This window comes from Rhinoderma darwinii, chromosome 11 (genome assembly GCF_050947455.1).
Source record: "Rhinoderma darwinii isolate aRhiDar2 chromosome 11, aRhiDar2.hap1, whole genome shotgun sequence".
Taxonomy (NCBI): Eukaryota; Metazoa; Chordata; class Amphibia; order Anura; family Rhinodermatidae; genus Rhinoderma; species Rhinoderma darwinii.
This window is the reverse complement of record NC_134697.1, coordinates 35,409,530-35,553,708: the sequence shown is the minus strand read 5'-3', so window position 1 is coordinate 35,553,708 and position 144,179 is coordinate 35,409,530. Positions and strand designations below refer to the sequence as shown.

At 43.2% G+C, this 144,179-nt stretch overlaps 1 protein-coding gene and 1 long non-coding RNA gene across 2 annotated transcripts; one reads left to right on the top strand and one right to left on the bottom strand.

Annotated features, from left to right (window-relative positions):
* Positions 1 to 48,496: 48,496 nt before the first annotated feature.
* On the bottom strand, positions 48,497 to 119,370 carry TRIM8 (tripartite motif containing 8). The gene is made up of 6 exons (XM_075841070.1): positions 116,954 to 119,370; positions 66,710 to 66,805; positions 58,395 to 58,628; positions 54,849 to 54,880; positions 52,930 to 53,045; positions 48,497 to 50,624 (listed from the first exon to the last, which is right to left on the bottom strand). The coding sequence occupies exons 1-6, from the start codon at positions 117,521 to 117,523 to the stop codon at positions 50,017 to 50,019; spliced, it is 1,656 nt and encodes a 551-aa protein (XP_075697185.1). The 5' UTR covers positions 117,524 to 119,370; the 3' UTR covers positions 48,497 to 50,016.
* On the top strand, positions 101,343 to 108,800 carry LOC142662849 (uncharacterized). The gene is made up of 2 exons (XR_012851014.1): positions 101,343 to 101,423; positions 108,358 to 108,800. It is a non-coding gene; the product is annotated as an uncharacterized LOC142662849 (long non-coding RNA).
* Positions 119,371 to 144,179: the final 24,809 nt, after the last annotated feature.

Sequence of the window (144,179 nt, the reverse complement as noted above, 5' to 3'; positions counted from 1 at the left end):
TCTTTATGCATGTCGTAAAGGATCTGTGCGCGTTTTTCAGGAGTATTAAATCCCCTGACATTCAGAGTGCACATCTTTAGGGAGGCCATGCCCTCACACTAAAAAGGCGGGAAGAGGGAAAGAGGGGGGGTAAGGTTAGGTGTAGGAGAAATTGAAACAAAAATAAAAATAAAAACGATCTTCAGAGATGAAGTATAGAATAAGGGTGAAAACCCGCTCTCTGATGACTAAATCTGAGAGTTATTACAAACCAAGTAACACTGGCGAACCAGTGAATCCCTAATTGGAAGAGTGACTAGTCAGGACAGGAACCCAGCGAACGCTTAGACTATCACCCCAGCAATATTACTGAGAAAATAGAGCAGAAAGAGCAACATGAAATAATACAATAGAAATAAATATCAAGAGAACAATATAGCACCAAAAGGAGTTATGGAGAACACCCGTTAAGCGGTAGTATCTAAGGCAATATGGTATGACACATGAGATAGTGCGGAACCTTAAATATACATTCAGAGGCAACTAGTGGGACAGTGTACCATTAAAGTGACGCATTTATGTAAAGTGCTAATGGACCTCGTCTAACCAGAGCACAGTTATGTAAAAGCATATCACGTCAAGGTATTCGTTCTAGATTCTTTCAAAAAACATCATGAACCCTCAACCTGTGTCCCTGCAGAATGTATAGAATACAAATATATAATCATGAGAGTTCCGTGTCAAAGCCGGAAAGGGCTTATAATTATGCTACATGTGGGTGAGTATATATACTCACGACCACCACTTAATTTTCTGGGACCAGTTCCATCTGTCGTCGCTCCTGACGCCGTCCACGAAGGGCTGGAGATCTGCCGCGACGTCTTTGGTGCGCTCTTTGGGGAAGAAACGGAGTTGAGGACCAGTCCAATATGGAGACTCTTGGGATGTCTAACGCCTCACAGAACTCTGGGATGTCGGCTAGCTCCCGGACGAAGAAGAGAACGCCATCTTTCCTCACTTGAAGCTGGAACGGATATCCCCAAGAATATGGAATCCCATGCTCCCGCAGAACATCCAGTAAAGGGCGCAGATTCCTGCGTTTATGCAAAGTCATTTTGGAGAGATCAGATAAGAGTTGAAGTTTGGTCCCTTCCCATAAGATATCGCCTTTATCTCTGGCTTTTCGTAATATTTCTTCCTTCAGCGTGAAGTAATGAATGCGGCACAGGATATCTCTCGGCCTATCGGGGTCTGCGTTTCTAGGACCCAGAGTGCGGTGTGCTCTATCAATTTCCAGAGCAGATTCAGGCTCACGTCCCAGGAGAGAGTTGAATAGGCCCTTCAGGGTAGGAACTATAGAGGCAGTGCTATATGTCTCCGGCAGGCCACGTACACGCAAGTTATTCCGTCGGTTGCGGTTTTCATGGTCTTCAGCGATATTAAACAGCATATGGATTTGCTGAGTATGTTGTTCCAGCGTCGACTGGTGAGATGCTTGTGCCTGAGAAGTCGCTGTAATATCTCCATCCATGCGCTGTACCTGGTCTGTAAGCTGAGAAAGATTGCATGTCAGCGCCTGTATCTCGGATTTGTACGTGGTCTCCAGTCTGCTCACATAAGCTTCCATGTCCCCCTTTGTTGGAACTGCAGCAAGTTGTTGTTTTAGCTCCATAAGCATATTCCCTGGAACAGAGATCATATCTGTTGCAGGCATTTGCGTGGTTAGGCCTGTAGTATTCTTCTGAGGCGAAGAGGAGCTAGGAGAGGAGGTTTGGGCTGGAGATGGGGGGGGCCGTAGGGGAAGCGTCCTGTACTGTGCTTCCATTTCCCCTGATCCGGCGGTCAGGGCCCGGCGGCGCCATCTTAGATTTCTCTCCCCTCACTGTGTCGCCAAAATACCTGTGAATGCCTCCGGTAAATGCCCTCGCTTGTGATCCGGACGGTGTGCCTGTATGCCTGGGTGTTCTCCTGCTCATCAGGGTGCCGTTTGCCTCTGCCTTCTCATGCTAAAGAGCGTGCTGGGATGAAGTCTGTAGCGGAGCTCTCAGTCCACACGTCCGCTCGGCGCCATTACCAGGCCACGCCCCTCCTGTGTTCCCATACTTTTATTTGGGAGCATGGCCGGCCGGCCGGCCGTGCCTATAATCACGGACTGTGATTACGGCACGGTCCTGTGAATGGGGCCTGACATGTATAATCAAATATCATACATTTAATTTCATTGGTGTTGAAAAATCCATTACAGAAGGTAATCTTGAATTGTTTGGCTAAATTTATGATGATTATATAATAAGTAATAATAATACTAGCTCTTCTAATGTGCAAAATAGACCCTTAAGACATATTTAATCCTAAAGTTGTATAGTAGATCCAACATAAACCAAACTCATTAACACAATATATGTATACTAATTGGAGCTTATCTATACTAGGACCCAGGGACGTAGCTAAAGGCTTATGGGCCCCGAAGCAAAAGTTGTTTTTGGGTGTCCCCCCCCCCGCAAACTTCTCATGCCCGACAGCCCGTAGCTTTCAGCTGCATCGCTGGGTCATCTAAGTGACAACAATGCAGCACTAGCAGCGAGGGGCGTCACTGAGGTCTTAAAATGTAAGGGGAAATAACCCCAATACATAAGTCCCCCCCCCCCAAGAAATTGTGTGTGTGTATGTGTCTGTATGTATATGTGTGTATAGGAGACAGAATATCTATAGCACTACGACCCTATAAACTATGGATAGGATTAGATACAGCGGCTCAGCAGACAGTATCACACATTAAAGGATTAGATACAGTAGCTCAGCAGACAGTATCACACATTATAGGATTAGATATAGGCCTCAGCAGACAGTATCACACATTATAGGATTAGATACAGGGCCCAGCTCGCTGACATTGCGGCTCCAGCGCTGGACCCAGGAAAGGTAAGAATAATAATTATTTTGCTTCTTTACGTGTTACTAATTATTTTTGTGTGTTTGTGTTATTTTACAGGTTCGGTCGTTGGACTACGTCGGATTCGGAGACTACTACGATAACTGCGTTTTTTTTTTATTATCTATAAAATGGTTAATGAGGGTTGTGTGTGGGGGATTTTTATTTCAATAAAATATTTTTTCTATGTCTTTGTATTTTTTTAAACTTTATTACTACCTCGTTAGTAATGGCTGCTGGCTGATTGACAACGTCCATTACTAAGGCGGGGCTTAATGTTATGCCGGTGCAGAGGCTAACACTAACCCCCATTATTACCCCGGTGCCCACCGCCACCAGGGGTACCAGAAAGAGCCAGGTACGATCCAGTACCCGACCATCTGTAGGCTGGGGAAGGCCAAAAACAGTGGCCCGTCCCACCCTGGTGATGCTGCCTGCTACTGCTGTGTTGTATCTGGCTGGTTATGAAAATTGGGGGGGACCCCACATCGTTCTTTCCAATTATTTTTTATTTATTTTTTTAAATGAAGTGAGTTTTTCATAACCAGCCAGATACAATAAAGCAGCAGCAGGCTAGCATTACCGGGGGGAGGTGGGAGGGCCGCTGTTTCTGGCCTTTCCCAGCCTGATAATACCAGCCCGTGGACGCCCCAGTATCCGACCATCACTGAGGATCGGCCATCAATGTTTAGCGACTGGACAACCCCTTTAAAGGGAACCTGTCACCAGCATTTTCGGTATCAAGCCAGCAATACCTTGTGAAAGTAGGCGAAAAATCATTGTTAGCTAACCTATAAATATATTCAAAGTTGGCTCTGTACCTTTAGTATTCCGGTTTTCAGTGGTCCCGCGCTGTATGCAAATGAGCAGAAAAGAGTCAAATCTTCACTCAAAAAGAGTCAGATTTTCATTCCTCCGGCGTTTCAGAGTTGGCTCCGCCTCCTTGTTTTTGATTGACAGCTTCTCTCACTCAACTGCACATGAAATCCTGCGCTTGCGCATTGAGACAGTAAAGTAGCTGTTCTCGCATTATTTGACTGCGCATGCTCGGCGCTCTGTGTGACGTCATCCAGTAAGGAACCGATGTACAGCGTCTTCCTTCGTTATTATGCAGTATAACATACGACGACGAAAGGGGGGGTGTACCCACGCGGCGCATGCGCAGTTACATATTTCAGGATGAATAAAGCAGGGAAGGGTGGTGAGGCACGCATGCGCGAGATTTGAACCGAGAGTTCGGCAATTACGGCTGTACAGGCGGCGTACGTGAGCGGAGTTAAGATCCTGCATCACAAAGCTAAAATGAATTACCATAAAAGGCGGTAAAACTTTAAATGACATTATTTCGGGCAAGAAGAGGAAGTGAGGAGAGAAGAACACATCAATGAACTATGGACAGCTGCGGCCACTACAGGGTCAGGAAGTTTTATAAGGTAAGATGGTGATGACAGGATCCCTTTAAGCCTACGATGTAGCAGGCTTAGAGGGCCCATGAGGCAGGATCACAGATTGTGTGATACTGTCTGCTGGGCCCTGTATCTAAGCCAATCACATGGTAGTCTTAGATGCCGGGCCCATGCGTGATCATTTCTGATGGGCCCTATAAATAAGCCTACCACACTATAGCCTTATATACAGGGCCCCAGCAGAGAGTAATCTTATACTGTATAAGATTACTGTCTGCTGGGGCCCGGTATCTAATCATCTTACATAACCACATGGTAAGCTTCGATACAGGGCCCATATGTGATACTGTCTGTTGGACCCTGTATCTAAGCCTACCACATGATAAAATTGTACGAGAGCTGCGTCCACTCCATTTTCCTTACTCGCTCACGCTGTGAATCGCCGACACATACTCCTAGTGTGAGCAAGTGACCGGTATGAAAGGGAAGCTGCTCTCGTACGAGTGCTGCGGCCCCTTCAAAACAGTTGATTTGCGGGGTCCCGGAAGTCGGACCCGGACTTATCAGCTTCAGCAGACAGGGATATTAATCTTACCCTCTTCTTCAGCCGCAGCGGAGGTACTGACTCTAGCCAGGGTCTGGATGTTGTGCGCTGTGCACAGCGCTGTGACGTCAGGACCTCTGCTGCGCCCCAGAATCAGGCGGGTAAGTATTGTCAGTTACTATAGTAACAGGGGCCCGCGGCCCCAGTTACTATAGTAACTTTTTATTGATGTGGTGCGGGTGGCCGCGAGCTTCGGGGCCCGTTCCCAATTGCGACCGCTGCGACCCTATGATTTATTGTGGCATAGGTCGATGCCCTACCACTGTCAGTGGTCCATCTAAGTCAAAGAAAGGGTAGGGATACCATAGGCAGAACAGAGAGAATCTGGGGCCGCCAGATCTCAATAGTTGGACAGTGTCTGTAGTCTTGCATAATGTCACTATATAAGACAAGAAATATATTTAATTCTTAAGATTCAAGAATAAAATTAGGTTATGAGCATATATCACTAAAGTAGTGGTATTGAACTAGATGTGTTAATCTGTCAGTCTCAGAGAAAAGCCGTAAATGTAAATCCTTCATTAAGACCCGAAGGGCTAAGAGAATGCAATCGATGAATCCATCGAGCCTCCTCCTGCAGTAGCATACGGTCTAAGTTACCAGCCCTTGGTCCCAATTTAATCTGGGTGACACCCCAGAACTGGAGTAACTTAGTGTCACCACCGTGTAGCTGGTGCATATGTCTGGATAACGTAGTGTCCTCTTTATGATTAATCGTACTCAAATGCTTCGAAATTCTCCTTCTTAGTTCCTGTATGGTCTTACCCACGTATAGTTTGGGGCAAGGGCATTTTGCTATATATATCACCCCGCTACTATGGCAGTTAATAAACTGCTTAATCACATAGATTTTCCCATCAGATGGGTTCGTGAAGGTTTTTGTCGTGGGCGTGAAGGGACAGAAGGAGCAACGACCACAAGGGTGGGAGCCCCTGACTGGAGATTTTAACCAGGTTTGTTGAGAACTGCTTTTAGTGGAATAATGACTATGCACCAGAAGTTCCCGTAGGTTCTTCCCTCTACAGTAGGTGACACTCGGAACTGCAGAGATGACTTTTTTGAGATCTGGGTCAATGGTAAGTATTGACCAATGTTTTTTAAGAATGTCCATAACTTCAGAGGAACAGACGTCATATGTGCCAATGCAACGGATGGCACTGGATGACTCAGTCTTGACAGGGTTTGTACCTTTGTCCTGAATCAGGCCCTGTCTATCAGTTGCCCTTGCCCTCGCATAGGCCCTGTGTAGCCACTTTTTCGGATAGCCAACTGCCACGAATTTATTATATAATTCGTCGCATTCGGTCTGAAAAGATTGTTCATCAGAACAATTTCTCTTGGCTCGAAGGTATTGCCCTATCGGTATACCTCTTTTCAGGGACGATGGGTGATGACTTTGCCAATGTAAAAGGCTGTTCGTGGCTGTGGCTTTCCGAAATATATCGGTATGGACACTGCCGCCAGGGTCCAGGGAGATCTTAAGATCAAGGAAACTGATCTCGCTCTTATGTGTTTCATGGGTAAATCTCATACCAATATCATTATTGTTAAGTGTCAGAACGAAATCATTGAATAAATCAGTGTCACCATCCCAGAAAATGAGAATGTCGTCAATGAATCTTCCCCAGAACAAGATGTGTGATGTGAATGAAAGTAAATTATCTGTAAAAACAATAGTGTCTTCCCACCACCCTAAAAATAAATTTGCATAGGTAGGTGCGCATACTGTGCCCATGGCTGTGCCTTTTACTTGTTTATAATACTTTCTATCAAAAGTGAAAAAAATTATGTGTGAGTAGAAATTGTAGCAGTGATAGGACAAAATCATTGTGTAAATGAAATTGAATACCTTTGGTGCTTAAAAAGTGTTTGACTGCAACTAAACCTAACTGGTGCTGAATATTGGTGTATAGTGATTCAACATCAATAGTGGCAAGTATAGTGCAGTCCGGATGTGGCAGATGACACAGGACATGGCACGACTTGATACTAAGGCACAGCACGGGAAACAGGAACGGGGAACAAGGAATGGGTCACAACTGGAACGGGAAACACTAAGGGACCATTTGCAAGACAGATTGGGAAAACTAACAACGCTCAGGCAAGGATTCATGTCACAGACGGCAGGAATACATGCATATTGTTACAGCCACAACGGCTATTTGACCCCATCCATGCATAGAAAATTTTAACGATTCATGTTGGTTTTGTCTGTTTGTCTACTTTCTGGAATAGCACAATAAAGATTATAATTTAAAAATTTAACTGTTCTATTGGTAGCTGGGAAATAAGGCTTCCTTGCCTCTGGCATCCGTTTTTCAATTGTACAAATCTATACGGCACGTATTTATGTACTGAGTTTAGTTCTGGTGTATATATGTACTGCGCTTGAGTCATAAGTGTCACGATGCGGGGTGTGGACCCATTGAAGGACTTGCATAGAGGCAGGAAGAGCAGCAGCTAGCGTCCCTAGCTGCTGCGCCATAGAGTCAACGGCCACGAGGAGCTGATCCTGCCTAGCTCGGAGATCCAGCAGATCCGCCTGCATGGCTTGGGAGGGTACCAAGCCCTTGAATTGACCAGCGGAGTCCATGGCCAGAGCGTACTGTCAAGATGTGGGGTGTGGACCCACTGGGCCGTACCGCGTAGCGGGATGGCAGCTGGCCGAACAGGTAAGTACAGAGTTTAATTAGTTCAGCAAGGGTAACTGAGGCAATCGTAGGCAGTAGCAAGGCAGGCACGTCCAGGACCAGGCGGCGTGAAGTCGTCAGGTGAGGCGTAGCAGATCAAGCGTAGACTGTAGCACAGCACGGCAATAGCACGGCACTAGAACTAGGTAGCACGGAAACAGGATACGGGATACCGGAGCAAGGTACACTGGGAAACTGAAAGACACTGGGAGACCATAAGCACGACAAAGGATGGGTAACAAACAACGCTCTGGCAAAGAGCAAGAGGACAGAGCCCTTTTTATAGCCCAGGGCATCCTGGGCTGGATTGCAGACTTCCTGCAAAAATGCGCGCACTGGCCCTTTAAGGCCGTGCACGCGCGGGCGCGCGTGCCTGCTGGAGACACTCGAAGTCGGAAGTGAGTGCCGGCGCCTCACAGGAAGACGACGCTGCAGCGAGGTAAGATGTCCATGGCCACGGCCGTCGAGTTTAACGACTGAACGACAGACCGTGGCCATAGACGTTTCAATAAGTGTGAGTGGTGTGCGTGCGCATGAGTCCTAGGTGTGAGTGGTGTGCGTGCGCATGTGTCCTAGGTGTGAGTGGTGTGCATGCGCATGTGTCCTAGGTGTGAGTGGTGTGCGTGCGCATGTGTCCTAGGTGTGAGTGGTGTGTGTGCGCATGTGCACTAGGTGTGAGTGATGTGCGTGCGCATGTGTCCTAGGTGTGAGTGGTGTGCGTGCACGCGCATGGGTCCTAGGTGTGAGTGGCACGATTGCAGCATGTGTCCAGCTTCTGGGTTGCATCTGTGCGTCATGTTTCCAGGATGTGATTGTGTGTGTGTATATGGCTAAATATAAAATTGAAATCATACTATTTAGTTACAGGATGGTGATATTTGAGCATTGTATACTGGTATAATTTGCAATCTTTATACGTCAGTATTAGGCCATGATCATGCAATCGGGATTTGATTAGGACTAAGTCCCTGATTCCACACCCAAATCCCTTTCACATCCACTAACATTCCGCATCCATTAATAGTGAATGGGCTATTTTATACCCCATTCCCATGCAGCAGCAATAAGTCTGCTTAAATTTTTTTCGGTTCCGCAAAAAAAATCCACTAGAGTAATGAGCATGTTCATTATTCTCGTGGGAACGCAGTGGATTCATTGGAGTTGGAGCTATCAGGACTAGTCCTCATTTCATTTACACCTGTTTACACCTGATTTAATAAATCTCCCCGTGTCTTGTATAGCTGAAAGGTGGTCCCAGCCCAACACTGGTGGCTGCGTATGGCCTGCGGTGGGCCTGTGTGCTTAAAAATGCCAGGGCTGATTTTAAGTCCCAGTCCGGCCCTGTCTGGGACCCACACCTCTCTCCAGAATGGGCAGGAGCGGATTAAGGATACCATGGGCCCCGGGCACTTTTTCAAGTCTGCCCCCCCCCCCCCACGGAACTCTGAAAACAGAACTTTGAAGACGCTGTACTGTATATATTTGAAGGTTTCTCTTTAGGCGGACACAGTTCTGGAACAGTTATGAATTTGCTGTAAAAGCAGTGTAGCGTCCATGGTCGCAGGCCGTCGGGTTTACTCACCTCCCGACGCCCGCAGCCATGGATCCGTGAGCGCTGGTCTCCATCTCCTTCCTAGGAGAAGCCAGCGCTCACTTCCGCTCCGTTCGGCTGTGTCGGGTGTGCGCGCACGCTCGTGCCCGGCCTCAAAGGGCCAGATCGCAAATAGGAGGAAGTCATCATCATCAACTGCCACGATTTCCTGGTCTATAAGAAGGCCCCTGGCCTTCTAATCCTTGCCTGAGTTGAGCGTTGTTAGTTTTCCCAATCTGTCTTGCAAATGGTCCCTTAGTGTTTCCCGTTCCAGTTGTGACCCATTCCTTGTTCCCCGTTCCTGTTTCCCGTCCTGTGCCTTAGTATCAAGTCGTGCCATGTCCTGTGTCATCTGCCACGTCCGGAGGAATCCGCCACGTTCTGTGTCATCTGCCACATCCAAAGAAATCCGCCACATCCTGTGTCATCTGCCACGTCCGGAGGAATCCGCCACATTCTGTGTCATCTGCCACGTCTGGAGGAATCTGCCACGTCTGGCGCAACTTGCGTCTCCTGTGTCATCCACCACGTTTGGCGCTATCTGCTGCACCCATCTCCATCTGTGCCAGAGCTGGGGCCACCGTCTGGACTATCCAGGTACCCTTGTGCGGGACATTGTATTTCTGGGGTGTCCTGTTGTTTGGCCAGCTGCCTCCCCGCTACGGCGGTACGGCCTAGTGGGTCCACTAACCCACTACGTGACAGTACGCTCAGGCCATGGACCCCGCTGGTCAACCTGAGACTTTAACAACACAAGCCATGCTGGCCGAGATGGAGGATCTCCAGTCATGACAAGACCAGCTCCTCCTGTCGGTGAACGCCATAGCCCATCGGTTGCTTGCCCCAACCACAGTCGTCACCGCACCCATTCCCGCGGTTCCTCCTGCTGCACTTCCTGTCTATAACGGTACCAACCCCCTCTGTTTCTTGCCGCTACCTCCATGCTATGACGGAGATCTGAGGTCCTGCAGGGGATTTTTGAATCAGTGCCTGATCCATTTCAGACTACATGCCAGGTCCTTCTGTTCGGATGACGTCAGGATCACCTTCATCATTTCTCTCCTTACTGGCAAAGCCCTGGCATGGGCTAATCCTCTGTGGGAACATCAGGGACCTGAGACCCGGGACATGCAGTGCTTCTTACAGACCTTCCGCTCGATCTTTGAGGAACGTGGGAGAGTTTCTTCGGCTGCTGCATCCTTGCTAACCCTATACCAGGGAGACCTCTCTGTGGGCGAGTATGCCATCCAGTTCCGTATCCTGGCTGCTGAATTGACCTGGAACAACGAGGCTTTGGTGGCTACATTCTGGCAGGGACTGTGTTCAGGGATCAAGGACGAGCTGGCTGCTCGCGATCTGCCATCTACCCTGTACGATCTTATCCTACTCGCCTCCCGGGTTGACATGAGGATCCAGGAGCGTTCCCAAGAGGTTCTCCGGGAGAGAGAACTTCCTAGGCTGGATTCTGCTTTCCTGCAATCCCCCTCAGTCATCCCACCAGAGGATCCGATGCAGAGTAATTATGTCAAATTGTCTACCCAGGAGAAACAACGCAGACGCACCTCTGGACTTTGTTTGTATTGCGGCCGTGGAGGCCATATTGTGCGTCTGTGTCCCCAGAGGCCAGAGAGACCCCATTGCCTGGGATTGGTTGGAGAGACAAGCCTGGGTGGAACGGAATCTAACAGAGCATTCTTTTCCAAATTGACTATTCCTGTGACCCTAGTATCCGGCGACAGGACGCATCAAGTTTCTGCCTATCTTGACTCTGGCTCTGCTGCTAACTTCATCCAGAGAGAGCTAGTGGATCATCTTCAGTTGCCCACAGTCCCCCTGGAGACGTCTTTGGCTGTTGCCTCAGTTAATGGACTGCCTCTGCCTGATCCCATCATTTTTAAAACCAAGCCATTGAAGCTCCAGGTTGGAGTCCTGCATTTTGAATTAATTTCTTTCCTTGTTTTGCCTAAGGCCATCAATCCTGTTCTGCTGGGCCTGCCTTGGCTTCGACTACATGTCCCAGTCCTGGACTGGAATTCTAGAGAGGTTCTCCAATGGGGCTCCAAGCGCCATGGTCGTTGTCTGTTGCAGATCCATCCTGTCAAGCCTCCTCTGCCTCAGTCATTGGCGGGACTGCCTCCCCAATTTGCTCAGTATGCAGATGTTTTCAGCAAAAGGGAGGCTGAGACTCTGCCTCCACATCGGACCTATGACTGCCCCATTGAACTGGTTCCTAATGCCTCTCTCCCCCGTGGACAGGTATATCCTCTCTCCTTGCCAGAGTCTCTATCCATGTCGGCCTATATCAAGGAGAATCTGGAGAGGAGTTTCATACGAAAATCTTCCTCCCTGGCCGGGGCTAGATTCTTCTTCGTTAAAAAGAAGGACGGATCCCTTCGTCCCTGCATTGAGTACCGGGGCCTCAACCTGATCACAGTCAAGAACAAATACCCGTTGCCACCCATTTCTGAGCTATTTGATCGCATACGAGGAGCCAAAAAAAATTCTAAGCTAGACCTGCGGGGGGCGTACAATCTAGTCCGGATTTGCCGGGGTGATGAATGGAAGACAGCATTTAACACCCGGGACGGGCACTACGAATACCTAGTGATGCACTTCGGACTGTGTAACGCTTCCGCAGTGTTTCAGGAGTTCGTTAACGATATCTTCCGGGATCTACTCTATGTCTGTGTTGTTGTCTATCTCGATGATATTTTGATTTTCTCCCCAGATCAGACGACTCATCGGAGGCATGTCCATCAGGTTCTACTACGATTGAGGGAGAATCATTTATACGCCAAGCTGGAGAAGTGCGTCTTTGAGAGGAATTATCTGCCCTTCCTGGGCTACATCATCTCGGATCAAGGCCTCAAGATGGATCCTGAGAAAGTGAAAGCTGTCCTGGAGTGGCCATGTCCTCAAGGCTTAAGGGCCATACAGCGGTTCCTGGGATTCGCCAATTTCTACCTGCAGTTTATTCCTAACTTCTCTTCTCTGACGGCTCCCATCTCGACCCTTACCAAGAAGGGTGTGAACGCCAAAGTGTGGACTCCAGAGGCAGAGTCCGCATTTATTAGCCTCAAGAAAGCCTTCACTTCAGCCTCGATCCTCCATCATCCTGACGTATCTCGGCAGTTCTCACTGGAAGTGGACGCTTCCTCTGTTGGTGCAGGTGCACTTCTGTTCCAGAGGAGCTCCAAAGGAAAGGCAGTAGTATGTGGCTACTACTCAAGCTGAGCGCAATTACTTCATTGGAGATCGGGAGCTACTGTCCATCAAATTGGCCCTGGAGGAGTGGAGACATCTTCTAGAGGGCGCTGCTCACCCCATCCTGTTCTTCACCGACCACAAGAACCTTACTTACCTTCAGTCTGCACAACGACTGAATGCCCGTCAAGCCAGGTGGTCGCTGTTTTTCACCCGTTTCCAATTTTTGCTCCACTACCGTCCCGCGGACAAGAATGTGAGGGCCGATGCCCTGTCCAAATCGTTTGAGACGGAGGACACGGTGGAGTCCCTTCAGACTATCATAGACCCGTCCTGCATTGTCACTGCTAATCCGCTGCAGGTTAGAGACATCCCTCCTGGGAGGACTTTTGTTCGGTTGGCAGACAGGAGAAGAATTCTCCGCTGGGGACACAGTTCTAAACTGGCTGGGCACGCTGGTGTCCGTAAAACCCGAGACCTGATTGCTCGTCACTTCTGGTGGCCCACGCTACCTAAAGATATTCTGGACTTTGTCTCTTCTTGCACGGTGTGTGCCTCTAACAAAGTGACTCACTCCAAGCCTGCCGGCCTGCTTCAATCTCTGCCTGTACCCAATGCCCCCTGGCAGCACATTGCGATGGACTTTGTCACAGACCTTCCCCCGTACGCAGGATGCAACACTGTCTGGGTGGTGGTGGACCGGTTCTCTAAGATGGCTCATTTTATCCCGCTGACCAGCCTACCTTCTGCTCCTCGTCTGGCGAGTCTCTTCATTCTGCACATCTTTCGCTTGCATGGCTTGCCTCTTCACATCGTGTCAGATCGGGGGTGTTCAGTTTCCCTCAAAGTTCTGGAGAGCCCTCTGTAAACTCCTGGATGTGAGTTTGGACTTTTCCTCAGCCTATGACCCCCAGTCCAATGGGAAAGTTGAAAGGATCAACCAGATCATGGAGAATTATCTCCGCCACTTCATCTCTTCACAGCACGATAACTGGGTACAGCTTCTTCCATGGGCCGAGTTTTCATACAACAACCACACAAGTGAGTCCACCACTTCCACTCCGTTTCACATCGTGTACAGTCAACATCCCAGAGTCCCTCTTCCTGTGTCGACTTCATCTCAGGTACCCGCTGCTGACTCTGCATATGGGGACTTCCTGCAAATCTGGCAACAGACACGGGCATCTAGTTTGCTGGCGGTAGATCGCATGAAGCGATAGTCGGATACTAGGAGAAGAGAGCCGCCTCAGTATCTTCCGGGAACTAAAGTCTGGCTGTCCTCTCGGAACATTCGCTTGAGGGTGCCTTCATACAAGTTTGCTCCCAGGTTCCTTGGTCCTTTCGAAATCCTGCAACAAATCAACCCTGTCTCCTATAAGCTGCGGCTGCCTCCTACCCTCAGAATCCCTAACTCCTTCCATGTGTCCCTCCTGAAACTAGTGGTCCTGAACCGCTACAGCAAGACTTCTAGTTCCACAGTTGCTCCCAGCGGTCCTTCTAATGTATTCGAGGTAAAAGAGATCCTGGACTGCAAAAGGGTAGGAGGAAGGACTTTATATTTGGTGGACTGGAGAGGGTTTGGTCCTGAGGAGAGGTCCTGGAAGCCAGAAGAGAACCTCACCGCTCCTGCTCTTATTAAAAAATTCCTCTCTAGCTCTGGCCCCAAGAAGAGGGGGCGTAAGAGGGGGGATACTGTAGCGTCCATGGCCGCGGGCCGTCGGGTTTACTCACCTCCCAACGCCCGCATCCATGGATCCGTGCGCTCACTTCCGCTCTGTTCGGCTGTGTCCCATAGGGTGCACGCATACGCTCGTGCCCGGCCTTAAAGGGCCAGAGCGCGCAAGGAGGAAGTCATCATCATAAACTGCCGGAGGAATCCGCCACGTTCTGTGTCATCTGCCACATCCGGAGGAATCCGCCACGTCCTGTGTCATCTGCCACGTCCGGAGGAATCCGCCACATTTTGTGTCATCTGCCACGTCCGGAGGAATCCGCCACATCTGGCGCAACTTGCGGCTCCTGTGTCATCTGCCACGTTTGGCGCTATCTGCTGCACCCATCTCCATCTGTGCCAGAGCTGAGGCCACCGTCTGGACTATCCAGGTACCCTTGTGCGGGACATTATATTTCTGGGGTGTCCTGTTGTTTGGCTAGCTGCCTCCCCGCTACGGCGGTACGGCCTAGTGGGTCCACTAACCCGTTACGTGACAAGCAGTATGAGCCATACAGAAGAGAAAAAGCTGAATATTTTGGGACACCAAAGTGGTCAGGAGCTTTAATAATTTTTTTATTTTTGTGTCAATGGAGTGGTGTGTGAAGGATTATTTTTTGGGGGGAGGAGTTGTAGTTTTTATTGGCACCATTTAAAGTACCATATAATGGGTGAATTAGAAAAAACTGAGATTCCTCCATGGTTTTTTGGGTTTAGTTTTTACTGTACATATTTACCTTCTCTTAAGGTAAAACTAGATTTAACATGTAAATATATACAGCCCCAGAACCAAGCTCAGTACAAATATACAGCCCCAAAACCAAGCTCAGTACATATATACATCACCAGAACCAAGCTGGAAGTGGACGCTTCCTCTGTTGGTGCAGGTGCACTTCTGTTCCAGAGGAGCTCCAAAGGAAAGGCAGTAGTATGTGGCTACTACTCAAGCTGAGCGCAATTACTTCATTGGAGATCGGGAGCTACTGTCCATCAAATTGGCCCTGGAGGAGTGGAGACATCTTCTAGAGGGCGCTGCTCACCCCATCCTGTTCTTCACCGACCACAAGAACCTTACTTACCTTCAGTCTGCACAACGACTGAATGCCCGTCAAGCCAGGTGGTCGCTGTTTTTCACCCGTTTCCAATTTTTGCTCCACTACCGTCCCGCGGACAAGAATGTGAGGGCCGATGCCCTGTCCAAATCGTTTGAGACGGAGGACACGGTGGAGTCCCTTCAGACTATCATAGACCCGTCCTGCATTGTCACTGCTAATCCGCTGCAGGTTAGAGACATCCCTCCTGGGAGGACTTTTGTTCGGTTGGCAGACAGGAGAAGAATTCTCCGCTGGGGACACAGTTCTAAACTGGCTGGGCACGCTGGTGTCCGTAAAACCCGAGACCTGATTGCTCGTCACTTCTGGTGGCCCACGCTACCTAAAGATATTCTGGACTTTGTCTCTTCTTGCACGGTGTGTGCCTCTAACAAAGTGACTCACTCCAAGCCTGCCGGCCTGCTTCAATCTCTGCCTGTACCCAATGCCCCCTGGCAGCACATTGCGATGGACTTTGTCACAGACCTTCCCCCGTACGCAGGATGCAACACTGTCTGGGTGGTGGTGGACCGGTTCTCTAAGATGGCTCATTTTATCCCGCTGACCAGCCTACCTTCTGCTCCTCGTCTGGCGAGTCTCTTCATTCTGCACATCTTTCGCTTGCATGGCTTGCCTCTTCACATCGTGTCAGATCGGGGGTGTTCAGTTTCCCTCAAAGTTCTGGAGAGCCCTCTGTAAACTCCTGGATGTGAGTTTGGACTTTTCCTCAGCCTATGACCCCCAGTCCAATGGGAAAGTTGAAAGGATCAACCAGATCATGGAGAATTATCTCCGCCACTTCATCTCTTCACAGCACGATAACTGGGTACAGCTTCTTCCATGGGCCGAGTTTTCATACAACAACCACACAAGTGAGTCCACCACTTCCACTCCGTTTCACATCGTGTACAGTCAACATCCCAGAGTCCCTCTTCCTGTGTCGACTTCATCTCAGGTACCCGCTGCTGACTCTGCATATGGGGACTTCCTGCAAATCTGGCAACAGACACGGGCATCTAGTTTGCTGGCGGTAGATCGCATGAAGCGATAGTCGGATACTAGGAGAAGAGAGCCGCCTCAGTATCTTCCGGGAACTAAAGTCTGGCTGTCCTCTCGGAACATTCGCTTGAGGGTGCCTTCATACAAGTTTGCTCCCAGGTTCCTTGGTCCTTTCGAAATCCTGCAACAAATCAACCCTGTCTCCTATAAGCTGCGGCTGCCTCCTACCCTCAGAATCCCTAACTCCTTCCATGTGTCCCTCCTGAAACTAGTGGTCCTGAACCGCTACAGCAAGACTTCTAGTTCCACAGTTGCTCCCAGCGGTCCTTCTAATGTATTCGAGGTAAAAGAGATCCTGGACTGCAAAAGGGTAGGAGGAAGGACTTTATATTTGGTGGACTGGAGAGGGTTTGGTCCTGAGGAGAGGTCCTGGAAGCCAGAAGAGAACCTCACCGCTCCTGCTCTTATTAAAAAATTCCTCTCTAGCTCTGGCCCCAAGAAGAGGGGGCGTAAGAGGGGGGATACTGTAGCGTCCATGGCCGCGGGCCGTCGGGTTTACTCACCTCCCAACGCCCGCATCCATGGATCCGTGCGCTCACTTCCGCTCTGTTCGGCTGTGTCCCATAGGGTGCACGCATACGCTCGTGCCCGGCCTTAAAGGGCCAGAGCGCGCAAGGAGGAAGTCATCATCATAAACTGCCGGAGGAATCCGCCACGTTCTGTGTCATCTGCCACATCCGGAGGAATCCGCCACGTCCTGTGTCATCTGCCACGTCCGGAGGAATCCGCCACATTTTGTGTCATCTGCCACGTCCGGAGGAATCCGCCACATCTGGCGCAACTTGCGGCTCCTGTGTCATCTGCCACGTTTGGCGCTATCTGCTGCACCCATCTCCATCTGTGCCAGAGCTGAGGCCACCGTCTGGACTATCCAGGTACCCTTGTGCGGGACATTATATTTCTGGGGTGTCCTGTTGTTTGGCTAGCTGCCTCCCCGCTACGGCGGTACGGCCTAGTGGGTCCACTAACCCGTTACGTGACAAGCAGTATGAGCCATACAGAAGAGAAAAAGCTGAATATTTTGGGACACCAAAGTGGTCAGGAGCTTTAATAATTTTTTTATTTTTGTGTCAATGGAGTGGTGTGTGAAGGATTATTTTTTGGGGGGAGGAGTTGTAGTTTTTATTGGCACCATTTAAAGTAGCATATAATGGGTGAATTAGAAAAAACTGAGATTCCTCCATGGTTTTTTGGGTTTAGTTTTTACTGTACATATTTACCTTCTCTTAAGGTAAAACTAGATTTAACATGTAAATATATACAGCCCCAGAACCAAGCTCAGTACAAATATACAGCCCCAAAACCAAGCTCAGTACATATATACATCACCAGAACCAAGCTCAGTACATATATGCAGCAAACAGAACCGAGCTCAGTACATATATACCACACCAGAACCAAGCTCAGTACATATATATACAGCCCTAGAACAAAGCTCAGTACAAATATACAGACCCAGAACCAAGCTCAGTAGATATATGCAGCAACAGAACCAAGCTCAGTACATATATACAGCGCCAGAACAAATCCAGTTCAGTACAGAGATCATTTGCAAATTCTTTAACCCCTGCTGTATAAATTTGTAAGACATAAAACAACAGCTCCCAGTATAGCCAGAACGATGGTTAGGATATGCCGCGAGTTGCTATTTAACAAAAAAAAATGCTACCATCCGTCATCTCGCTTCAGATTATACAGTTACTACTGTACTGATCAGTCACAGGGAGAATAAACATTTACATTGAGTGACTCACAGATGATGTCTCAGATTTTTTTCGTTCTTTTTTTCCTCCATCCCTTCCAGACTTCTTCCGGGCACGGCCCATTTCTGCAGTTTGCAGCTCAGATTTCTTCAGCTCCTCACTTTTCCAACATTTCCGCACCTATAAATGAAGATTACATTTCTCATGATGCCACACCCTATGCTTCTAAATATAATAATACTATACACTGTACCCCTGAATATTATAGTACTATACACTGTACTCATGAATATAATAGTACTATACACTGTGCTCATGAGTATAATAGTACTATACACTGTGCTCCTGAGTATAATATTACTATACACTGTGCCCCTGAATATAATAGTACTATACACTGTACTTCTGAATATAATCGTACTATACACTACGCTCCTGAATATAATAGTACTATACACTGTACTCCTGAATATAATAGTACTATACACTGTTCTCCTGAATATAATAGTACTAGACAATGTTCTCCTGAATATAATAGTACTGTACACTGTACTCCTGAATATAATAGTACTATACACTGTACTCCTGAATATAATAGTACTATACACTGCACTCCTGAATATAATAGTGTTATACACTGCACTCCTGAATATAATAGTACTATACATTGCGCCCCTGAAAATAGTATTATGCACTGTGCCCCTGAATTAAATTGTGTCAAACACTGTAAAGTAAAACACCACACACTAACAATGCCCCCTGTAGATAGTGCCAGTTACAATGCCCTCTGTAGAAAATGTCCCCTGTAGATAGCGCCAATTACAATGCCCTTTTTAGATAATGCCCCCCGTAGATAGGGCCAGTTACAATGCCCTATGTGGATAAAGTCCCCTGTAGATAGCGGCAGTCACAATGCCTCCTGTAAAAAACATTCTCACCTGTCCCCGTTCCCGCTTCTTCCACAAAAACCGCAGGACTGGTCAGAGACCAGACGGCGTCATCCAGCGTAATGGCGCAGTCGGCGTGATGACATCATCGCGCCGACTATGTCATTAGTAAAGCGCCGAATGGGAGGAAAGGAACGGATAGTTCCCTCTCACGCCAGCGCTGCAGAAAGCAATTGTATCCGCATCCTAAGGCCGGATTCACACAAGCGTGTGTGTTTTGCGTGCGCAAAAAACGCGCCATTTTGCGCGCGCAAAAGGTCCGTGTGTCATCAGTATATGATGCGTGGCTGCGTGATTTTCACGCAGCCGGCATCATTATGACACTCTGTTTTTATGTTTGTAAACAGAAAAGCACGTGATGCTTTTCTGTTTTCATTCATTCATTTTACTACTGTTGCGCGAATCACGCGCGGCACCCATTGACTTCAGTGGTGGATGAGTGCAGCGCGAAACACGGGCAAATATAGGATATGTCATGAGTTTCATGCAGCGCACTTACGCTGCGTGAAATTCACTGCCAGTCTGAACGGCCCCATTCATTAACATAGGTCCGTGTGACGCCCGTAAAACATGTTCGTGTGAATAAGCCCTAAGGATGCGGATATAATTGGGTGAGAGGTCCCGCTTCACTCTGGTTCTCTGAACCGGCTATAAATTTAACAGCCGGTACGGGAGAACCGAGGCGACCTGTGCCCCCTTCCAGCTTCGGGCCCCGGGCACTTGCCCAGATTGTCCTCATTATAATCCGCCCCTGAGAATGGGGCACCCTAAACCCTGTTCTTCCGATCTGTGATACGGCTAATGCGTGTGGTTTTCGACCATGAAGAAGAAAGCTCACGGAGCTACGCTGTTTCTGTAACCCCCATAGTAGTGAATGGCAGTTATGTAAGTAGCGTAGCATGCGAGCTGCGCTGTTTTCGTAACTACCATTCAGTTGTATGGTCGGACTTCACCTCATTCAGCCGCAGCGGTAAAATGGAGTTTAGGGGGCCCCGTTCTAGAGATAGGTGCGGGTCTCAGAGGTGGAGGCTTATGGAGGCTGGCCTGGTGTTAAGGAGGGCAGCAAAGAAGCCACTTCTCTTCAAGAAAAACATTGAGGACAGTCCTCTGCAGTAAGTACTGGGATTGGACTGCAGAAGACTGGGATCAAGTTATTTTCCCTGATGAAGCCCCCTTCAGACTGTTTGGGACATTTGGAAGAATGATTGTCCAGAAAAGAAAGGGTTGGCGCTACCATGAGTTTTGCGTCATGCCAACAGTAAAACATCCTAAAAAACATTCATTGGGGGGGGGGTCGCTTTTCATCAAAGGGAGTGGGCTCAAAACTTTCACTACCATGAATAAGGAATGGTATCTAATCATCCTCCAAGAGCAACTTCTCCCAACCATCCAGGATAAACTTCTCCCAACCACCCAGGAGCAACTTCATCCAACCATCCAGGAGCAACTTCTCCCAACCATCCAGGAGCAACTTCCAACCACCCAGCAGCAACTTCTCCCAACCATCCAGGAGCAACTTCTCCCAACCACCCAGGAGCAACTTCTCCCAACCACCCAGGAGCAACTTCTCTCAACCATCCATGAGCAACTTGTCCCAACCACCGAGGAGCAACTTCTCCCAACCATCCAGGAGCAACTTCTCCCAACCATCCAGGAGCAACTTCTCCCAACCATCCAAGAGCAAGTTCTTCCAACCATCCAGGAGCAACGTCTCCCATCCATCCAGGAGCAACGTCTCCCAACCACCCAGGAGCAACTTCTCCCAACCACCTAGGAGCAACCTCTCCCAACCATCCAGGAGCAACGTCTCCCAACCATCCAGGAGCAACTTCTCCCAACCATCCAGGAGCAACTTCTCCCAACCATCCAGGAGCAACTTCTCCCAACCATCCAGGAGCAACTTCTCCCAACCATCCAGGAGCAACTTCTCCCAACCATCCAGGAGCAACTTCTCCCAACCATCCAAGAGCAAGTTCTTCCAACCATCCAGGAGCAACTTCTCCCAACCATCCAGGAGCAACGTCTCCCATCCATCCAGGAGCAACGTCTCCCAACCACCCAGGAGCAACTTCTCCCAACCACCTAGGAGCAACCTCTCCCAACCATCCAGGAGCAACGTCTCCCAACCATCCAGGAGCAACTTCTCCCAACCATCCAGGAGCAACTTCTCCCAACCATCCAGGAGCAACTTCTCCCAACCATCCAGGAGCAATTTGGTGATGAGAAATGCTATTTCCAGCATGATGGACCATGTCACAAGGCAAAAGTGAGAACTAAGGGGCTCGGTGAACAAAACTTTGACATTTTGGGTTCATGGCCAGAAAACTCCCCAGATCTCAATCCCATTGAGACCCTGTGGTCACGCCTCAAAAAGTGGGTGGACAAAAGAAAAACACAGAAATTGTGATAGACTCCAAGCACTGATTAGGTAAGAATTGGTCATCAGTCAGGATTTGGCCCAGAAGCTGACATCCAGCATGGCAGAGCGAATTGCCGAAGTCTTGAAAAAGAAGGGTCAACACTGTATATATTGAGTCTTTGCATAAACTTGATGTATTTGTCAATAAAAGTTTAAAAACTTATGAAATGTTTATAATTGTACTTCAGTAACCATAGAAACATCCGACTAAAAGATCCAAAAACCCTGAAGCAGAAAACTGTGAAAAACCAAAATCTGTGTCGGTCTCAAAACTGTCAGATGTGTTATCTGTGGTGACCCGGCTCTAACAAGTGGCACAGAAAGTTGGTTTAGACATAATCCGTTAAAGGGGTTTTCCACCTTCTGACAACTAATTCACCTCTCCACCGGATTGGTCGTCAGTATATCATCGGTGCGGGTCTGGCACCTGGACCCCGCATCGTAAAACCGCTCCAGTGGCCTGCGCGCACCAGATGTTATGGCACATAATGCGATGTACGGAGCCGGAAGCAGTTGGCTCCATACGTAGCATAGAGACCGTGCTGTAGAAGCTCAGCCGCTATTCCGTGACCGGAGCCAACTGCTTCCGGCATGTAAGTCCAGTGCATGGAGGCACCGGGCCAGCTGATCTGTGCGGGGTCGGTGGGTCGGACCCCCACAGATCATGTGCTGATGACCTATCCGGTTGTCAGAAGGTGGAAAACCCCTTTAATGAACTCCTCGGCTTCTCTAGATGTTACTGACACCGTTCTCTTGTATAATATTTGTGCAATATCTTTAGTAAGAATAAGAAGTATAAACGACTGTACAGTGTGGAGAAGAAGGGTTAATAAATGAAGGTGATCGGGGGGGCAGACAAGAAAAAATGCACTTTACATGAGCTTTACTGATCGGAGTTGTGCCTAAAATGATCATCTTGCCTCCTGTTTGGTTTGTTTCCATGTAAAAATAATAAAAAATGTTCTTGCTTTATATTTGCTCTGTCAAGATCGTCTTTAAAAAGAAAAAAAAAATATCATGTCTTTGTAATTTGATTGTCATTTATTTTTCTACTTGATTTATATTGAGGTTCCTCCACCCCTTAGAGAAGCGCTCCTGTGGAGACATGATGTCTCCTTCTGCCATTCTTTAACAAGAAATATACATTTTAAAAACAGCCCGTCAGTCCTGCGAATATCTTTCTCAGCTGCCGTTGATAAAGCGTTTTACTAATAAGGTGCTAGTGGCATTTACTGTTCTATCTGAACACATAAGCTGCAGGACGACGGCTCCACCAGATCACATTTTTCACCTTATAAAAAAAAGCCGCATAATCTGACATTCAACAGAAGTCACTTTTCACCACATCGTCTTGAGAGCGCTGTGACTGGCGGGCTGTATCGCTGAGTTCAGGAACACTACGGTGTTAGCCCATGTACCTGGGTTTGCTGCATGCGACTTGTGTGGTAGATGGCGGTCTCCTTACTTGTTTGTCCTTAAAGGTGACGTTTTCCCAACAATTTTGGCAAGCGGCTGTCGCTCAACAGGGGCATGCGTTTCTCTTTTAAATGAACGCCTTGTCTTGCAAATCTGCACTGGTGAAGGGCTTTCTAGGAGGAGATCCTGGGGATAGAGACTGCATGTTCCTGACTCATCTAATTCAGCAGCAGAGAACCTTACCAGTGTTACCTCTGCTGTTGAGGGCCAGCTGCAAATTCTTCCAAAGATGACATGTTCTTATTCCTGCTGGAAGTGACGTTTACATTTGGTCTTATGGAGACAATAAGAGGGATAAGAGACCCAATTGAGCACAATCCATGTGGTGTGGGGATTAAGTGGTTTCTAAACAGTGAGTGTCTTCCGTGTTCAAATCCTGATGTGTGACCTTGTCTAAAAGGGGACTCTGCTGGGTGGTGTTTATAGGGGTGTGGAGGAAGTGCAGTGCCATTGTTGCTGCATAAGAAAGTTACTTATACAGCTGTCTCTTTTAAGACAGCTGTGTGTGTATAAATATATATAGAGGGAGAGAGAGATTATTGCAGATTTCAGCAATATACTCATCACTCAAGCAGATTTCCTAATCCATAAATCAATAGGTGATACTTTGGGAAAGTGGGGAGCTGCCCAATGCCACCAGAAGACAACATGGGGGTTAGAGCCCACCTTGTACAGAAGCGATTCCTGCGCTCAACTTAGATTACGTAAGCTGTGAGCCAGCTGCACAGCAGCTCCATGGTAACATATTTTTCACTCCTTTAAAAAAAAAAAAAAAAAAGGTGAGCGGACTTTAGATCACATTGGGACGTGGCCATGCAGTAGCTTGGGGCATAAGTGCTTAGACCAGGTTTGCTTTGGATTTTACCCACGTGCCTGGGTTCGAAGCTTGTGTGGTAGTTGGCGTTCTCCTTACTTATACGATTTTGCTGCTTGTGCTTAAGTGTGACAACGATTTTGGCAAACGTCTGACGCTAACCAGGGCAATGCATTGCTATATTAAAAGGCTGCCTCGCCTTGTGAGCCTGCACTGGTGAAGGGCCTTCAAGGAGGAGATCCCAGGTATAGAACCAACATGGTCCTCACTCCTAATTTATTAGCAGATAGCTTTACAATTGCACTACTTCTGGTGTCAAGAGCTGGTTGCAAACTCTTCCAAAGATGACATGTTCTTATTCCTGCTGGAAGTGACGATTACATTTGGTCTTATGGGAACAATAAGAAAACTCAGAGACGAACCTGAGCTGGTGGTCTGGTGCTTAAGCTACACCCTAAACAGTGAGTGTCTTCTGTGCAGCCCATGGTTCTAATCCTGATGTGTGGCCTTGTCTAAAAGTTTGATTGTTGCCACGTAAGAAAGTTACTTATATGAAGAAAGTTACTTATGTAGCAGATTTCAGAAATATACTCAAACAGCTATCATACTCCACCCCTCCATAGGTGGCACTTTGGGAAAGCAGCCCAAGGTCACCAGGAGGACAACATGGGGTTAGAACCCACATTGTACTGAAGTGATTCTGGCACTCAACTCAGATCATGCTAGCTGCACAGCAGATTTACAAGGACATATTTTTCACCTTTTTAAAAAAAGTGTAATCAGACCTTCAACTAGAAAAACTTTAGATCACGTTGAGGGGGTGTACAGTATGACTGCATGGTGGCTTGGGGCTTAAGTGCCAAGGACTGGTTTGCTGTGGAGTTAGCCTAGGTTCAAAGCATCCAGCATGCTGCTTGTGTGGTAGATGCCATTCTCCTCACTTATACGAGTTTGTTGCTTGAAGGTGACAACAATTTTGGCAAGCGGCTGATTTTCAACAGGGCAATGCGTTTCTCCTTTAAAAGGATGCCTCGCCTTGTGAACCTGCACTGCTGAAAGACTTTCAAAACTGAGACACAAGGAGGAAATCCTGGTGATAGAACCAACATGTCCCTGACACTTTCAGTTTATCAGCGGAGAACATTACCAGTGTGCTATCTCAGCTGCATAGAGCTGGCTGCATAGAGCTGGCTGCATAGAGCTGGCTGCATAGAGCTGGCTGCATAGAGCTGGCTGCATAGAGCTGGCTGCATAGAGCTGGCTGCAAACTCTTCCAAAGATGACATGTTCTTATTCCTTCTGGAAGTAATGATTTCATTTGGTCTTATGGGGACAATAAGAAAGCTAAGAAAGCTAAGAAAGCTAAGAAAGCTAAAGCTAAGAAAGCTAAGAAAGCTAAGAAAGCTAAGAAAGCTAAGAAAGCTAAGAAAGCTAAGAAAGCTAAGAAAGCTAAGAAAGCTAAGAAAGCTAAGAAAGCTAAGAAAGCTAAGAATGCAATGTAAGCTGGTGGTGTGGTGATTAAGTGGTGTCTAAACAGTGATTGTCTTCTGTGCAACCCTTGGTTCAAATCCTGATGTGTGGCTTGTCCTAAATGGTATTCTGCTGGATGGTATTTATAGTGGTGTGGAAGCAGCGCAGCAAGAGTGTTGCTGCATAAGAAAGTTAATTATGTTAATTATGTGAAGTAAGTTACTTTACAGCTGGTCTCTTTTGAGACAGCTGTATTTATATAGTAGATTATTACAGTTTTCAGCAATATATTCATCTCTCAAACAGGTATCAGAATCCATCTTACCATAGGTGGCACTTTGGGAAAGGGGGAGCTGCCCAAGGTCACCAGGAGGACAATGTGGGGGTTAGAACCCACATTGTACAGAAGTGATTCCTGCACTCAACTTGGATCACACAAGCTGTGAGCTAGCTGCACAGAAGCTATACAAGGATGTGTTTTTCAAAACTTTTGAAAAAGGATAATCGGACCATCAACAAGAAAAACTTTAGCTCACATTGGGGAGGGGGATAGGATTACAGTGTGGTAGCTTGGGGCTTAGGTGCCTAGCACCTGGTTTGCTATGGAGTTAGCCCATGTCCCTAGGTTCAAAGCATACTGCACACTGCTTGTGTGGCAGATGGTAGTCTCCTCACTTATACAAGTTTGTTGCTTGCGTTTGGTGAAGTTTTTCTCAATAATTTTGGCAAGCGGCTGACGCTCTATCAGGACATTGCATTTCTCCTTTAAAAGGATGCCTCTCCTTGTGAACCTAAACTGGTAAAAGCCTTTCAAAGCTGAGACACAAGGAAGAGATCCTGGGGTAGAACCAACACATCCCTGACACTTCTAGTTCCTCAGCAGAGAACATTACCAGTGCGCTACCTCTGCTGCCAAGAGTCAAACAAATACTATTCCAATGATGACATGTTCTTATTCCTGCTGGAAGTAATGATTTCATTTGGTCTTATGGGGACAATAAGAAAGCTAAGAAAGCTAAGAAAGCTAAGAGAAAGCTAAGAAAAAGCTAAGAAAAAGCTAAGAAAGCTAAGAATGCTAAGAATGCTAAGAATGCTAAGAATGCTAAGAATGCTAAGAATGCTAAGAATGCTAAGAATACAATGTAAGCTGGTGGTGTGGTGATTAAGTGGTGTCTAAACAGTGAGTGTCTTCTGTGCAACCCTTGGTTCAAATCCTGATGTGTAGATTGTCCAAAATGGTACTCTGCTGGATGGTATTTATAGTGGTGTGGATGCAGCGCAGTGAGAGTGTTGCTGCATAAAGAAAGTGAAGATACTTATACAGCTGGTCTCTTTTGAGACAGCTGTATTTATATAGTAGATTATTACCGTTTTCAGCAATATATTAATCTCTCAAACAGGTATCAGAATCCATCTCACCATAGGTGGCACTTTGGGAAAGGGGGAGCTGCCCAAGGTCACCAGGAGGACAATGTGGGGGTTAGAACCCACATTGTACAGAAGTGATTCCTGCACTCAACTTGGATCACAGCAGCTGCGAGCTAGCTGCACTGCAGATGTACGCGGATGTACGCGGATGTACGCGGATGTACGCGGATGTACGCGGATGTACGCGGATGTACGCGGATGTACAAGGATGTACAAGGATGTACAAGGATGTACAAGGATGTACAAGGATGTACAAGGATGTGTTTTTCACACCTTTTGAAAAAGGATAATCGGACCATCAACAAGAAAAACTTTAGCTCACATTGGGGAGGGGGAAAGGATTACAGCATGGTAGCTTGGGGCTTAGGTGCCTAGCACCTGGTTTGCTATGGAGTTAGCCCATGTCCCTAGGTTCAAAGCATACTGCACACTGCTTGTGTGGCAGATGGTGGTCTCCTCACTTATACAAGTTTGTTGCTTGCGCTCGGTGAAGTTTTTCTCAACAATTTTGGCAAGCGGCTGACGCTCTATCAGGACATTGCATTTCTCCTTTAAAAGGATGCCTCGCCTTGTGAACCTAAACTGGTAAAAGCTTTTCAGAACTGAGACTCAAGGAAGAGATCCTGAGGATAGAACCAACACATCCCTGACACTTCTAGCTCATCAGCAGAGAACATTACCAGTGCACTACCTCTGCTGCTAAGAGCCAAACAAATACTATTCCAAAGATGACATGTTCTTATTCCTGCTGGAAGTAATGATTTCATTTGGTCTTATGGGGACAATAAGAAAGCTAAGAATACAATATAAGCTGGTGGTGTGGTGATTAAGTGGTGTCTAAATAGTGAGTGTCTTCTGTGCAACCCTTGGTTCAAATCCTGATGTGTGGATTGTCCAAAATGGTACTCTGCTGGATGGTATTTATAGTGGTGTGGAGGCAGTGCAGTGCAGTGAGAGTGTTGCTGCATAAAGAAAGTTAATTATGTGAAGTAAGATACTTTACAGCTGGTCTCTTTTGAGACAGCTGTATTTATATAGTAGATTATTACAGTTTTCAGCAATATATTCATCTCTCAAACAGGTATCAGAATCCATCTTACCATAGGTGGCACTTTGGGAAAGGGGGAGCTGCCCAAGGTCACCAGGAGGACAATGTGGGGGTTAGAACCCACATTGTACAGAAGTGATTCCTGCACTCAACTTGGATCACACAAGCTGTGAGCTAGCTGCACAGCAGCTATACAAGGATGTGTTTTTCAAAACTTTTGAAAAAGGATAATCGGACCATCAACAAGAAAAAGTTTAGCTCACATTGGGGGAGGGGGATAGGATTACAGTGTGGTATCTTGGGGCTTAGGTGCCTAGCACCTGGTTTGCTATGGAGTTAGCCCATGTCCCTAGGTTCAAAGCATACTGCACACTGCTTGTGTGGCAGATGTCGGTCTCCTCACTTATAGAAGTTTGTTGCTTGCGCTTGGTGAAGTTTTTCTCAACAATTTTGGCAAGCGGCTGACGCTCTATCAGGACATTGCATTTCTCCTTTAAAAGGATGCCTCTCCTTGTGAACCTAAACTGGTAATAGCCTTTCAAAGCTGAGACACAAGGAAGAGATCCTGGGGATAGAACCAACACATCCCTGACACTCCTAGTTCATCAGCAGAGAACATTACGAGTGCACTACCTCTGCTGCCAAGAGTCAAGCAAATACTATTCCAAAGATGACATGTTCTTATTCCTGCTGGAAGTAATGATTAAATTTGGTCTTATGGGGACAATAAGAAAGCTAAGAAAGCTAAGAAAGCTAAGAAAGCTAAGAATACAATGTAAGCTGGTGGTGTGGTGATTAAGTGGTGTCTAAACAGTGAGTGTCTTCTGTGCAACCCTTGGTTCAAATCCTGATGTGTAGATTGTCCAAAATGGTACTCTGCTAGATGGTATTTATAGTGGTGTGGATGCAGCGCAGTGAGAGTGTTGCTGCATAAAGAAAGTGAATTATGTGAAGTTACTTATACAGCTGGTCTCTTTTGAGACGGCTGTATTTATATAGTAGATTATTACCGTTTTCAGCAATATATTAATCTCTCAAACAGGTATCAGAATCCATCTCACCATAGGTGGCACTTTGGGAAAGGGGGAGCTGCTCAAGGTCACCAGGAGGACAATGTGGGGGTTAGAACCCACATTGTACAGAAGTGATTCCTGCACTCAACTTGGATCACAGCAGCTGCGAGCTAGCTGTACAAGGATGTGTTTTTCACAACTTTTGAAAAAGGATAATCGGACCATCAACAAGAAAAACTTTAGCTCACATTGGGGAGGGGGATAGGATTACAGCATGGTAGCTTGGGGCTTAGGGCTTAGGTGCCTAGCACCTGGTTTGCTATGGAGTTAGCCCATGTCCCTAGGTTCAAAGCATACTGCACACTGCTTGTGTGGCAGATGTCAGTCTCCTCACTTATACAAGTTTGTTGCTTGCGCTTGGTGAAGTTTTTCTCAACAATTTTGGCAAGCGGCTGACGCTCTATCAGGACATTGCATTTCTCCTTTAAAAGGATGCCTCTCCTTGTGAACCTAAACTGGTAATAGCCTTTCAAAGCTGAGACACAAGGAAGAGATCCTGGGGATAGAACCAACACATCCCTGACACTCCTAGTTCATCAGCAGAGAACATTACAAGTGCACTACCTCTGCTGCCAAGAGTCAAGCAAATACTATTCCAAAGATGACATGTTCTTATTCCTGCTGGAAGTAATAATTAAATTTGGTCTTATGGGGACAATAAGAATGCTCAGATGCCAATGTGAGCTGGTGGTGTGGTGTTTAAGCAGTGTCGATGTAGTGAGGGTTTTATGTGCAGCCCCTGGTTCAAATTCTGTTGTGTGGATTGTCCAAAATGGTACTTTGCTGAGTGGTGTTTATAATGGTCTGGAGGCAGCGCAGTGAGATTGTTGCTGCGTAAGAAAGTTAATTATGTAAAGAAAGTTACTTATGCAGCTGTCTCTTTTAGAGACAGCTGTATTTATATAGTAGATTTCAGCAATATACTCATCACTCAAACAGGTATCATAATCCATTCCTCCATGGGTGGCACTTTGGGAAAGGGGGCACAGCCCAAGGTCACCAGGAGGACAACATGGGGGTTAGAACCCACATTGTACAGAAGTGATTCCTGTGCTCAACTTGGATCACGCAAGCTGTGAGCTAGCTGCACAGCAGCCTTACAAGGACACCTTTTTCACCTCTTTTAAAAACGGCTAATTGGACCTTCACCAATAAAACCTTTGAATGACACTGGTTAAATGCTTTTAAGGCTGGAGATCGAACTCACATGGTCCTCACGCTTCTAACTTATTAGCAGAGATCGTTACCAGTGCGCTACCTCTGCTTCCAACTGCAGGCAACAAATTCTTCCAAAGATGACAAGTTCTTATTCCTGCTGGAAGTGACGTTTATATTTGGTTTTATGGGGACAATAAGAAAACTCAGAGATCAGCCTGAGCTGAAGGTCTGGTGCTAAAGAGGCTCTGTCATCACATTATGTGTGCCCTATCTGCTACATAATGTGATTTGCGCTGTAATATAGATTACAGCAGTGTTTTTTATTTAGAAAAACGATCTATTTTCACCAAGTTATGAGTGATTTTAGCTTTATGCTAATGACTTTCTTAATGCCCAACTGAGCGAGTTTTTACATTTGACCAAGTGGGCGTTGTGGAGAGAAGTGTATGACGCTGACCAATCAGTAACCAATCAGCGTCATACACTTCTCTCCATTCATGTACATAGTGATCCTCAGTTGTTCACTATGTGCTGTCACATACACACACATTAACGTTACTGAAGTGTCTTGACAGTGAATAGACATTCCTTCCAGCCAGGGCATTAAGAAAGTCATTAGCATAAAGATAACATCACTCATAACTCTCAAGACACTTCAGTAACGTTAGTCTGTGTGTATGTGACTGCAAATAGTGATCTAGTAAGATCACTATGTGCAGAGTAAATGAATGGAGAGAAGTGTATGATGCTGATTTGTCACTGATTGGTCAGCGCCATACACTTCTCTCCACAACGCCCACTTGGTCAAAAAGTAAAACCATCCCAGTTGTCTATTAAGAAACTCATTATCATAAAGCTAAAATAGGTCATATCTCCATCAAAAATGATCGTTTTCTAAAAAAGAAAAACACTGCTGTTACCTACGTCACAGCGCTGATCTCATTATGTAGGAGATAGTGCACTTATAATGTGGTGACAGAGCCTTTTTAAGCAGTGTTTTCTGTGTAGTTGCAGCAGAGCAAGCGTAATCTCGTTGTAGCCTGTCATCTACAGAGTAATCTCGCGAGATTGCGCCTGCTCTGCTGTAAGTACCACAGAAAAAGTAACGAAGTGCAGGGATTGTGAATAGACATTCCGTGGAATGTCTATTCACTGTCTTAACACTTCAGTATTGTTAATGTGTTAGTATAAGACAGCACATAGCGATCTAAAAGTATCCCTATGTGCTGAGGAAATGAATGGAAAGAAGTGTATGACGCTGATTGGTCAGCGTCATACACTCCTCTGTACAACGCCCACTTGGTCTAAAGTAAAAACACGCCCACTTGGGCATTAAGAAACTCATTAGCATAAATCTAAAATCGCTACTAAAGTGGTGAAAACAGATCGTTGTTTTAAATAAAAAGCATTACTGTCACCTACATTATAGCGCCGATCTCCTTATGTAGGAGATACGGAACTTATAATGTGGTGACAGAGACTGTTATAAATTGAGATGTGAGGGACAATTCTTTAATGGTGAATTACAAGACTGAAGGATATGATTCGTTTATTTATTCGAACATATTATTGCACATCGCTCAAAGTGACCTCCCATCAATCATTCTTTAGCTTTAACGACATTTGGCTCCACCACTTTTCCTCCTATGTTTAGCATGTCTCTTCCATCTTTCAGCAAGTCCGCCTGGCTGAGATCATTGTCTGAGACCTCATCCATATTATTTCAAGTCAATTGTCCAAGGATAGTGGGAGAATGGAAACATTTGTCGAAATGCAGCAAACACATGGACTGCCAATGTAAGACACACCTTGGGTAAACAGGGCATTGTGTGCTGCTTGTCAAAACAGCTAAATAAATTAATTTGGAAATTCTGGGCTTTGGGAATTTATGTTCCGTAAGTGGAAGAGAGAAGAACTGTGTGTGATGGAGCGATGAATAGCTAATTCTTCTTCTTCACGGATATGTATCACTAAAGCTAATGAGCCAAGTTGATCCATCAGCAGCCTGTCTGGTTTCAACAAGCAACCTCAAATGGTGGGCTTCTCTGACTCAAGTTGATTGTGGGGGTCTCGCCACTGGGAAAACAAAGCATTACATGATGGTTTTTGACAACAATGGTGTTCATTATGATGAATACCTATACAAATATAGACCCTAGACAAACTTAAAAAAATTAAGCGTCCGCACATATCAAAGAACAGATTGAGTACCTATAAGAATACGTGTGGACATATCAAATATCCCAAACGGAATGAATATTACAAAGTACACAATATGTACCATGAAAAAATAAATATACTTTATTGCATTAATCATAAGAACATTTTGGCCATCAAAAGTTTGAAAAACAAGTATACAGACAAATTAAAAAATTGTGTGGAGATACAATGAAGACTATACCATTAACATGTTAATAACATATAAACATCAAATGATGCGGTAATGTACAGAAAACCTGGTTCAAAACTAGATGTATATATACTGAATTAGTTCAAATAGTGCAAGAAATATCATAGAGCAAAATGGCATGGATCAACTACACAAATAACCAATGTCACAAAAGATTATTTAAAAAATATAAATATAAGTCCAATATGGAAGTACATAAGTCAGAGGAAAAATCACCCAACATAAAGGACTAAAGAACTGTACCGACCCGTTTGTTGCATGGTAAGTAAAAAAACAAACTATCTCCACACACAACACCCCGACGTGCGTTTCGCCGTCAGCTTTCTCAAGGGGTACTGACTAATGGAATGACAATCATTATAAATATAAAGTGTAAAGGGAGGAGATTCAAAGAGGACCAATAGCCACACGACATACATAACACAAGGACATTACAAAGAATAAATATAATAATATAATATAAGAAATAATCTAATAATTAATCATAATAATATATATAAATAAATACTACAAAAATATATCTATGAATAGAAATATATTTAATAATAAGTGAATAGATATATGATGAAAAAATATATTAATAAATATAGTAATTCATAATAATACTGTGTATATGAAATAAATGCAATAATATGTGAATATCGATATCATACATGTTTCATAGTATGTGAATATAAAAACAATAAGGAAAATACATATAGTGATTTAAACTACAATAAGGTAAACAAAGAGTTACCAATACATACCCCTTGAAAAAGCTGAGGATCGTATAGCAAAACCAATACAGATAAAAAAGTATAAAATAACCCTCATGAGTATACAGCAACCACACATAACCATCCGATTATACAAAATATTACTAAAGATAGAAGAATAGGTCTCAAATAGGGACACTGTAAACATAACGTGCAGATCAACCCGTCAAAAAGCATAGAAGACTGTAACACCTGTAGAGGGAATAAAGGTCTATATCAAGAAATGTCCACCAAAATATAATCATAACACAAAAAAGAACTACAAAATATGCCCCAAACACAGACATGATATTGAAAATATACCACAAGTCATCCCATCAGACACATGTAAACATGCAAAATTAAAACCAATGATGCCATAGGACCTGAAGAATTTATTAAAGAAAAGACGCAAAGGACATTTTTTCATTTAACCCTTGTGGAGAGCTAGTATTCAATTTCGTTATCCACTTACATTCAATGCGCTCAAGTTTTCGGAAATTGTTTTAAATGGATTCACTGCTTTTTATGGTCCGGAAGTTCGTGAACAAGAAAAGGTCATTTGGTTTATATTTCCTTACCTAGATCTATGTCTAAATTTGAAATGTTTAAAAAATTGGAGAAGCCATTGGGGGGTGGACAGGTAATCCAGTTATGACAATGCCGGGGGAAAATGAAGTCATAACCGCTATTTATCTACTCCTCTGTCTTATTCATTCAGTGAGAAATGTTCATTTCTATGAGGAGATAACGCAAAGATGTGGTCATCTCCAAGAGCGTAGCTAAAGGCTCATGGGCCGTGGTGCAAAAGTTTAGATACAGCATATCTATAGGACTACGATCCCTATAGCGATGCCACTGGATAAGATTAAATATAGCGGCTCAGCAGATGGTATCACACATCATAGGCTTAATTACTTGGCACAGCAGACAGTATCACACATGATAAGCTTAGATACAGGGCCCAGTGGACAGAATTATGTATGATAGGCTTAGATACTGGGCCCAGCGGACAGTATCACACATGGTAGGCTTAGATAGAGGGTTCCAGCAGACAGTATTCTTATACTTACCCTCTTCGCTCCTGAGCCAGGTCCTCTTTGGCTCCGGAGGCAGCGCAGGTCATGACGCCACCCAGCCCGGACATGATTCGGGAGGGTAAGTACACTGTTACTGTAGTATCAGGGGACTGTGTAGTTTATTACATAGGCCCCAGTTACTAGAGTAACAGTGGATAAAGGGCTGTGGGGGTCCATGGGCCCCCTAGCTTTAGAGCCAGGTCGCAATTGCAACCAGTGCGACCCCTATAGCTACGCTACTGGTCAGCTCTCTTCCTGGGATTGCTGGAGGTCCCAAATCCTTATTATCAGACCTCTACTGATGGCACTTTCATGGCATATCTAACAAATTTTCCATTAGTTAATATTAGAAAAACCCTTTAAAGGTTATGTGACCCTCTCCACATACACTGTAAGTGTATTTCTGAAAGTGTCTGAAAGATATATGTGTACACAGTAAATCTTTAACCCATTAACGACATACCACGTACATGTACGTGGTAGCCGTTAAGGGAAAGTACAGAGTGGGCTCACTGGCTGAGCTCGCTCCATACTCAGCAGGTGACGGCTGTGTTAGACAGCCGACACCACACTGCAGCAGGCGGAATCAAAGATCACTTTGATTACACCTGTTTAACACCTTACATGACGCAGTCAATCGCGACCGCGGCATTTAAATTGTTAAAATCAGGGGGCGCCCCCTCAAACACGCCATCACGCTCTCCCTGCGACGGTATCGGCCGGTGACAATGATTGTCATGGCAGCGTGGGGGCCCAATGAAGGCCCCCAGGTTTGCCATCTTTGTACTCCTTTGAAGCCCTGCCTCTAGCAGGGCTTCAAAGGAGACTGTTGGTATCACGATATACTGCAATGCATTAGTATTGCAGAATATCATGCAAGCGATCCAAGCTGGTTCAACTAATAAAAAAAAGTAAAGAACAGTTAAATAAAGTTTTTTATAATGTTCCAAAAAATATATATTAAAAGTTAAAAAAAAAACTTTTCCCATTTTTCCCTAAAGCAATGTTAAAAAAAATAAAAGTTAACATAATTAGTATGGCCGCGTCCGTAAAAGTCTGAACTATCTCAATATAGTGTTGTTTAACCCGCTCGGTGAACGGCGTAAAAAAATATATATATATAAATCATGTAAATTGCTGTTTTTTGTTCACCTTGGCTCTCGAAAAAAAGGAATACAAAGTGATCAAAAAGTTGCATGTACTCCAAAATGGTATCGGTGAAAACTACAGCTAACCCCACAAAATGTAAGCCCTCACACGACTAAATTGATGGGAAAATAAAAAAGTTATGGCTTTCAGAATATATCGACACAATACATGATTTATAAAATTCCATCTAGAAGCCATACCACTTCTATCTTATATGACATCAGCCACCACTGGATGGTCATTGAAAATGTAAAATACATAGAAACGCTATCATGTTATGTAGCAAGTTGCTGTCATGTTGAGATTTGTGGTCCTTTGTCGACTTGTAGGACCAGAAATTGTCTAAGTCGAACCTAAGGCAAAACATTTACCAACTATGTCAAAACTGGGTGTCAGGCACGTAGTTGTGTGCCAGCAGGAAATTGCACGTCCACATTTCACTATATTGTGATGCAATCTGGGTCATGAAAACATTTCATGTCAATGTGACAGAAGAATCTGGTGACTGTCTGCTGATAAGACAAGGCAGGGAATTATAAAGAAAAATACAAAAATGTTCAGCTGTATAAATATATGTTCTTATCCTTATGACCTGCCAAGTGTCCCTAAGTCAGTTAAGAACATCTTACAGGTAACCTGTTCCTTAACTTACGCTCTGTTCACAATAGCGTCATGACTTTGGTTCATACTCCAGCCATTACGGCTATGCCGGATCCGTTTCCAGACAGATCATGACGAATCGTGATGGATCCCTTTGATCTATATTGGAGTCCTTTAGGTTTCTGATAGGGTTTTAGTATTCTTGTCCGCAACAATAGGCCTGCAAAAAGCATAAATACAAATGTGAACAAAGCCTAAGGAAGACCAAACAAAAATGCCTGATACTGAATAGTCCAGAAAAAAGTACACGACTGGTTCTACCCCTGTGCTTTTTTAATTATTACTTCGTTTCTGATTACTTTTTATTTTAAAGAGGCCCCTTACTGTCCTTTTATTTGGAGGAACAGTCCCTACGTTTTCCCTAAATCCCCTTTTCTGATTTCTATTCTGAAATATTTCCTAACTAAATATTAGCTCCCACCCTGTACATTATTATTCTCTATTTGTTGCTAATAAGATACAGTTATTACAGAAAATGGGTTGACCTCAAGAAGCTAAGCAAGGCCAATGGGTGACAAGCCCTAAGTTTTTTGGAGGGGGTTCCAGGACTTTGACTTCCACTAATCAAACATTTATAGCATATTCTAGCAAAACTCCCAGGGAAAACCAGGATGTGAATTTTATCTGAAATCAAGAATTCTGAAGCCAAACCAGATTCGTGGTATTTTTTTTAATGATAAATGTCAGTTTTTGCCTGGCCCATTGAATATCAACAGGTCACACATGCATCAGGTAACAACTGCATGCCATAATCCTGTGTGAACTGAAATTGTCACCAAATGTCGAGATTAATTCCTGCACACTGTAGATTACCCCCCCCCCCCTCTTTCGCAAAAGCAGTGGCAAGGCACCTCACCTAGAAATAATTCTCTTTCCTGCCTTGTGTGATTGCATCATATGGTTTGAAGACAAGATTATAAGCCCTTAAAGGGGTTTTCCCATCAGGGACATTTATGACATATCCACAGGATATGTCATAAATATCAGATACATGCAGGTCCCACCTCTGTAAAAGCAGAATGAGCCATATAGAAGAGAAAAAGCAGAATACTTTGAGACCCTAAAGAGGGCAGGAGCTTTAAATTGTTAGTGCGTAAATATAAAGAACCAGACTGTTGTTTAACCCCTTAGGCTGGGTTCACACGAGCATGTTACGTTCGTAAAGGACGGAACGTATTTCGGCCGCAAGTCCCGGACCGAACACACTGCAGGGAGCCGGGCTCCTAGCATCATAGTTATGTACGATGCTAGGAGTCCCTGCCTCGCTGCAGGACAACTGTCCCATACTGTAATCATGTTTTCAGTACGGGACAGTAGTTCCACGGAGAGGCAGGGACTCATAGGATCGTACATAACTATGATGCTAGGAGCCCGGCTCCCTGCAGTGTGTTTGGTCCGGGACTTGCGGCCGAAATATGTTCCATCCTTTACAGACGTAACATGCTCGTGTGAACCCAGCCTTAAAGTCCAAACCATTTTTTGTTGTTTTTCTTAATTTTCACTTGCCGCCTTCCTAGACTCATAACTTTTTTATCTTTACGTCAATTGACTGGTGTAGAATTAGTTTTTGTGGGAGGAGTTGTAGTTTTTATTGGCACCATTTAAAGTACCATATAATGGGTGAGTTGGAAAAAAATGTGATTCCTCTATGTTTTTTGGGGTTTAGTTTTTACTCTGTGTGTGTGTGTGTGTGTGTGTGTGTGTGTGTGTGTGTGTGTGTGTGTGTGTGTGTGTGTGTGTGTGTGTGTGTGTGTGTGTGTGTGTGTGTGTGTGTGTGTGTGTGTGTGTGTGTGTGTGTGTATATATATACACTACCGTTCAAAAGTTTAGGGTCACTTAGAAATTTCCTTATTTTTGCAAGAAACGCACAGTTTTTGTCAATGAAGATAACATTAAATTAATCAGAAATACACTCTATACATTGTTAATGTGCTAAATGACTATTCTAGCTGCAAACGTCTGGTTTTTAATGCAATATCTACATAGGTGTATAGAGGCCCATTTCCAGCAACCATCACTCCAGTGTTCTAATTGTACATTCTGTTTGCTAACTGTGTTAGAAGGCTAATGGATGATTAGAAAACACTTGAAAACCCTTGTGCAATTATGTTATCACCGCTATAAACAGTTTTGCTGTTTAGAGGAGCTCTAAAACTGACCTTCCTTTGAGCTAGTTGAGAATCTGGAGCATTACATTTGTGGGTTCGATTAAACTCTCAAAATGGCTAGAAAAAGAGAGCTTTCATGTGAAACTCGACAGTCTATTCTTGTTCTTAGAAATGAAGGCTATTCCATGCGAGAAATTGCCAAGAAACTGAAGTTTTCCTACAATGGTGTGTACTATTCCCTTCAGAGGACAGCACAAACAGGCTCTAACCAGAGTAGAAAGGGAAGTGGGAGGCCCCGCTGCACAACTGAGCAATAAGACAAGTACATTAGAGTCTCTAGTTTGAGAAATAGACTCCTCACATGTCCTCAACTGGCAGCTTCATTAAATAGTACCCGCAAAATGCCAGTGTCAACGTCTACAGTGAAGAGGCGATTTCGGAATGCTGGCCTTCAGGGCAAAGTGGCAAAGAAAAAGCCATATCTGAGACTGGCTAATAAAAGGAAAAGATTAATATGGGCAAAAGCACACAGACATTGGACAGAGGAAGATTGGAAAAAAGTGTTATGGACAGACGAATCGAAGTTTGAGGTGTTTGGATCACACAGAAGAACATTTGTGAGTCGCAGAACAACTGAAAAGATGCTGGAAGAGTGCCTGACGCCATCTGTCAAGCATGGTGGAGGTAATGTGATGGTCTGGAGTTGCTTTGGTGCTGGTAAAGTGGGAGATTTGTACAAGGTAAAAGGGATTTTGAATAAGGAAGGCTATCACTCCATTTTTCAACGCCATGCCATACCCTGTGGACAACGCTTGATTGGAGCCAATTTCATCTTACAACAGGACAATGACCCAAAGCACACCTCCAAATTATGCAAGAACTATTTAGGGAAGAAGCAGGCAGCTGGTATTCTATCTGTAATGGAGTGGCCAGCGCAGTCACTAGATCTCAACCCCATAGAGCTGTTGTGGGAGCAGCTTGATCGTATGGTATGCAAGAAGTGCCCATCAAGCCAATCCAACTTGTGGGAGGGGCTTCTAGAAGCATGGGGTGAAATTTCTCCTGATTACCTCAGCAAATTAACAGCTAGAATGCCAAAGGTCTGCAAAGCTGTAATTGCTGCAAATGGAGCATTCTTTGACGAAAGCAAAGTTTGAAGGAGAAAATTATTATTTCATATAAAAATCATTATTTCTAACCTTGTCAATGTCTTGACTATATTTTCTAGTCATTTTGCAACTCATTTGATAAATATAAGTGTGAGTTTTCATGGAAAACACAAAATTGTCTGGGTGACCCCAAACTTTTGAACGGTAGTGTATATATATATATATATATATATATATATATATATATATATATATATATGTGTGTATATATACACATATACATAAAATATATACAGCCCCAGAACCAAGCCCAGTGCATAAATATACAGCAACAGAACCAAGCCCAGTACGTAAATATACCACAACAGTAGCACCAGAACAAAGCTCAGTACATATATACAGCACCAGAACAAAGTTTAGTACATATATACAATGCCAGAACCAAGCTCAATACCTAAATATACAGCAACAGAACTAAGCTCAGTACATAAATACAGCACCAGAACAAATCTCAGTACGTATATAAAGCCCCAGAACCAAGCTCAGTACATATATACAGCCCCAGAACCAAGCTCAGTACATAAATACAGCACCAGCAGTAATACAGCGTAGTACAGAGATCATTTGCAAATTCAGTTTAACCCCTGCCATATAAGTTTGTACGACATAAAATGACAGTTCCTAGTATAGCCTGAACAATGGTTAGGATATGCTGGGGGTTGTTGTTTCCAAAAAAGTATGCTCCGATCCATCATCTCGCTTCAGATCATACAGTTACTACAGTACTGATCAGTCACAGGGAGAATAAACATTTACATTGAGTGACTCACAGGTGATACTTTTTCGTTCTTTTCTCTTTTCTTCTCCATCTGGTCCAGACCTCTATAATGACTTCTCCCGACCATGACCCATTTCTGCAGTTTGCCGCTCAGATGTCTTCGGTTCCTCACTTTTTCAAAGATCACTCTATGCCCCTGAATATAATCGTATCGCACACTGCGCCCCTAAATATAATAGCACCCAACACTGTCCCCATGAAGTAAATTGTGTCAAACACTGTAAAGTAAAACACCATACACACTAACAATGCCCTCTGTAGATAGCGCCAGTCACAATGCCCCCTGTAGATAGCGCCAGACACAATGCCCCCTGTAGATAGCACCAGTCACAATGCCCCTGTAGATAGCGCCAGTCACAATGCCCCCTGTAAATAGCGCCAGCCACAATGCCACCTGTAGATAGCGCCAGTCACAATGCCCACAAAAAAAAAGAACATTCTCACCTGTCCCTATTCCTGCATCGTCCTCCAGTGACACAGTACTGGTCAGACACCAGGCAGCGTCATTTGGCGTAACGGTGCATTTGGCGTGATGACATCATCGCACCGACTGCATCATTGTTAAAGCGCCAAATGGCGATGCAGGAACTAATAGTTCCTGTCTCGCCAGCGCTATAGTAATCATTTGTATCCGCATCCTAAGGACGCGGATACAATTGGATGAGAGGTCCCGCTTCACCGCGGCTCTCTGAACCAATTGTAATTTTAACAACCGGTTCGAGGGAACCAGGGCGAACTGGGCCCCCTTTCAGCTTCGGGCCCTGGGTACGTGCCCAGATTGCCCTCATTATAATCCGCCCCTGCCCGCACCTATCTCTAGAATGGGGCCCCCTAAACCCCATTCTACCTTTGTGTTCCTGCTGAAGTGTGTGATTTTCGACCATGAAGAAGAAAACCGCATAAGTCGCTGAGCTACACGGTTTCCGTAACTCCCATAGTAGTAAATGGCAGTTACAGTTGCAGCGTAGTATGCGAGCTATGCTGTTTCCGTAACTAACAATGAGTTCTAAGGGGCTTACGGAAACAGCGTAGCTCCAGCGAGCTACGCTGTTTTCTTCTCATGGTTGGGAATCACACGCGTCAGACCGAACACAGAGCGGTAGAATGGGGTTTAGGGGGCCCCGTTCTAGAGATAGGTGCGGGTCCCAGACGTGGGACCCACATCTATCTGACATTTATGACATATCCTGTGGATTCGTCTTGTACTGATTTTTTGACATGACAAAATGCTGGCATTTTAATAGGGGTGTGTAGACTTTTTATATCCACTGTATATATAAAATTATTTTTCATTACGTATAATACAGAGTAGTAACAGAAAAAAGTAATTAGAATGTGAAATGTTAAGCAGAGGTGGATATTGTTTTAGAAAATGTGATATAAAATTGAGAAATACTCAGTTACCATGACGACAGATTTCAATGTTCTCCATTTGAATAAATAGTGAAATATTGTCCTATAAGAGAATTAAAGCTGAAATGTTATTTTAAAATAGGTGAAAGTTTTTACTTGGTGTGATGTAAAGGGATGAACTATCATTACTACGATTAACTTTTTCATACGTTTCCGTCATGTCGGCAGCACATCTCCCTATTTACACTGAAAGATGTGCTGCCGACAAGCGACCATTTTATTGGCTGAATAAACGAGATCGTTCATCGGCTGATCGTTGCCCTGTTTACACAGGGCAAGTGTCGGGAACGAGCGTTTATCTGAATGTTCTATTGCCTGATCATTAACCTCTGTAAAAGGGCCTTAAAACTTTTCATTATCTAATATGCCTTGGGTTTGAGGTACTGAAATGGTTAACACTAACATTGCTGGTGATCTATTACAGTGAAAGGGTCAATTTAGGTATCCCTGGTAGTCTAAGGTAGTAAAGGGCTAATGTCAGCATCCCTAGTGGTCTATGGCAGTAAGGTGATAGTGTCAACATCCCTGGTGGTCTATCGCAGTAAGGTGATAGTGTCAACATCTCTGGTGGTCTATGGTAGTAAGGTGATAATGTCAACATCCCTGGTGGTCTATGGCAGTATGGTGATAGTGTCAACATCCCTGGTGGTCTATTGCAGTAAGGTGATAGTGTCAACATCCCTGGTGATCTATAGCAGTAAGGTGATAGTGTCAACATCCCTGGTGCTCTATGGCAGTATGGTGATAGTGTCAAAATCCCTGGTGGTCTATGGCAGTAAGGTGATAGTGTCAACATCCTTGGTGGTCTATGGCAGGAAGGTGATCATGTCAACATCCCTGGTGCTCTATGGCAGTAAGGTGATAGTGTCAACATACCTGGTGGTCTATGGCAGTAAGGTGATAATGTCAACATCCCTGGTGGTCTATGGCAGTAAGGAGATAATGTAAACATCTTTGGTGGTCTATGGCAGTAAGGTGATAGTGTCAACATCCCTGGTGGTCTATGGCAATAAGGTGATAGTGTCAACACCCCTGGTGGTCTATGGTAGTATAGTGATAGTGTCAACATCCTTGGTGGTCTATGGCAGTAAGGTGATAGTGTCAACATCCCTGGTGGTCTATGGCAGTAAGGTGATAGTGTCAACATCCCTGGGGGTCCAGGGCAATATGAGGTTAATATCAGAGTCTCTGGTGGTCTAGAGTGTGAAGAGGTTAACCACACCTGGGGTCTAGTGGTTACTCACCTCTACATGCTCCAGTGATGTCTTCCCTCTTACAGAGCGATGAACGCATCCGGCTACTTTCCTGCGCTGATGATAGAGATCAGTGCAGGTATTGGTATGGAGGTTGACGCAACTGTGATTGAACAAGATTGACTCTGTTACGGCAGACCAAAGTGCTGTGACAGATCACAGTAAAGGGAGATCTCCTTGAGTGAGGTCAGATACACAAGACATACCTCCCTGTATCAATTACTTGGCAGGCTCGTCACTTACTGGACAAGTCTAAGATAAGGTAATGATCAGGAGGGCAGATATTTTTCAGGACTTCCAGTTAGTGATCTCTTCACTGTAGTCATCATCTTGCCATTTGAAATGGCTGCTTACAAGGACTAATGGAATCCATTTAACTGCACAGCAAACAGTGATAAGATGGACTTTAAAGGGAACCGGTCAACAGTATTTCACCTATTAAACCAGCAATACCTGCTGGAAGTGAGTGAAAAATCATTTTTATGTAACCTATAATTATCTTCTAAGTAGCTTTGTACCTTTAGTATTCAGTTTTTTAGTGTTCCCGTGCCGTATGCTAATGAGCATAAAAGAGTCATGTCTTCATTTGAAAAGAGTCAAATCTTCATTCCTCAAGTCTTTCCGAGTTAACCCCGCCTCCTTACTTTTGATTGACAGCATTCAGGGTGGGTCAGTTTTCAGCAGTGGTCAGGCAAAAGAAGAGGAATGAGCGAGTCTGCCGGATTATTACTGTAAAAGGCACAAAATGCTTGCAGACCATTATTTACGGTCGGAGGAGGAGTTTAGGAGAGGGGATAATGGCAATTAACTTTTGACAGCAGCGACCAGCAAGGGGTGAGTAGAGTTTAATAGGTGAAATGCTGGTGACAGGTTCCCTTTAATTCTTAAGCCAGGATGCATCCATGTTTATCAGTTTGGACACAAGGGCTAATGTGACTCTGAATGTTTCCCTGAAGACCAAAGGTGCATTAATTCACCATGTTTTCTGGATGCCTGCTATGTAAATGTACTTTCTGAATATCATTGACTTGCAAGCATGATTACACCTTTAGGATAAGGGGTTTATGATTTCAGGAAGTGAGCAAGTCTCATTGCAACAAACAGCTAAGTAACCCGTCTAGACTTTTATAATTACTGGAATTCTTTTTGCAAACGCTGGCAGGCTCATTTTATGTAATCATGCTAACATTACCGGAGGCTAATATTTCGATTTTAATTCACTATAAACAGTTAACTCTTTGGTATTATTGGCACTACACTGCATTTCAATATCCTTTGAAAAGGAATGGAATTATGTGTCCACATGGTGGGTGATAGGTTTCTAGTACATCAAAAACTGCACTGTGTAAAAAGGGTCTTTGACCAAGGGAGTACATACTATAGAAGCAGCCTGTGCGGCTAGTATAGAGCTCCTAGAGACTTATAGTATAGGGCTCCTAGGGCCGAGCCAAGGTGGTCACATCCCCTTTGCTACTGGGTGTTGAGACTTCCTTCTCCAGTGGCACTACAATGTTAGAAAACTAGAAAGAGGGGAATCTGCACAAGGATAATGAAAAAGTGAAGAGAAGGCAAACAGTTTTGTGTCCAGGCTGGCATTACCAGCACCATAAGTGAGGGGAAATTTGTAATAATCTCCTTGCTGTTGTAATAGCCCTCTCTCTGAAAGTGGTTCTGTTTCTGGAGATTTGCATCTATTCAGTAATTAGCATTGCTAAGGTCAGGCACAAGTGTTTGGCAATAAGGCGTTGCTCATAGTTGTCGTTCCTTATACCATAGATCTTCAATAGTGTTGAGTTCATGCTCCGTGCAGTCCAGCCAGTTCTTCCACTCCAAACTAATCATACGTTTTTGGGTACCATATACGCATGAGGACCATAGTGAACCAGTAAGAGGTCTTTCCTACATGGTTACCATAAAGTTGAAAGCACCAAAGTCTCTACAATCTCCTTGTAGTAGACTATAGCAGTGAGATTCCTTTTTTTATTCCTACCCCTCAAACTTTATAATTACCACAATGCTTTTAGGTAGATTGCGTTTTTGCCAGAAACTACTACACCCAGATTTGTCCATTCATCACTCCAGGGAACGTGTTTTAAATTTGCAAGGGTCCACCACTCCAGCTGATGCTTGGCATTGCATATGGTGATCTCAGATTTGTGTGGGGCTTCTTCGCCAATGAATCCATACTGTAAAGACATGGAATTTTCTGTTCATTTGATGGCATTACCTCAGTGTTTTACCTACCTAATACAAACCTGCCACCAACCCTTAAAGATAATGGTGGACATCCAATAGTCAATCAGTATATGTTCCACCACTTGGTATGATTCTCCAATGTTCAAATCCAACCAGGGCAACATCTGATAGCATTCATTTGCGTTTCTCTGGTTTCCTCCGATGCTCCAAAACCATACTGATACGTGGGCTTGGCTTTTTATGAAAATGGCCCTAGCATGTGCGGGTCTGATACCAGAGAATAGTATGAACTAATGTGATTACAGTCCATGTCCAGAACAATGGAATATGTTGGCACTATTTAAATAATGGGACATAATTAAATAGGGCATATATGTTTATAGAATCCATTTGCTAATTATACTAGCGCAGGTAGCTATTAGTGTGGCTTGGGCTAAAACAAGGAGCTTCATCTAGCTTTGCAAAATAAACAACCAGTCTACCTGAACCTGTCAGCAGCCCATGTTCACAATAATGTGTAAAGATGCCCAGGACACCGACCATTGAAGTTAACATGGTTTAATACAAGCTGGCACTAAAGAACTATATGAAATTTACAGGTGATGACAGACTTCCACCTACTGCTGTTTCGCATAACACGTGGGCTTTGTTAAGGTATCAAGTATGAAATCAGCTCCCTAAATAGCAGTGACGTAAAGCATGCCCACCACATGTGCAGATTAAAAGCAAGTCAATGGACACACACATCTCCATTCCAGATACAGTTATTGGAGACAGAAGCTGCAAGTTCAGATTTTTTTTTCTTGTTTAAGAGATTACATTTCTTAACCATATTCTAAAAGCCGAGCCACTTGGTTTTAATCAGAAACAACTGGGGTGGATGAACCCACTTCAAAGCAGTCTAACACATGGCGGAAGGGGAGAATGAGAACAAAAAGGTGCCTAAACCCTAATCAAATACACAGTAAAAAGCAAGTCACCAGCTTTTTATAATGAACCTAACTTCTGTCCTCAATAACGGATCAGACATAAAGTGAGTTAAGAATAATACACCCACTGTTTGCAATCTACATGCGGCTCATTACTGCATGTGTCATACTGGCACGTACATAAAGTTTTATAGAAGCAATATGAAATTATATTGTATAACAGAATTCACTCACATCCAAGGGGTATGTGTATAGGGGCTGCAGAGCTATATGGCACATGGTATGTGGGGGGAGGGCCGTATTTATGAAATTGCATTGGGGCCCACGAGCTTTAAACTACGTCTCTGCCACGTCCCATTTTCTTCCAGGCTTGCATGATTCTAAAGAGATGATAGACAAGCCCTAACAGGGTGCAGAATGAAAAATGTATATTAAAGGGGTTGTCCCATCTGCAAACAGACTTGCTGAAATCAACACAACCATGCATTACATGGCCACCCATTGTCTAAATGGCACTGTATAATACTAGACACACCCATGCTGATTCCCCTGACGATAATAGACCTGCAAGGATTAGCTCCATTCTTTAAAGGGGTTATCCAGTTGGAACAATCCCTTTAAACTGAAACTCTGGGCAAAAGCTGAAATCTAGAGTTTGCCAAGAGTGGAGGCACCCAACCTTCCCCTGAAAGTAATACTTTCCTAATCCCCTCTAAATCTGGTTTTCTTGCAGGCCCCTCCTGTAGGCCACAGTAACTGGTTGTCATGACCCGCCTGACCCATACTGGAAATCACTACTGGCATTCAAGCACGCTGCAGGAACCGGCCTCAGATCGGAGCAGATCAGTTAAAGAGGCTCTGTCACCAGATTTTGCAACCCCTATCTGCTATTGCAGCAGATAGGCGCTGCAATGTAGATTACAGTAACGTTTTTATTTTTAAAAAACGAGCATTTTTGGCCAAGTTATGACCATTTTTGTAGTTATGCAAATGAGGCTTGCAAAAGTCCAAGTGGGTGTGTTTAAAAGTAAAAGTCCAAGTGGGCGTGTATTATGTGCGTACATCGGGGCGTGTTTACTACTTTTACTAGCTAGGCGTTCTGATGATAAGCATCATCCACTTCTCTTCAGAACGCCCAGCTTCTGGCAGTGCAGACACAGCGTGTTCTCGAGAGATCACGCTGTGTCGTCACTCACAGGTCCTGCATCGTGTCAGACGAGCGAGGACACCGGCACCAGAGGCTATAGTTGATTCTGCAGCAGCATCAGCGTTTGCAGGTAAGTAGCTACATCGACTTACCTGCTAACGCCGATGCTGCTGCAGAATCAACTGAAGCCTCTGGTGCCGGTGTCCTCGCTCGTCTGACACGATGCAGGACCTGTGAGTGACGACACAGCGTGATCTCTCGAGAACACGGCTGTGTCTGCACTGCCAGAAGCTGGGCGTTCTGAAGAGAAGTGGATGATACTTCTCATCAGAACGCCCAGCTAGTAAAAGTATTAAAAACACCCCGATGTACGCACATAATACACGCCCACTTGGACTTTTACTTTTAAACACACCCACTTGGACTTTTGCAAGCCTCATTTGCATAACTACAAAAATGGTCATAACTTGGCCAAAAATGCTCGTTTTTTTAAAATAAAAACGTTACTGTAATCTACATTGCAGCGCCTATCTGCTGCAATAGCAGATAGGGGTTGCAAAATCTGGTGACAGAGCCTCTTTAAGTATAACTTTTTGGGTGTGAGCTGGGTATAAACTGAGTTTTGAGCTTTTGCACAGAGTTTAACATTAAGGTTTATCTACGACTTGAGTCAGCCTTTGCCCAGTAACAATGCAAGGACATTTTTTTAACCTATGTAATTTTTGCCATGGAAACATTTGAAGAACAGCACTATCTTTGATGGCAATATGTGCAGTGATAACATTATGCCTTTTACGCAATCGTTAGGAAAAAAACCTGACTATGATCCTTAAAGAAGGCACACATGACCCAATTTTTTTTCTCATATGGCTATTGGATAAATTATGTGTGTGTGTGGGGGGGGGGGGGGGGCGTGTGAACAAACCCTCTGGTCATCAAAAGTGCTTGTTAGTGCTCTCCCCTACATGGGTCCTGCTATATATTTTGATACAAAAGACCCTTTACTTTTCTAATAAAAAGGAAAGGATTGGTAACCCGTATGTTTAGCCAGCTTACAAGTGTGTGCAGACTTTCCTGTAGTACCAATCTGGCATGTTCTAGAAGCTGTTCTTTGCCAGTGCTTTATCTGGGACCACAATAACAATTTAAATTTTTTTTTTTCAATCTGTGAACTTAACCCGGATGAAGCTATTAAGCAACTACTTAGGTACTCTGGCCCTAAAAATACTGATATGGGATCAACATTAACACCAATTGCCACACTTAATGACCAGAAGGAGAGGTAGGAGTCCGATGTGAGAGGTATCTAATCTTGGATGGAACAAAACTCTAGAAAGAACCGTGGAATAGTGAAAAGTGGTTTTGGTCCTGGCAGATAAAAAATACGGATTACAATTTTCATGTTGAGACACAATTATCATACCTCAAATTGCCTAGAACACTCTACATAGAGATATCAACATTTTCCATAGAAGGATGCAAACAATAAAACCACTGAACTGTGAGCTCTGCCGTCAGACTAAGCCAATCCTTGTAAATAGTTCTGTGCTTTATGACACGATTTGAGCACTAGGTATATGTACCACTAAAGGTAAAATGGACTATTACAATTTTTCAGTATTTACTATGCATGCAAGTAGAGAAACAAGATCACAAAAATACAACATATAGTTTATAAAAAGATTTTTTTTATTTCATTTTTGTTTTGACCAAGTAATTGGGACTGCTGCTTTAAGAGGAGCGTGGTATGAGTATACCTCCAGATCCAACACTGACATAGAAAATGGCAAAAAAACACAGGAGCATAATACCGCACATCAGTTGTTTGTCATGCAGTACTTGTTATATCCATTGCTCAGATGTCCAATTGGTGCCCATTTTTCAAGTGCCTACACAAGCAAACCCTTCACCATTAAAGTCCCTTAGCAACATACAGTACAAAGTCTTATTGCTGTAATATTACAATATGGCATTAAATGATTCATTAATTAATGCTGCAGAAAAAAAAGGAGAGGAAAAAGTGCTTGGACCTTATACTGTACATACACACATTTTGTATTTTTTTTGTTCTTTTTATAGTTATGTTTGTGGCACTCAAAATTATTTGTTTAGTCTGTAAAGCATAACGTTCTATTTTTAAGTGAAAAAATGTTGAATTGCACTTTTTAATGTGTATTTGGAATGTTAACACAAAAATAAAAAATGACTTTTTAAGCTAAAAGACCATTTACCATGTTGGGCCTTACAAATGTATGTATGTATTTATATATCATCTACAACTATACCCTTGGTCCATGGAGACTGTATATGGAGGAAAGATTTTTTTTTTTTCTTATTTTTCTTATTTTGCTGAATTACATAGGATCAAAGTTTTGAAAATTTAAATCTGAAAAAAAATTACCCTGTATTACTTTTACTTTATATACAACATTTAACATTTCCCCCTCCCTGCATTTTTTTTTTTAATTTCCAACATAATAAAAATATAGAAATGGTCTTATCTGATAGGTTAGATTTCAAGTAAAGGTGCAGAAGAGAGAAATGTCATGTTCCATTAATGATGTTCTAGATTAGAATGTGTCGCTCACAGCTCCACTCTAGTAGAATGTCCGTCTTTTACTGCATGATATAGGACCTTTATAGGAGCTGGCAGATTCCCTCCCTGCAAACATAACTTTATCGTTCCCTTTTTTTTGTGTACTTTTGCACTTTTCAGATAATTGTGTATTTACACGTTTCTAAAACATACAATAAAAACCAGTGTCTCTATGATAAGTGGCCTTTTAACTTAAAACTCCTATCACGAGAAATGGTTATTTCTAATGCAACATAGTCAACTAAATTGATACGAAACAAAGAATAACACACACACAAAGTAAAACTTTAACAATGGTTTGTATCAAATGATGAAACGTCAGCGGAAGCTTCAAAGCACTAAAAAACAAAAGTATATTTAAAAAACAAAAACGGAAATAACTAATTGGTTGTTATTCTAGATAGGGGAAAGGCATACACCATTGTCCAGAATCATTAGAATTAAAGCAAAATTATAAAACAATCCTGTATTAACCATATTCAGAAGTGAAAAGGTTGTACACAACTAAACAAGGTTAAGGTTGTTCTGTTCCGAGTGTTTGGGGGTTTCTTTTACTGTATGCATATTTAACAAGGCTAGCTTGCTGTAAAAGTTAACTGGTGACGTAATGCTTTGTGGCAGGCTGCCCGTAGACCCTATAGAAATCTTGACGGCCATGTTGCTGGGTAGCATCAATCCATTCTCTGACAGCGAGTCCTGGAAGAGACTGTGTTACTGAAGGGGTTGGTGGAAGAGGATGAGAGTATTCTTGGGAAGGGACTGTCCATGGAAAGTGGCCAGACCTAGGATATGGTTGGTGCCCACTGTGGTTAGACACTGAGGAACAATAACAGTTGTCCACAGAGCACACCAGGATCTTGCGCCCTGCATACTGGGAGAGGACAGATTGCTGAGATGATGAACTGTTAGGGTAATGGGAGGGATTAAAGACAGAATTGGAGTGGACCGGCTGTGGGCCACTAGGAAGTCCTACAATATGCTGGGTTGAGCTGCAAGGCACCATGGGTTGTGCCGACTGACCCTCACCAGTGGAAGATCCCTGGCTTATGTACTGGCCGCTAACAGTTCCAGGGGCGGAATCAAGGAAGCTGCCTTCAGGAAACGCAGTTGAATGTTTGCGTTTCTCTCCCCCTGAACTGCTTACATTGCAGGAATACATAGGAATGCTCTGCAGGAATGGTACAGGGGTGCTGAACGGGCCTAGAAAAAGAGAGAGCAAAAAAAGAAATTAGGTATAAACAACAAATATAAAATTGGGCCTGATGCAAAACTTTTAAAATAATACAAGTGAAGAATATGCTATGATATAATGACGTGGTAATACCACAATACCATTAAAGGTTTTGAGCTGCAATACCAGACATAGCCCTTGGATAAGTGTGGCAGTGTTTCTGGAAAAAGTAGAAATCTTTCAGCTTTTTATGACCAAAGTGAATGATTATTTTCACCACACAGAGATTTCACAACATGTTGGAAACCCATCATGTGTAATATCAGGAGCGTCTCACACTTACTGATTCTCACCTGATCATGTAATCAGGCAATGTATTTCTAGTTTTCCACATAAATGAGAAATCCATATACATGCTGAGAGAATATTTAAAATAACGTCAAGCCAGTGTTTTAGTAATATTGCTATGGAATCCTGTAAAGCCTGACTGATTGACTCCACTGTCTTGAATACTGCTCATAGCCACTTTTTTATTCCTTTCAATATTTGCCAGCTATTATTTCTCTTTCAGTATTATGTATATATGGTATCTGTTACAAGTTTTACTGATGACACATATCAAGCAACCTGCAATTTGTAATGCCTTTGGACTGAGGACTGTCCAACCAGAGAAGATTTAGGCCACAGGCAATGATGCAAAACACAACTTTAAAAATTTCCATGACATTCATTTTCCATTAATCGTCTGTCTGGAAATCCCATAAAAATACATAGTGTATAAGACATTAAAGGGGTTGCCCCATCTGAACATCCCCCCCCCCTCTCTGATATGAAAGCGGAGATTGTGTTATCTCTAGGGGAAGCTTTGGGCGGGCACACTCTTTCCAGTAGCTCTCAGATTAGGGAGGTGGAAAATAAATCTATTGCAAAATCCACATATGTGAAATACATGTGGTACCTTCTGATGCCCCCGCCCCCCCATATGGTGTCATATCTCATACATATAACCATACCATACCATTATAAGCGCCATACAGTATGGTGCCCAAATAACAGTTGCCTAAATAACGATAACACCTTAAAGTGCTCAAACAATTCCCACATACAGAGGCCTAGTAACAGCTCCAAACCTAACATAATAAACAACAAAACACAAAATACATAAAAGCAATTTAGTGGTTATAGGTAAACCTTTGTTCCATGAAATAATCGTAATACAGTTTCTATGGGAAACATGGTACCACATAGTATACAAGGGACTTTCTGTGCTGCAATATTTTTTGTTTTATATTATTAAATCAAGGATAACAAATGCAACAAAAAAGCCAAGGATTCGGCATACTGAAGTTTGAAAAATTGCATCATGTCCCAAAAAAACACTTGGCTCTGGGCTGCATAGAGTCAATTGGACTTTGTAAATACCACTCCCTACTACAGTGCATTTAGCGTGCCTCGGACAGTTGATAAATATACAGTACCTCATAAACAGGCATTTGTTTTCATTTACAAACCATTGCTAGAAAGATGACAGGTGCAATCTGAATGGTTGTTATAAATTGACACACAATATTTTCTGTCTCCAGTTTTTTCTTTAAAAACTCACCGTGTTACCTTACATATCCTAAGGCCGGGTTCCCACGTAGCGTAAATGCTGAGGAATTTCCGCAAAGGAATTGTGTGCGGAAATTCGCAGCATTTACAGTAGCAGCAAAGTGGATGAGATTTAGAAAATCTCATGCCCACGCTGCGGAAAAAACCCACAGCATAAACGTTAACAAATTGACCTGCGGTACGGAATTCAATTCAGCAGCATGTCCGATTATGCTGCGTTTTTGTTGATTTTCTGTTTCGGATCTTCCCCATTGAATTCAATGGGGATGCAAAATCCACAACAGAAAGCAAACTGTTGCAGCCATTACTCCGCAAAAATCGCAACTCCGGAAAAAAATAAAAATCATACTTACCCAGAACGCTCTTCTTCCTGCAGTCCGGCCTCCTGGGATGACGTCACATGGCCTGCAACGTCATCGTAGGAGGCTGGACTACGCGCAGAGAAGACGGAGGGGGTAAGTATGAGCGCTTTTTTCCGCAGTGGAATTTCCGTTTAAAAAAAACGCACCACAATAGTGTGATTTTTCGCATGACAGGTGCTGCGGGTTCCAGGTCGGATTCGCTGCCTAGTTTTTACGCAGCGTATCCGACCCGTGGGAACCTGGCCTAACACTGACATATATCATAGCAAAAACTTGAGTGATTGTTAAAAAAGTCAAGGATGGTTAAAAAAAAAAAAAAGTCCCTAGAGTTAAGGAAGCCCAAAAAGGAATCCGTATTCACCTTCCAGCATTTTTCTCAGCTGTTTCTCCTTCTTCGATATCTCTGTCAGGAAGAGCTTGGAGTTCAAATGTCCAATTTTCGGTGGTGGGAGGCTACCTCCGGTGCAGGTCTGAGTCCTGTTATTACGGAATACAGTATATCCATTGTATCAATATTTTATGGTATGTTTAAGCCATTTCTACATTTATTGCTACATAAATTAAACAGAATGACCTTTCTGCTGCCTAGCCTCAGTATATAGCACAGATAAATACATGCTGCACAATGCGCCGCCCTGAAGTGTTCATTTATGAAGAACTTTAATAATAATGTAGCTTATTGGAAGTTACGGACAATGTCATTGATTTTCTTTGCATTACTGCTCTAGTCCCCAATTCTCAATACAAAGACAGACTAATCTTATTATGAAGGTCCCAAGACCAGGTTAAAAAAAGTTGTTTAAAGGGTATAGGTTTCAGCTTGGTTCCTGTCTTAAGGTAGTATTACAAGGCCCGGCGCGGGCCGTATAAACGAGTGCCAATCAACGAGATAGCTGGATGATTGGCGCTTGTTTGCTCCTTTTACAAGGAGCTCGTTACTCCGATTGCTCGTCCCCATACATTTCTATCATGTCAGCAGCACATCTCCCTTTTTACACAGGGGGATGTGCTGTCGACAACAATAAAAGTTTATGCTTCTAAAATGATGCAATCAGCCGATGAACAAGCGTTCGCCCGTTGATCGGCTGATCGTTGCCCTCTTTACACAGGGTACTTATCGGGAACGAGCATTCCACAAACGCTCGTTTGCCCGATAATTGGCTGGTGTAAAAGGGCCTTTACATATTTTAAAACCGCTTGGATTCTTTTGTTTCAAGAAACCGGTTTACCCTACATATGAATGGCATATGAGAGATCTTCTTAGAAGAAAGCAGCGAGACATTTCCTTTGGGGAAGTTTCCTTGCTTTCCTCAGACATCATTCAATTCTGACACTCACACAGTCCATTCATCTAGAGGTGTGAATTAAGCCTAAGAGTGTATTCACACTGTGTGGCTTTGCTGCGTTTTTTTTATACATGTTTTTGGCGTGCATCCGAAAACTGCACCGAAAAACAAGTGTTATACCGTGATTTGCAAAATTGCGGCAAAACCGCACCGTGTGAATGTACCATAAAGAGTTTGGTTGGGTTCAGGTGTTCAGAATATGGAGGACTTGGGTGGGTGGCTACTCTATAAGGTCACATGTCTTTGGATTGGTCCAATTTTGGCTATGGTTCACTTTAAAAAGGCAGAAAGTTCCGAAACACATGGTCATTATCCGAGGGAAAAGCTTGTACAAAAGTAATGGGTCAAACTGCTGTAAAAAAAAGTCTGTTCTTAGCGTGGATGGTGAACATCAGTCTCAGATCTTGAATGATGAAAGACTATGTTTATCTTTAGTCCAGCATGACTACAAATTTTATTTTATTTTAAAGGTTTTTGTTTAAACCCATCTTCTTAAAACCAATAAAACAGGTTAAGTTTATACCCCAGCCGTTGACGTGGTTTAAATCTTGGTTGTTGCTAAAGTGCACATCTACCCGAAGAGATGCGATTGATCCTGTCTCACCTTTCAGAAGGTCATTAGAAGGAAATGGAAAATTGCCGATAATTTCCTATAATGAGTACTGCATGTGTTTAATAAAATCTTTCCAATTGTACGGAAAAATCTGTATGTATACAGTCCACTAAACAATTGTTCTGACTGTATATGCCTAGCATACGTCTTTATCCATGATTACATAAACCCAGGCATTGCCAATGAAAGTCACCCTCCAATCCTCCAAACCCTCCCTCCATGTCCTTAATCTCCCAGACTAAACAAACCACTTTACCTAGGAGACTACCAGTAAACAACATATGTAGCATAAAACAGCTCTGCCTGAAATTTTAATCTTACCTGTCCATCAGGATTTTCACAGACTTTGTATTCTAAGGGGGAAAAAATTAGGTTAGTGAGGCTATAGTACAGGTATTGTGTGGCCTAATTCCTATGACAACTGTCTCCACAACCGTATCAGTCATAAATATTTCTGGGTTTTATACAACCAAATAGCCTGGGCCCCCACTACTCAAATTAACAGTGAGAGGGGGGTGGGTCAGGAGGGAGACCCAAGTTGGCAAGGTTTCTGTGGGATGAGGGGGCAGGGAGAACAGAAGATGACAGCGGTTCTGTGAGGGAAGGAGGGGCAGGGGGGAGCTGGAGCTGCTGTGCGGCCTCTTCCTTGTCTTCTAGCTTACTCCGAGAGTTACTGCCACCAGGGTCTGCCTCAGGTCACCACCTCCTCCCTACATGTAGCATACATTACTGTGAGAAGGAGGGCAGAAAAGGGGACAGGCACCGAGACTATCTCTGCTTCCCATTGTCAATGGGAGGTTAGAGACGGAAACGTGTGAAGAAAGAGAATTACTTTTTTTTTTCTGCAAGCATTTTTTTCCGCTTGTGGGAAAATAACTCCTCTGCCTCCCATTGAAATTAATGGGAGGCGATTTCGGTTGGTTTTTGGAGCTGTTTCCAATGCGGTTTCAAAAACAGCGCCAAAAAACGAGTGCCGATCAACGTAATAACTCGTTGATCGGTGCACATTTGGTTCTTTCACCAGGAGCAATGTTTGGACATGTATGGGGACATGCGCTCGTTACTACAATCGTTCATCCCCATGCATTTCCATTATGTTGGCAGCACTTTTCCTTGTTTACACAGGGAGATGTGCTGCTGACAATAATAAAATTTGTTGCTGTATAAACGAGCAGATCAGCCAATGAACGAGTGAACGCTCATTGATCAGCTGATCGTTACCCTGTTTACACATGAACGCTCGTTTGCCCGATCATTGGCCCATGTGAAAGGGCCCTAAGGTGAGCAGTCACAGTTCACTACTAGGGGCTTGCAGGCAAAAAAAATTAAAGAATGGAATATTATCAGTCAAAAAACAGACATATCGATGAAAAATATTTATTGCTGCAGATCTGTAGTATCTGCATGTTTGTAGAGACATATTACATGGACAGCCATTCTTCTGAATGAACACCATGTAATTCCACATTTCCCCCTTCAGGCTTGGAGGAGTTACTTAATTTTTTTTAAGATTGGCGCTTAGAAATATCATTAGGTACGTCACGTGTACAAATATTGCAACTTCCGATTCATGACTTATTCAGAGAGATGTATTTGAGGTCCATGTTTCCTCTACATTTTTTTAAATCAAAAACAGGAACTGTCCTAGGAGGAAGAACGAATACATTTCTCCTTCTGAGCCCCATTACAGATTTAGGGTTTTGCTTGTCATATTTATATCTATTTTAGTAATATTTAATGATAATAACATATGACTATTCTTTTAGTGCATTCGCTATACATAAATGAAAAAAAAATCCTGATTAACTAAGTTCTTCAAATAAACAAATTGCTTTGTACATAAAAATTTATTTCGAATTACGGCCAAAATTAATAAAAATTTAAATCGTACATTAAAGCGCTTTGTTAAATAACGGTTAATAAAAAGGTGTTATTAAATTCTCAGGAAAAAGTAGCAGTTATGGTTTTACATTGAGTGCTTTTCTAAGTCATTAGTGGGCATTAAGGAGCCTGTTGGCATGTACAATGTGTTCTTGTAATATTGCTTCTGAACAACAAATAATGTACTGGGTGCAGCTGCTGGCATAGCAAATACCCAAACCAAGGGCACTCCGGTATAAGAATATAGTATTTAAATGCCCCACCAAAAGGTTTAAAGGGTTTTTCCAGTCTAAGGCCCCATGCAATTACGAACCAATTAACTTCTATTGACCACGGACACCTTCCCGTATATATTTGCATGATCTATCTTTTGCTTTTTACGGACCGTGCCCCCATATTTTGTATGGGAGCACGGGCCGAAAATGCGGTGGCTGTCAGCGGCCGCCAGCCGTGCCCGTAATCGCGGACAGTCATTACGGACACTGATTACGGACACGTCCGTGTGCATAAGGCCATACTGTTATGGTGTCCTGAAATTAGTATATAGTCTTTACATGCATTATATGCAAATGCCAAACCTCTTCGATCAGTCCTGTATGGTGTTAAGGTCGCCATACACATTGGATTAATGTCGGTCGAAACTGACGATTTAGTCAGGATCGGCCAACCATCTAATGTGTTTGGAGGCTTCCCACCTTGGGCAGTTAGATTTTAAAATGCTTGATCCTTTTGCTCCCAGGAAAAATAAGTTGCCATCCGAAGTGTCTGGCAGCGGCTTACTCCCCTCTTCCCATTCTGAATGAATACAAGCTGAGCATGCATGTGTATGGGGGAAAGTGGAAAGAATAGCTGTCAGCCGAAAGAGTGTTAAGTCAACAACTATCTAATGTGTATGGCCAGCCTTAGAAATTTGCTTTACTGCCTCTGCACCCAAGACTATGCAAGTTCATTTGAAGTATATAGCAAAGGTAAAGAACCAAATCTACATCTCTGAACTCCAGCCAACACAAATGGCAGGAGCAGGGTACTTCATTATTAAATAAAATTTCCCACCATGACAGATCCTCTTTAAAGGACCAGTGTCACGGCAAAAAAATTTTTTACATCAATTTGACTTTAGTGTGTTATTAAACATTTTTTTATTTATTTGTGTGTTTGTGTTTTACTTTTTTTTATTTTTTCACTTTTTCTTCCCTATGGGGGCTGCCATTTTTTTTTCAATTTCTGTATGTGTCGATTAACGACACATACAGACATGGAATACGGCAGCTACAGTCCCATAGTGAATGCGAACGGGGCCCGTTCGATCCACTATGCTGTACGCCGTCTGTGTGGGAACGGCGCATGCGCCGCTCCCACACAGTCCAAGTTGAACTGTGCGACATCCGGCGCCATTTTCCTGTGGACCGGAAGTCGCGGCCGGACAGTAAGATTACTACTTCCGGTCGCGGCTTCCGGACTTGTGCACTTGGAGCGGCGGTAGCAGACGGAGCGGACGGACCGGAGGGAGCGGCGGCGGCAGGAGCAGGTAAGTTATTTCTATGTATGTTTGTGTTTTAGTGTGTGTTTACTACTGTATGTTAACCTACTACACTGTGTGTTAGCTCAAAAAATGGCGACACACAGTGTAGGAGGTTTGACCGTTCAATCCCCTCGTTTCTCCCGGCACTAGCCAGGATAAAGGAGGGGGGGATTCTGAGAGCTCACTAGAGCGAGTGAGTTTTTTCCAATTTTGCAGCATAAAGCAATGTGGTTGCTTTACCACATGCAATGCTGCAATTTTGGGAATTGCTCCATCTAGTGACCAGCGCTGGGAAATATTATAAATTAGAATCTAATTTATAATATTTCCTGACTCGTGAAAAAAATAAAAAAATTAGAACAATGTCTAATCACCTATACACTAACTGTTTAACTAAAAAAAAAAAAATGTTTTTCTAGCGACACATTACCTTTAAATGTTGGGATATGAGTAGTGCACCTCACCTTCATGAAGTTAATATCCTCTGTTTTGTCAAACATGACCTGCACAGAGCTCAGGAGCTTTTTGGCCTCCTGCATACGTTCGTTCAGCTGCAGAACCTGGGCTGCATTCTCGTTACAGAACTTGGCCTGAGCCTTATCCAAAATATCCATTGTTTTTCTCATATCTTCATCCAGAATCTGATGCAATCTCTCATACTGTTGCCGAACCTCATCTTTCAGCTGGTTTACCTTTTCCTGAGGAAGGAAAAATCAAAAATACATTTAAATATCTTCAGTATAAGAATGTTGCCTCAATGTTTTCTTATAATAGGCTAAATCTAGATATTGACTGCAACTACACGTCGTTGAAGTCCATAAAAAGGCATTGAGTTGCACATTGGTCATGGTGCAATGTAACTGCAACCTGACCACAATGTTACTGCAAGGCCAACTTAAAACTGCGGGTGGGTTGTCCTGGCCAAAAATTCAAAATTGGTACATAGCCTCTTGTGTATTCAGAGGTATAGCAAGCTCATAGCTAATTCCTAGACCCACCACCAAACCTCCAATTACTTCACTTCTCCAGGTACATCATTTTCTTATAGGAGCTGGTTATGACTGCGACCTCCGCATGTGGCAATAATGTTTGCTCAAGTTACCTAATGCTTCATATAGCTTATATGTCATCACCTTATTTGCATAGGACTCCAGATGGGACAATTTGCTGGGAATAAACTTTATGGTCATAGTCACGAAAAACCTGCACCGTAGATAAGGTAAGAAATGGTGCAGGAGGGGTCTTTCACACCATATGTGAAAGGGTGCAACACAGAAGGGCCAGAATGACACCTGTTGTATACTATTCACCTGTGTGCAATAAAATGGCCATATACATCTCATAATTGACAAAAGTTGTTTCTGCTGGCAGTTATCACTCCACATCTACCTATTAACAAGAATGTTCAGCTTAGGTACATTTACGTTTGCGGATATCAATCTGTTATGAATGGGCATCTTTATTTCAGGTGAACTACTATTTAAGAGCATTACTTTATGATTCATACAAAATCCAACAGAAAAAAACTTTGTATGGCTCCATATGAAATCGGAGGCGTACAAAGGTACAATAGCACCCCAGAGAAGTCTATGGGTACTATAGAATGGCTCCATACAACTTGGAAGTTGTAAGGAGCCGTAATACTGTAGCGTGCATGAGCCATTACGGACACCAAGCATTTCTGACCTGTCCGTGTCCTGTTGGGAACGGGTTTTTACCTGCCCATTATGTAAGTATGGCCTTTTCTGTGTGTTTTTTTTTTTTGTATTACTGACACCAAGACACTAATTTGATAACTAAATTATCAGCTGTAAATTATTTCAATTAGAACCCCATTAAAACGCAACCTATGGTCTGTAGATGGTTTCCTGTGCCCGCTGATGGATTTGCAGGGTCAGGCTGGGTTCACACGACCTATTTTCAGACGTAAACGAGGCGTATTATGCCTTGATTTACGCCTGAAAATAGGGCTACAATACGTTGGCAAACATCTGCCCATTCATTTAAATGGGTTTGCCGACGTACTGTGCAGACGACCTGTTATTTACGCGTCGTCGTTTGACAGCTGTCAAACGAAGACGCGTAAGTTGACTGCCTCGGCAAAGAAGTGCAGGACACTTATATACATTATATGCAGGACACTTCTATACATTATATGCAGGACACTTATATACATTATATGCAGGACACTTATATACATTATATGCAGGACACTTATATACATTATATGCGGGACACTTATATACATTATATACAGGACACTTATATACATTATATGCAGGACACTTCTATACATTATATGCAGGACACTTATATACATTATATGCAGGACACTTATATACATTATATGCAGGACACTTCTTTGCAACGTAATTTGAGCCAATGAAGAGCAACTCAAGATTTACGAGCGTCACAGACGCCTCGCATAATGCGAGGAGGAGCTTTTACGTCTGAAACGACGCAGCTGTTTTCTCCTGAAAACAGTCTGTCTTTTCAGACGTAAAAGCCTCTCATCGTGTGCACATACCCTAACTCGTTACATTTTCCTGGGCTAGAACTCCAGCTTCTCAACCAACACTGCAAATACTTTCCGGTATTAACGTAGCCATTCCAATCACCTCATTGAGCCAGTGACAGCTTCAATTAATTGCCTTTTTCCCAATTCGCATTCATTTAAATAGCAAATTTGCTGATGCCCCTTTTCTGTTCCCAGAGATAATAGTCTGCCGTTCTAAACTGCTGTCAAATTACAGATGATAATGGATGATGATCTAAACAATGGAAATAATAAGGGCATTGCTCAAACAATAGGATAATAAAGTAGGCCTTAAAATTAAGGACTTTTGGGTAGATATAGAGGCGGCTGCAGAAGCTAGGAGAGACTAGTTACTTCATGTATACAATATATATATATACACACACACACACATTATATATATATATATATATATATATATATATATATATATATATATATATATACACACACACACAGTACTGTTCAAACGTTTTTGGCAGTTTTGGAAAAATGCTGCAAAGTAAGAGTCAGTTCACACAGAGTGTTTTTGACACGATTTTTGATGCGGAAACCGCGTCGGAAAACGCGCCGAATAACGGCCGAGAATGCCTCCCATTGATTTCAATGGGAGGCGGAAGCGTTTTTTTCCTGCGAGCGGAAAAAACAGCTTGCGGGAAAAAGCAGAGACATGCCCTATCTTCGGGCGTTTACGTCTCTGACCTCCCATTGACATCAATGGGAGGCAAAGAAAGCGTATTTCGCTGCGTTTTTTGCCCGCACCGCTCAGGCCCTCGGCGTGCAGGCAGAGCAAAATCTGCCTCAAAATCCCAAACTGAATTTTGAGGCAGATTTTCTGCCTACAAAAAACTCTGTGTGAACCCAGCCAAGAATGCTTTCAAAACTACAAGTGTTGTTATTTTTTTTTATCTATTAACAAAATACAAAGAGAATGAACAGAATAGAAATGTTAGGCTATGTTCACACGGGGTCTTTTGCCGAGTTTTTTGACGCGGAAACCGCGTCGCAAAACTCGGCAGAAACGGGCCGAGAACGCCTCCCATTGATTTCAATGGGAGGCGTCGGCGTCTTTTTCCCGCGAGCAGTAAAACTGCCTCGCGGGAAAAAGAAGCGACATGCCCTATCTTCGGGCGCTTCCGCCTCCGACCTCCCATTGACTTCAATGGGAGGCAGGAGAAAGCGTGTTTTATGCCCGCGGCGCTCAATGGCCGCGGGCGAAAAACGACGCGATCATTGCTATTCACACGGAGTATTTTGGGGGAGGAATATCTGCCTCAAAATTCCGTTTGGAGCTTTGAGGCAGATATTCCTCCCCCAAAATACTCCGTGTGAACATAGCCTAAAGGCTATGTTCACACGGGGTATTTTGCCGAGTTTTTTGACGCGGAAACCGCGTCGCAAAACTCGGCAAAAACGGCCCGAGAACGCCTCCCATTGATTTCAATGGGAGGCGTTGGCGTCTTTCTCCCGCGAGCAGTAAAACTGCCTCGCGGGAAAAAGAAGCGACATGCCCTATCTTCGGGCGCTTCCGCCTCTGACCTCCCATTGACTTCAATGGGAGGCAGGAGAAAGCGTATTTCTCGCTGTTTTATGCCCGCGGCGCTCAATGGCCGCGGGCGAAAAACGGCGCGATAATCGCCGCGAAAATCGGCGTGCAGGGAGAGGAATATCTGCCTCAAAGTTCCAAACGGAATTTTGAGGCAGATATTCCTCCCCCAAAATACTCTGTGTGAACATAGCCTTAATCAAATCAATATTTACATATAGTTTGTATTCAAAACAGCATCAATTATTCTAGGTACACTTGCACACAGTTTTTGAAGGAACTTGGCAGTGAGATTGTTCCAAACATCTTGCAGAATTTGGACAGACCATGCATGAGGTAAGTATTAGATTTTGAGACAATGGGCAATACTGGTCAGTGGAAGAATTTTTTATCCCACATCGAAATTTTGCAATATATTGCAAGCACAAGTGATCTGACGAAAATCCTGCAGGAACTGTGGACTATTTTAAAGAGACTCTGTCATCACATTATAAGTGGCCTATCTCCTACATAAGGAGATCGGCGCTATAATGTAGGTGACAGCAGTGCTTTTTATTTAAAAAAACAATCTGTTTTCACCACTTTATTAGCGATTTTTGATTTATGCTAATGAGTTGCTCAATGGACAACTGGGCGTGTTTTACTATTGTCCAAGTGGGCGTTGTACAGAGGAGTGTATGACGCTGACCAATCAGTGACCAATCAGCGTCATGCACTCCTCTCCATTCCTTTAGTCAGCGCATAGGGATCCTTTTAGATCGCTATGTGCTGTCTTATACTAACACATTAACGATACTGAAGTGTTTAGACAGTGAATAGACATTCCACTGGATGTCTATTCACAATCCTTGCACTTTGTTACTGTTTCTGTGGTAGTTACAGCAGAGGAAGCGTAATCTCGCGAGATTACGCTGTAGATGACAGGTTACAACGAGATTACGCTTGCTCTGCTGTAACTACGACAGAAACACTAACAAAGTGCAGGGATTGTGAATAGACATCCTGTGGAATGTCTATTCACTGTCTAAACACTTCAGTATCGTTAATGTGTTAGTATAAGGGGGGATTCACACGAGCGTGATTTGGCAGCGTGTAGACCGCGTGGTTTTCGCGCGGCACGCAATGCCCTATAGAAGTCTATGGGGCAGTACACACAGTCCGTGTATTTTGCGCAGCGTTTGTTCGCTGCGCAAAATACGCGACAGGTTCAATAACTCTGCGTATTTCACGCATCACGCACCCATTGAAGTCAATGGGTGCGTGAAAACCAGGCAGGTCGCACGGAAGCTCTTCCGTGCGAACTGCGTGTTTGCGCAACAGCTGTCAAAAGGATGAATGGAAACAGAAAAGCACCACGTGCTTTTCTGTTTCCAAGCATCCAAACGGAGTGTCTTTGCGAGGAGCGAACCCCGACAACCGAGGCAAACTTCACCGGGTTCGGCCAAACTCGTTTTGGCCGAACCCGGCAAAAAAATTTCCGGTCCGCGACGTCGGAAGACATTCACTGTGCATGGTGCTGAAAGAGTTAAACTGTTTCAGCACCATGGACAGTGACTTGCGATCCCAAAATACATGAACCTGTAAAAAAAAAACGAAGTTCTAACTTACCGATTACTCCTGTCTCCTTCCTGCAGTCCGACCTCCCGGGATGACACTTCAGTTCAAGTGACAGCTCCAGCCAATCACAGGCCAAGCACAGGCTGCAGCCAATCACAGGCTGCAGCGGTCACTTGGACTGCCGCGTCATCCAGGGAGGTGGGGCCCGATGTCAAGAGAGGCGCGTCACCAAGGACGCGTCACCAAGGCAACGGCCGGGAAGTTCTCGGTAAGTAGGAACTTTATCTTTTTTTTTTTACAGGTTTTTCGCTGTTATGTTCGGCATTCACTGTCGAGGGTGCTGAAAGATTTAGCTCTTTCAGCACCTTGGACAGTGACGGGCGTCGACAAGCCTCATCTCTATGATGCCGGCTGCGCGAAAATCACGCAGCCGCGCATCAGACACGCATGACACACGCAGCTGTCAAATGTTTTTTGCGCTCGCAAAACGCCGCGTTGTTTGCGCGCGCAAAAACGCAACGCTCGTGTGAATCTGCCCTAAGACAGCACATAGAGATCTAAGGGCGGGTTCACACATAGCGGAATTTCACTTAAATTCCGCTGCGGACACTCCGCAGCGTTAATCCGCAGCGGAGCCGTTTCTCCATTGACTTTCACTTTAATTTAGCAGTGTTCGTTTACACGATGCGTACAATTCCGCTGCGGAGCATAGGCTGCGGAGCGGAATTTGGTGTCCGCAGCATGCTCTGTCTGTTGCGGAGCAGTGGCGGACTGGTTGCGGACTCATGGCGGAATTTCTCCATTGACTTCAATGGAGAGTCAAAATTCCGCAATGAAGTCCGCAGATCTTATGTGTGCTGCGGAGCGTATTGTTTTTACTACCATGACATTTCTTCATTCTGGCTGGACCTATGTATTTCTAGGTCTACAGCCAGACTGAGGAAGTCAATGGGGCTCCCGTAATGACGGGAGCGTTGCTAGGAGACGTCTGTAAATAGTCACTGTCCAGGGTGCTGAAAGAGTTACGTGATCGGCAGTAACTGTTTCTGCACCCGGGACAGTGACTACCGATCTCAATATACATGTATCTGTAAAAAAACATATAAGTTCATACTTACCGAGAACTCCCTGCGTCTGTCTCCAGTCCGGCCTCCCAGGATGACGTTTCAGTGTAAGTGACGGCTGCAGCCAATCACAGGCCAAGCACAGGCTGCAGCGGTCACATGGACTGGAGCGTCATCCAGGGAGGTCGGGCCGGATGCCGAAAGAGGGACGCGTCACCAAGACAACGGGCGGTAAGTATGAATTTCTTTGACTTTCACTAGGGAAAGTGCTGTCCCTTCTCTCTATCCTGCACTGAATAGGGAGAAGAGAAGCACTTTTCCTGCAGTCCGCAGCGGCCAGTCCGCATCAATTTTCTGCACATTTTGTGCAGATCCGCTGCAGAATCTGCAACGCAGATTCTGTGCGGCATTGATGCGGACAGTTGCGGAGGAATTCCGCCATGTGTGGTCATGCCCTAAAAGGATCCCTATGCGCTGATTAAATGAATGGAGAGAAGTGTATGACGCTGATTGGTCACTGATTGGTCAGCGTCATACACTCCTCTGTGCAACGCCCACTTGGTCAATAGTAAAACACGCCCAGTTGTCCATTGAGCAACTCATTAGCATAAATCTAAAATCGCTAATAAAGTGGTGAAAATAGATCGTTTTTGTAAATAAAAATCATTACTGTCACCTACATTATAGCGCCCATCTCCTTATGTAGGAGATAGGGCACTTATAATGTGGTGACAGAGCCTCTTTAAGCGCAGAATGTGAAGACCCAGGCTCTCGTGATGTTCGTCAGCACATAACAACTTGTGTTTTTATTATGTTGTGAAAATAGTGTTTGCTGTAAAATGTGAGTGAAGAAGTACACTGATTTTATAATACCAAAGGATTTGTGTCGGACATTGTAACCAATCCATTGAAGGCCCACAGGGCTGTCTGACCATATTTCCTGTTGTTAGACCATACTTAGGCCTTATTCACATTCACCTATGTAAGTGAATGGGGCCGTTCAGACTGTCAGTGAGTTTCACGCAGCGTACGTCACGACATGTCCTATATTTTCCCGTGTTTCGCGCAGCACGCACCCATTGAAGTCAATGGGTGCGTGCAAATCACGCACGGCACACGGAATCACGCAGCCACGCATCATATGCTGATGCCACACGGGCCTTTTGCGCACGCAAAACGCAGCATTTTTTGCACGCTCAAAAGGGACACGTCTGTGTGAATAAGGCCTTAGGTATGTCCTAACAACTGCCTGTGTACTATCCGTACACAGTCTAATGTACTGGCGTATATATATAAATAAATTAATGTTCAATTTAAAAAAAAGGATAAAAATTCACACACAATTTTTACAATAAACATTAAAATAAAAGTCTCAATACATAAAATATACACATATTCGGTATCGACGCGACCGGAATAGCGTAATTTATGATGTTTACGATGTTAAAAAAATAAAATAAAAACTGAGGAACATAATGGGGTTAATTACTATTAATGTGAGGCACATGGAGGTTCAAAATTCATCACACTACATGCCTCACATCAGAAAATGAAATAACGTTTTTTTATTATTATTGTTGGCAAAGTATGTTTTTGGTATCGAGAATGGCAATACTACACAAAGTATCGGTATCGAAGTCCAAATTCTGGTATCGTGACAACCCTAGACAGCACTATTTTGGAGTTGTTGCTCCTCGTCAGTACAGAGTACGATTTTGGTTGACTGAGTGAGATGCCTTTGGAGCAGCTCTTTCTATCAAGGTATGGATTAATATGTAACATCTGGTCCTTGCAGTTAAACAACATAGAGGCCAAACTACCCAAAAACCCATATGCCATTTTGTCAGCTAGAAAAATATTAATCTTAATTATTTCAATACTTTTATTATTATTAATTTCATTAAATATATATGTCCCAGCAGCCATTTTACCAGTAGGCATTATGGAGTGACCTATACGAACTAAGGTTTTCGTGGCTGTAATCCGTTTTATACTTCATATGGCAACCATTGCATTTTCAAAATGGTCACGTTTACTGTAGTATATGGTTCGCGGTCACTGTATAGTTGTACTCACCTCCACTAATCTCTTGTCAGATTCCAGTTTGTACAGCTGATCCTCTATATCCTGTTCCCGCTCCTCCAGGCGATCTTGCTGTTTCATGAGCATTTTCTGCAAGTTAACAAATATTAATTAAATAAGGAGGCTTTAATCAGATAATCAAGTGCAAAGCAAACCATTAACGTACAAAACCGCACACCCGTTTCATCTCATAACAGTATGAATAGATTAGCTCATGCTTTCTATAGTTGTGGCTTACATGAAAGTAATGCCCAACCGTGTGAGTCAGAACGCGGCAGGTTAACAATGGGGGCAGACTTGAGAAGTCGTTAAGCCACAAGCTGACTAGCCATAACTTTGTCCCCCACCATGGAAAATGTGCAGTGGTTAATTTATTCACCATTACCAGAAAAGAATCCTATGACTGCAAACCTAACTTATAGCAAAAATGGTAAATAGACCTTAAGAAATGACAAAGTGAATCATTAAGATACAAGTCTGATATAAAAAATAAAATAAAAAAATAGCTTCCTCTTGTTTTACTACTATGTGCTGTGTTTTTCTTCCTGTTTCAACATTTTCTTCCTTTTGTAGCAGGCTCCAACGTGTAAATAAATTATAACTGCAACTATGAAGACATCATTTTGTTACACAGTCACCCAGGCTTTATAAAAGTGCACAGTCCCTGCTCCCCTCTCCTCCTGTTAGATTTTACACTGATTTCAAAGCAGTGATCCATGGCTGCCTGCAAGTGAATCTGGACATCCCATGCCCATATGTCCTATTAGGGCTCAAGACCCCCCCTCTATAAACCAGAGTGGAAAGCTGGTGCAGTGAGTGGCTCCTCATCTGGCAGACTTGGCATATCTATTTATTAGGGGGTTAGAACGGCCAGACCTGCGGTGTGGTGGTTTTAATCGAATAAGTGGTTGTGTAGTTCTTAGAATTGTACCTGTAGTAAAATAAATAAGTTAATGGAAAATTAAGCTGGAGTTTCCCCATTGCATATATAAAAGGTGTGAAAATGTTCACTATGTGTGTTGTTTCCTAGAAGCACCAAAATAAGACTTCATTGCCAACAACACAGCAGATAATTACACTGGATCTCCATGCTTCTGTAGAGACCAGAGTAGTCACCCAGAAGGTGTTAAGCCACAAGCCGACTAGCCAAAACATAGTCCCCCACTATGGAAAGGTTCAATGCATGACATCAGTGATGGTGATGTATATTGGTGCATTCAACATTTCCATCCCCTTCGTTCAAGGGAAGATAGATACTAGTCCCCAATGCTGGAAAGAAGAGTATACAGAGAAAATGTCTTATTTTTTATTGGTGTGTTTTGGTAGTGGTGAACCAGCAGAAAAGACTTTGTCATCTGGCCAGTTTGTCTTTAATAAATCTTATAATGTATTATTTCAATATAAAACCATTTAAGGCCTACTAACACAAGATATCAAAGCAAATCCAAGAATCCAATATGACTCATTAATCTCTTATAATAGAAAAATAAACATCCTGATTGCGGTGTCTGAATTCTAATAATACGATTACACAAGACAATAAAAACCTCAAAAACACAGAAGTGTTGATAATTTCCTGACACTAAAACTTGTAGACCATTGGCATTCATATTAACAAGACCAAAAATCCCTCAGTAGAAAATTGTGGATCACCCATCCCAGTGCCTGAAAACCATAATTCTCGTGTATAGATAATGTTGTGTACACAGACGCTAAAATTGGTATTATGTCTAGGTAGAGGGCAAGGATTTGAAATAAGCTCATGACATAACTCAACAGATTTATTTGTATCATCTCCCATTTAATTTGGCTTTAAGGCATGTCTGGTCACAATAGAGTGAAGGCCTCGGTCATGGTTCAGGATCAGCTTCAGCTGGAGCCAAAGTCTGTCACGGCACAGCGCCCACAACTGATACTGAGGAGAGTTACAATGACGCTCTCAGGGTTAGCATTTTAGGGCGTTCCGAACAACACCGGAAGGCACGGCAATGCCTGACATAGAATGAGGAGAAGAGGACATGACAAGGAGGAAGAAGAGTAAACATGCCACCAAATATAAATTTTGAGGCCAGCTTCAATGATTCAGTATATAATGCACTGTAAAATAATTTGAATCTGGAAAAAAAGGGAACATTTCATAGGGACCTCCTAAATTTGGTACCAGAGATCTTGGTAACCCCGGGGACCAAATTTTAACAGGGTTTACATTAGGAAACATGACGACCTCCACTGTCTTGTTATTTTGGTCTGTTTAATACATTACTGAAGAACCTAAGATTTCGTCTGGCGGTCCGATATCATGGTAGGGCATGTTATTCTGCCATGACAAATACTAGTTAAATGTGAAAGAAAAGATAACCTAAAACATGGTCTGTTTTAGATAATATCTGTAATTTAAAACAAAGTTCACATGAGTGATAATAATAAACCATTCCTATGTCATAAAGGAAACCATGGGTAATATAAAGTAATTACTTGAAACGTGTCAAATATGTATTACATGAGAGTACACGTCATCTTTGCCACGACGACATTTGTCTGACAGCATCTCGGCGATCAGCTCTCGGAAACCAAATTTGGTAGTATCGATATTAAAAGCTTTAAGGCCTTGTTCACACAGTGCAGATTTGCTGCAGATTTTGCATGTATTTTTTAGGCCAAAACCAAGATTAGATCCTAAACAGAAGAAATACATAAAGGAAGGTATTATAGGTCTCCTCTCCTAGATCCAATTCTGATGGTGGTTTAAAAAAATAAATAATATATGAATGCAAATCTTTGCTGTGTGAACAAGGCCTTACAGGGTTTTTGTTGTTTTTTTAGATACACAGTCTAATGTCATGAATGTGAAAACTAAATTGCTCAAATTGTTCTGGAGATAGTAACTAAGAACCAGAGAAAACAATATACAATTCAGAAGTCATTCAGTCCAGTCTAGAAGTCGGTATGACCTGTTATGAACCCAAGGAAGATATGATCCCATTACCAACAGAAAATGATTGAGAATAATTAGGGTAAGGCAGCAAGGTTTCAGGGGCACACGCTTAGAAGATTCCATCAACCCGGCAGTAATTTATGATTTACTTATTCTTCTACATATTAGGAAAGCGTAGAGGACAAGAAATGAGAATGTAAAAGGAGCTCCATATATTCGAATAGCTACGGTATGAATAGGGTTATTGGAAAAATAAAGTAACCTCAAGGCGTTAGTGACTATATTATTCTGCAAATACCTGACTAATAATAAAACAGTGAAAACATCCACCCACAAAAATGCCCAGCATCATGCAATGCAAGTATTGTATGTAGGAGGGGGATCACCAGAAATTAAATTATATACCCAGCACTAAGTAAGTAATATACTGAGTAGGTGTATGCGTTGTGGCATTTAAAATGTGCCTAAAATAACATTAGCACCCTGTAACAAAACCAGCATCAGCAAAATATTGAGCACTGTATGTACTACACAAACAATACAGTAAAAGTCCTTTAATTTGGAATCAATGGGGCCAGATAGGTATCAGACTATTAAATATTCTGGATTATAAGGGCATGACCACACATGGCGGAATTCCTCCGCAACTGTCCGCATCGATGCCGCACAGAATCTGCGTTGCAGATTCTGCAGCGGATCTGCACAAAATGTGCAGTACATTGATGCGGACTAGCTGCTGCAGACTGCGGGAAAAGTGCTTCCCTTCTCCCTATCAGTGCAGGATAGAGAGAAGGGACAGCACTTTCCCTAGTGAAAGTAAACGATTTTCATACTTACCGGCCGTTGTCTTGGTGACGCGTCCCTCTTTCGGCATCCAGCCCGACCTCCCTGGATGACGCGCCAGTCCATGTGACCGCTGCAGCCTGTGCTTGGCCTGTGATTGGCTGCAGCCGTCACTTACACTGAAACGTCATCCTGGGAGGCCGGACTGGAGACAGACGAAGGGAGTTCTCGGTAAGTATGAACTTATATGTTTTTTTACAGATACATGTATATTGGGATCGGTAGTCACTGTCCCGGGTGCAGAAACAGTTACTGCCGATCGCTTAACTCTTTCAGCACCCTGGACAGTGACTATTTACAGACGTCTCCTAGCAACGCTCCCGTCATTACGGGAGCCCCATTGACTTCCTCAGTCTGGCTGTAGACCTAGAAATACCTAGGTCCAGCCAGAATGAAGAAATGTCAAGTTAAAAAAGCAAGACGCATCCGCAGCACACATGACATGTGCATGACAGCTGCGGACTTCATTGCGGAACTTAGAATCTCCATTGAAGTCAATGGAGAAATTCCGCCATGAGTCCGCCACTGCTCCGCAACAGACAGAGCATGCTGCGGACACCAAATTCCGCTCCGCAGCCTATGCTCCGCAGCGGAATTGTACGCATCGTGTAAACGAACACTGCTAAATTAAAGTGAAAGTCAATGGAGAAACGGCTCCGCTGCGGATTAACGCTGCGGAGTGTCCGCAGCGGAATTTAAGTGGAATTCCGCCATGTGTGAACCCGCCCTAACACAAAAGAATTGAAGACGTAAATAAATCTCACAGGTGAAGAGTAACTGAATTTCGCCGTGTGTATATATATATATATATATATATATATATATATATACATATATATATATACACACACACACATATATATATATATATATACACATATATATATTGGCTATAGATAACATTTATTTAAAGCCTTTAGAGCCTGTCTTCACTCACTATCCAAAATCTCCCCAAACCTCCCTCACAGTTTACAATCTCTCTTTTTCCTCTTAATTTTTCATATTTTCTTGATTGTTTTTCATGGGTTTTTTGCATGTCCTGTACATAATCAAAAAAACAATTGACGTAGTTCCTACAGAGGTCCATTCCCTCATAATACACTAATATATGTTGACTTATATAGCACTCTACTGGTAGCCTCTTTGGCCACAGCGGCCTGCGGGGAAGCAGCCACCGGGAACAAGCATATTGTAATATGGGCTTTACTAAGTAACCAGAGATAAAAAGTTGAACACCTATTACGGCTCGTCCACACGTAACAGAATTTCTGCACTTTTTTCAGGCCAGAATTATGGCCGGAAAAAATGCAGCAGAATACAGTAGCAGCATAGTGAGTGAGATTTAACAAGTTAACATGCTGCGTAAATTTTCCAAGCTGAAATTGACCTGCAGTGCGTATTTTTCGGACTGCAGCATGTCAATTCCTGCTACGGAAAGTGTGCAGAATTGCTGCGATGTCTCCATCTCCTAACATTGGGCAAAACGCCGCAATTTACACACCATTTTCTGCCGTAAAAACGCAGGAAATGGTGCGTTTTTTGCCGCAGCGGAAAGCCTTTGACTTTCAACGGAATTGCTGCAGAAATTTTCCGTTGTGTCTGGACAAGCCCTTAGAGTTACACTTGTTACCGGATATTATGCCCTGGATACAGGACAAACAAAAACAGAAATGAGGGTACCTGCTTATATTTCTTTATTTATTCTACTATTCATGGTTATGTTGGATTAAAAAAAATATACTATTTAACAAATGATAATGCGGTTTATTATATAAAATTATGAACTTTTTGCGCATACATTAAAATTATTCTCTACTTTTTTTATTACTTTTAGTACTGTTTGGTAGAGTTATATATACTGTAGGGTACGGTACGCACAGGGTTTTATATATTATAAGACTATTGTAAATACATATTATATGTGGTAATCTAATCTGTCAGATAACCTCCTCACTTCAGTGAAATGCCATTCAAATAGGGAAGTTACTAAATTTACTAAGGACAGAAGTTGTCAAACTAACCTAATCTGTTTTTATGAAGAGGTGAGCAGAAGTCTAGACAGAGGGGCCGCTGTGGATTTAGTGTTTTTGGACTTTGCAAAGGCATTTGACACTGTCCCCCATAGACGCCTAATGGGTAAATTAAGGACTATAGGTTTAGAAAATATAGTTTGTAATTGGATTGAGAATTGGCTCAAGGACCATATCTGGAGAGTTGTGGTCAATGATTCCTACTCTGAATGGTCCCCGGTAATAAGTGGTGTACCCCAGGGTTCAGTGCTGGGACCACTATTATTCAACTTATTTATTAATGATATAGAGGATGGGATTAATAGCACTATTTCTATTTTTGCAGATGACACCAAGCTATGTAATATAGTTCAGACTATGGAAGATGTTCATGAATTACAGGCAGATTTAAACAAACTAAGTGTTTGGGCGTCCACTTGGCAAATGAAGTTTAATGTAGATAAATGTAAAGTTATGCATCTGGGTACCAACAACCTGCATGCATCATATGTCCTAGGGGGCGCTACACTGGCGGATTCACTTGTTGAGAAGGATCTGGGTGTACTTGTAAATCATAAACTCAATAACAGCATGCAGTGTCAATCAGCTGCTTCAAAGGCCAGCAGGATATTGTCGTGTATTAAAAGAGGCATGGACTCGCGGGACAGGGATGTAATAATGCCACTTTACAAGGCATTAGTGAGGCCTCGTCTGGAATATGCAGTTCAGTTCTGGGCTCCAGTTCATAGAAAGGATGCCCTGGAGTTGGAAAAAATACAAAGAAGAGCAACGAAGCTAATAAGGGGCATGGAGAATTTAAGTTATGAGGAAAGATTGAAAGAATTAAACCTATTTAGCCTTGAAAAAAGACGACTAAGGGGGGACATGATTAACTTATATAAATATATTAATGGCACATACAAAAAATATGGTGATATCCTGTTCCTTGTAAAACCCCCTCAAAAAACAAGGGGGCACTCCCTCCGTCTGGAGAAAAAAAGGTTTAAGCTGCAGAGGCGACAAGCCTTCTTTACTGTGAGAACTGTGAATCTATGGAATAGCCTACCGCAGGAGCCGTCACAGCAGGGACAGTAGATGGCTTTAAAAAAGGGTTAGATAATTTCCTAGAACAAAAAAATATTAGCTCCTATGTGTAGAAATTTTTCCTTCCCTTTTCCCTTCCCTTGGTTGAACTTGATGGACATGTGTCTTTTTTCAGCCGTACTAACTATGTAACTATGTAACTATGTAACTATGTAAGTTTCATAAGGAACCCCCACGTTATTTTTTTAAATAAGTAGACTGGAAAGATCGTTGTCGTAGCAACATATCCCTTATTAAACATGCATAGCTATATGCAGCTGATGGATACGAGTAATAACATCATAAAAAAAACAAGTACAGGTATGGGATTTCATTTCCAGAACCCATTATCAAGTACATTTTAAAAATTTGAAATAAAGTGTCAATAAAGAGTCAATTATTACTGATCATTAATGATTTCATCCAATGTCTAAGTGTTTATATAATATTTGTGATGAGAAATGCTGAACAATTTAATGAAGATTGCAATAAAGTATACAGGCCTCATTTATCAAATCTCTCTAACAGAAAAACAGGCCTTGTGGCCTATAGCAACCAATCAGAACATAGCTTTCATTTTATTTATTTTTTAACTGCTGTAAAAAAGAAATAAAAGCTGCAATGTGTTTGGTTGCTATGGGCAACAAGGCCATTTTTTTGTAGATACATCTAATAAATTAGGCCCTATTATAACTCCATTTGAACCCGATAGAAAACAAAATTCTGGCCTATTCCATCAGGTGCTGTATTACAAAGGTATTCACCCCATGGTGCTTCTGGGGGAGAATATATCAATAATACGGCACCACAAAGAGGTACGCAGATTGCCTATGTCTATGTAGTATGGAGCAGCAGGGACTCCATGTGCCTCTGTACAGTCTCTGTGCACAACGCTCTGCCGTTTTCATGAGGCCTTAAAGGCCTTTTTTGTATAATTGAAAGTTCTACAATTTTCCAATATACTTTCTGTATTAATTCCTCATGATTTTCAAGATCTCTGCTTGTTGTTAATTAGTAGAAACATCCATTGTTTACTTCCAGTTGATAAAATTCTGCCCATGGTCATGTGATCATACAGGTGCTTGGATCGTTACAAGACACAGCTCTGATACACATTCTGTAACGATCCCAGCACCTGTGTCCATCACATCACGATGGACAGAATTTTACAGAAAGTATATTGTGAAATTGTATAATTTTTCATTATACAAAAAATAACATTACATTTGTTGAAACCAGAACACCCCTTTAAGCAAACAGGTCAGCAAGGCAACCAAGGGGAATTAAAATCTTCCCTGGCAGGTTATTATTGAAATTCTCCTATGGCAGTTCCCTAAAACATTCTTAACTCTGGCTCCAAAATAGGGCTTCTGTGTTTGCCTAAGGCTCTGTTCACATCTGCGTTGGGGTCTCGTTCTGACGTTCCGTCGGAGCTTTCCGTCAGAACGGGACCCTGAACAGACCCAAACTGACACGAACGGAAACCTGGTTTCCGTTTCCATCACCATTGATTTCAATGGTGACGGATCCGATGCTCATGGTTTCCATTTGTCGACTACGCTATAGCTTCCGACAAAACGACGGATCCGGTGCACAACAGAGACAAACGGAAACCATGGGCACCGGATCCGTCACCATTGAAATCAATGGTGATGGAAACGGAAACCTCTGGTTTCCGTTCGTGTCAGTTTGTGTCTGTTCAGTGTCCCGTTCTGACGGAAAGCTCCGACGGAACGTCAGAACGGGACCTTAACGCAGATGTGAACAGAGCCTAAAAGCCATATTATGATTTTCACTGTATGTGTAAAATTACTTCAAGGCACAAAACACTGGCTGATATCTGGAAACAAATGCTCTTCTTTAGACTGTGAGATTTTCTTACATAAAGTCTAATTTCTTTGAAACTACACAAAGTAAAAAGGACCACCTGTCAACAAAAATGGGCAATATCTACTCACCAATGCATCAAATACTTTGTAACATCTAGTATTTCAATAAATAATTCAGCTGAATATCTTTGCATTAATATTCAATTGCATATTTGAGATACTATAGAATATTTAATAGAATCAATCATTTACGCAGAATGTGCAATATTCTCATAATATAAAGTGACGCTTTATTACTTTTTGTCTAATAAAATATGAATTTATGTATTGGAGGGATGAGTAATGGCATGTTAGAGACCTTAGATAACAAGCAATATAACGTGAATAAACCACAGGAAGTTATATATAATTGTGCAGTAAAATATTCAGTTTAACGGCTATCTCCAATGTACTAATAATGGGATACGCAAAGTTTAATTAAAGTCACACACCTAAGAAAAATCTATGTTTATTTCTCTTCTTGCAGCCCCCTTTTAGCTTATTCTTATTCTAAGTTCAAGTTACTAAGCAACCACTGATTTTTCTACTGGGTGACTATCATTTTAGTACATGTACTAAAGTGGAGAAAGAAGAAGTTTATATCTGGTATGCAATAGTACACCGACATATTTTAGGTCCTTTTAACTCAGGCAACAGGAAGAATAATGCACAATACGGGGTAAAACAAGTAACATAATGATGTCCTTTCCAGATACAACTAAATGAGTGTATTCCTTTCTTATGTTACATATAAAGTAGTTTGATTTATATATCGAAACTGTAGAGAACAAAGAGGCGATTGTGTCTTAAACTTTAACAACAACACGGCATCATAAACTGGCTGACAAATGTTGTCTTATTTCTGACCATCCCTGATCAAAAGCCTTATTAAAGGCATATTTAACAAATAGTTGGGGCTCGGTGCATATCGGCAGGAGTAGTACTGGCACTCCTACTGATATGCACGGTGCCATCGCTGTCTTATACACCCTATACAGAGTGACAGAGAAGTGGCTGGCCACTCTCACCATACACGGCATGTGCCACCCATACAGCGGTTGCGGTTAATAATGAAGATGATGACAGGCATGGAACCGATCTGCCGCCGCTCCACACAGTGCACACTCCGGCAAAGCCTCCCATGCCATAGCTGTCACACAGGTCTCCTCCAGGGCCGAATTCAACACTTTCTTCCTGTACTCTGAATCCACTCGTCCAGTCCGCCCCTCTCTCCTTGGCTCACTCTGCCTAGAATCACTGTGGCCCTGCCTGGCTACATAACCAGTTCAGTGGACGTGTTAGCCTAGGTCTGTCCTAGATATTGTACATTCACAGTGCCAGCCCCTTGTCGCCACCTTCTTGGGGACGTGCCGACACAAACTGGAGGGGAGGCAGCCCTTAGTCACGTGAAGCTCTGTAGGCACGTCACCAAGACCGTGGAAACTATACAGCTTTCGGGATCATGTGACGTGGCGGTACCGTGCGGAATTGAAAGCACAACTATATTAGTAAGTGCTTTCCTTTAATGTTAGAAAATCAATGTTCAGTAATTTGTTTGCCTCTAGATAGCCTATTTAAGGCCTAGTTCACACAGAGTTTTTTTGCAGGCAGGTTTTATCCTGCCTTCGCTTTTTTGCGAAAAATGCTCGGAAACACTGCGAAAACGCTCGTATACCAGCTCCGCGTTTTTTTTTTTGCCTCCCAATGATGTCAATGGGAGGGCAGAGACGTAACCGCGGCAAGAAAGAACATTCCGCTTTTTTTTCCTGCGAGAGGCTATTAGCCAACCAGAAAAAAACCCACCTCTGCCTCCCATTGAAATCAATGGGGGACTATTATTGTAGTTTTTTGGCGCTGATTCTGATGCCATTTCTGAGTCAAAATCAGCGCCAAAAAAAATTCAGTGTGAAATGGGCCTAACAGTACTATATAATTTGAGAAAGGAATCTCCACATTTTATAGCAAAACCCCTTAGGCCCCATGCACACGACCGTAGATTTTATCCGTAATTACGGACCCATTCATTTCTATGGCAGACGGACACCTTCCCGTATATTTACTGTTTATTGTCCGTGCCGTAGAAAGCTTCAGTAAAAAATAGGACATGTTCTATTTTTTTATTTTACGGACCGTGCTCCCATACTTTATAATGGGAGCACGGCCGAAAGTGCAGGTGCCTGACCGCGGCCGGCCGTAGCTGTAATCCCGGACCTGAAATACAGCTAGGGCCTTACTCTTCAATTTAATTAAGTGGGAAGATCTTTACAACATATTATATAAGATAAAGAGAACATATTTCATCCCCTTTAAATGCTATCATTGGCATGTAATAGATATAGGAAAAAAATATTTATAAGATGCTACACATCATATCCAATATGTAGATTCCATGTAGGGTATGTGAATATTACTAAAGCCAATAATAACATAAACCACCCAACTTATATAAAGCTCCACTATTGTAAACATCTGTTATTTTTCTATATCTCACTACACTGTGCTGCATAACAGAATGAACATACGGCTCATAGTCTGCCACAAGCATCCTGACCAAGAAGAGGAAGAAGAGAACAGTTCAGGAAATGGGCCAAATACTTCTCCACCCTGTTGTTATGAGATTCTAAACTCCCCTCACACAAGGAACGAGATGCCAAATAAAAACAAGCCTGGAAAACAATGTCTGAAAAGCAATGAATATCTAAAAAGCAATGAATATCTAAAAAGCAATGAATGTCTGCCATTGCCAGCAGTAAATGGTTAAAATAAGAGCCTGTTGTTGAAGGGGGTCAGATATGAAACTTCAGACATTGCCAAGACTGGGCACATTATCCCTCTGCTGCTCCCTGTACTCTTTTAATATTGCTAAATATGAAAAACAATTTAAAAATAAGGTATAAAAACAGATAGATAGACAGAGCCCAAGCCAAAAAAAAACTAATTATTACAAAGCACAAAAGTTCTAGCAATGCTGGAGAAAATGGGTGTAACGGGGTGGTTTAATTCTGCCTAAGACCTAATGCACACTACCACCAACTTGCGGCCGTATACTATACACAATTGCAGAGCAGCAATTGTGGATAGTATAAAACACATGATAACCTATGAGCCAATGCACACGACCTTGGTTTTCCCCGATCCTTGCATTGCCCTAAGCCTGGACCACAAAAAAAAAATAGGACATGTCATTTTACAGACCGCAGTTGCGATCCGGGCTCATTGAAATCAATGCAGATCTTATGTGTGCACTGTCCGTGATTGCGGACGGCACGCGGATGACACTCCACCGCCCGTGCGTGCCGTAATCAGGGACCGTGCACACAGCTACGGCCGTGTGCAGGAGGCCTCAATACTGGTGATCAAACAACTGAAGTATAACATTAGGAGAGGTCTCCCGTCCCTAAAATATCTTACTTATCTGAGGACCCATATTGAGGAGACCTATTGGCCACCTTCTTGACCCACACTGTAAGATTGCATTACTTAAAGAAGACTCCGTTAAAATAATGGAAGAGATCTACTAAGATGTCTAAGGCTACATGCACAAGACCGTTTGTATTTTGAGGCCCGTGAACAACAGATCCTTTGTCAGTTTTTGTGGTCTGTGTGTCATCAGTGTGTCCTCTGCATCCGTTCCATATATTCGTAAACTCTGTCCGTATTGCATCCGTATGCCATCCGTATTCACGGATCCACAAAAAAAAAATTGAAGGCAGGAGATGTCCATAGCTTGTCCCAACCCCCTGAGAAGGTCACATGATCCCCGTCCCCTAGCGTCTGTGTGCTGTCCGTGGTTTTCACGTCACCATAAACTTGATTGGGTGAGACCGACCTGCAAACACGGACAGGAATAGGACCTGCTCTGAGTTTTGTGGCCCGGTCCCACGGCCCCCACACAAATCCGTGAAAAATATGGTAGTGTGCATGGGGCCATAGAAATGAATGGGGCCGTGCGCTACCCGTTAAAAAAAATAAAAAATAGCACACTGACAAAAACAACGCATGTAGCCTGAGATTTACACAGCATAAACTTAAACCAGGCAGTCTGTAGATGCGCCAAGCTGATGAATCTGGCTAAACATGTTAGACACTTTTCTCTTTCATATACCAACTATTGGTTGGCTTTGTTTTAGTTTAGTGCACTTTGGCACATTTAAAGCCATGCCCCCTTGCCAGTTAAGCCACACATCCATTTCGACACACTTTTTCGACATATTCTAGATACAGACACAGTAGTAAATCTGCCCCAATGTATTATACATTTTAGAAAACCATAAGGGTTCAGTTTAATGGATCCTGTTTATATACATCTTTAAAACATATGGGCCACTTTAGTCCTGCTTTAATGCTCCATGGTAACATGTCGTGCTAGCTAAACCACTTCTAAAAAGTAAATTAAAAACGGACATCCAAAATAGCTCCTCCAATTGCTATTTTTTTTTAAACTGCTGACACAACTGAAAAGTTCCAATATTTCCTATATTCCAGGAAAAGCTCCAGGCATACACGCTAAGTGTATCCATAGGGCTCCATTAACCCAACGGAGGCCAAAAGAGTGACCTTTTGGACTCTGTCGGGCCAGTATACAACATAAACAAGGTATGGAATAGCGTAGTACACGGCGCTACTCCATTCAACTGTGTACACCAAAAACGAAATCATATATTGCGTGGTATATGTTTTATTACAACGGGAGCCTATGAACGACGTAACCTATTCTATGTTTATACAGTGGGATACGCCGCAGACGCCATCAATGGTTTACGTCGGGAACTTTTCCCAATGTATATGTCAAACGGAGGGCCATATCGTATAGTGAATATGGCTGGGTACATATAGTAATTAGACTCTGTCTGAAATTGCACTGTGGATTCCAATCAATTCTTCAGGTCTTTCTTTGTTTCTACAGTCAAGCGGCAGAATATTAATAATTAAATGTATTTTCTGCTGGCTCACAAAACTTTTTGGAATTTCCATCAGGCTAAACACTGTGAGCCAATGGGCATTTTCTGTGCTGGCCTGGGAAATTAATATTACAACAATGCAACTGGCATTCACACAGAATGCAAATCTACTGTACATCAGCGCGTACGCTGCTGGAAAAGAAAGCACGGCATGTATGTTAACAGTTTAAGCACACTCATCGGTGGGTTCCCAAACGATCACCCCCCCCCCCCCCTTGCACAAAGAGGCAAGGCCTGGGAGTGCCAGAGCCACAGATAATGTCGCTGCTTTGACGTGTTCCCTTTCAACTTGCCAAAAAAGCACATCTGATTTTCTAATCAGCCCCAGAATTGTCTTGCAGACACCTTAGCTGGCCTCTCATCTAAAGCCTGACTCTTCTGCTATTCCACAAGAGAAACATTCCTCAGTGGGGAGGGTGAGAGCGCCAGACCCGATGAGCCAAGCTTCTCCCATACACAGAATTCTTATATTCAAAGTCACTTCTACACAAATCAAAGCTATCGCCTCACAAAGCAGGTGAAAACCATTCCATATACTCAGCACTGTAAGAGTCACGATCACCGACATCTAATATACAGGTTACACTGGCCATAGGTGCAACATTGTTTAATAAAAATGCTAAATTGTTTCAAAATAATTGATTGTGCTATAAACAAAATGATTCATTGTAACAAAGCCAACCATTGCAAACGTTTCTTCATGTAATGTAATCCACAACCAGTACATTCAATGTGCCAAAGGCCAGATTAAGGGTCTGTTCACATCTGCTTTGGAGGCTCTGTTCCGAAAACAACAGAACAGCATGCTGCACTATTTATTTTCTGGTAAAACCACGGACACCATGACGGAAACCCGACGGAACCCATCAAAGTCAATGGGTACTGTCGGGAACCGATGGTGTCCGTCATACAACGGAATTGGCACTTCCAGTATTTTCGTTGTTCTGCTACTCTGATGGAGCAGAAAGACAGAAACATCGACACAGGTGTGACCTAAGATGGTCACAGTAGGGACTCAAGACCCGGATCCCCCTACCGGTTCTACAGAACCAAACTTATACCACCATGAAAATCTAATTTTGGTTCAGTTCAAATGTAGGGGGTTAAAATGTGGCCATCTGAGACCAGACTTATGATGAATTATCAGTCGTGACTTTAGATTTTCAAGACTTGTACAGTAAATCATCACAGCGATCCAAATACTGTATCCAACCATTTTGGTACCATAAGTGGCATAATTACTACAAGACCTCAATATTTGTGGTAAATTATGAAAAAACGACTACAGTCATTATATAAATTATAGTCATAGTAACAATAATAAAGTTGTATAATAATGCTTGCAGTAAATTTATCTAGGAACTAGGTCTATAGTCTCTTGGGGTTATCAATATAAGCCGACCAAAAATATCTAGGTGCAAATGTTAGATCTGACCATTACCTCTGCAGTATAACATTTGTAAATGATTTGATAACTACTACTGCTGCAATAATAGAATGTAAATAGTGATTGCCGGGAGACACCATTATGGAGAATATAGCAGAGATCTATTTTTTTCAATGATGGGAAGAATTCCTGTTCCTATCAAAGCACAAAGTCTATGTGTGTAAATGAAGAACTCAACAACGTAAGGCAATTAATCAGGTTGTCCATATAATTGGAGATGGAGTATCTTAATTATAAGGTAAGGATATCGGTAATGGTGTTCCTTTCTTTAACTGGGTACCTTCTGAACTGTATTACACATCAGTGATGACAGATGTTGGTAAATCATAATTCCCAGAATCCTAGAACAGCTGTTGTCTGAGTCAGGATCCCAATTGTTTTTGCATAGCAACATACCAGCACTAGTTACGGAAATGGAATCTAATGTCAAGGTTCTTTTAAACTCGGTTTTTGACCCAGCTTGATACCTGTCTTCGTGTAATGTCCAAATAAAATCCTAGTGAGTGATAAATATTAGTTTTAGAAGTACCATAAATAGCGTACCTCCATGCATATGTGAGTCAGAGAACCAGGGCTGAAATCTCATATAAGAAGGAAGGATTATCAAAACTTAAAAATGTCCAGTAGAAAGTTTCATGTGCGAACAAAAAAAAACTAAAAATAAAAGTTGCTAAATAGAACTCCCAATCATGAGTAATGGTGCTTATACTGGGTGTGATTGTTCTACAATCTGATGAAAATAAATGTAAATGGTAACTAAGAAAAAAGCTGGTTAAATTTTTCTAGGATTTTAATTGTAGCAACTGTTCCCATCACAAAATAATGCAGAGCTGAAATGAACTTCCCAATAATGCATTATTAGGGAAAAATTTAATAGGGAGGTACCAGGTTCAAATGCCGTATTATGGAGATATTCTACCCTAGAAGCATTGATTCTCATTAAGAATACATCAGGAATACAGTGTTTGTACAGAGGCACCAAACGCCAGCACATGGAGTGCCTACAGTGATGTAGTCTGGAACCACAGGGACTCCCCCCTCACATTCAACAGTGGAAAACCATGGCATTTGAAAAACAGTATTTTTGCATGTGGTACCATGATCACTGCTTCTTTAATTTAACGCAATGCCATTCATTGCACAACCATGTATTTATATATGTTTTTGTAGTGCCATTCGGAATGCAAATGGTTGTTGGTCTGATCAGGGGCAAAACTATTATATGACCATAGCTTAAAATAGAGAAGAAATCAGACAAGCAAGCACAGGCTCCGACAAAACTTTTAGAGACGTATAAGATAAAAAATAAGGAACATGCATATCAATTTATAAGGGGATATTGAATGAGATGACTAAAATGTGCTGTCAAGATGGATAAACGCCATCCATTTCTATTGTGTATACCTCTATGACTGCTGTGGTATTTCTGTGTCTACAGACCTATAAGGAAGATTACGCCACACAGTCAGTTAGCAATCCCCAGATCTAGGGCAAGGTTTCTATAAACAATTCGCCACATGATCTCACGGGATTTTGGAACAGCTGCAAAACAGACCCCATCATGAATGATCAAATATCCATAAACATGCAAAAACCCCTCTTCAAAAACAGACAATACAATATTATTACTATTACACAGAAATACGTTTTAATGCTAGCCTGGGCATAAAAACCATACACCCATAAAAAAAAACTTTGCAGTAAGACATATCACCTTAGGATCTCTAACATACAACTGTTCGTGAGGAACATGTCCGCCGACAATAAAAGCCAGTAAAAAAAACAAAAAAAAACAACTTTGCTTGAATAGTCCTTTCCTGTCAAATTGAAAAAAATTATATTCCATTGCAACTTAAGCTGGGGACAGCTTGGTCCAAATCTGATGAGTACGTTGATATTCCTCCTTTGGAACACTCATCAGGAAAAGGGCATAGACAAAAAGATACCCACCCATCATACAATTTTTCATAAGTAAAATTATATTTATGGACATAAATAACATACCCATGCATTGCTCTACGTGTATTTTAATGTATGTATGAGTATGATGTGTGTTCTGAATGATGGAGCTCTGGTCTAGCAACATACGCATATTGGTATTGGGTAATCGCCTTTTTTGGTGTTCTTGAGTGTATGGTCCTGCCTGTGTTTTCCAAAAGTGACAACTAATGGCTATCATTACAGCTTGTAGAGGGGTTAATATCCAGACTTTTGAATGGCAATATATGCAATGCTGGGGACAGATGAAAAGGCGCTGTTCACATTTGCATTATGGCTACGTTGGATCAGTTTACAAACCGATACCAATAAATCATAACAGACCCCATTGACTGCCCTACTCTTGCCATCAAAAATACTGGAAACCCAGATGGACTGGAAAAGACGCCAGGGTGAACAGAGCCTTACAGAAAGCATAATTGCCCTCCAGGAGTAAGAAAAAGCAAGCTGACATTCCCTGTTGGGAGCTGTAACTCGGAAAAATTATATGAAAACCAATATGGACAGACACTGATACAACTAAGAAGCAGTTGAATAGAGTTTACAAACCACCTGAAAAAGAATATCAACACACAAACCCATAAATTTACTATTTATGTTAAGGGGAAATACAACTGATGGATCCATTTTATAATTACAGCACCATGCAAACTGAGATCAAGTTTATATACCATTATACATAAGTACAGGTAGTTTAACATTGCATTGCTGTTAGGGGAGAAACAGCAAAGTATTTTAGCGTCAGAGATTCAAGAAACATACTGAAAGCAAATCTACTATCTGAAGACCTTGACCACAGTTTGCCTGAGAATGTAATCAATAAACCTTAATTTTAAGGTTTATAAAATTAAATCTTGTAAAAGCATGAGTGTAGATGTTTTGGTGGCCCTCAGCACTAGATACAAGATAAAGCAGGGGTGTAGCCACTCTACCGTGACAGACAGGCCAGACAACGCCGGGGCGTCACCACTCTACATGGACAGATAGGCCAGACAAAGCAGGGGTGTCGCCACTCTACATGGACAGACAGGCCAGACAAAGCAGGGGCGTCACCACTCTACATGGACAGATAGGACAGACAAAGCAGGGGTGTCACCACTCTACATGGACAGGCAGGCCAGACAAAGCAGGGGTGTCACCACTCTACATGGACAGGCAGGCCAGACAAAGCAGGGGTGTCACCACTCTACATGGACATGCAGGCCAGACAAAGCAGGGGTGTCACCACTCTACATGGACAGATAGGCCAGACAAAGCAGGGGTGTCGCCACTCTACATGGACAGACAGGCCAGACAAAGCAGGGGTGTCGCCACACTACATGGACAGACAGGCCAGACAAAGCAGGGGTGTCGCCACTCTACATGGACAGGCAGGCCAGAAAAAGCAGGTGTGTCACCACTCTACATGGACAGGCAGGCCAGACAAAGCAGGGGTGTCACCACTCTACATGGACAGGCCAGACAAAGCAGGGGTGTCGCCACTCTACATGGACAGACAGGCCAGACAAAGCAGGGGTGTCGCCACACTACATGGACAGGCCAGACAAAGCAGGGGTGGCGCCACTCTACATGGACAGACAGGCCAGACAAAGCAGGGGCGTCACCACTCTACATGGACAGATAGGACAGACAAAGCAGGGGTGTCACCACTCTACATGGACAGGCAGGCCAGACAAAGCAGGGGTGTCACCACTCTACATGGACAGGCAGGCCAGACAAAGCAGGGGTGTCACCACTCTACATGGACATGCAGGCCAGACAAAGCAGGGGTGTCACCACTCTACATGGACAGATAGGCCAGACAAAGCAGGGGTGTCGCCACTCTACATGGACAGACAGGCCAGACAAAGCAGGGGTGTCGCCACACTACATGGACAGACAGGCCAGACAAAGCAGGGGTGTCGCCACTCTACATGGACAGGCAGGCCAGAAAAAGCAGGTGTGTCACCACTCTACATGGACAGGCAGGCCAGACAAAGCAGGGGTGTCACCACTCTACATGGACAGGCCAGACAAAGCAGGGGTGTCGCCACTCTACATGGACAGACAGGCCAGACAAAGCAGGGGTGTCGCCACACTACATGGACAGGCCAGACAAAGCAGGGGTGTCGCCACTCTACATGGACAGACAGGCCAGACAAAGCAGGGGTGTCGCCACTCTACATGGACAGGCCAGACAAAGCAGGGGTGTCGCCACTACAAAAGTACAAGCAAATACACAAATAGCAATAAGCTTTAGCATTCTTTTAGGGGCAAAGAAAAAAGGTAATAATACAACACTTCCCAGTACCGGGAAGTTCCCACAAAGGAGGACGAGTGGTGGAAGTACACAGTGACAAATATCACCCCATATGCTTCCTCTTCAGCCCATGGGAAGGGTGTGGGGATTCACATCAGATAAAGAGGGATACAGGTACTTCCATTTCTTCCCCTTGACTTCCCTTGGATCCTGCTACTGAAATAGACACCAACTGAAAGGGCATAGCCAGGAAGTCACTACATGTAGACACTGCTACAATCTGTGACGTACGGTGCATTCAACAGCCAGGAAATATGGCACATTCCCTCGGGTACAAGAAGAATTAATATCACTGATACCAGGGAGTAAATTTACAGAATATTAAAAACGTTTAACCATTTGCCAAATTTGCAACAATTAGCCTTTTTTGGGGGGAAATAAGAAAACATAAACAAAATAGGGCTCCTCTCATATGTAAAATTGAGGCCTAGCATGGTTCAGTCCTAATTTCTGCCTGCCATTTGCCCTTTCACTCTATTGGCCCCTGCAGGCACACGCTGGTAGCAGAGACAGTCTATCTACTAATGCAGGTTTCCCCACTGCAGGAACCTGCCAAGTTTGCTATTAATCTTGCTGCATCTGTTGGCTTGGCAGTTCACAGCTCTCTGTCTATCCCAATCCAGCTGAAGACGCATTTCACAAATGCCAAGCTCAATCAGACTCTCTGTCCGCCAGTGCCGTGGGTAGACGAAGTAGGCAATAGGAAGGCAAGGTTTTCATTTTTGGTCATACTGCAAAGAAACATGAGCTTATGTACAAGTGTCACGGCAGGCAACGGGATGCGGAGCATTTGGAAGAGACAACTGGTGTGCGTGGCAACTTTAATATTTGTGCGATGGACTGATTAAATCCAAACTGATCCCGGAAAAAAAGATTTTCAAATCCTATTTATCAGTGAAGCAAGAGAAAAGAAGATTATATTGTGAAAGTGGAGCAAATGTCAAAGCTAATCACTTTTTATATGAAAGAAGTCTGGCAATGTGTGGTGGATAATGAAATACAATGGATTGGGTTTGAAACGAGACACAAACGCAACGCAGAGACTGGCTAGAGAAAGAAGCCAGGTGTGTCCAATTCTAGAACTGCGGCACATAGGACATGACAGTCAATGGACCAATAGAATTCTTGATCTTTATAAAATACATGGTCAGGTCCTGAGCTTCAGTAATATCTATACCTCAATGTCACAATTAAAGTCAAATGCCTACAGGCCATTGAAACCAAGTAGGCTTTTACACGTTTCCAAACAGTGTCCATGGTCCATCGCAATTAATATTTTTCTATTGTATTGTATGATGCAGAGATGTTTCCAGAATCGAGCGACCTCGATCCACGATGTGGTTAGTGTACATATCACATAAAAGCTCCAAAACTCATAAATGACCACCAGAACAGACTATGTACTGTGATCCTCAACAGACAAATAGATCAATGCAAGGCAGCTGAATGTAGATCCCTTGGGGGCTCGCAAATGTGACAATGGATGTAGACCCAAGATCCATATTCTACTACCTAATTTTTAAGAAATTCACTAATAACCTCAACATCATCATGACTTCTATCTTAATATACTGTGCCCTGAGTTTGGCTGGTCTTACTAGCCACACCAACCAGACCTTTCACAGTTCTACTAAACTGACATTAGATCAGCATAGGGTTCTGTAGTGATCTAAGTTCACTTCAGTAGAACTACAGGGAGGTCTAGGTGTTGGGACCATATTACGAGCAAGTTAAATCGGCCTCTGCCTCAAATACCCCTCAGTGAAATCACCACGTGACTTACCATATGTTTTCTTGCATATAATTTAAAGAAGACCTGTCACTACGTCATATAAGTTGAACAAGTTAACTGACCTAAATAGCGCTACCGCCCTGATTTCAGTGCTGTTTTTTTTCCTGGACCCCACCCCATTACAGAGATATGATCCCCTGTTGTATTGGCTCCCTATTTGCTAATTTGCTGTAGTTAGTCAACAGGGTGGAGCTAGCTTCCCTGTCTCTGCTGACCAATCAGCGCAAGGCATTTTGAGGGAAGCTCACGCCTTGTTGGCTAACTACAGCAAATAAGCATATATGAAGCAAAAACAGCAGTGGGCCATATCTCTGAAACGGAGGGGTCAAATGAAAAACCGCGTCGGAATCAGCGAGAGACTGTGCAATTCAGGTCATTAAACCATTTCATGTTATATGACCTAGTGACAGGTCCTCTTTAAGCTCAATACTACCAGTTTTCTGCATTTGGAGCCCATGGTTTGCATAAAATAATGTGAACTGCAAAATCTTGCTTTTAATTTTACTATGACCTTTGAAACCTACACCAGAGTTGCCTTCTACTCGACTGCCATGCAAATTACAAGTTTACTACCTGTAGTCAACAAAATTCATGTAAATGCATGAAACAAGTGTAAAAATTAGAAATCACACGCACAATGTTGTGGCACTAATGGTAAGCAAAAGAGAAAAGGCTGAGTTTTGAATTTTCTTCCCTTTTTTGTAAGTGATTTCAGCTGGCACCTAAAACTGCTTGGATGAAGCGATTTTTATTTTCTCATTTCATTTTATTTTGATTGGCTGTTGAGAATTCCAAAGGAATAGATTGTAATCTTCATGAATCCCATCGTTAAAGGAGCCTGAAGAGAGTTTTCAATGTAGCAGCTGTTCGGTAACATTGCCAACTGCATCTGTCTACAGTAAGCAAAATGGAGCAGTGTTGTACGTGAGACCCAGTCACACAATGGGGAATTCTGTGCTAGTGTTATAATGCTAAATGCAAAAAGAAACAAAAAGCTAAAACTCTCATCATGTTAAAAGTATCCATTTCAATTTCTCACATTTTTACTAACGTACAAAATTCTATTTGCTTGATGTTCATGTAGTTATGTACACTTTTGTAAATTAACGGGATTGTCGGGTTTAGACAACCCTTTCAATGACTAGCTAATTTTGTGGGGGTACTGCTGCTGGGACCCCCCTAACATAAATTTATTGATATCAATGGATGCACTGGAAATGAAAAAGGCTCATTGCAGTAGCTCACCACTGTGGCTTATAGAGAGGGGTCTGAATTGCAACTCCCTCTGTTACCTCAAAACACCCTATTAGAGCATTGTATCATTAGGGGTTAATCAAATATGTTTCATTTTTCCGGTCTCCTTTTACTTATTTCCCTTCCTGAGATAAGTGGCATCAAGAGTAAGATACTTACCTCTCTCTTCTACTTGTTTATATCAGCATATTCATATAATTCGCATGTTCAAGAGGGTATTGCCAATTTTAACGGTCAGCTCCCTGATCTGACTGTATATCTATGACCATCCTAAACTGCATTTCTACTTTTGATCAAAAGAGATGTATTGGAGAATCAGATCTCCCAAAAATTATGTAGTTAGGATCACAAGTCTAGTAGAGAGGAGCTAAAATGTTGTCTGTTTCCAAGGGCAACCTGCACAATTTTCAAGGAAGATCATGAAAGGACAAAACATGAAATGACAACTTTTCCGTAGAAGTAAATGGTAGGTTGTTGGAAGCAGACTTAAGGGCCTTATACACCGGCCGACACTCGGCCGGTGCAGAGAGTGCCGATCAACGAGACATCGTTGATCGGCACTCATTTGCTCCTGTCACACGGAGCTATGGATGGGGACGAGCGGTCGTTACTCCGATCGCTCGTCCCCATACATTATCATCATGTCGGCAGCGCGTCTCCCTGTTTACAGAGGGAGATGTGCTGCCGACAACGATACGACCAGCAGATGATCGAGTGTTTGCTCGTTCATCTGCTGATCGTTCCCCTGTTTACACAGGGCAATTATCGGCAACGAGCGTTATGTGAACACTGGTCTTCCCGATAATCGCCCAGTATAAAACCCCTGTTACACTATAATTATAGACATACATATAGTTCTTAGCAGTATTTATTATCTATAAAAGAAGTTATGGTTAACATTAAAAGTCACCCTAGGTTATACATTTGCACGTTCATAAACTTGACAATCTCAGAACGACGAAGGCCATGAATACAGCTAATACTGCCAAAACTAGTTTTAATTTGTCCTTTAATTTACCCTTATGACAAAATAGATGACAGCCTAGTCAGCGATTAAAAAAGCAGAGACCAGTCATTCATGCACAGCATAGAAAAACATCAACATCGTCATGCCCTTGATATAGGCTTTTATTATTAACCTTGAGAATGTTGTCTAACAAAACAAGGGACGTCTTGTATAGTCAGCACCCACTACAATTCTATCAGTCCACACCTGTGTAAAAAATATACTGTTTGCACACTCAAATGCATTTATAAAAGAAATCTGGGAAAAATCAACTATAAATGTACCCTAAGTTCTTGAATTCTCTTATATAAATTTGTCCCCAAAAAATTCTGCCATTTCTTAGTTATATTTCTTTCCGAGATAGCTAGGTGACCACCATTCGCACAGGGTTGGCCCCTCAGCTTTCCCAACTTCAGTTATATACCCCATGGTGGTTCAGTGGCTCACACGGTTGTCTTAACTTTGGTTAATTGGCTTCCTATGAAATAGGCCCTTAGTGTGTTTAAGATATGGAAAGAAGATTGTTAGCCTTAGGGTCCTATTACACAGCCCGATATGGGCCATGAAAACGAGCACCGATCAACGAGGCAGTTCCTTGATTGGCGCTCGTTTACTCCTTTTATAAGGAGCAATGCTTGGTTATGTATGGTGACGAGCGATTGATACTACGATCATTCGCCCCTATATGTTTAAATCATGTTGGCACAGGGATAAGTTCTGCCGATAACGATAATATTTCTTCCTGCATAAACGATACGATCAGCTGATGAAGGAGCGTTTGCTTGTTCATCTACACAGGGCAATGATTAGAAATGAGCTTTCATATGAACGCTCGTTTGCCTGATCATTGGCCTGTGTAAAAGGGCCCTAGTGTGGATAGGAACAAATGTCAATGGTGACAATGTCTGTACAGCAGTGAGGAATATGTTAGCACAACTTAAGCAATGGGAAATAAATATACCCCTGGGTATTGACATATGAAAAAGGCAGATTTGTTGTTCAGGAGTCTGGAAAAGCTGAGTATAGCCATAATGGTGACCATATTGCTTGCCTTCCAGCTTTCCAAGAAACAAATATAAAACTGAGAAATGATTTTCGGCAGAATTCTTTTTTTATGCACTACTGTGTAAATTTGGTCTGACTGCGTCTCTCCAGAGCGAAAGGCAAGAGATACCAATGGGAGCCATTGAAGCATGGCACTCTGATAGGCACCAAAGCCTCCTATTCTTGTAATTGGTAAGGGCCTCATTGCCCGGACCTCGCTGACGTCATGTCTTTATAACATGGATGTAAAAAGATAGACTTTTTTTGACAATTATTTTAATATGACTTTTGTATTCAATAGCAAATCATATAATTCTGCTTCAAGTTCTATAGTATATTGCCTAAAATCCTATTCATGGCTGGCAGTTGAGTTTTCCAAGTCCTGTTCTAGGACAGAAACCCATTTCATTCTCTCCCTTACTTCCTTTTGTCCCCCAGCCACATCCCTGTGCTCATACACATTAGTACAGCGACTGTCTATGTTGGGCATGTTGCAATAGTTCTGCGCTGCTGAAATGAACAATGACATGCTGTCCCCTGTGACCGAGCTTTCAGGAAATAGCAGTTCTTTTATGATGTCACAAGGAATTACTTTGCAGCACAGACACTTCCTGATATTCTCCCGCTACATGTCGGACTGTGGTAACCATGGTGATGGCAGTGCGGCCTATATTTCATCTTAGACATTGCAATATCAATGCAGAGCAATAGCATTAGTAAAGTCAGTCGTTTGAGGGGTCTATTTTTAAGAAAGGAAACAACGGTAGGATTGGGGGGAAAATGTATACATTTACTATATGGTATATATGCATTTGAGGGTTTTTGCCTTTTTTTATCAGCTCTCTGAAGCAGGTATTTAGGTGTGGCTAAACCTTTGGGTCCCACAATGCAGAGCTTGTGGGGGGTTTCTCTAGCTTACTTCTGCACGTTCACAGCAGTAAAGTGAATTGGAAGGAATATATTATATCGCCAGTCTTTAAACTAGTTTACATTGGTGGGAAAGGTGGCAAATTTATTAAGAGGTGCAAAAGAAATGCAAATCTACACCTGCTATGAGCTGGGGTAGATTTGCGCCATAACTTACACCAGTTCCTGGTGTAAGTTATGGTAAAACTTTTGCCCTGCCGGTGGCCCCGAACCCACCTGCTAAACCATGCGCCCATTTTTGTGCCACTTTGGTAAAAAAAGAAGTAAAAAGTCAAAATTTTTTGCACAAAATGGCATGCACCAAAATGTCGCTTTTTTTTCCGTCAGAAAACTGCAGTAAACCTTTTGTGTCTCTGTATATTAGCTTCACAGAATGCACATCATTAGAATGATCATTTTGTGGAAATAATGAGGGGGATCACGACAGGAGAGCAACCAGATCTCCGCAATGCAAGACTTTAGGGAACTAAGATTTTAGAAGATGGATTAATAAGCCTAAATAATTAAAAAGAAAAAACAGCTCGTTTCTATATTGGAGTATAGTCAGGGATAGATGGTCAATTTGCTAATGGTAAACCAGAGGTCCTACCGTTGGTGATTGGGGCAAGCAAAAAAGTTGCCCAAGGGTTTTAATTAACATTACTGTATATTCTGCATGTGCGTTCCATGGGTTCGTTGACAGTTATACAGTCCTAACCTCCCTAGTTCAACTAGAGTAATACTGGTATGCAATTTCCATATCCCATATCTGCTTAGGGCCTGTTCGCATCACCGTTCGCTTTCCGTTCTGGGGTTCCGTCGGAGGTTTCCGTGGGGTGAACCCAGCAAGTGAAACCACAGCTTCCGTTTCAGTCACCATTGATATCAATGGTGACGGAAACATTGCTAATGGTTTCCGTTCGTCACCATTCCGGCAGGTTTCCGGTTTTCCGACGGAATCAATAGCGCAGTCACAGTTTTCCCCAGATTCTTCTTTGGCCCTAACCTGTATCTGTGTATGCATGCCTGACAGTGGGATTATGAAGTCGGTACAAGGACCAAACGTCAATGCCAGTTATATTTTGTGTATGGCACTGTGAGATATGTTGGAACAATATAAAGTGAAGAAAAAAAGCTACAAAGAAAAAATCAAGTTGAAACGGGGTCGGCTCCAAAATACCTACAGCATTATGGCTACAGTTTAGAAGTACCTGAAATAACACAGATTGCGCCCTTCCCTACTCAAGAAATCCCTGATAACACCTTGAAGGGATAACCAAATCTGAGCTAACAAGGATGTTTTATTTCTTGCTATTTATGATTTGTTAGCCAACTAACTTAGGAGGGAGAGGATTCTGGCAGGGAAAAATATGCCCAGCCCTTCGTGTTCTCACTGTTTAGCCCTCAGCATTTTTCCAATTTTAACCGAATGTGTTGCTTTACGCTTTGAAGAAGGGTGTAAAACACCATCTCAGACTACTTTTGTTTAGCTGCTCATATACACATGGTTGGTTTTAAAGGTATACACAACCCATAGCCACCACTGGTTGCAGCTAACAGGAATCATAGTTGTACAGCCCGTGGAAACATGGATTGCTTGCCTTTCATCAAACTAAAAGTCTCAAAACTGAACAATAGCAGAAAAGATGCAAAAGCTGATAAAACGTTCAGACCTGTACTGCCCTAGTGTCTGGTTTATTTATAGGGCATCAACCTTTTTGACGTTTGACTCCCACCAAAAGTAGGGATGGCTTCGGGCAACATACAGTTGTCTGATCATCCGGCTATACCTCTTGTTGTCAGATTTTAATTCCTGTCGGGAGATGAGATCGCCAGTATCATTGGAAGTACCTTTTATGAGGTCTATTGTAAGAGGCTACCACAAATTGCACCCATGTATATGTGGAATTCATTACAGGCGACCTTTGTCAGTATTTACTATCACTTTACATTGTGATGTCTCCGCAACAGTCATAGCAGTCTTCCTTCACGTACAGAACTGCGCAGGAAGTTGGAGCATAATCTGAAGTACCAATCAGTAGCTCAGTTACATCCAACCAATCAGCTACTTATGAGTTTGATTGACGGGAGGCAAATTTAATGTTTTCATCTTGGAGGCCCGATAACAGCCTGCTGTATTGTGTTTGCTGATTTAGTGGTTTACATAAGAGAACATTCTACATATATTACAGAACTCTGACTCACAGACAATGAAGTCCAAACCTTCTAACGTGCCAGCCATCAATTTGTCATAAGTGAATTATAAGGTCCTTTCCTGAACTTTACCTTTCCGTGACCCTGGGAAGACTGTTTTTGGAGTAAAGATTTTGACGTCATACCAAATAGAAATGCACTGTTCTGGTAGAAAAAAAAAGAACGACATGAGAATAACAAAAAAAAAAAATCTAAATCCAAAATCTGACTCACAAGGCTTGCGTGAGAAATTTGATTGAAAAGCTTTTATAAAAAGAGACCTTCGAGTCTTGTGACATAGAACGTATAAAGACTGGACATTGTCAACAAACCTCTGGAGGACTCAACGAAAGTCCATGCATTACATGGACAGCTCATTAGTTTCAAGAGGCACTGAGTGTTTCATATGTTCTGTAGTGGCGTTGCAGGGGAATTTCTTCTTGATTATCAGTAAAATTATAGTTGATCACTGGGGATCTCAATAGTGGGAGACCCTGTAATGAGATTATCCTCATGGGACCCTTCTAAGAAGAAAAAATAACGAAAATAAAAGGTAGTCGAAAGCAATGACCCTCTTTAAGTGTAGAGTTAAAAATTCTCATAGAACACATGCAGCGCTGCAGAGGATTTCAAAAGTCCCTGATACCGCGCCACAAATCAGCAGACTATCAAGCCTAGCACTCCAGTTGCTAAAGAGAGATGATTTTGAAAAAGTGTTTGTAAAAGTTCATTAATTGAGAAGCAACACTTTACAAGAGCCCAGCAAAGTGTAGTAAAAACCCTGAGGTTCTTCAATATAATTTAATTTATTTACCAAATGCAATATAATGTTATTCCAGGCAAGTAATCAAAAAGAATCACTGAACACGATCAACAACTCCCTCAATTATAAAATCATTGGAGTAAGCATTATTCTCTCCCTGATTTATTGGAAACATGGATTGATTAACTTTCACCTTCATCTAACAAAAAAAAAAGACAAAAGAAAAAAGAGCAATAACAGAAAAGATGCAAAATCGGTTTCCTGACAGGTTTCTATAAAACTCCCCCCAAAACGGAATTAATAGGTACACCTCCAAAAGATTAAATAAAAGCAAGAGCACCTAAATATTTCTAGGTCTTATTATTGGCCAACATACTTTTCTGGGGCATCGTTTTGCATAGTTTTCTCTCTTCAAAACTAAGGTTTCATGCGCACAACTGTATAACATACCGATAGGGAATTTAGATTGTGAGCTGGCGCTATATAAGTAACAGAAATAAATAAATAACGGCTCCATAGAAGTTCCGAGTTGTACAGAGTCATAATATGGCAACCATAGAAATCTGCGGGTCTATAGTGCACTTCTGTATACCTCAGATTCCATACAGTGAATACATAAGTTGGGTTGTTGAGTGGGGTTTAAAACCAACTTTGGCTTTTTTTTTTATTGGATGCCATATTATTGCTTCTATTAAAAAATATCTTTGTAATACGGTGTCGCCATACTGGGGAACCATATGGCAACACATAGAGTACCTAAGTTAGGCCTAAGGCTAATCATACATGGTAAAATTGTTTTTTTTAAGATTAGCTTTTTTTAACATGAGTTTTCATTTGGTAAAAAGTTTTGATTCGAGGTGACTAAATATTCGTAAACATTGTATGCAACAATCACTATAACTATTCATACCATTCTTTGTCTTGTATTGTCTTCAATAAGGTGAAAATATCTATTCTTCCTTTGATAAACTTGTTTGGGATATGTCCAGCGTACGTTCTCCGCCACGATTCCCATATCCTGTTACTCAGCCCTCTCTTGCAACCCACCGGAAAACATCCATATTGATATAGTTAGGCTCCTCCAAGCTGTCAACTCAACTATATAAATCATCAAGTAGATCAACTATAGATCTCAAATAGAGATAAAGTGCAGTCACACTTCACTAGGTCAATGAGTCATCTCACCCAACTATCATTCGAATGGAAAAATATGCAAGGATGATGCCTCAAGGTTATCACGAGTGCCTAACATCATTCTTATTTGTTTGCTTATAAGTTTAACACATTAAACCTTTTGTGGTAATAGCACTGAACTGGATTCCCCCTTTAGAAGCTCACGCTATGGAAACAAAGAATAAAAAATAGCTAAAAGTTATCTGCAGTACACGGTGGTAGGTTTAAATGAATGATATAGAGGAAATAACATTACCATATGGAACAGTCCAGAGTAGTAATTGAGATATCTGTATGTTTAGCACAATGTCACTTCACATATGGCAACCTGATCATGGCACCATATGATAAACGGATTGAATTTTTATTATGTGCGGATGGGGAAAATTTCAACCACATAAATGTGTACATACTTTGTGAGCACACAGGACCAAAAAGGATGATGGGGCACCTCTTTCTTCTACCACTATGGCAAGAAAAGGAGATGTTGTGCGCATAAAATGACACTATAAGGCCCCATGCACACGACCGGGCCCGCAATCACGGCCCGCGATTGCGGGCATGGCCGGCCGTTTACTGACAGCCGCATTTTCGGGCCGTGCTCACATACAAAGTATGGGAGCACGGCCCGCAAAATGGCTCCAAGCACACGACAGTATTTTTCATCAGTAATTACGGACAGTAATTACTGACAACACCAACTTGTATACCGCAATATAGATTGTAATCGCTCGCATCAGTGATGTCCACAATCTAAAGGCTTATTTCTTAAAAAGCCATTTAACCTATCAGTAAATTTTTTTGGAGTGAGGGAGGAAACGAGAGGACCTAAAGGAAACCCACACAAACACAGGAAGAACCTAAAAGCACCATGAAGACGTACGTGGTCAGGTGGTAACCTCGTGCCCCAAGGTAACAAGGCTAACCATACAACTGTGCCGCCCCTATTAGGCTACATTCACACGAGCGTATGAGATTCACGCGCGTGAAAAACGCGTGTGAATCTGGTCCGTGTGTGTTGCGTTATGAATCAGTGTGCTTTGCGAGTGGCATGCGTTTTTCATCTTTTTTTCAATGGAATTTATGCGCAAATCACGCACAGGACACGGATGTGCATCCGTGTGCTGTGCATGATTTTCACGCACCCATTAACTTCAATGGGCGCATAAGTGCGTGAAAAACGCACCAATATAGGACATGCAGTGAGTTTCACGCAACGGACACACGCTGCGTGAAAACTCCTGCCTGTTTGAATGGCCCCATTGAAATCAATGGGTCAGCGTGCTGTACGTGATTTTCACTCACAGCACACGGACGAGTCTGAATGAGCCCTTAGTAGGGGTATGGGTTTCCCTGCCATTAGGTTTGCCAAGCCTTTTTTCTAAAATTTTGTATGGACAGAATGACTATATGAAACCATTAGTTGCATTTTCTGTGAACCTCAAAATGACCATAACAACAGTCTATACAAGCACCCCCAGCTAAAAAATAGTCATGCAGGCACATTCTAAATTACTGTCACTGGCCAAAAGTTTCATATTTTATTGACTGTCCGTGAATTTACAGAAGGCTTTCAACCCTGCCTGCCATTTTCATCCAAGCTTCATATGCTCAAATATTGGTAAATCGAGATGGAAAAAAAGAATAACCTTCAAACAACTTTTCTATTGTTCCCGGCGTTATTTGGGCAGCGATGTGCTGCCGACCCTCTGCTGTGAACTAGAAGTCAGAGTGTAGCTTGATCATAGCATGTAAAAAATGTAATAACAGAGGGTGAGAGTACATAAAAAGCCATGAAAAGGAGAAGCCAGAGAGAAAACTGAGCCTTCCCAGTAATAATTATATCAGGATTGGGGAGGGAGACATACACAAAAACACAATTCTTCAGGCATGCATGGACACTAAGGCAGGAGCTTTTTAGAAATTGTACACAGTACAATTTCTATTAGGGTTACATTTTCTCCACCCCCAAATTATATGTTTCATGGCATTATGCTGTACTCCACAAGAATCAACAATGCCCCCATGCGACTAGCATACAATATTTTTAAATGCCTTAAATAATCAGAAATATTCTGTACACAGGTACAGCTGCTTTATCAAAGTGTTGTAACCTATCACCCGTCTTTTACATACCCCTTAACCTATTAACACAGCCATACTGTACAATAAGGGCCAATTACATGCAGGACTACAATGCGGAACATTAACGATGGAAGGGACTTCAATGCAAAAAAGCAAAAAGGAAAAATCCCATTTAAATTCTATACACATAAAGTGATTAATTCCCAATTCCCGCAGCCTAAATGCCTAAAAACATTCAATCTTTTTATTCGAGACGACTACAAATAATATGAAAACCTCTGATTATTAACTGGAAAAAAAAAGTTTGTTTTTTTCTACGTCCGTCAAACCATCTTTTGTTTGGTATTTAAGCCCCTGAAATGCAGAAAATAAAAGTTCTAATAAAATTGCCTCTATAAAAGCAATGACGGTTTCAAAGCAGAGCTAAATTAACTTTCCCCATCAAAACACTGTGCTGGCATTGGAGAACAAAGGGATATGAACAGAGAAAGAATCCCTTTGTCTGAATTTCACAGCATTTGGCTGTTCCAGCGGCTCTCATAGAAAAAAAATTTTTTCTAATTGTACACCTATCCTTCCACGAATTCATCTGCACTGTGCAGGATCTCAGGAATGCATATACAGCCGAATAATGACGGGAAGGGGTCATCTAGAGACCATGGCTGAAAGAGTTTAATATTTGATGCCAGAGGAGGGTCATCGTGAGCCCACATCCCTCTTCACCATACAAAGGTCACCGATTGCTGCTCGGGAACAGGCATCACTCTAGAGGCCAAATTAAGGGTAATTTCAAATTCTACCATCTGCAAAATAATGGACAAGGCAGGGAAATAAAAGGATTAGCTGCTATTCAACTTACTTACAAACATATTATAGGCTTTTAACCTCCATGGAGGAAGGGGGAAAGAAGCGTACACAAAAGCACAACACAAATTATATCCATTGGAAAAGACCATTATGTGGGTCATAAATCAGTAGATAAGGATTCTGTATCGGAGATGGAATACTTTTGAATTGCTGGTCTTGGCGGTGCAGGAAAGCAATGGCTTGAAATTTTCGGTAGAGTTGCCACCCGAGGGATTCAGTTAATATTATGTATTCATGGGCTGAATCCTATCAAATATACCGGTGTAATCCTGCTCTATTTGGAGTAAATAATAAAAGAGGCTATGGCAAGCGATGGAGAATATCTCCAATACACGGTGGCATACGGAGCACATATGGAGTACCTGTGATGTGTGGAAAAGGGAAATTTAACTTTTATCTTCGGACAGGTCATTGAGATATGAAGAAGATAATCTGCTTAATTTGAAATGTGTCTTCCAGAGCATATCCAGAGCATATCCCCCATATTTACCGGGGAGTCAGAAAGGATAGCTGTATGTGTGTGGCTAGATTTACAGAAATCTTCAATCAGTGATGAAGGGGTTTGGAGGTCTTGCCTGTTTTGAAAACTGGTTCTGGTTCTACCTTTATCGATCTGCTCAGATGTTCACGTCTGACATGTCAAAAGACAACTAATATTTTGACCAATTCTTAATAAAACGAAAACTGGAATTCTCCTTTAAATCTGTCATATATAATATACTAATAAGCTTATATAACCCTTAATTGCTTGTTGAATCCTTACTGTATCTATTGCTGCTTATATGCACTCTAGTGGTTTTAGAAAAATACCCATTTTGATACAATTCTTAAATTAACGTTCATTACTTAATCTACGTCATTGTGAAATACAGAACAATGTAAAATAAATATTTTTGCAATATACTTTATCTTTTTATTCTTGTTGCCATGCACTCTATAGCAGAAACAGGCGAGTTCACGGATTATTTCCTAGTGTGCTAACACCCCTCCCCCATTATGTGTGTGCAGTGGTCTGTTCTATGCAGTCAGCTGGAGAGAGTTGTGTTGTGGAACAGACCACTGCACACAGATAATGCGGGAGGGAGGCTATGGCTACACTTAGAAACAGTAAAATATATTTTTCCCGACTTCAGCAAGGCAACAACAATAGATAATTAAAATATAAAACAAAAAACATTCTTTTACACTGTTTTGCATAATTAAATGATGTGCAAAATGTGGGCCTAAACTTTAACACCAACATACACTCTTAGGCTGGATTCAAATGAGCATGTTCGGTCCGTAAAGGACGGAACGTATTTCGGCTGCAAGTCCCGGACTGAACACACTGAAGGGAGCCGGGCTCCTAGCATCATAGTTATATACGACACTAGGAGTCCCTGCCTCTCTGTGGAACTACTGTCCCGTACTGAAAACATGATTACAGTACGGGACAGTTGTCCTGCAGTGTGTTTGGTCCGGGACTTGCGGTCGAAATACGTTCCATCCTTTACGGACCTAACATGCTCGTGTGAATCCAGCCTCAAGATGAGGGATAAGTCACTTAATATAAATTGGTGCAATTTATTATCTTTGAACGTGTGCGCCTATTGTCTGGCCGATGTGCTAAATCTACATCAGGGCCTGGGCCCGGTTCCCGTGGCAACAGCAGATGCAAAGTGCTTAAAGGAGTTGGCTAAGGAAGATTTGTGAGCAAAATTTCTCTCTGGACGAGTGCAGTGGGGCCCTATCTATACACAGTAGAATGGTATAGCCGACAGATTAGTCCTATGCATCCATGGGCTAACTGAATATGACTAAACATGGCGTCAGTCGTGTGACAACTCCCGAAAAACACCCACATCATGTGACCTCTAGTATTCAGTAAGCAATAGGTTCACATGACATACACGTGTTGGGCCAACATAGAGCACACATCCATGGGCTAAGAGAATAGGACTAACAGTGGAATCACGATGAACAACTACTTCACTGTTCATGTTTATAAAATGGCTGCCTGTCTCTAGGTGATGCATAAAATGGCTGCCTGTCTCTAGGTGATGCATAAAATGGCTGCCTGTCTCTAGGTGATCTTGTTAATAAAGTTAACTGTAAAAACACACGTACACACAGAGGAGACAGTGAGAAGAATATAAGAGCTGCTCCTCACAGACCCTGACAGTCATGATGATGAGATGTTGCTGTAGGTAGAAATAACTTCTGCTCCTCAATAATCTACTATTTACCTGTTTTAGATACCTGGACGGCGTTGAGTGAATGCCAGTGGTCACATGATGAGCGGGTGGTGGGTCATACGACTGACGCCATGTTTCGTCTATTCAGTTAGCCCATGCATGTATTACACAGGACTAATCTGTTGGCTGCACCATTATACTTTTTAGTAGACATAGGATATTGAACTCTTATAAGAAAAGGCATGTGAGCAGAATTTTAAATACATGTTTATTAGAACATTGCCATGATTTCCTATTCAATAAATAAAACAAAACCGACAAGCCCTTTAAATGACATCAGAACAAAATATATCTTTCCACTATTTAACCATCCCCCTCCCATCTCACACCTACTCATGTCTTTGTGAACAATCACGTGGCAAGTAATGCTCATTGGAGACTTCAGAACCTTTTTTTGTAGGCTATAAAGTGCGGAGACCTCCAGTTTAATTGGGCCATATATAAACCGCTGACAACAAGGTCATTTTATGTTTTTTACACTGTGAGCAAGACAATATATTTGCAAAGATTGCATGCTACTGGATGCCGTGCATTATGGATTTACAGTCTTATTAAAGGGAATTTCCATCTGGAAAGTATTTAGTATTATTAAAAAATGACCACTAAATGCCAGTTTGTCCCACATTGACCGAAATACGAACTGCATAGATCAGATCCCCTAGTGGCAGCAGCCAGCCACCCAAGATCTTTAAGAGAATATGTATGGGGAAGGGATCGATCCACCCCTGATGAACTATATTAGGCAAATGTCCATTTTCATTTCTGATGTTGATTTCATGAAAAAAACAAAACAAAACAGGGGGTACACTTTAAGACTAAACAGGTCACTTGGATATTCCTACACCAAGAACTCCCCTATTCCAGGGGTGTAGCTATAAGAGGTGCAGAGGTAGCAGTCCTACCCAGGTCCAGCAGCCTCAAAGGGCCAAAAAGCCCCTCTGCCACATAAAACACCAGTATCATAAATGATAGGTGGGAGGCTCAGTTACAGGGGTACAGGAGCTTCAAGTTACGCCTCTGCCCTACTCAAATAAGTGAAGGCCCTTTTACACAGGCCACTGATTGGTCAAACAAGTAACGATCCTTCGTCTCCATACATTACAGATCACAGCTACTTGTGAAAGGTGAAAATCGAGTGCCTATCGGTGCTCGTTATCACTGCCCATACAGGGCCGTCTAAAAGGACGTTAACACCAAAGTGTCTCCAAGGCAATGATCACGCACTGCTGCATATGGAAAGCACTGCAAATAACCCCTACAGACATGACGTGTACCAAAGGTTGAGAAACTAGGACTGCATTATCTTCACTTACTCATGGTGCAACTTGTGCGGCATTGAATAGCAAGCGGAAAACTATATTTCAGCATTTAGGCTGGGTTCACATAGAGTTCTTTTACGAGTTTTTGGGCGCGGAAACCGCTCCGCAAAACTCGCCAAAAAAAGGCCTAAAATGCCTTCCATTAATTTCAATGGGAGGCGGGGGCGGTTTTCTCCCGCGAGCGGTAAAATCGGCTCGCAGGAGAAAGGAGGGACATGCCCTATCTTCACGCGGTTACGCCTCTGACCTCCCATTGACATCAATGGGAGGCAGAGAAAGCGTATTTCGCTGTGTTTTATGCCCGCGGCGCTCAATGGCCGCGGGCGAAAAACGCAGCGAAAATCGCCGTGCAGGGAGAGGAAAATCTGGCTGAAACTTCCAAACGGAATTTTGAGGCAGAATTTCCTCCTGCAAAAAACTCTGTGTGAACCCAGGGAACAAAAAGCAACATTTTAAGGCTATGTTCACACGGGGTATTTTGCCGAGTTTTTTGACGCGGAAACCGCGTCGCAAAACTCGGCAAAAACGGCCCGAGAACGCCTCCCATTGATTTCAATGGGAGGCGTCTGCGTCTTTTTCCCGTGGGCAGTAAAACTGCCTCGCAGGAAAAAGAAGCGACATGCCCTATCTTCGGGCGCTTCCGCCTCTGACCTCCTATTGACTTCAATGGGAGGCAGAGAAAGCGTATTTCGCGCTGTTTTATGCCCGCGGCGCTCAATGGCCGCAGGCGAAAAACTGCGCGAAAATCGCCGCGAAAATCGGCGTGCAGGGAGAGGAAAATCTGCCTCAAAGTTCCAAACGGAATTTTGAGGCAGATATTCCTCCCCCAAAATACTCCGTGTGAACATAGCCTTACATGCATAAATTAAATTATATCAGAAAATTCTAATGATTATTTAACGGAAACCATTTGGCTCAATATTATTAATAATAATCTGTCTACCAGATAGGGATGTCCCTCAGAAGTCATTCGCTGCTCAAAATTCAGCTGCCCGTAAAAATTCACACATCGCAGATTACTCACAAATTTTCTGTGCAGAACCTGCACAGAAAATCTGCAATTATTATAGCACAATGTATGTGGATTGGGTTTTCAAAACCTGTAGCAGAGAATTTCCAATCTGCAAAATGTCAATATTATTACAAATTTGTTTTGGATTTTAACACAGGGGATTGTAGCGCCGGTTTGTCGTAAATCTGCAGCAAACAAATCTGCGATAAGTGAACTCAGCCTAAAGAGAAAATCTTATGTTATTTATATGTGGCAATAAAACAAAGGCATACATAAAAAAAGGCAAAAAAAATTTTTTTTCCCAATTTCGTTTTTTTCTACTCCTATTTTTATAAAACAATTTCAATACAGAAAGCAAATGGAAGACAGACTTATAGGCTGCAGCGTGTGCTATTCTATGTGCATACTCCGTCCTTAATATAGCCTTTTATTCTTAACCGAAATCACAAAGCTAAAGCAGCTCTGACATGAAAATTCAATTAAAGCCATAAATTTAATTTATTACAGTTTAGTATTAGACTTGGGACAGCAGAAATATTACTAATTGAAAACATAACTCAAGACTATGGCAAATAACATACACTGGGAAGGGAGCCACCAGGGCCAAGCGTTAAGAAACTTGTGTAACATGGGAGGGTCCGTAACTGTTCGTGCTGTAGTCCATGCAATATTACTGGAAATCTATCACACGGAATCACTGGCCCTGACCTACCCAACACACTCTGTCCAGTGCACTATTTGTAAAGCTGGATATATTTGTACTTATGGAGATATGTTCTTCTAAAAACATTTGCCTAATACCACTGGTATCAAGAGTATGTGCCACCAATCAGTCAGTACCTAATGAATGCCAGAGCAGTGCAAACCTAGAGGATGGTAGCCATTCCTGGATCAAATTAAAATGAGGATAGGGAAACCCTTGAAAATTATTATCATTCCTTGGGAACCCCTACTTTCAATCTTACCTCACAAAAGCTTAGACGAGTAAGTCGTCGTTCACATCTGCGTCGGGACTCCGTTCATGGGTTCCGTCGGACCTTTCCATCAGGGGAACCCATGAACGGAATCCAAACTGAAACCATAGTTTTCCGTTTGCATCACTATTGATTTCAATGGTGACGGATTCGGTGCAAATGGTTTGTCTACTACGGTATTGGTTCCGTCAAAACAACGGAACCCTTACACAACGCTGACAAACCATTTGCCCCCGGCGACGCTATGACAACGGCCGGGGGCAAGCATATGCTTTTTTTTAATTAATTTTAATTAATATAAAGCTTTTTTTTTTTCTCAAGTATGATTTTTGCAGCGGGATCGCATCGTTTCCGCTGCAAAAGTTGCAACACATGGCTATTTGGTGCAGGTTTTACATCCCCATTGAATTCAAAGGGGAAAACCCGCAACAGAAGAGCAACGAAGACGTAGCGTAAATTGACAGGCTGCGGATTTAACGTTTTTTGTTGCAGATTTTTTCTGCAACCTGTATATGAGATTTGTTCAAATCTCATTCATTTTGCTGCTACTGTAAATGCGGATGTATTTTTGCACAGATTTCCGCAGCGTAAATTCTGCAATATTTACACTACGAGGGGATCCAACCCTACAGTGTGACCAAAGTACCTCAAAATTCCTGTTGTGCGTAATAATATATTATATAATACTAAAACCTACAACTCATCAGGTATTAAGCTCTACGTTTGTGGACAAGTCTTTGGCCCAGTTCACACAGCGTTTTTTGGCGCCAATTTTCACGGAAACCATGTCAGAATAAGCACAAAAAAAACTGTCCCAAAAGCCCAAATCTTCCCCCATTCCTTTTAATTGGAGGTAGAACGTCATGCCCTATCTTGGAGCAGTTTCTGCTTCTGAACCTTCATTAAAATGGGAGACAAAAACAAAATGCACCGTTCATTTGAAGTGGTTTTTGACCAAAATACACTTGCAGTTTTTCCATTTGTTAAGTTAGAAAAGCATAATACGTGTCAAAAACGCTTGCATTTTAAAATCTGCCTCAAAAATTCAGAGGGAATTTTGGAGGCAGATTTTTTCTGCTTGACAAAAAACACAGTGTGAACAATCTGGAGATTTACGGCGTTTTCTTGGCTCTGATTCCTAAGCGGTTTCTATGTCAAAATTAACACAAAAAAAACTCTGTGTGAACTGGGCCTTAGAGTTTACAAAACGGTACACATTAAATAGAGCTAATTAAACTGTTGCAATCTTGCAGCACAAAACAGACGGTCTTGGCTGCAGAAGATATTCAGACAAAGAATGGATTGTAGGTGGGTGCTTTCCACCGATAAGACACTGACACAGCCCTGACCATATCCTTTGTTTAGACAGGGTTAACTGAAACGCAGCTGTACAGTGGAGGTTGTTTTCCTCAGAGAGAAGAATTTCCTTTGCTTGATCTGTAAGGCCTCATCTAAGCACTGCTTCAGCTTCCTTCCATCTCACAAATGAAATTTCCTGTGTTAAAATTCCCATATTTAAATCAACCTACATGGAGTAAAATCTGCAAGGCTACGTGTTCATGGGCGAGCTGTAAAAGGTCAAGTAAATCGCAGAAACATCATTTCACTTTACAGTAAATACAGGTATGAACATAGATCACCAAGTCATTCAATCACACGACTAGGTTATGATACTTAAAGCAAACAGAAAGACGTTCACATACAATATAACGTGACCTACTTCGTAGGCAGACATTTGTCTGGTTTGAGAGTTTTCGGTTACTTTTAATCTGGACTTCGTTAATTCAGTAAAAACAGGAAATTCCAACCGATGGAACGTTACAATTATAAAACCAGTCATTTTGTTGTGTATGTATTCAGCAAGATAGAGTTGAAGTATGGTGAGATAGTTGGTGCCAATTCCTAGGCCTCATGTAGTGCACCTGTTCTACAGCTTTTATACAGCCCATGTTAAATTATTAACTAAGAGGAAAAGTTATTCCTGTAATCTACAACCGCTAGAGGAGGCAAAAATCCCATAAAAGAGGGGTCAGCAACCTTCGGCACTCCGGCTGTTGTGTAACTACAACTCCCAGCATACCCTGACAGCCGAAGGCCTAATTATTCCAGCCAAAGGTTGTCAGGGCATGCTGGGAATTGGAGTTTCAGAACAGCTGGAGTGCCGAAGGTTGCTGAGCCCTGCCATAGACCATTTTGTAACATGAGCAGTACACACAAGAATCCATGTTGTGAATAGATGGCATCTTCTCTGGTTTTGAAATTCTCCAAAAATTTCTTCATACCTGATGAAATAATAGCAAAGAAAACATGGTGGAGTTGCTAATAACTACCATTTTGGCTTCAAGAAACACTCCATGCAAAATTGATCCACTGTGTTATGCCTAGTGCAGGGCCAGAGGGGTCGGTGCAAGACATCTATCTGTGATGTGTATTACATCCCTGAGTCATGAACCACCGGGGGGCCCTACACTAAGCATGTGTAGCAGATTTGCCTGGAATGTTTCTTTAAAGAAGTTGCCCGGTTTCGGAAAATTAATCTTATTTTTTGCATAATTAAAAGTTGTACAATTTTCCAATATACCTTCTGTATTAATTCCTCACAGTTTTCAAGATCTCTGCCTGTTGTTATTTGGTAGGAACATTTACTGTTTACTTCCAGTGGATAAAATTCTGTCCATGGTCATGTGACTGACACAGGTGCTGGGATCGTTACAGAGTCATGTGATGGACACACAGGTGATGGGATCGTTACAGGACCCAGCTCTGATACACATACTGTAACGAGCCATGCACCTGCATGTCCATCACATGACCATGGACAGAATTTTATCCACTGGAAGTAAACAATGAATATTCCTACTGAATAATAACCAGATTTTGAAAACCGTGAGGAATTAACACAGAAAGTATACTAGAAAATTTGCTGAAAATGGACATCTCCTTACATTTTTCAAAGGGATCTGGAAAATGGCGCCTGAAACATGGTTGGTATGGATAAGATACAGGTGTTGTTTTGCCATTACTCATGATAATATACCTATATACACTTAACAGGAATAGGGGTCTTCTGCCCATTGATCATAGTATAAGGGGTGGATAATACAGTAGTCTTTAGGAGACAGTTGGACCAGTATGGGAGCAAGTTAGACCTTTTTTGGGCATCAAGCTTCTGGGCCTTGCCCAAATCTGCTTGTGGACTTTATCTATTTTCTGCTTACTCTGTGCGTAGGTGATGTGATATATAAAAATTTGAGTTTTTTTGTGAATAATTTCTAACTCTGATGCATTTTACTGAACATTTAATGACTAATAAGCAGGAAATCAAAACTAAACCCAATGGTATTTGTTACCCATTAGACAGGGTGAATGCCTGAGTAGCGCTGATGAATATGTATAAACACAGATCAGTTCTCTCTTGAGCTTCTATTGGTTTAAGAAATTTATTTTTTTTGTATTCAGCATGCAAGATACATAGCGCGTTTGTTCGTTTTCTTCATGATACACGTATGATACTTTTCACACAATGTTAGCTATACAGAGAATGCTAATGGCAATCTCCAATCAAATATCTCCACAGGGTACAAAGCTCTCCTGGTTTCTAGGAAATAAAGAAACAGACAGCATGCTAAAAAGTCTCTCCTTAGAAATAGAGGAATCCAGCCGTATACTACAGCACAAAGAAGCTGCAGCCTATTGCTTCAAAGTGAAGTTCAATCAGCACAATGAAGGTGGAGGTGGCCAGGAAATGTCCATCTTAAGATTTTCGTCCACCCTTCATAATTGGACACTGCCAGAATATCAATGGGCAATGTCTGTGCACACAGCAGGCTATCAAATACACAAAGATGTAATCTAGCTATATTGCAAGCACATTCCATTCTTCGAGTGCAAGGCAAAAATAGGGTCTAATGTCATTATGGAGTCATTCTTTCCCACCTAAGTCTTAGCAGGTGAGGAATTGTTTAAAACTTAAATGGATGTAAAAAAAAATAATAAGAAATAAAAATCGATCCAAGTGCATTGATGATTTGTCATGGCTTTTGACAAGCACATTAGGCCCTCTTTTCTGATTGAGCTTAATTCTAAGGCTTTAGAAACAGTTGCATTTGTCAGCTCCTGCAGGTAAACTCGATGGGGACATTTATAGAAAGTGTTGTTTTGGTTTCTTTCGTTCCCTTGAAAAAGAACGACACAAATTTTGATTGAGAATGGGCTCTATGCTTTGAAAAGGTACAAGGGCACAAATAATATATAGAAGAGTACATCTGCCAAACATCAGTCACGGCAGAACGGCTGCCACGGGACGTTACGTCACAATGGCCAAAAAGTCACTGCGGACTACAGTCATTGGATGGCACTTGACATTACATCACTATAGACACATGGTCCAGTCATTATACAGAACCAATGGATACAGGAGGGGGACAAGAGAAGAATTCCGACAGTGAGCATTTTTCTAAATGTTTACGTTTTTTCTTTCCGAAAAAAAAAAAGCATTTAATACAAGTGTTTGCTCACCGAATGCCATGTTAAAATGCAAACAGCGCAGGTTAGCCTATGCACGATTGGTACCCACAAAGCTATACAAGTCACGCAACTCCGAGGATACATGATTTCTTATAATACAAACAGCTGATGCAGAACCTCTTTTTGAAGTGTAAGGTGGAGCTTTCTGTCAACGCATTAAAAACCACCTCAAGTGAGTATTGCCTTATGCTTTTAAGGAGCGTCCACTCTCTGGAGTAGGATTTTCTTCTAGAGTCGTATAATGAATGAGCTTTGGGTTAACACATCTGTCTATACATCCAGTATTTTATAATAAAATATATTTAATCTACAACTGAAAGAAATGGGATTTCCACTGGTAACTTTCTTCTTTGTAGGTGTCAACCTTGAGTATTAGGTGAGAAAGTTTTAATACATAAGTGAGTGGAGATTAACCATAAAAAGGGGTTGCCTCATGAAGGCAACCCTTTTCTAAATGGAAGACGGTGTGGTGATCCCATTTGTCATGGTGCTGGCTTCTCAAACTCCTGATGATAAAACAGCTAATCCCAAAAAAAAATAAAGCCACAAATGGAGCATTACATGGCAGCCATTTAACTGAGAGTCTGTCCATGTGAGGCATGGACAGGCCGAGTCTACCAGAGCTGATAACATCTGGCTTAAGTGGAGGGACCCCCTCTTTGACGTCCATATAACTTATTTATAGGGCATATGGACCAGAATTGTCTTAAAAAAAAACAACCCCTTTAAAATTTACTATACAATGTAGCGTAGAGTGTGATTGGACATGACTAAATACAGGCGATAATGGACCTTCCTTATATCTAGAAATGATTCTTATAAAATTTCAACAAAGTAATGAAGATATATGTATATGATGCCTGACCCTGCAGTACAATACACTCTATTGTTCATTTTGCACCGAGGATAACAGCTGTGTGGGAATAGCAGAAAATCCAAAAGTAAAATGTTTTCCAACACTTAAAGTCGCAGGCCGTTCATCTAGTGTTGTATACACAACATGGCCACATTTTGCCAAGAAGTAAAAAGAACCATATTCCAGGAACTGGAATCTCCCTTCTGGGAAAGGATAGCTGGGAAACTTCACGGAATGAATCAAGGTATGGGATAACTCATTTCAATCCGTGGTATTTCTAAGCAAACCGGAAAACATCATTCATGTTACTAAGATGAACCTGGGAAATCGCTGGGGTTCTGAGAAGAATCACCACCACAGCCAAGAGAGTCAACACCACATCTCCATAGTCAAATACAATGAAAGACTTGTGTAACCAACAGTATTATCCACAGCTACATCCATTCATATTCATATTATTCTTTATGTAAAATGCAGAGGTAGAACATGCGACATTGTTCATCAAGGAGAATCGATCTATAACATGTAGGCAATAAAGATTTACGGCAATGAAAAGATTGTGTAGAAATGTATGAATTTTTTTTATGTAATAAAGTCTTTCTTCCCTACTTCCTCCATGTTTGTTGGATCTAGCTATCTCAACAGAGCTGATAAAACATCATGACTAAAGTGCTCCATGTGACAGGGCAACGGTGACCAAAGATAAAATGTTATCCAATTGACAAGCTTTCTACTTGGTGACTTTGCCCTGCCCGTAGGCAATACAGCCTGTATGTAAAATTGATAATACAAGTCTATGGTGATTGGCAGACCATCCCCCAGCTGCCATTAGCGAGAACGACAGATTGGATTTCAACCAGGTCTTATTCTATTGCTTCCCAGAATGTAAGCAACGGCAGAGGTGTCTGGTGGCCGCTTATCCCACTCTTATCATATAAATAAAATACTCATAGGAAATGCATCACCTGTAATTTCTTTTTACGAAGTATAACCAGATAGTAAAACATATTTTTTATTTTTTTAATCTGTTTTTATATTCAGATTGGGTAATTTTTGTATCCTATTTTCTGTACATGATTATGGGGTGGCCATCTTGACTGAGCTGCTCATAACAGCCACATGTAGTAAGGAACCTGTGAACAGCAGGTGACCCATTGACTTCTATGGGAGAGCTGTCTGGGCATGCTCTGTGACCTGTGCAGAGGTCATTGTGCAGGAAGTGATAGGAGGGGAGCTGTGTCCATCATCTATTGTCAATGGTGGATCCTGTGTTATCTATATATTTAGGTGTTACCTGCCATTGTTATCCTGCCTGTGATGATAATGAGATGACTGCTGAGAAGTGATCTCTACAGAACAGGAAGGATCAGTATATTATGAATGGTGGATCCTGTGTTATCTATATAGGGGTGTTACCTGTCAGTGTAATCCTGCCTGTGATGATAATGTGATGGCTGCTGAAAAGTGATCTCTACAGAACAGGAAGGAATTGCAAGATTTCAGGCTTTTTAAAAAACAAATACAGATAATGACCTGGAAAATAAAATACAATCAGGAACAAACACACACATTGTAATGCATAAGAAGGGGCCTGAAGGGTTGACACATGACTCTGGATTCTTTTCTTGATGTTCTCCAAATCCCTGTCATGCAATGCCCTCTCAGGCCTGTACTAGGTATTAGACAGAGCTGTCTAGAGTGTTCCTTGAAGAATCTCCTCCTGTACGATTTGCAAATTTCTAATGTAAAAGCACAGATTAACAAATATAATAATCGACAACCATGAAAATCATACTCATTTATATTATATTCCCCTAAACTAAAGCCACGCATAGCTTTTTTTTTTTTTAGAATACTCCTAAATGGGAATAGAATGCTTTATAAATCTATTTCTATAAATGAAATATACCGCTTTAAAATGTAGAGGCGCAACTTGAAGCTCCTAGGCCCCAATGCAAAATCTGTGACGGTGTCCCCACCAACCAAGTGCCATTTATAATACTGGTGTCTTCTTATGTGGGAAAGGGGTAGTTGGGCAACCTTAGGCACCAGGGTCTGGATGCCACGTATCTCTGAACCTTATAGATTTTGCCCGTTTCCATGTATCTGAAAACATTTTTTCTATACAAATGTATCAATGCTTTCCGAATGCACTAGTAGAGGAGAAGTAATTGTTTGTGAATTTAGGAAGTGTACTTGCAAAAGTGCCATGTATGCAAGCACTTATGTTGGCCAAAACAACGGTCATATTTGTAATCCATTTTAGATAAAACAGTTCAACATTTGCCACTTGTGTCTTCCTTAACCCCTTAGTGACCAGCCCATTTTAGGCCTTAATGACCAAGCTATTTTATTCGTTTTTCTATAGTTGCATTCAAAGAGCTATAACGTTTTTATTTTTTCGTCTACATAGCTGTATGAGGACTTGTTTTTTGCGGGATTAGTTGTGCTTTTTAATGGCACCATTTTTGGGTACATATAATTTTTATATTAACTTTTATTAACCTTTTTGGGGGGGATTATAAAAAAAAACTGAAATTCCGCCATTGTTCTATGCGTTTTTAAATTGACGCCGTTCACTGTGCGACGTAAATAACATGTTACCTTTATTCTATGGGTCGGTACGATTACGGCGATACCACATATGTGGAGGTTTTTTTATGTTTTACGACTTTTGCACAATAAAAACACTTTTGAACTAAAATTATTTGTTTTTGCATCGTCGCTTTCCAAGAGCCGTAATTTTTTTATTTTTCCATCAATGTAGTGATTTTTTGGGCTTGTTTTCTGCGGGACAAGACGTAGTTTTGAGTGGTACTGTTTTGGGGTACATGGGACTTATTGATTCATTTTTATTATGACTTTTTTGGGGGGCAATGGAAAAAAATTGCAATTTCGCCATAGTTTTTGGCGTTTTTTTTTTACGGTGTTCACTTTGCGGTTTAAATGACATATTAACTTTATTAATGGAGTCATTACGGTCGCGGCGATACCACATATGTGTACTTTTTTTTTTTTTTTACACTTTTACTAAATAAAACCACTTTTTATGGAAAAAAATGGTTTTATTTATTTTTTTACTGTACTTTTTATTAATAATCTTTATTTCACTTTGATGACTGATTTTATTAGTCCCACTAGGGGACTTTACTGTGCGATGTTCCGATCGCTGCTATAATGCTCTGGTATACTTCGTATACCAGAGCATTATTGCCTGTCAGTGTAAATCTGACAGGCAATCTGTTAGGACGTGCCTCCGGCGCGTCCTAACAGGCATATGTCCAGGGCAGACCTGGGGGCTTTTATCAGTCCCCCGGCTGCCATGACACCCCATCGGAGACCCGCGATTTCATTCGCGGGCCGCCGATGGGTGACAGAGGGAGCGCACTCCCTCTGTAAACAAAGTTAAATGCCGCGGTCGCTATTGACGGCGGCATTTAACGGGTTAAACGGCCGCGATCGAAGTAAACTTCGATCGCGGGCGTTGGAGCAGGAGCTCAGCTGTCATCAGACAGCAGAGCCCCGGCTCCTGCCTGCACGGGAGACCCGTGCAGGACTTAGACTAGGCTGACGTGAAAAGGCGTCAGCCTAGCCTAAAGCCCAGTAGTAAATGACGTGAAAAGGCGTATTAGTGGTCACTAAGGGGTTAAAGAGGCTCTGTCACCACATTATAAGTGGCCTATATTGTACATGATGTGATCGGCGCTGTAATGTAGATAACAGCAGTGTTTTTTATTTACAAAAACAATCATTTTTGACGGAGTTCTGACCTATTTTAGCTTTATGCAAATGACTTTCTTAATGCCCAACTGGGTGTGTTTTACTTTTTGACCAAGTGGGCGTTGTGGAGAGAAGTGTATGACGCTGACCAATCAGCGTGATACGCTTTTCTCCATTCATTTAAACAGCACATAGTGATCTTACTAGATCACTATGTGAAGCCACATACATACACACTAACGTTACTGACGTGTCCTGACAGTGAATATACATTACCTCCAGCCAGGACATGATGTCTATTCAGAATCCTGACACTTCGCTAACATTTGTGGTTGATCTACAGCACAGCAAGCGTAGTCTCGCGATATTACGCTGTAAATGTCATTTACAGCGAGATTACGCTTGCTGTGCTGTAGATCAACCACAAACGTTAGCGAAGTGTCAGGATTCTGATTAGACATCACGTCCTGGCTGGAGGAAATGTATATTCACTGTCAGGACACGTCAGTAACGTTAGTGTGTATGTATGTGGCTGCACATAGTGATCTAGTAAGATCACTGTGTGCTGTGTAAATGAATAGAGAGAAGTGTATGACGCTGATTGGTCAGCGTCATACACTTCTCTCCACAACGCCCACTTGGTCAAAAAGTAAAACGCGACCAGTTGGGCATTAAGAAAGTCATTAGCATAAAGCTAAAATAGGTCATAACTTGGTGAAAATAGATAGTTTTTCTAAATAAAAAAACACTGCTGTAATCTACATTACAGCGCCGATCACATTATGTAGGAGATAGGGCACTTATAACGTGGTGACAGATCAGGTATGATAAAATCCCATCCGGGATTCAGTCGCTCCCGGTTCAAAGTGCCGTTCATTTTCTGCACTAACAAGGCCTGACCACTATGATCAATGAGTGGCCTTCTTCAAATTTTCCAACAAACTTTCAAGGATTTCCAAAACCTGGATAATTTCCTGAAAATCTAGTGAAAAATGTGGCGTGCATATGGCACCACAAGACTTCTATGGTTCCTACTGTAGCTTTGTATGCCTCCGGTTTCATACAGAAGCATACTGACTGTTAGGCTATATTCACACGGGGTCTTTTGCCGAGTTTTTTGACGCGGAAACCGCGTCGCAAAACTCGGCAGAAACGGCCCGAGAACGCCTCCCATTGATTTCAATGGGAGGCGTCGGCGTCTTTTTCCCGCGAGCAGTAAAACTGCCTCGCGGGAAAAAGAAGCGACATGCCCTATCTTCGGGCGCTTCCGCCTCCGACCTCCCATTGACTTCAATGGGAGGCAGGAGAAAGCGTGTTTTCTGCCCGCGGCGCTCAATGGCCGCGGGCGAAAAACGGCGCGATCATTGCTATTCACACGGAGTATTTTGGGGGAGGAATATCTGCCTCAAAATTCCGTTTGGAGCTTTGAGGCAGATATTCCTCCCCCAAAATACTCCGTGTGAACATAGCCTTATTTCTGATATCTGACACCATACAGATCCAAAAACAAAATCATGGCATGCTGCATTGGATGCCATATTACGGAACTACTCTCCCTTCAGAAGCCTTACTTCCAAGGAAGAATTATCCCATAATACATCACCATACAGTGCACCATACAAAACTCCATGTACCTCTGTACTGCCTACTGTGTCGTGAGGCCTTAGACTACTATAGGCCCATATTTTATCTCTGTGTGCCTCCAATTTTATATGTAGTCTCAGCAAAGTGAGAATTTTTATTATGTGTATTTTGTAGGTACTCAAACAATCTTTGTAGGGGACAATACAGTGTCTCACGGAGGCATTAAAAAGTGGCAGTGGCACACACAGTGCCCGCCTCCCCGTAATACGAACCTGCAGGGACTGTGCGTTACCATACAAGGTTCCTGACCGAGCATAAGGCGCAAGGCCACTTTCACACATCAATATTTTGAATCAGTATTTGAAAGCCAGAACTAGGAATTGGTACTTTTTATTGATGTAGGTTTAACTCCAGGCTTTGGATACTGAAGCAAAATACTGCCAAATACTGCTGTGTGAATGGCCTTATCCACATCATTTCTATTTGTAAACCATATGACTTGGTAAGGACAACACATTTCTTAATATCTTAATATCATTGGTAAGTGTAGTCACCAAAACACTGTGATTACAAGGTATATAAGTCAAAATAAAGAAAACCAAGAATCTTCTCTGTTCAGGATTTTCCAATCTTATACTGGGATGGAGGCCCACAGAGCAAACAAGGCAACCTGCGATTGACCCCGTTTCCCAGAATGCTCCGAATTGTAGATCAACAAGAGACAGCAAATCTATACGTTATCTAGTTACAACAAGGAAATCGCTTTTTCAAAGAAAGTACAATACAAACAGGCAAACATTTATTATCTGCAAGAATGATGTAAATAGCGAAACATTTTGGAAATATTTTATTTAAAAAAAACATAAAAAAGTCAAAACAAAAGAGTATTATTGTACAACTGTGCATCTGTGTGTTGTGTAAGTAAATAAATCCCATCCCCTAAAGACCTCCCTAAGTTTCCTCTAGGCTGTGTTCAAGGCTACTTGGAAGCCATACAGGCCGATATTTACGATTTGCGCTATCATAGGCCTCGGTGATCATGTATTTCCTAAATGTTCATCATGACGCACTATGCCACTTCTACTAATCCAATGCTATTAGTCAAAACGATGATGGAAGCTGAGCGGTATAGTTAAAAACAAAAAGTTTACCTATAGTAAGTGGTGGCTTCTATTTAGATAACATGAACTAATATTCACAAACATGGTATGTCCTACTGAGTCCACCAATTGGTTTCTAGACAAGTGTTGGGCTATGGACATAGTCATTCAAGAAAATGGCCACTTAATATCCCAGCCAAAGCCTATTATAAACAAGCCCAGTACAGTTTGATGGTCACTTCCCTGAACGCTCTATACAAATAGTAGAGAATTCAAAGGATGAACGTAATGTATCATTTACACATTATTATATAAAATAGCGAAAAGATCTAAAACAAATAAAATAGCATAAAAAAAAATGTGGATTAAATTAAGAGGGTACTTACTCTGATCTCATTTCTGCGTATCTCCACATCACACACTGAATGTCCTTGGTGGGCACCACTATAGTAGCAGCAGAACTGGCACACTGCCACCTGCTCCGCTTCACAGTGGTACAGTCGGTAAGCATTATGTTGTGGACAACTCCAGGCCCTAACGTCTTCGGCTTCTACTAGGAGGTGCCCTCGGGCAGTAGAGGGCTGCTGCAGGTGAGTCTGCACATGGGACTGGCAGCATGGGGCTTCACATCTCAAGCAGATCTTCTGGGCAGGCAGCGGTGGCCCCCTTCTACAGAACACACAGTGCAGGATAGATGGTGGTTTGTCCACATTAAGCAAATTAAATTTTTCAACAATATTTGTGAGCTTAAGGTTCTTTTCGAGGTTAGGCTTTTGATTATAGGCCTGGTTGCACTCAGGGCACCTCACTAGGCCTGTTTCCTTTGCCCAGGCCTCACTTATGCAACCTCTGCAAAAATTGTGCTTACATGGAAGCTGAACGGGTTCAACAAACACATGCAGACATATAGGACATATAAGCTCTTCTTCGAAACAGTTTTTCCAATTTTCCGACATCTCCAGCTTGGCGGTGTAACGTGTATCACGGTTTACAAAATCGAGTGGAGTACAACCAATCAAATTTTCGTCTGCTTTCCTTTAAAAACAAGTTGGAAAACGATAGAGGTTTCCTTTTAATCACAGCTCATGAAAAAAAGGGAAAAAAAATTAAAAATGATATCTATTTATGAGCTAGTAACTTCAAAGCGCGTATTCCGTAATAAGGGAATTGTTCAAAATACACACAAAGAATATAAGGGAGAAAAAAAAAAGAGAGCGTTGATTCACCGACCAAATCTACGAAGCCTTCCTTGAAATTAACCAAGCAACCAAATTCTTGAGGTTGTTTCCATAGAGAGTGATCCTGGATGGGGCTCTGAAAGAGACAGTTCAGTCTCACAGCTCAAATTCCAGCCTAGAGCGAGAAAAACCCTCCCACCTCTTCCTTGTTTCGCAAATAAGAGGAAAAAAAAAAAAAGCCTTTTACGTTCTGAGCCGAATACAAAAAAAAATACGTACCCTGACTGTATACTCAGCCTATCTACGGACCTTCTATTTCATAGCGAGCCTGGTAGGAAAAATCGAAATGCAAAATAAAACGGAGAAAAATAAAAGAGTGGGATTGTGATCAGTGGATTAGGCTTTGCATGCCTTGATCAAACTGAAAAGGAATTTCTCAACAGCTAATCACAGCCCTCCCCCGCCAGTCTCCCTCCTCCTGACATGAAAGCTATTTCTGATTTTACATCCAATCTGCAAGGGCAGTGACAGTGGGGCCAATGAGGGAGACAGTCACAGAAAATTAACACATTTAGTTCCTAAAGAATGTCACCCTTACCATGAATATTCAAGTTCTCGTTTCGAAACTTGCCAAAGCAAACAAGAATAAAAAAAGGGTAAAAGCTATATGAATAATACCTAAATCCAGACGCCCCCTTACTATGCCCCTTTTATTTATAGATTAATTCAGCTGGATCAAGGAAACTTTAAGCCGATCTCTGTATCTTTTTGCAATATCACTAGATAAAAAAAACCCAGTTACCTTCAGCCATCTTGTTTCTTAATCCCTTTAATAAAATATATCTATTTCCCTATCCCAATAATGTAAAAAGTAGCTTTTTTTTTTTTTTTACATTTACAACCTCTCTCTTTTCTCTTTTAATTAAAAAAAAAAAAAGCCTTTTCAATTGCAAATCAACTGAACGGAGCTTGTCGAAATGTCAGACGGTATAAAAACAGGTCAGATCATAAATAAAAATAGATTTCATATAAAATATTTACGTTAGGTTGAGCATGCCAACAATACAGAATGCACAACGCCCTTCCTGATTGATGTAGAGGATCAATATTTTATAATTATATTTTGGTAGATTCCTTTTTTTTTCAGCAGGTATTGGTTAAGATTCCAGGAAATCTGAATTTATAAAATAAAATTTGCACAAAGAAAAATGCTAATTCTTAGTCTTTAGGGTCCTTGTAATGTCAAGAGAGCGGAGGAGAGCAGCATCTGTATTATTCCTGCATCCAAACAATCATTAGTCCCAGTTATTGTGAGCCCCTTGTTGGATTTTTAAAGGGAATCCACATCTGCTTGCTTGGTTTCTTGCTATTTAAATGCCCCCAGTCCGGTTATATAGAGCCCCCCAGCCAGTACTGTACATGAATGCACCTCTTCTGTGTCCAGTGAGAGATCGCAGCTTCCTTTCCTTGTAACAGTCGGTGAATTCTGCACACCCCTCTGAGATGCTAGGGATTTCTCGATGAGCCCCCCAGGCCAGGGGCAGATAACATCCAGAGGAGGGGATCGATCCCGTGTCACCGACTCAGCCTGTCTGTAGAGAGAGCAGAGCAGTAGACGGCTTCCCAGCTAGCTCCGCCCACCTTGCTCTGCCTGCGTCACAGATTTCTTTCTCTCCACCACACGGACTGTACAGCTCTGGAGCGCCCTCTATCTTTACTTTCAGTTCTGCCGACGCATCCCAGTTTTTTTTGTTTTTTTGTTTTTTTTAAAGGAACAGCCACGTCTATTTAGTCTACATCAATTTCCTGTAGCAAATATTTCAACAAACAAAACTGAACTTCAATCTATAAAGAAGCCTACCCACTTATTTACTGATTTACCAAAAATAGACGTAGGATACTTTTAATCAGGGTGGCCTGTTTCCCGAATATACAAAAAAAGAAATAAGGAAGGAAGATTTTTAAGTACACAGATAAGGGACCAGGCTAAATATAATAGGGAAGATTTACTAATGCTGCCTAAGATGTAAGGTACTATAACGGGCCGTGAAAACGAGTGCCGATCCACCAAGACAGCTCATCCATCGGCGCTCGTTTGCTTTTTTCACAAGGAGCTATGATCGGTAATGTATGGAGACGATCGATCGTTACTACGATTGTTCGTCCCCGTACATTTCTGTCATGTCGGCAGTACATCTTTCTGTTTACACAGGTAGATGTGCTGACGACTAGCGACCATTTTATTGGCCGCATGAACAAGCCAATCAGATGATGAACGAGGGTTTGCTCATTCATCGGCTGATCGGAACAAGCGAAGATCAGGAACGAGCGTTCATATAAATGTTTGTTCTGTTTGTAAATGTTGCCTGATCATTGGCCTGTGTAAAAGGAACTTTAGACATATTATAAGTGCCCTATCTTCTACATAATCTGATCGGTGCTGTAATGTAGATTACAGCAGTTTTTTATTTAGAAAAACGATCATTTAGTTATGAACGACTTTAACTTTATGCTAATAAGTTTCTTAATGCCCAACTGAGCGTGTTTTACTTTTTGACCAAGTGGGCGTTGTGGAGAGAAGTGTATGACGCTGACCAATCAGTGACCAATCAGCGTCATACACTTCTCCCCATTCATTTACACAGCACATAGTGATCTTACTAGATCACTATGTGCAGCCACATACACACACTAACGTTACTCAAGTGTCCTGACAATGAATAGGCATCACCTCCAGCCAGGACGTGATGTGTATTCAGAATCCTGACACTTCAGTAACGCTTGTGTGTGATTTACAGCAAGGCAATCGTAATCTCGTTTTAAATGACAGTTTATAGCGTAATCTCGCAAGATTAGGCTTGCCTTGCTGTAAATCTCACACAAACGTTACCGAAGTGTCAGGATTGTGAATAGACATGACGTCCTGGCTGGAGGTGATGCCTATTCATTGTCAGGACACTTGAGTAACATTAGTGTGTGTGTATGTGGCTGCGCATAGTGATCTAGTAAGATTACTATGTGCTGTGTAAATGAACGGGGAGAAGTGTATGACGCTGATTGGTCACTGATTGGTCAGCGTCATACACTTCTCTCCACAACGCCAACTTGTTTAAAAAGTAAAACAAGCCCAGTTGGGCATTAAGAAACTCATTAGCATAAAGCTAAAATAGGTCGTAACTCTGTCAAAAATGATAGTTTTTCTAAATAAAAACCACTGCTGTAATCTACATTACAGCGCCGATCACATTATGTAGGAGATAGGGCACTTATAATCTGGTGACAGAGCCTCTTTAACCCTACTTCAATTGTCCGATAACCCGAAGATATACATTTTTCCAAATACATTAAATTTCCAATAAAGTATACACCGTGTTCCAAATTATTATGCACATTGTATTTAAGTGTCATAAACATTTAATTATTAGCTTTTCAATTAAACTCATGGATGGTATTGTGTCTTAGGGCTCTTTGGATCATTGTAATCAATCTAAGACACCTGTGATAATTAGTTTGCCAGGTGTGCCCAATCAAAGGAAAACTACTTAAGAAGGACGGTCCACATTATTAAGCAGGCCACAGGTTTCAAGCAATATGGGAAAGAAAAAGAATCTCTCTGCTGCCGAAAAGCGTGAAATAGTGCAATACCTTGGACAAGGTATGAAAACATTGGATATTTCAAGAAAACTTAGGCGTGATCATCGTACTGTGAAAAGATTTGTGGCTGATTCAGAGCACAGACCGGTTCGTTCAGATAAAGGCATAATGAGGAAGGTTTCTGACAGACAAATTAATAGGATTAGGAGAGCAGCTGCTAAAATGCCATTGCAAAGCAGCAAACAGGTATTTGAAGCCGCTGGTGCCTCTGGAGTCCCGCGAACCTCAAGGTGTAGGATCCTCCAGAGGTTTGCAAGTGTGCATAAAGCTATTATTCGGCCACCCCTAAACAATGCTCACAAGCAGAAATGGTTGCAGTGGGCTCAGAAATACATGAAGACTAATTTTCAAACCGTGTTGTTTACTGATGAGTGCCGTGCAACCCTGGATGGTCCAGATGGATGGAGTAGTGGATGGTTGGTGAATGACCACCATGTCCCAACAAGGCTGCGACGTCAGCAAGGAGGTGGCGGAGTCATGTTTTGGGCTGGAATCATGGGGAGAGAGCTGGTAGGCTCCTTTAGGGTCCCTGACAGTGTGAAAATGACCTCTGCAAAGTACGTAGAGTTTATGACTGACCACTTTCTTCCGTGGTACAAAAAGAACTGTGCCTTATCTTCATGCATGACAATGCACCATCTCATGCTGCAAATAATACCTCTGTGTCATTGGCTACTATGGGCATAAAAGGAGAGAAACTCATGGTGTGGCCCCCATGTTCCCCTGACCTCAACCCTATTGAGAACCTTTGGAGCATCCTCAAGCAAAATATCTATGAGGGTGGGAGGCAGTTCACATCAAAACAGAAGCTCTGGGAGGCTATTCTGACATCCTGCAAAGATATTCAAGCAGAAACTGTCCAAATACTCAAATTCAATGGATGCAAGAATTGTGAAGGTGATATCAAAGAAGGGGTCCTATGTTAACATGTAACTTGGCCTGTTACGTTTTTTTTTGATTGTAAGAGCTTATGATTTCTGTAAATATGACCTCCTGATGCTGCAAATTCAACAAATTACCATTTTAGTTCTCTTTACAACCTTTAAAATATTTTGATCTCTGTTGTGCATAATAATTTGAAACAGGGCATTTTGAGTTTTTTACTTCTAAAAAAAAATCTGTTATCATTAGGAGATTTGTTCAATAAAATTTGCATTATACTCCAACGGCTGATGGCTTGAAGATTATACTGACTGTCATTTGCATCGACTATTTAGGAAAATCAACGAAAAATAACATTTGCATAATAATTTGGAACGCGGTGTAGTTTTGCAGATCCAGGTGATACTCCACCTATGACCCCTTAATTGTTTCTGCGTGGTTGCCTATGGCTCCAACCACCACTGCGGTGTGGCCGTGCTTGTGACATTCTGTCCCAACATGTTTCAGTGAGAATGGACGGGATCTCGGGAGCACGCATGCTAAAACGTGTATTAGCTACGTGCCCGGCCACCTCTATACAGCTTCTTGCAAGCCTATCAGATGGCTCCCGGGTATGTGCCGTAGCCCTGGAACCATTTTATACTGTTGCTCATGGCACAAATCTGGCGAGCCCTTATCAGGGTTTTCACATTGTGTTTTCGTGAAGACACTGTGTGGGAAAGCGCATGTTAAAACACTTGATTGACACATGAAGTGAAACGCTGAGGGGAGTGAACGAGGAAATGGAGGAGAAAAAAAAGTGGAAGACATGGTAGGCTTTTTATTTAGGAGAGACTGATCTGTATCATTTTTATTAGGGAACTGATTGGGGACAAAAAAAAAATATAAATAAGGGCTGAGAAGGGAATAACCTTTCAATAATAATCCATAAACTCATGGTACTGAAATAATTGGCAGGGATCAAGAAATATTCCTTAAATGAACACTGGGCAAACCTAATACACTGTATGCCTAGTATGCCTAAGGGCTTATTCAGACGAACGTATAATACGTCCGTGCTATGCAAGTGATTTTCACGCGCGTCGCACGGACTTATGTTAGTCAATAGGGCCGTTCAGACTGTCAGTGATTTTCACGCAGCGTATGTCCGCTGCGTAAAACTCACGACATGTCCTATATTTGCCTGTTTTTCACGCATCACGCACCCATTGAAGTCTATAGGCATTCCCAGCACTTCCGTGTGCCGCGCGTGATGCGCGCTACAGTAATCAAAACTATGAATGAAAACAGAAAAGCACCACATGCATTTTTGTTTACAAACTTAAAAACTGAGAGTCATAATGATGCCGGCTGCGCGAAAATCACTAAGCCACGCATCATATGCTGATGACGCACGGACCTTTTTCGGACCTTTTGCGCGCGCAAAATGCACACGCTCGTGTGAATCCAGCCTTATTTTTATCACAGTCTTACTAAGGTTGCGTTCTCTACCCCACCAATACAGCTCCCTGTGCATGTGCCTCCAATATTTGGGGCCTCTATGGTCACAAAACTAAAATAATGTTCCGATGAATGGCATAATCTTCGTGCCTATAGCTACCATTAAATAAGTCCCTTAAAGGACACTGAGCGGATAATGTTATGTCCCTGCTGCTTTTTGAAGAGCAGTCCAAATATGTTCAGGGTGTTGCTTAGCAACAGACCCAGCTACCGGCAGTGACACAGCTGAATCTCCAAGGCCGTATCACTCAACTTTCAGATCAACAACCAGAAAAGGGTCCCCAGCTTTTCCTAAATAGAAAGGTTGGATAAATGCTGGGTGCGGGAGGGGGGACACAGACAAACTCATTTATATAAAAGTGCAAGTAATGGAGGTATTGCTCATAGCAGCCAATCAAATTCCAGCTTTTATTCTTCAGGGGCATGTTAAAAAATTAGTAGGCATCTTTTGGTTCTACTTTATCTCATTTATGTTGAGTCTTTACTACTGACAGTGACCAGGACTATCGTCCCCCAGCCGTAACCTATATTTAATGGGTGGCCTAACCTTCATTAAACAGACCACACATGAAATCTCTGTTGTTTTACTATAAATATTCAGAGAATGAAGAGGAGCTGGTAGGGGTGATGATAACACAGGCCGGAGGACCTTAAAAATACGCATTACCATCTGTAAAAATGACATTGAAACCCAATAGGGCTTCCTTTAATAACTCTTTATATACATTCCAGTGCAGTTGCTAAGATTAACTACCATCCTCCTCTTCCTAGTCCTCATAATGCAAAATTACAGGTGACATGTTTACCCCATACCCAGCTAGGTTACTTTAGTAACCAATTAAAAAAACAACTGCTTCCGCCATGTTATTTGGCACTGTCGTCCTTAGCATGGCAATAAAGTTATTTGACGATTCAATAGAGCGGGACAGATTATAAAAAGCGTAAATAGTGTGGTATACTTGTCCAACGTGTAGCACAAGCAGGCAGAGACATAACAAAGTTCCTGGACCTTCCGCATTTGTGACAGGCCTTACCCCCAAAACTTTACATGCGATTTACAGTACTGGTGCCCTTTTATGTGACAGAGAAACCATTGGGGAAACAGGCGGCAGCTTAACAATGCAACTGCAACCTCTGCACCTCATATACTTAAAGCCCTATAAATGCACACAGTGATGTTACTGCACAGGAATAAGGCTCTGTTCACATCTGAACTCTCATTTCTGTCATTCTGTTCTGTCATAGAAGCAGAATAACTAAAATACCGAAAGCATCGGATCTGTGAAATGATGGACACCAATGGCGCTCGATGGAGCCTATTGACTTTAATGGGTTTGAGACGTTTTTTGTCATGGTTTCTGTCATTTAGCTGGACAGAATAGCACTGCATGCCTAACGGAGCGTCTGACACAGATGTAAACACAGCCTAAATGCCCTTTTACACTGACCAATTAGCGGGCAAATGAGCGTTCATATGAATGCTCGTTCCTAGTCAGCTGATAATCGCTCGCTCCCGATCAGCTGATATAGTTTATGCAGCATGAAACATTATCGTTGTCGGCAGCACATCATGTGCTGCCGACATGATAGAAATGTATGAGGAGGAGCGATCGTAGTAACGTTTGCTCGTCCCCATGCATTGCTCGTTGTGAAAGGAGCAAACGATCACTGATGAACGAGCTGTTTCGTTGATCGGTGCTCGTGTACACGGCCAATGTCGGGCCGTGTAAGAGGACCATAAGGCTGGATTCACACGACCATGTTATGTCCGTAATGGACGGAACGTATTTCGGCCGGAAGTCCCGGACCGAACACACTGCAGGGAGCCGGACTCCTAGCATCATACTTATGTACGATGCTAGGAGTCCCTGCCTCGTTGCAGGACAACTGTCCCATACTGAAAACATGAATACAGTACGGGACAGCTGTCCTGCAGCGAGGCAGGGACTCCTAGCATCGTACATAACTATGATGCTAGGAGCCCGGCTCCCTGCAGTGTGTTCGGTCCGGGATTAGCGGCCGAAATACGTTCCGTCCATTACGGACGTAATGTGCTCGTGTGAATCCAGCCTAATTGTTACAGATATGTCACAGAACATGGATAATGCACACAATGATATCTTACCACAGGGATAATAAACACTGTGATTTCACAGTACAGGGATCATAAAGAAAATCATTTCATAGCACATGGCTGTCACCGTACAGTAATCATGGTAATCATTGATCACAATACATGTATAATGCACAAGTGATCTCACAAATAAAAATAACAATCACAGTGATGTCCCAGTACATGGATAATAAACACTGTAAAATCATAGGAAAGGGATATTGTACACCCTGATGTCACAGTATGGGAATAATACAAGGGTAATGCACATAGTGATGTCACAGTACACAAAGTGATATTACAGAACAAGGATAATAAACATAGTGATGTCACAGCTGAATGCTAAGGACCTCAGTGGAATCACAGTCAGGGATAATAAACAACATAATACAAGGATAATGAAAACAGTGATATCACAGTGATAATAAACAGTGATGTCGCAGTACAGAAGTACTAAACAGAGTGATGTCACCGTATGGTAATTTATGAAGTGATGTCACAGTACGGGGATAATAAACAATGATGTCACAATGCAGATGTTAATCACTGGTATTTCCTGTGTCAGGAAATAGGGCCAGAGGGTAACAGCAACCTCTGTGCCCCCTCTATTTTTTTTTAGCAGACTTCCTACTAGCTGCATGATGTTTATGCTTTATTTTAAATCTCAAACTGTATTTCGATTCAGTGGGGTAGGCATTGTTTCAGCCTGGGTATCATAGAGCTACAGTCTATAGAATTGCTGGACCTGAGCCCCGGGCATAAGAGGAGGCCACATGACCTGGGGAAACAGCAAGGGGAGGAGCTGGGACACGGGGTGGATAGGCGGCGCGCTGGTTTGAGCGCCAGTCTGTCCGGAAACACAGGAAGGAGCAGTTGTCCCACCCTCCCTCCCTATTTGTTGTTTTTTGGGGGTTATGTTCTAGGGGTCCGGGTTGTAAGGCAGGTGTCATGGCAGCGTATGGCGGGTTTTGGGGGGTCCTTGGAGTTGGTTAAAATTAGTGGGGGAGGAATTCATACTGGTGATGGTCCCTCCCAGATTATACATGGTGGGGAATCTGGCTTATATGGGCTCCTGCTGGGTGGGGTCCCGGGGAGCAAAATAGAAATGCTTTAGCCATCTGCGGTTCGCATGGTGCCCCTGAGCCTGTTGCAGGACGGTTGGGGGTAAAAATACAGATATGGGCAGAATGGCGCCAGATCCTTCTTATTAGCTCCAAGGACCTTCCCTATTTTCCGTATGGAGGGGTAGGGTTTTCACGTGAACGATGTTTTAATGGGGGTTTGCGTGGAAAGGTTATTAAGTTATGGTTATTTATTTGGTATTTTGTTGATTATTAATATTTATTGGTATTTATTAATGCGTTGTTTTTCTGTTTTGTTAATAAAATAGCTGCTGTGGCCAATTCATTCCAGCTCTAAGTCTCAGTGTCATTATTTGGTGGAAGAAAGGTAAAGGGGTAGCTTTAAGGAGTTGGGAATGTCACACGCAGTTATTGTTTTAAGGGTTACGAAACCGTACTCTGTTTATCCCACGGTCATGTTACAACAGATAAAACTGCATGCTACCACTTCTGTACATGTGGGCAAATGATGGTCAACAAAAAGTGGTTGCTTGTAGTTCCACCACAGCCTACAGAACATTCAAGAAGGGTTTCTAGGATTCTGTAATGGTATGTGATGTGTTTGCAGTTACAGTAATGGATAAATACTGATGATAATAATAATAATAATAATAATAATAATAATAATGAGTCGTTAAGGATGTTAATTTCTCAACCTGTAATACGTGAACCCTAGGGTGTACGCTTCGCAGGCAACAGGGCTGCATGTGGTGCATCTACGCTACTCCTCTGTCACAGATTCCTTCCTACCACACTTACAAGCTGTTTTTGTTATAGGGTGACTGTTAGATGCTGCCTTTTTATCATGTCACTGTTGCAGATGGCATTGTTTTGCTGGCACTGTAGTAGGGTGTATCCACTATGGAGTCACTTCTCTAGACTGACTGTTATAGCAGGCTGTGCTGCAACAGGCTTGGTCTGTTATAGGCGTGCTGCTGCAGGTTACAATCAGAGTTTATCATCAGTGATCGGAGCCTTGGAGCAGATAGAAATAGTTTGTACTTCATTTTGGGTGCTTACACACTTTGCAACTTGCTAAGGCCCCCTGCACATGGCGGTTTCTGTAATCACGGTCCTTAATTACAGGCACGGACGGCCATGGACAGTCACCCGCATTTGCGGGCCGTGCTTATAAAGTATGGGAACATGGTCCATAAAATAAAAAAATAGGACATGTCCTATTTTTTGCGGATCGTTTCTACGGCCCGGACACCTTCTCATAAATATACGGGAAGGTGCCTGTGGGCAATAGAAATGAATGGGTCCGTACTTTGATCCGCAATTACGGTCTGTAATTGCGGATCAAAATAACGGCCATGTGCATGGGGCTTTATTGTGGGTTCTTAGTGTCAGACATACAAAAAGTACATAGGTTGAACACAATTTTTAATTTTCCATTACTGTCCCCTGCTGAGACGCAGCAACATATAAATCATATCTGCCACCAGACTGAACTGAGAAACAAGTTCTAGGCCTCCATTAGGATAGATGGGACAGAAAGTGATACTCTGTACTTATGAAGGTCACGTCCTTGGTGAGTTAAAAAAACAAAAAACCTGTGGATATAAGAGAGACAATGTTGACGTCTGGAGGACACATTATAATATATCTATATTTAAAAACTAAGTTATTGATTGTTTCAAAAGTAATATGAGTTTATAATTTTGAAAATGATGAACAATACACAATGTGTATACTTGAAAGCATGTTGTTTCATTTATTATAAAGATTTTTAAAGGGGGTTTCCAATTTTGTAAACTCATTTTCTGGATGTACACATGCAATAGATATACCAGATATATTCATAGTGCCATGTTGGGAATGGAACACATTTATGGATTCAGATGAATAAAGTAGACACTTCTTGAAGGAATAATGCAAACACATAGTGTCCAACCCCCCAACCCCCCTTACACACACACACACACACACACACACACACACACACCACACACACACACGCCAGAGATCAGGTGGTAGCTCAAGCTCTTCTCCATGTATGATCCAATCTAATTTGACCCGGCTAGCAAGCCATGAAATATAAATTATCTGTGATATTGAGATTTAGCCTGTTTACTTGAGATTCACTGCTCCTTGTATTCTTCATAATGGTCGGTAGGGAGTATTGGAGCTGGCACCCATGGGACCATCACATCAACTTTTGTGGTTTTAATACAACCTCGATAGAGTGCCGGATGCAGAGGACAACTAGAGAAATCAAACATGCAGGTACGGTCAACAGAATCCTACACAATAAAGCATCATGCCGCAGCCCGGATTTTCGGCCCATTCTCCCATACAAAGTATGGGAGCACGGCCTACAAAGCGCAAAAGCGTAGTTGACTTTAAAAATAGCTATCAAAATAGCGTAGTCAACTATGGTATCGATTCCGTCAAAATGACGGAACACTTGCACATCTGACACAAATGGAAACCATTGGCACTGGATCCGTCACCATTGAAATCAATGGTGATGGAAACGGAAACCTATGGTTTCCGTTTGTGTCTGTCAAGGCTCCGTTCCGATGGAAGGCTCAGACAGAACGTCTGAACAGAGTCCTAGCGCAGATGTGAAGAAACCCTTAGTGTGCAAACACCTTACATAGCAATGTTTTGGTTTATAGCAGTAGTCAGATCTTTTTCAAACCAGAGAGAGCCCAAGCTTGAGCAAGGTCTGAGGGCTGCTATGGGACAAAACACAGTTATGTAAGATGTTTGCACAATAAAGGAAGAGTGCATTTATCCAGACATGAATGCTATCCTACTACAGAATTAAGAGCATTAATATTCAGATTGGGATTATCTGAAGGATTGGTGCGACACTGGTCCCATACAGTGGCGTTCGTGCTGCTCCACAGTATTTGTTGAGAAAAAATGTTTTACTCTAATGTTAACCACACCAACAAGTTTGAGGAAACGGTTGCAATGGGAGACTTTTTTTTTATTTGAATGGTAGTACATATCCTAAAAGGGTTGAAGGATAGTGGGAGTAGTCTGTCACGCAGAAGAGCTGGAGAAGGAGTGATTTCGCACATAGGAGAGTTGGTGAGAAGGAGTGGACTCGCATACAGTGCAGCTGGGGTATGGAAGGTTGAGGGCAGAGTGCAGAGTGCCCTGGTACATGGTTAGATGAAAATGCCTTTATTGTACTGTATATATTGTATGATAGAAGCGCTCATAGTCAGTAGTACAAAGTTCACAAGATAAATACACAACTGAACAAACCTGAAATCACATATACATAACATGATTTTGAAGCTTGCATGCATGTAATAAAAGTACTTGGTGCCAATTATGCAATGAAGGCAACAAAACATTCATCATAGTGTATGGATCTGAATTCAAGATATAGGCAGCAAGGAACTTCTACAGGACAGTAGTGCCTTAGGACATCACAGTGGTTCTATGCTTGTTATCTCTTCTTTTGCCAGCTGCTATTTACCTACTTACTACTTTTATTTGCTTCAGGAAATAGTGTGTATGTGTGTGGTGGGAAGGGGATAGGGGCCTGGAATACTACTACTATATTGCTAATTTAGGGCAGAGTCGCTGTCTGGGGCAGTGCCAGCTGGAGATTTGACCCTGTCTATACTGTTTTGTCATACCATATGTTGAAGCCTTATGATTGTCTGAGGTTGCCTAAAGGTCAAGACCTTTTGAGGAACTATCATAAATGCATCTGATCACTCAACCGTATATACTATGATGTAGTCATAAAATACATGACTACATGTATACAAACTACTATGTAGAACAAAGGTAAGTTATACTAGAAAAGTTCATGTTTGACCAAAGAAATCTTTTGAACATGTTTTATTAACTCTCTCTAGAAATGTAAAAATACCATCCTAGGCAAAGCCGGCCTTAGGGGTGTGCGACCCGTGCCATTGCACAGGGAGCATCACTCCGGCAGGTGGAAGGGGACGCTGCGCTGGCTCCCTTAACCCTGCTTGTTTGAGATTCGCCCGGGCCCGCGGACTCAACAGCTGCCTTTCCGCCCGGGCCATTCTTTACTCAGTGACGTCGCTACCCCAGCGGCTGCTAGCAGCAACACCGGGCATGAGGGCGACTGTGCCGCCTGTCGGCAGGTATCTCCCTGCTCTGCTATCTACTAGCCCCACTGTAGCTCCCTGAAGGAGCGGAATCTCCGTGTGGCCGGGGATTCCGCTCCTGGACGGAGCGCTTGATGTCTCTGTCCATATATGAACAGTGACATCAGGGGCAGCTCCTGAAGCGGAATCCCCGTCCACAGAGTTACCGAATCTGTGACCGGGAATTCCACTCCAGGAGGAGCCCTTGACGTCACTATCCATAAATGGACACTGACGACAGGGGCTTCTCCTGGAGTGGAATCTCCGGTCACAGCGGAGTTGTCCATGATGTTACTGTCCATATATTGACAGAGACATCAAGCGGAGCGCTCCAGGAGCGGAATCCCCAGCCACAGGCGGATTCCCTCCTTCAGGGAGTTACAGTGGTGCTATCTACAGGAAGGGGGGGTGCTATCTACAAGTGGGCTGTGTGGCACTTACAACTGGGCTGTGTGACACTAGCTACAAGGGGGCTGTGTGGCAGTACCTACGAGGGGGCTGTGTAGCACTACCTAGGAGGGGGCTGTGTGGCACTACCTACAAGGGGGCTGTGTGGCACTACCTACAAGGGGGCTGTGTGGCACTACCTATAAGGGGGCTGTATGGCACTACCTACAAGGGGGCTGCGTGGCACTATCTACAGGGGGCTGTGTGGCACTATCTACTGGGGTATGTGTGGCATTACCTACAAGGGGGGTGTGTGGCACTACCTACAGGGGGGGTGTGGCACTACCTACAAGGGGGCTTTGTGGCACCATCTACAGGGGGTGTGTGGCACTATCTACAGGGGGAAACTGTGAGTGGCACTATCTACAGGGGGAATCTGTAAGTGGGGGCTGATGGTCATTTTACTGTGAGTGGGGGGGGGGCTGCTAGTCTTCAATTAGCTTCCATTTGAAATTAATAGGAAGCAGAAAATGGCTGTGGCGCTTGTTTGGAGCTTTTTTTACCTGCAGCTTTTGCATTAGCTTCGACGGCCTAAAAAAAAAAACGCAAAAAAAAAAAGGTCAAACAATGCTGTCAATTCAAAATCTGCTTCAAAATTTCTGAAGGGTTTTTTTTTGCCTTACAAAAAACGCTGTTTGAACATACCCTAAGAGTATAGTGCTTGTTTTTAGCCATTTTCTGTCTATTTTATTTTTCATGGGGAGACTCGAGTCCAAAAATTTAGGGAAACTCTGTATTAGACTACAGGATCACGCCAGCCTATGCAAGGATCCCGTCGTGGAGCAGCTCAGTTTGTCGTGGGAACGGGGCCTAGGTGAGTACAATTTTTTGTTTGTTTGGGGGCACTGTCTACAAGGGGGCGGTGGGGGGCTGTATGGCACTGTCTACATGGGGGAGGTGGGGATTATGGCACTGTCTACTGGGAGGCCTTATGGTACAATCTACAGGGGGGCACTATCTACAAGGGGGGCTGTGTATGGCAGCCAGGGGAGGGGGCATTATACTGTGTGTGGGGGGTGGAGCGCTGAAAGATAATTTTACACGGGGCGCTATCTATCCTAAGGCTGGCCCTGATCCTAGGTTGTCCTATATATAAAAGAATGGGGCTCTCTGCGCAATAGTAAGTTTAAGCTTGCCATAGACATTGGATTTTTACCGGTGTTTCCCATTGAGCTTAGGTTTAATTTTTTTTTCTGTGCAATCCTATGGTTTCTCATGTAGATAAGTAAGATCTATCCAATACAATTGGCCAAGCCAAACACGCATATTCATAAGTAAATTGGGACCGCTGTCCGCTACTGTACCATGGTCGCTATCCTATGTCGGTGGCCAACTTTACTAGCAAATCTCATGCCATTTGATTAGAGAGAACACAGAGAACAGTAGCCAGGACAGCAACAGACAATCTGTGGAAGAAAGAATGATACTACTACTACTGCTGCTGCTGCTGCTGCTACTGCTACTGCTACTACTGCTACTGCTACTACTGCTACTGCTACTGCTACTGCTGCTGCTGCTGCTACTGCTACTGCTACTACTACTACTACTAGAGTTAGCAAATAATAATACTCCTACTAGCATTAAAGGGGTTTTCCACCTTCTGACAACTGATGACCTATCACCGGATAAGTTATCAGTACATGATCTGCGGGGGTCCGACACCCGGGACCCACACAGATCAGCTGGTCTGGTGCCTCCGTGCACCGGACGTACAAGCCTGGAAGCAGTTAGCTCCGACCATGGAATAGCTCCCGAGCTGCAGTACTGCAGGTCTGCTCCTATTCAAGTGAATAGGAGCAGACCTGCAGTTCTGCAGCACTGCCGCTATGCTATGTACGGAGCCAACTTCTTCCGGGCTCCGTACATAGCATTATGTGCCACAACATCGGCTTATCGATGCGGGGTCTGGGTGTCGGACCCGCACTGATGTCATACTGATGACCTATCCGGTAGATAGGTCATCAGTTGTCAGAAGTTGGACAATCCCTTTTAATGATTTAACAATGCTGGCCTTATGGTTTACTTCTACTAGTGGTATATTACTGGTCTTTTTTTTGCTAATTAGAATATTACTATGGTCATTGTTGAAATATTATTTGGTATTACTTTCGGTAGCATATTCTTAGAGGTTACTTGCCTGTCTACTTCTGCTTGTGATGATAATGTATTTAAATGGGTTGTCCACTTGTTAATAAGGTTTCTTAGCAACCAGTGATCTGCTGTAATCTGTGGGGAAACCTGGCAGTAATGCCTCATGCACACGACCGTGTTCACCTCCGAGTCCCGTCAGTGATCCAAGGAAAGATAGAACATGTTCTATCTTTCTTCGGATCGGAGACTCGGATCATTTTTCACGGACACGATTCACCCGCTAAAGTGAATGGGTCCATGAAGACTATCGGGTGCCACTCGGATGCCCGATGCCGTCAAAAACGGCCAGAGTAGCACAACGGTCGTGTGCATGAGGTATTCGTGTTCAGTTTTCCTGCAGCGCTACCACAGGGGAAATTAAAGAGGCTCTGTCACCAGATTTTGCAACCCCTATCTGCTATTGCAGCAGATAGGCGCTGCAATGTAGATTACAGTAACGTTTTTATTTTAAAAAAACGAGCATTTTTGGCCAAGTTATGACCATTTTTGTAGTTATGCAAATGAGGCTTGCAAAAGTCCAAGTGGGTGTGTTTAAAAGTAAAAGTCCAAGTGGGCGTGTATTATGTGCGTACATCGGGGCGTTTTTAATACTTTCACTAGCTGGGCGCTCTGATGAGAAGTAACATCCTCTTCTCTTCAGAACGCCCAGCTTGTGACAGTGCAGATCTGTGACGTCACTCACAGGTCCTGCATCGTGACGGCCACATCGGCACCAGAGGCTACAGTTGATTCTGCAGCAGCATCAGCGTTTGCAGGTAAGATCGACTTACCTGCAAACGCTGATGCTGCTGCAGAATCAACTGTAGCCTCTGGTGCCGATGTGGCCGTCACGATGCAGGACCTGTGAGTGACGTCACAGATCTGCACTGTCACAAGCTGGGCGTTCTGAAGAGAAGAGGATGTTACTTCTCATCAGAGCGCCCAGCTAGTGAAAGTATTAAAAACGCCCCGATGTACGCACATAATACACGCCCACTTGGACTTTTACTTTTAAACACACCCACTTGGACTTTTGCAAGACTCATTTGCATAACTACAAAAATGGTCATAACTTGGCCAAAAATGCTCGTTTTTTAAAAATAAAAACGTTACTGTAATCTACATTGCAGCGCCTATCTGCTGCAATAGCAGATAGGGGTTGCAAAATCTGGTGACAGAGCCTCTTTAAGAATTACACAGGATTTATTCAAATCTATCGGTTGCCTGTTTAATGCAGGACAGGACAGGATAAGAGATGCTCTTTGTAACAGCTCTTCACTCTTGGCAAGATTCTGAACAGAGGATCTATCTCTATTAAGTCAGAATTCCCTAATAGGGTATATGAAAATGTAAACTAGACTCTTTTAAATGATGACAATATGAGTCTACCTGATAGTATTATGTGGTTGGGCATAAGATATTCATTAGGTTAAAAATGAAGGGCAGTTTTTGATTGCATGCACAAAGTAGTATACTTTCTGGCATCATTTACTTTAAGGCTGGGTTCACACGACCTATTTTCAGGCATAAACGAGGCGTATTATGCCTCGATTTACGCCTGAAAATAGGGCTCCAATACGTCGGCAAACATCTGCCCATTCATTTGAATGGGTTTGCCGACGTACTGTGCCGACGACCTGTCATTTACGCGTCATTGTGTGACAGCTGTCAAACGACGACGCGTAAAATGACTGCCTCGTCAAAGAAGTGCAGGACACTTCTTTGGACGTTTTTGGAGCCGTTTTCTCATAGACTCCAATGAAAAGAGCTCCAAAAACGGACGTAGAAAACGCCGCGAAAAACACGAATTGCTCAAAAAACGTCTGAAAATCAGGGGCTGTTTTCCCTTGACGTAATTGCAGTAAGGGTATGTTTACACGGCAGCGTCCGTTACGGCTGAAATTACGGGGCTGTTTTCAGGAGAAAACAGCTCCGTCATTTCAGCCGTCATGGCATGTTGAGGCGCTTTTTCGCTGCGTCAATTACGGACGTAAATGGAGCTGTTTTTCCATGGAGTCAATGGAAAACGGCTCCATTTAACGTCTGAAGAAGTGACAGGCACTTCTTTGACGCGGGCGTCTTTTTACGCCCCGCCTTTTGACAGCGGGGCGTAAAAAAAATGACCGTCGGAACAGAACATCGTAAGACCCATTCAAATGAATGGGCAGATGTTTGCTGACGCTATCGAGCCGCATTTTTGGACGTAAATCGAGGCGGAAAAAACGCCCGAATTACGTCCGTAAATAAGCCGTGTGAACATACCCTAAGGCTGGGTTCACACGACCTATTTTCAGGCGTAAATGAGGCGTATTATGCCTCGATTTACGCCTGAAAATACGGCTCCAATGAATGGGCAGATGTTTGCCGACGTACTGTGCCAACGACCTGTCATTTACGCGTCGTCGTTTGACAGCTGTCAAACGACGACGCGTAAAATGACTGCCTCGTCAAAGAAGTGCAGGACACTTCTTTGAAACGTAATTTGAGCCGTTCTTCATTGAATTCAATGAAGAACGGCTCAAATGATCGGCCGTCAAAGACGCCTCGCATAATGCGAGAAGGAGCTTTTACGTCTGAACGACGCAGCTGTTTTCTCCTGAAAACAGTCTGTCTTTTCAGACATAAAAGCCAGTTCTCGTATGCACATACCCTTAGGGTGTGTTCACACGAGGTCATTACGTCCGTAATTGACGGACATATTTCGGCCGCAAGTACCGGACCGAACACATTGCAGGGAGCCGGGCTCCTAGCATCATAGTTATGTACGATGCTAGGAGTCCCTGCCTCGCTGCCGGACAACTGTCCTGTACTGTAATCATGTTTTCAGTACGAGACAGTTGTCCGGCAGCGTCGTACATAACTATGATGCTAGGAGCCCGGCTCCCTGCACTGTGTTTGGTCCAGTACTTGCGGCCGAAATACGTCCGTCAATTACGGACGTAATGACCTCGTGTGAACATACCCTTAGGGTATGTGCACACGTAGTGACCAAAAACATCTGAAAATACGGAGCTGTTTTCAAGGGAAAACAGCCCCTGATTTTCAGACGTTTTTTAAGCAACTCTCGTTTTTTGCTGCGTTTTTCGCAGCGTTTACTACATCCGTTTTTGGAGCTGTTTTCATTGGAGTCTATACGAAAACGGCTCCAAAAACGTCCAAAGAATTGTGTCCTGCACTTCTTTGACGAGGCAGTCATTTTACGCGTCGTCGTTTGACAGCTGCACCGACGCACCGACGACGCGAAAATTACAGGTCGTCGGTGCAGTACGTCGGCAAACCCATTCAAATGAATGGGCAGATGTTTGCCGATGTATTGGAGCTGTATTTTCAGGCGTATATCGAGGCATAATACGCCTCGTTTACGCCTGAAAATAGGTCGTGTGAACCCAGCCTTACACTACTAAAAAATTACTTTACTACTTATTATCATCAGCACAAATTCCGTGAATGTACTTTATAAGGCCTCATGCACACGGAAGTATTTAGGATCTGTGTGACACAAATCCCAAATACGGTACCCATAGAATTCTGTGAGTCGATGCTGTGTCTCCGTGTGCCTACGATTTGACACCGTTTTTATGGGCATATTCTTTCCTAGAAGCATTGCACTGCATGTTGGCACACAGAATGCACTACCAGTCCATACTGGTACCCGTAGCGCCGTTCAAGCAGCACCGCACAGCTTCGTGCTCACAGAATTGCCATAACCATGAGCCCTAATGCAGTAACTATTTACTATCCAACAATGTATTTTTAGAATGGTCAGGCTATAGTTACTATAACTTTTCCGATCACAAGAAATATATTTTCTTAATGCAATAGTAGCAACTAGAAAAAAAAGTAGTTCAAAAGAAGCCAACCTAAAGAAGAGGCTGGACGGCAGCACGGAGGGCTTAAGGGGAAGCCTCCATGACTGCCATAGGAGGGAAGAGAACCAATAGGGGAAGAGGTAGTTGGGAGAGGGGAGGGGACGGGGGGAGTTATCTGTTCTTCCCGCTGTTTTCGGCATTGAGCCGAAAGCAGCGGGAGGAACAACAGGTAGCTAGCTGAGCTCCCACTGTTAGTTTTCTTACCTCCCGTGGCAGTGTTAGGATGGCTTCCCCGGCCGCATTGGCATGGCTTCCCCGGGCTGGCTGGAGGAAACAGTTGCAGCGCTGGCCCGGATCCCTCAGGCATGCCTGTCGCGCTCTTTGTCGGCAGCCGGCAGGGAGGCGCCCCCTTCCCCCACTCTTTTCACGGACGTTAATGTCACCACAGCAGGGGGAGAGATAATCCCCGCGGCCCCTGCTACAATAAAGCAGGTGGCGTCATCGGGAGCGGTGCCTCAGGCCAGGTTACCACGCCGCTCCCGGCGGTCCCGTCCACCAGAGCGTCTGAGCCCAGACATGGCCCCGCGGGCTCGGCGTCGCAGGGGGAGCCCTTCTAAGGACGCTGCAGGCCAGGTTGCGGGGATGGGCGCCTCTTCCCAGGGCCTGCGTCCTGGCAGGAATCCCCAGCCGCGACGGGGCTTGGCGGCTAACAGGGAGTCGCAGGCCGGGCTCCCGATCACACCCCCGCCTTCAGCCACAGTATGCAGTGTGCAATCCACGGCCGCCCCGCATGGTGATGTACCGGCCAGGGGGCAGGCTTCCTCGAGATCGTCGGGGAGGACGACAAGATCAACGCCGACGTCGAGGCAACAAGTTCGGTCGGAGGTTTGGATCCCTACAGTCGGGCGGCAGGTGGCCGGCCCTTCGGTCAGCATGTCGGGGTCCCCATGTCGTAGATGTCGGTGTGAGAACCAGTCAGCATCAAGAGAAGATTTGGAAGATGGAGAGCTGGATGAGACGCAGCGCGGTCAGGATTTTCCGGCTGGCGGGAATACAGCGCCTGGGCAGCCCGGTGAGTGTGTAACTCCAACGTTACCGTATCCAGCAATTTTCATGTCGGGTTGTGAGGGGGGGTTAGCAAGCGCGGAAGTTGCGGCTGTTGATAGTGGTGTAGTCGGGCGCGATGGCTTAGCTGATTTGGTGGGTTGTTTGCGCGAGTTAGTGGGGCGTTTAGATAGGGCAGCGGCCCCTGTAGTTCCTGTAGTGTCCCCGGCGGTGGTATGGGAAGGTCAGCGTGATGTATTGCCGCGGTCCGTGGGTAGTAATGTTGCGGGGGTGTCAAGAGAAGCGGTAGCGGTGTCGGTTCAAACTGAGGCGCAGAAGGATGGGGATAGAATTAGGCTTGATGATCGCGCACGGGGGGAGGTGTATGTCTGTTTTGAAGGTCCGTTAGGTGCTCACTTGAAGCAGGAGGTGAGGGACCGTATTTGGAAAGATGAATATGTGGAGATATTTTCTCTTCTGCCGCTTGCAAAGTTCAATTTGGATAAAAGCAAGCGGGATGAGAGTAAAAAAGAGGAGGAGGAACGCCGGCGGTATAGGCTTATTCCGCAGACGTTCGTGAACTGGTCGCAAGCTTTCGCTATTCTGGCGAGCGTGATCGGAGAAAAGGCGCCGGAAAACTGCTCGGCGTTGTTCTGCTATTTCGATGCCATTGGAGAGGCGTATAGGGCGTATGGTGGGCAGGCGTGGTTGAGGTATGATGAGCAATTTCGGCAGCGAAAAGCGGTTCGGCCGGCGATCCGGTGGGATCAAAAAGATATTGCGCTGTGGTTAAGGGTTACGGCCCCAGTTAAGCAGTCCTTTCCCGGGAGCGTTGGCCAAGGAGGTCAGTCAGGTCAGTCCGGACAGGGTTCCGCTTCAAAGCTGGCTTTCTGCTGGCAGTTCAATGAGGGCCAGTGTAAGTTCGGGGCCTCATGCAAATTTAAACATGTCTGTTCGGAGTGTAACGGGTCCTCTCATGGGGCTGCAAAATGTATGCGGAAAGGGAAACGGTCAGGTCCTCATTCCTCCTCCGCTGGTCAAGGGTCGGTCTCCAGTGAGGGTGGAAAGAATGGCACCGTATCTAGCTGAATATCCGGATAGGGCTGCAGCCAAGTTAATTTTGGAGGGGTTTTCGTTTGGTTTTGTTATTCCCCCTCCTCCGTATGAGGTGCCGGTTACGCGGCGTAATCTTAAGTCGGCTTATTTGCACTCGACGGTGGTTTCAGAAAAACTGTTAAAAGAAGTTTCGTTGGGGCGCATGGCCAGTCCTTTTGTCGAGCCTCCGGTTGTGGATTTGGTTGTATTCCCCTTGGGAATCGTGCCGAAACGGGAGCCACATAAATTCCGTTTGATTCACCATTTGTCGTTTCCCAGGGGAGCGTCGGTTAATGAGGGGATAGATCATGATTTATGCTCGGTGGTGTACACGTCATTTGACAGAGCGGTGGCGCTGGTGCGAGAGGCGGGACAAGGGGCGTTGCTGGCAAAAACAGACATTGAGGCGGCTTTTCGTTTGCTGCCTGTACATCCAGAAAGCCAATGGCTGTTGGGTTGCTTCTGGAACGGGGGGTTTTACGTCGACAGGTGTCTTCCAATGGGGTGTTCTCTTTCATGCGCATACTTTGAGGCGTTTAGTAGTTTCGTGGAATGGGTGACGAAGGGTGTAGCGGGGGTGGACTCGTTGATACACTATCTGGATGACTTTTTGTGTGTTGGCCCTAGCGGTTCTTCGGTTTGTGGTAACCTATTGTATTGCTTGCAGAAGGTTGCGTTGGATTTCGGAATTCCGTTGGCACCGGAAAAAACTGAGGGCCCAGGTCCACCATCTGTTTTTTAGGGATCGCGATTGATTCAGTCGCTATGGAGTGCAGGCTGCCTGAGGATAAATTACGTCCATTGAGGCAGGAGGTGAGGCGGGCCTGCCGACTAAAAAAGATCACGTTGTGCGAACTCCAGTCGCTGCTGGGGAAGTTGAACTTTGCCTGTAGGATTATGCCAATGGGCAGAATTTTTAGTAGGCGCTTGGCGGCAGTGACGGCGGGTATCAGGGCTTCCCATCATTTTGTGAGGCTTGGTGGGTAACACAAGGCAGACCTGCAGGTATGGGATGAGTTCCTTGGGCAGTATAATGGTAGATCGTTGTGGATGTCCCCGGTGCAAGAAATGAGTGACGTGGAGTTGTTTACGGATGCGGCAGGGTCCGGGGGTTTTGGTGCATATGCGGGGGGTCAATGGTGTGCGGGGAGCTGGCCGGACAGCTGGGTGAGCAGTGGGCTGACACGAAATCTGGCCCTGCTCGAGCTGTTTCCCATCGTGGTTGCAGCGACCATTTGGGGGGACAGGCTCAGGGATAAAAAGGTTTGTTTTCATTGTGATAACATGGGAGTGGTGTTAGCAATTAACAACTTATCGGCATCATCTCCACCGGTGGTTCAGGTGCTGCGTCATCTAGTGTTGTTGTGCTTGTCGCTAAACGCGTGGGTGGCGGCGGTGCATGTGCCAGGGGTGTCCAACTGTATTGCTGATGCTCTTTCTCGCTCACAGTGGGATCGCTTTCGTCAATTGGCACCGGGAGCGGATGCGTCCGGCTTGGCGTGCCCGGAACATCTCTGGGAGCTGGTTTCGGTCCCGTGGAAGGGTTGATTGAGCGGTCGCTGGCTAAGGCGACTTGGAACGCTTATTCGGCTTGTTGGCAGCAATGGGAGGATTGGGTAAGAGTATTGGGCAACGTCTGTACGGAGCAAGACAGGTTGGTGGCATTGTTGTATTGGTTGGGTGATGCTTGGGAGGCGGGGTTTTCGCTGGCTAAGGTAAATCGTTTCGTGGCAGGTCTGGCGTTCGGTCTCAAATTACGGGGTTTCCATGATGTATCCAAGCATTTTCTAGTGAAGCAGGCGTTGAAAGGATTGCGGAGAGGCAGGGCTGAAGCGGATCAGAGGCGACCGGTGTCTTTTGCCCTCCTTGGTTCACTGGGCGCATCGCTGGGGGCTGTTTGCAAGTCACCTTATGAGGTAGAGTTGTTTAGGTTGGCTTTTTCCCTCGCGTTTTTTGGGGCGCTCCGAATTGGGGAGTTGGTCTCTCCTAGTAAGGCTAAGGCTGGGGGGTTGTGACAGGCGGATGTTGGTCTTTATCGGGATAGACTCGAGTTGTTGGTGCGGCGGTCTAAGACTGATCAGTTGGGTCGCGGTAAGCGGATAGTGTTGTTTGCTCTCCCTGGTTCAATGATGTGTCCGGTCGCTTGCATGGGTGCGTTCAGGCCGGTGGGAGTGGTGCCGGAGGCGCCATTGCTCCGTCATGAGAATGGCGCGTTTTTGTCTAAGTATCAATTTGATGCAATATTCAAAAAATGCTTGGCTGTGGTTGGGGTGGGGGACGGGTGCTACTCGTCTCACTCGTTCAGAATTGGCGCGGCTACGGAAGCTGGGCGTTGGGGATTGGATGATGAGGGCGTGCGGCGGATTGGCCGCTGGGAGTCCAATAGGTTTAGGTCTTACGTGCGCCCTCATTTGTTATGATTTGTATGTTGTTTCTGATGATATGTGAGTTTCTTGTCCTTTCTTTCAGATCATCGCCCATGTTTGGTCTGGCTGTTAGGACATTCTTTTGTGCACTGGGGGGCACTGCGGGCGGATGTGCGCCCTGATGGCCGCCAGCTCCGCATTCCGCGTCAGGATGCGGTGTTACATTGGTTGGGATTTCGAGGTATGTTATGGAGCCGGGTATTGGCCGAGTTTCAAACATATGCTCGCCTGGATAGAGTCCCGGAGGTTTTGGTGTTACATGTTGGGGGGAATGATCTAGGGGTACGCCCCTTTCGTGAGCTAGTGCGGGATATAAAGCATGATTTGCTGTGTTTGTGGGCGTCTCATCCGTCCTTGATGATTGTTTGGTCGGACATAGTTCCGAGGAAGGCTTGGCGCCTGGCACGGTCGGTGGAAAGGGTCAACAAGGCCCGCATTAAGGTGAATCGGGCGGTGTCACGATTCGTTGCCAAGAATGGGGGCATTTGTGTTCGTCACAGGGATCTGGAGTCCGGGGTTGGGAACTATTGGCGTAGTGATGGGGTGCATTTGACCGAGGTTGGAATTGATCTGTGGAGCTTGGCCTTAGCAGAAGGAATTGAGAGGGCGGTGGTGGTGTGGAGGAACTCACAGGCTTAAGGTAGTCAAGGCCTGTTTCGCTGTGGCGGGGGGAGTCCTTGAGGTTGGTCAGTACAAAATGGTGGGGGGGTCGCATCGGGGGTATGCGTCCCCCAAAACGGTAGATCATTTGAAGACTTCATAGGGTGTTACCCCTTTGAAGTGGTCTTCTGGTGGAAAGTATATCATTTGAAGACTTCATCGGGTGTTATCCCTTTGAAGTGGTCTTCTGGTGGTTGGAGCCATCTGCAGAGGTGAGCGGTGCTTCCGAGCTGGTTTACGGCTGGAGGTAAAGAGTTGGTGGTGGTTTGCAGATGGCTAATTTAAAGGAAAAAGATTCGGTTTTAAAATGGCTTCAAGGACTTCCCCTGCTCTGTTAAAGTATTAAAATATGTTTATGGTTAATTCTGATTCTGACCCATGTTGGGTCATGTGAATTAGAAGTGGAGTTATCCGAATGTTTCGGATTAAATTGCATTTAAATAATGTAAACAAATAAACGGCTGCTGTGGCCAATTTCATATCCAACCTCGGTTGTCACGTGTCGTTATTAGGGAGATGGGCAGGAGAAAAAGGGGAACAGGTTCATTAGGTAAAACATGGCATGACTCTACTTAGGCCAGTCAAGAAGAGGCTGGACGGCAGCACGGAGGGCTTAAGGGGAAGCCTCCATGACTGCCATAGGAGGGAAGAGAACCAATAGGGGAAGAGGTAGTTGGGAGAGGGGAGGGGACGGGGGGAGTTATCTGTTCTTCCCGCTGTTTTCGGCATTGAGCCGGAAGCAGCGGGAGGAACAACAGGTAGCTAGCTGAGCTCCCACCCTCCCGCCCGTAAGTAGGGGTTGGCCTGGGGATCGGTGTGGTTATGATTTTGTTATTTGATTTATGTTGTATAATTTCATAACTTGTGTTTCTCATTTTCTTTTGAGCAGGTTCGGATGTCATGGCAGCTGGTGGGGGGAGTCCTTGAGGTTGGTCAGTACAAAATGGTGGGGGGGTCGCATCGGGGGTATGCGTCCCCCAAAACGGTAGATCATTTGAAGACTTCATAGGGTGTTACCCCTTTGAAGTGGTCTTCTGGTGGAAAGTATATCATTTGAAGACTTCATCGGGTGTTATCCCTTTGAAGTGGTCTTCTGGTGGTTGGAGCCATCTGCAGAGGTGAGCGGTGCTTCCGAGCTGGTTTACGGCTGGAGGTAAAGAGTTGGTGGTGGTTTGCAGATGGCTAATTTAAAGGAAAAAGATTCGGTTTTAAAATGGCTTCAAGGACTTCCCCTGCTCTGTTAAAGTATTAAAATATGTTTATGGTTAATTCTGATTCTGACCCATGTTGGGTCATGTGAATTAGAAGTGGAGTTATCCGAATGTTTCGGATTAAATTGCATTTAAATAATGTAAACAAATAAACGGCTGCTGTGGCCAATTTCATATCCAACCTCGGTTGTCACGTGTCGTTATTGGGGAGATGGGCAGGAGAAAAAGGGGAACAGGTTCATTAGGTAAAA

What these genes read in the sequence shown, in the direction of transcription:
- TRIM8 (XM_075841070.1), bottom strand. Translation starts at nt 117,523, where the DNA reads ATGTCGGAAAATTGGAAAAACTGTTTCGAAGAAGAGCTTATATGTCCT. An exon ending in CTGACAAGAGATTAGTGGAG is followed by an intron (nt 58,629 to 66,709) that starts GTGAGTACAACT and finishes TTCCTTCCTCAG; the next exon opens with GAAAAGGTAAACCAGCTGAA. An exon ending in GTGAAAATCCTGATGGACAG is followed by an intron (nt 53,046 to 54,848) that starts GTAAGATTAAAA and finishes CCGTAATAACAG; the next exon opens with GACTCAGACCTGCACCGGAG.